This window comes from Staurois parvus, unplaced genomic scaffold, assembly GCF_062004578.1.
Source record: "Staurois parvus isolate SC_StPar_1 unplaced genomic scaffold, SC_StPar_1.0 ptg000172l, whole genome shotgun sequence".
NCBI lineage: Eukaryota > Metazoa > Chordata > Amphibia > Anura > Ranidae > Staurois > Staurois parvus.
In genome coordinates, this window is record NW_028317968.1 from 1,887,117 (window position 1) to 1,991,148 (window position 104,032).

Here is a 104,032-nt window from a genome sequence, read left to right on the forward strand (position 1 = left end):
TCTAGAATAGGTGGCTAGAAAGGGGTGGGGGCACAGTTGTTGGTCTCAATTTAAAGACACATATTGAAGAACTGCTAGACTAAACATAAAAGAACACACTGTAGGTTTATTGACTTGGCTTTGGCCCATAATAAGGGCTGAAGTAATTTGTATTTGAGTGTAAGAGTTTTGTTGCTGCTTGAGTATCCTGTAAACCCTATGCCTCTATCCCCTGGACACTGAGCCAATAAAGCCAAGAAGCACAAGCAAAGATTGACAATGCGGATGTCATTCATTCAGTCGCCCCTGGTGGGTCAGTGGGTGCTCTGGGGCAGCTGTAGGTCAGATCACCAAGATCAAAGGTTGGGATGGCTCAGTAAAGCCTTAGGCCTCTTAGGAGATCATTGCAACACATAACTGTTAGATGTTTCTATATGTTACTAAGACTACATGCACTCTGCCATCTTTTCAAAAAGTATCCAGGTGTTCATAAGCTATAGAAAGGCTAAAGGTGACCATTCAGTTCCAGTTCCAGAGCAATCAGTTTAGGAAAAGAGATCTTGTGCCACAAAATATTATGTTCTCCAAAATCCTGTTACAGTCTTCCTAAAAAAAGTATTTCTTGAAGCGTATTTCAACCCAAAACTAAATATACTCTATTGCAGCTTATCAACCCTTAAATGAGGTGGCTGCATTAGTATTTTCTGACTTTTTTCTTTTATCTAAACCTAGTGATTGTACCAATAGCACACTTCTTATTCTAGAGCAACAATGCTTACTCATTGCACTGTATGGAATAGCAGAGTTGTCACCCTGGGACAGTACTATAGAATGGAACACCTACCCCTTTCCTCTTAGCATATGGTACCTAGCTCTTGATAAGTCTTAGTGCATTTACCTAAGTAAGCTAAATAGCAGTTTCACAGGACATGAGAGGGATTGCAAAGTAAACGGTTTATTGTAAAGTCAGCATTTTGGCTGGGCACTCCACTGAAGTTGTTTACTTTGCAATCCTCCTCCTTAGAGCCTTGGGAGAGCCTACCACTAAGATATACAAATACTGTGTATGTGTATATATATATATATATATATATATATATATATATAAACAAATTAAGATGATTGCTGAGTTAATAGGTATTTGCTGTACACAACATAGGTAAAGCGGCCCTCGCAGGCGATGGGATCCACGTGAACTGACAATAATATACTATTGTTGAACCCAGCAGGATGAAAAGTAGGCTCTCAGCTAGACTGTTAACTTTTGAGACACCTGATGGTCACCAATTACACTGATGGTGAGGTACTTTTAAATATGTCAGTGGACCAATCACTGCAGGAAACTTTTTTTTTCATGCTGTCCATGCATTCACCTGTATTTTACGAACACCCAAAGTAAGCATGTGCAGTCAGAGGACACTTGATGGCATCAATGTCATGGACAGGTAAGAATCTATCAATGTAGATCAGGAATAGTGTCACCTTTATCGAATTGTTATTTTGATTATAAATTTTCCATGTATAATATGGATCACGCAGCATAAATGCGCACAACATACATTCTGCAGTTAGATCAGGCTTCTCTGACTCATAAAGTCTGCCATTAACTTTGTTTGAAAACAGAAATACTGAGTCATGCATATATTTGAAGACTTTCATCATCCTGAATGTGACAAAAAGCCATCTGCCAAAAAAAAGAAATAGTCAATATAAATGTAACAAATCATTTTTATTCGTATGTAGCCTAAAGCAAGATTTACTTCTGCAACAACTGTTTTGTTATATATCAATTAAAAACAAAACTTAAAATTGTACTTTTAGAGATGTTGAGTTAGAAACAGAATATACAGTATAGTATCATACCAAAAAATATATGTACCAAAATACAGCAGATGCTTGATAATGATGAACAAGGCAGTTATCTTTTATAGGCAGTTCAGTAATTGTAGTTCAGACATGACATGCCTTGTCTGAATTTTGCCTAGCTGTACACCTGGTCATAACCCTAATGAATTGTCCCACTACCAAAATTCACCAGCAACAGGATCAGCAGCTCATACATCATGTAGCACCCCTTGCAGTGGGTAATTAAGTCAGTTTCTGCACCAAGGTTTGCAGTTAAAGTTTTCAATGGTGGTGTGAGACCCAAAATACCATCCTTCCATATTGTTTAGGTTCCTCATTAAAGTCGGCCCTAATGTCCTGTCAGGAATCACATGTTTACATACTTACGAAAGGCCTCTCTTCTTCCATTAGCTCCAGGCCTAGTATACAGGGGGTCCTGCCAAACAACTGAGGCCCATGATACATGGGAGGTCTGGGTCTCCAGGTGCATGTACCCAGGGGACAGACCCTACCACCACCAAGCAGATGGAACCTCCTTAATTAGGCCACCACTTACTCCTTAATCAAATCGCTTGCAAAGTCCACATTCTCCAAGTATTGGCTGTATTGTAAATTCCTTAGAAAGTATACCTGACTAGCTCAGCACCTATTACAGTTGCCAAAACCATTACCCATTTACTATGTAAAAACTCCTGCCAAGCCGAGCTTGGCTTACCCCTGCTGATAGGCTTTACCGAACACAGATGCATCGCTGAGGTACATCATTCACTTTGCGTTCAAAAAAGTCCCTGACCCTTTCCAAAAAACTCATCGGGTGAGATGCGAATTTGTCTAATAGGAAATCAAATGGACTGTAGTGTGTTTCTGCAAAATGCTGCAAAAACGCTTAGGCGTGAACCTAGGGAAAAAGAGTTTAACTCCTCTTAAAGGCAGAATGAGGCCATAGGCATAATAGCAGCTTTGGCCCTATTCCTTTGACTGACATTGTTAATAAATGAAATAGGCACAAAGAAACAGCTACATCTGCACTGTGTTAGAGTGCTGTTTATACAGACTTATTGTGTGTTTATTATTAGGGTAACATGCTAATAGAAGGTTTTTTGTCTGCCTCCTCCTCTCCTCTTCTTGCTTGTTCTTTTATGTCATTCCTCATATATACAGATACCACATTTGTGGCTCTTTTCTATTTTCTATTTACAGTGGCATATGAAAGTTGGGGAGACATTTTTCTACTTACAACATCCTGGACACACATTGATACCTGGGGTGCTCTCTCTCTTACTCCTAGTGATTCCTGAAGACACACCCCTTTCAGTGAGTATCATATACTTTTTAAGGGTTTGTATACACTATATCTATTCTTTTATTTTTATTATTTTTATACAGGATTTATACAGCGCCAACAGTTTGCGCAGTGCTTTACAATGTGAGGGCAGACAGTGCAATTACAATACAATTTAATACAGCAGGACCCTCCTCATTAGAGTTTACAATCTAAAAGGGTGGGTTAAGTGATACAAAAGGTAAAAACTGGTAGGGATAAGCTGATGGAGAAAATAAAGTACAGATATTAGGTGGGGGCAAGAAAGGCTTGTCCAAAGACATGGATTTTCAGGGATCGTCTAAATGTAGAGTAGGAATCACTCAGACAGGTTGGGGTAGGGAATTCCATAGGTTGGGAGAGACTTGGAAAAAGTCCTGGAGGCAAGCATGAGAGGAAGTGACAAGGGAGCAAGAGAGCAGGAGTTCTTGGGAGGAACGAACATTGGGCATTATGTCAATGCAGAGATATACAGTGAGGAACAGAAGTATTTGAACACCCTGCGATTTTGCAAGTTCTCCCACTTAGAAATCATGGAGGGGTCTGAAATTCACATTGTAGGTGCATTCCCACTCTGAGAGACAGAAATAAAAAAAAATTCAGGAAATCACATTGTATGATTTTTAAAGAATTTATTTGTCTTGCACTGCTGAACATAAATATTTGAACACCTAAGAAACAGCAAGAATTCTGTCTCTCAAAGACCTGTTACTGTGCCTTTAAAAAGTCCACTTCTACTCCACTCATTAATCTAACTTAGTAGCACCTGTCTGAGCTCTTTAAAGACACCTGTCCACCCCACAGTCAGTCAGACGCCAACTACTACCATGGGCAAGACCAAAGAGCTGTCAAAAGGCACCAGAGACAAAATTGTGGACTTCCACAAGGCTGGAAAGGGCTACGGGGCAATTGCCAAGCAGCTTGGTGAAATAGATCAACTGTTGGAGCAATTGTTAGAAAATGGAAGAGGCTAAAGATGACTGTCAGTCTCCCTTGGACTGGGACTCCATGCATGATCTCTCCTCGTGGGGTATCACTGATGATAAGAAAGGTGAGGAATCAGCCCAGAACTACAAGGGAGGAACTGGTCAATGACAAGAAGAGAGCTGGGACCACAGTTTCAAAGGTCACTGTCGGTAGAACACTACGCCGTCATGGTTTCAATTCATGCATTGCACGGAAGGTTCCCCTGCTCAAGTCATCACATATCCAGGCCCGTCTGAAGTTTGCCAATGACCATCTGGATGATCCAGAGGAGGCATGGGAGAAAGTCATGTGGTCAGATGAGACCAAAGTAGAACTTTTTGGTCTAAACTTCACTTGTCATGTTTGGAGGAAAAAGAAGGATGAGTTGCATCCCAAGAACACCATCCCTACTGTAAAGCATGGGGGTGGTAACATCATGCTTTGGGGGTGCTTTTCTGTGAAGGGGACAGGACGACTGCACTGTATTAAGGAGAGGATGAATGGGGCCATTTATTGTGAGATTTTGAGCAACAACCTCCTTCCCTCAGTCAGAGCATTGAAGATGGGTCGTGGCTGGGTCTTCCAACATGACAACGACCCGAAGAACAGAGCCAGGATAACCAAGGAGTGGCTCCGTAAGAAGCATATCAAGGTTCTGGAGTGGCCTAGCCAGTCTTTAGACCTAAATCCAATAGAACATCTTTGGAGGGAGCTGAAACTCCGTGTTGCTCAGCGACAGCCCCGAAACCTGACAGATCTCCAAAAGGCATCAAATTACAGATTAGACATTCTTATAATATGTCAACAAAAGTTAGATGTTATTTCTATCATTTACACTTTCAAAATAACAGAAAACAAAAAAATGGCGTCTGCAAAAGTTTGGGCACCCTGCAGAATTTATAGCATGCACTGCCCCTTTTGCAAAGCTGAGACCTGCCAGTGTCATGGATTGTTCTCAATCATCGTCTGGGAAGACCAGGTTATGTCAATCTCAAAGGTTTTAAATGCCCAGACTCATCTGACCTTGCCCCAACAATCAGCACCATGGGTTCTTCTAAGCAGTTGTCTAGAAAACTGAAACTGAAAATAGTTGACGGTCACAAAGCTGGAGAAGGCTATAAGAAGATAGCAAAGCATTTTCAGATGTCAATATCCTCTGTTCGGAATGTAATTAAGAAATGGCAGTCATCAGGAACAGTGGAAGTTAAAGCAAGATCTGGAAGACCAAGAAAAATATCAGACAGAACAGCTCGCAGGATTGTGAGAAAAACAATTCAAAACCCACGTTTGACTGCACGATCCCTCCAGAAAGATCTGGCACACACTGGAGTTGTGGTACGCTATTCCACTATAAAGAGATACTTGTACAAATATGGTCTTCATGGAAGAGTCATCAGAAGAAAACTTCTTCTACGTCCTCACCACAAAAATCATCGTTTGAACTTTGCAAATGAACATATAGACAAGCCTGATGCATTTTGGAAACAAGTTCTGTGGACCGATGAGGTTAAAATTGAACTTTTTGGCCGGAATGAGCAAAGGTACGTTTGGAGAAGAAGGAGCACAGAATTTAATGAAAAGAACCTCTGTCCAACTGTTAAGCATGGAGTTGGATCAATCATGCTTTGGGGTTGTGTTGCAGCCAGTGGCACAGGGAACATCTCATGAGTAGAAGGAAAAATGGATTCAATAAAATTTCAGCAAATTTTGGATGGTAACTTGATGCCATCTGTGAAAAAGCTGAAGTTAAAGAGAGGATGGCTTCTACAAATGGATAATGATCCTAAACACACCTCGAAATCCACGGGGGATTACATCAAGAGGCGTAAACTGAAGGTTTTGCCATGGCCTTCACAATCTCCTGACCTCAACATAATTGAAAATCTATGGATAGACCTTAAAAGAGCAGTGCGTGACAGACAGCCCAGAAATCTCAAAGAACTGGAAGACTTTTGTAAGGAAGAATGGGCAAAGATACCTCAAACAATAATTGAAAGACTCTTGGCTGGCTACCAAAAGCGTTTACAAGCTGTGATACTTGCCAAAGGGGGCAGTACAAGATATTAACTCTGCAGGGTACCCAAACTTTTGCAGACGCCTTTTTTTGTTTTCTTTTATTTTGAAAGTGTAAATGATGGAAATAAAATCTAACTTTTGTTGACATATTATAAGAATGTCTAATCTGTAATTTGATGCCTTTTGGAGATTTTTCCATCTTTCCTTCGCTTCTTTATGCACATTAATACAAATTTTTAGCTGGGGTGCCCAAACTTTCGATCCCCACTGTATGTTCAGCAGTGCAAGACAAATAAATTCTTTAAAAATCATACAATGTGATTTCCTGAATTTGTTTTTTAAATTCTGTCTCTCAGAGTGGGAATGCACCTACAATGTGAATTTCAGACCCCTCCATGATTTCTAAGTGGGAGAACTTCGCAGGGTGTTCAAATACTTCTGTTCCTCACTATAAGCTAGCATTTCCTTTTTCTTTTTTTTTTACTTTATTAGGTTTTATTTGCTCTTGAAGGGCTGATGTACTCAGGGCGTTTGAAAAACTTTTCTGAACCTTGGAAACTGACTGCTAGAAAACGTAGGTTAAAAATGTCAGTTTAACAGCGTTTACCTACAGTGTTTATGCGTGTTTGTGTTTAGAAGCGTTTTTAAAAGATAACCCCAGGAGACCCTCCCAAATGCCCAGAATGCACTGAAAAACAGTAAACCATTACCAGTAACCATTTCAGACATTTGTGAGAAATATAGAGAGCAGAAGCAGAGAGAGCACTACTTTCTGATGGGTGTTGCAACTGGAGCAAAAGTGCTTTGAGAAACATGCTTGGCACTGTGGGAGCAGCTACATAGTGCTGTGATGCCTGTAATGCCTCCAGATGCATTCTGGAGTGCACACAACACTCCTTGTGCTTTTTTGTTGTGTTTTGATGTGTTCCAGTACAGTTCTGTGCAGAAATAATGCGGCACGTTCTACCATTTTTTCCTGCACACGAAATCTGGAACTGACTGCACTGGTGTACTGGGTCCATTTGAATACAGGGAAAAAGCTGTGCATGCATTTTTGATGAAGAAAAAAGGCACTGGACAACATCTGGATATGGACCAGCCCAAAAAGCATCTATTATTATTGCTATTATACAGGATTTATATAGCGCCAACAGTTTGCTCAGCGCTTTGCAATATAGTCTAAACGCAAATGCGCATACAAGCGTTTACACGTGGTTACAAGCGCTTGGTCTTTGAAATGCCAGTAAACTCCTGAACACGTTTTTGTGCTTTCAGAAAACTGACTGTAACCTCAATTGCCTGTAAATTACTGTAAACGACATAGTGTACATGGACACATAGGAAAACATAAAGGAGACTTCAGGGGCTGCTGAAAAAAATGCTCAACTGCTCCTAAACTTTCGTTTAGTAGCTGCAGTGTACATGAGCCCCAAGCCTCACCAGAGGCAAGAGGGGGGAAGATTGTTGCTATCCTCTTGTTGGCCTTGGTTTGGAGATGTGGGGTAAGAGAATATATGAATGTGAGTTTGAGATGGAAGTTTTCTTTCCTTATCATGACATATGGAGCAGTTAATATATTTTGTTTCCATATTATATAGAACTATGGTATATAGTGGTGTGTGTGTTTACTGTTATGTACATTTTTATTGTTATAGATTGACTAACATTAAAATTACTGCAATTATTTACATGAAAATACATCCCACGTCCTGAGGAAGCAGAACACATGTAGACTACTCATGACTGTGATCATGAGTGGGATGATTTTGATTTCTTTCATTGACATACTTGGTATTCCTTATGTTTTTAATGTCCATGTGGGATGAATTTTCTAACATGGATTGTAATACAAATATCTTGTCAATTAAATCTTTGTTTTATGACATTTATTCAGTGATATCATGAGGTGAATATTTATTTGAAAGTCCCTTATAATCTATTTTTTGTATGCAAATTGTCTCTCATGAGATGATGAATTTATTTATGATTATCTTTGATAAACCACCCAATTCACCCTTAACTGTAGATATATACAGGCATACAGTATGTGCAACAAAAATATTCATATACTATATTGTGATTAGCAATTCTGCCATTGGGTTGTAGTGTTACTTTAATGTAATGGATTTTTTTTTAGCGGAATTAAATGGCTATGATGTAGTTTCTTGCGTCTGTGTTTCTGTTATTTCCAACAAAAAAAGGGCTCAGGAATAGAGCATGTCCAGCAACATCTTGACTGGCAATGGTCATATCTGCAGCAGCTTTCCAAGACATTTTCTATATTGGCAAAACCACATCAGAAACCACATCAGCAGGTACACAGCTTTGACCAACACTGCTATCCCCTTGGTTCACTGTAGGAACATTAAAGTTGTTGATGGGCCTACTAGGCTCCTGCCTAGGTTGTCTTGTGGATCATATGCCTATAGAGAAAACAATAGGAGTAAAATCTTCTTATAAATTGCTGTATCTAGACAATAGTATTCAACTCCACTGATCCCTGATTGTTAAACACGTTTTATGTGTGGGCTTACTGCCACAGCCACTGGAAAAAGTAGGATTTTGAACCATAGCCCATGTTGGATATACTATGCAATGTTTATCCTTGTTCTTTGCTATGAGCTTCATGTAAATATTGCTAAACTTTGCATTTCTTTAAAAGCTTATCTATTTTTGGAAGGTAGTTTATTAAGTAAACTTTAAAATGTACCTATTAAATCCAGATATTCTAAATTCACATACCATGTGCTTTTTTTTCTGCAAGTTCCCTCAAAACAGATGCTCATCACAAAACATTTGTTTTTGGTTTAGATTGAGTAGGAAAGTGTTAGACCCAAGCATTTCAATTGCTGTCTATCTCTATTGACAACATTTTCACTTCCTTCCGTAGCGAAAATGGTCATTGGGAAATCACCTGAGTGGAAATCTGCCCAACAATACCAGAGACAGCAATAAAAACATAATTTCATAGAGCGGCAAAGGCTACAACTCAGACATATACGGGTTTATTTACTAAAGCTGGGGAGTAAAAAATCAGGCTCACTTCTGCATAGAAACCAATCAGCTTCCAGGTTTTATTGCCAAAGATTAATTGAACAAGTTTAGAGCGCTCATATCGGTGCGGTTCTAACTTGATCAGAGCCGCACCGATTTCTAAAGTACTACATGCACTACTTTTAATGCGATTTGCATAAACATCTGTGCCAGATGTCTTGCAAATCGCACCTGAAATTGGCAAGTCTCCTGACTTTGAAATCTTGCGACTTCACTGTACGATTTCAAAGTCGGGTTTGATGTAACAGGGGTGTTAATGTATTTTCATGTTCTCTATTAAAAATGGAATGTCTTTGGCAAAATCTATGGTGTCTCTATGGAAAGGGCATGACACAGCACAGCACACAATACAACTGCTATGGGGTACTGTATTATGGGGTCCCAGAAAGGTAAAGAGGGAGCAATAGAATGTTCCAAAGGAAACTTGAATAAAATGAAAATAAAAAATATATTATTTCTATGAAATGTGAACATGTGATTATTATGCTGTATCAATAAAGAAATTGCCTTGAAGACAGCGATAAGAGAGACAGGGTGCCCCATAGTGATCATAGCCCTGATACTAAGATCTTGGGGACTGCAATTGTGTGCAAACCTATTTTAAAGCATATCTAGCCTAAAGAACAAACAGAGAAAAAAAATGTACGGTAGTTCACCAGTCCTTAGAAGTGATGGCTGCATTAATTTTCTTTTTTCAGGCTTTTCTTCCCTATTTTCACTTTGTGATACTGCCAGTAACAAACTTCCTATCCTAGGGTGACAACCCTCACTCCCATTACTGTATCTATGAAGGTAGTTGTTCTCCATGACAAGATTATAGAACTTCACCCCCTCTCCATAATGTGGGTATGGGCAGGTGTTGGGCTGCGGTTTGTCCACTGACCTGAAGGTGGCACTGTGTAACTTCTTCAGTCTCGCAGGGAACCATTGGGAAATATTTGGCCCACAATCATGGGCTTCAGGTGGCCATCTTGGGGAGGTTGGCATCTCCTAATCCTGAGAGATTTGAGCTGCCATCTTGACATATAAATGTATAAATAGCAGATTCTGCATCATTTGATGTGTCTAAAGTGGGGGAGTAAATTGAGAGACAGAGCCTCACTAGCTTGGGGGAGAGCATGGGTACCTCTTGAAGAGGTAAAGAGTAGGTTTACCCTTACAGGATGTCTCTTCTGCCAGCTTCTTGGAATAATCTCTCACCATCAGCCTGGTAAACTGCAAATACTTTTGGGATCTCAGTGCCACCCCGTAACCTTGATACTTCCTCCAAGGGAAGTGCTCCTCAGGCATTCTGTGGTCTGTAAGTTCATATTATATTGCTATTCATTAAGTGCCTTTTTGACAGACATTACTTTTCTGGTTGTAGAAGTATGTAATCTAAAACATACATGGTACAATTTCTGTAAACTACCTTATTTCTGTGATCATCCAATATCTGCAAAATAATTTAATGGTTAAGTACCAACGCATGTCGACTCCTCTCACTTTTCCAAGCATGTTGGCTAAGCCCTGACCACATAGAGGAGGATGCTTCTGTAGTCCGTAGAGATAGCTGCAAGCATCCCGGGGAATTATCTCATTTTCCTTCACTATTGTAATGGTGCAGAAAACTGTTAGAAGTGGCGTGCATAGACCATACAGACTTATTTCAGGTCTACCTATGCCATTTTCTATTTCAGACTTAAATAGAAACGTTCGCAGGTCTGCACTCGATTAAGTGCTTCAGGTTCCCACCAGGAGCAACCTTATAAGGGATGAAGCTGTCAGCAGACTGCTCAAATCCCTCTTTCCACCAGTGCAGTGATTGTGCTACATAAGCAGACAGTGCACAGGGTTTAAAACCCTCCTTCTCCCTTCTGCTCTGAGCTGAGCGGGGACGAAGATGGCATAGAGATCAGAGCATCCAGCACCAGCTCTCCATTCTGTGTAAAAACAATAAAAAGTGTGCCCTTTCACACAAAAATAATCCACCTATATTTAAAACAATTAATCCCCAGTGTATGATCAGCTGCTATAAATAAATAAGAGAATAATATTAGAGAGGATTGCGTGAGACATCCCCCTTGAGAAAGTCAGTGTGGATGAAACGTGCAGGGGGTGGAGCCTGATGTTGGCTATTGGACTGGATTGTGTCCTCTAAGCTGTTAGTGCTGGGAGAAAGGTAGAAGGGTTCAGTGGCTGATGGCCCACTGTTAGCTCCATCCCTGTTGCTGAAAGAGTGTTCTATTGTGGTTGCTTGATTGATTTAAATGCCTGGAGAATTTGGAGTTAACGCAAGTATATTTTATTGTATTTAAATAAAATTGTGTTAACTATCAGGGTTAACAGCTTCAGTTCTCTAGACTCAGCTGCACTAAAAATGATCCAACATGGATACGCCATCTCAGTGGAGGAGAGGGCAGGAGATGGCATGTCCATGTTGGATCATCTTTAGTTCAGCTGAGCCTAGAGACCTGAAGCTGTTAACCCTGAGAGTGCAAAAAGTTCAGCAGCAAGAAGAGAACAGGGCAGCCCTGCCGTGAAGATTTCTACAGAATCTAGAAACATCAAAGCACAGACTTCATTACAGTAACTAAAGTAGAGTTAAAATGTTTTTTAACTTGGGGGATGGTGGCGAAATGTTCATTTAATACAGTCACTCTTGAGGCAGCCTACAAAGTTCTACTACGGTGGTACTGGGTCCCGGCTCGGACTGCTCACTTTAATCCGACTGGCAGAGATAGGTGTTTCCGGAACTGTAGTCTACGTGGGGACGTCTTGCACATTTGGTGGTCGTGCCCGCGATTGATTGGCTTCTGGTCTAGGGTTTTCGGTTTTCTTCAAACGCTATTTCATATTACGGTCCGTAGGGATGCAAGGGTGGCCCTCCTGCATTGCTCAATTTTGGGTCTCTCTAGGTCTCAACAGAAATTGGCATCCTACCTATTAATTTTGGCTAAATGTACTATAGCTCAAGCTTGGAGAACCCCTTCGGTAGTCTTTCAAGGGGTAAAGACTCGGTTGAATGGTATGTTATTCAATGAGCAGATGTCTAGCATTCTTCATGATTCTCATTCGAGATTCCTTAAGGTTTTGTGAACCTTGGATATGCTATTCCTTACCATCCCTGCCTCCTAGTAGTCGCTGCTGGTGCTAGCTCCGGATCCATGATCCCTTTAGTTTCCCTTCTTTCATGTTTTCTTTCTGATTCCCTTTTGTTTTATTTTCTTTCTCTTTTCTTCTAAATTCTTTTCTCTTTTTTCCAATATTATATTGGACTACTGCTGCTATTTGGCTCGGCTGTTTGCCGTCCCTTCTAGATGTCATCGGACTTTTTGTTATTTGACTAATACAAGTCAGCAGGATATCCCTGTTTATATGTTATTGTTCTGCTCTGCCCCTGTGAGGGTGTATTTTGAGCTTGCTATATTCTTAAAAATCAAAACTTTTCTAATAAAAATATTGAAACAGAAAATGTTTTTAACTAAATGTCAAGTTTATATAAAAGAAAGCTAGATGTTTACAGAGAAAAAAAATGAAATTTTGTGATGATAAAAATGTTTAAATACGTTATTAGCAGCTGAATCTACACACTGCAAAATGGTAAAATTTCATGATGGTATAAAAAAACCTGAACTCGAAAAGAGTAATTTTCTGGCACAATCTCATCTCATTTATATTGTTACAGTGGTTTAAATGAGGTCTTATAGAAATATGCTGTGATTTCCATCTCTGTTATACATTTTTGCACTCATCCGGAAAGAATCTCTGCAACACATACTCTCCTGTGATAAATCCTTTCATATTTTAATAACTAGGCGTTGAAGCTTCTGGTGTCTTTCTTTATGTGGTTATTAGTCTTTCCTTCTTTTTCTTTGCAATAAAAATGTCTTCCTTCTGACAGGAATGTACACTATAAAACAACTTTCCCATAATGCTTTGCCAGTTTTTCCTGACAGCAATTTTGAAAACGATGACCTTCATGACCCACACCAGCAAAGTAATGATAGCTAAACATGGCAGCATATTGCGTAGTGCGATTTCTGAAATAGCTGCATCGTAGCAAGCGTAGAAAGCCTTATCACATATAAAATAAAATCACAGGAAGATGACAGTTTATTGAAAGGGAGGAATAATAGGAGCTGGGCTCTTTTTTGTTCCTGCTGGTGACTCATTCTGGTTTGTAAAAAAAAGAAAAGGTAATGCAGAAAGCTTTGGGTAGTGAAAATGAAGTGATCACGCACGCACAAATAGCCATGCCGCTCATTTACTGCCCTGTTCTGCTCATTTAAGGGCAGGATATCTCAGAGTGATACACAAGACATGGCGACTGTGATCTTCCTCCAGATGAATCTCAAGCTGTTGGAATAAGGAAGATTACTTAAAGTAGGTCATTGCTAAAAGAGTCGCAGTGGGTTTGAAGAGTCTGCTGTGGAAATGAAATGTTCTGGGTCATACTACTAAAAAAGGCTTGCTGTTTCACAACTTGTTTTGTGACTCATCCTGCTCACCTGATAACAGGATTCACAGCAGCTCCATGCTTGATACCACATTCGTCCTCTAACTGCTCTTTTCAAAGGTCCCTGTGAACAGTCAGCTTCATTTCTTCTCATTGTCTGTATTAAACAATTAATCTTTTTACATATTTTGTGTATCTGAGCTGTGTATCTTGGCTTTTTTATGAAAGGCTGGTTATGAATCATAAAAGAATGATTTGAATGTCTCTGCATGCAATTCATAGAGGTTGACTTATTAAGGCAAGTAGACTGTTCACTTTGCAAGAGAATTTTCCATTTCACAAAGAATATCCAATCATGTTCAAGGTAGACAAAATTGCTTGCATATGATTGGATTAGACCTGACATTGGAAAGTGCAGTTTCCCTTGCAAAGTGAACAGCATATTTGCCTTTGGTAAATCAACAAAGTGTGTGCAATTTATTTATTTTCTGGATTTGGAAAGAAGTCAAATATACGTGAACACATGTGGGGTGAACACATGATTTACTAAAGACAATTAGGCTGTTTAAAATGCAAAAAAACTTGCACTATGTAAAGGAAGATTAGTGAATGTGTTTAAAAAAAAAAATTGGGCCCCCTGCAGGTTTCTGCCATACTGTGCTAGTATGTACCGCTTACTAGCACATTATGACATACTTACCTTTCAAACAAAGCCCTTCAGAGATGTGTTGTCACCGGTGACAGGGCTTCCATCTTCACCCGGTGTTCCTTTTGGGTTTGCGGGTTTCTGCCGTTTGAATAACCAGGGATGAGGTAACGTCACCCCTGCACACACGGCACGATATCTGCATTCCACGGCATACTGTGACAGTCACATCAGCTCAGCAACTCCAAAACACCTCCAGACACAAGAGGAAAATTTCCAATATGGATGATCAACATGGATGATCAACATGGAGTACAGCATAATATTATATTAAAAGGATGGTGTAGCGCTGTAAGTGCTAAAATTAAATATTTGTCAAATCATATTATTATAAATATTAGCAGCTACTTCATCCCTTGAGAGGATATTTGGCAGCGCAGGAGTCCACTATTTAATTAGCATAATATTAAAGCTGAACAGAAACCTAACTATACAGAGAGGTTCTGGTATCTCAACGTGTTTCACAGTATAAGCTTCTTTAGGGGTTCATGGGGTTCAACTGGGTATAGGTGATAAAAAGAGAACAATACATCATGGTACATATATATTGAGCTGAGAATAAATGAATACATACCTTTTGAAAAGTAAGAATTTAATCAATATCTCAGTGAACACAAGAACAATTTACAAAAGTTTGACAAAACTGAGTTTTATAGGACATGTGTTTAGTTCATTACAGCAAAGTAAGGTTAATAATATAACTTAGTTTACAAAATCTTCAGTTTTACTCAAATTAGTTGATGCAAAAATGAATACACCCCACAACATTAACTACGACATCTAGTATTTTGTATTACCTCCATGATTTGTAAGGACAGCACCAAGTCTTCTAGGCATGGAATGAACAAGTTGGCAATATATTGCAACATCTATCTTTTTCCATTCTTCAACAACGACCTCTTTTAGAGCCTGAATACTGGATGGAGAGTGATGCTCAACTTGTCTCTTCAGTATTCCCTATAGGTGTTTGATTGGGTTCAGATCAGGAGAAATACTTGGCCACTGAATCACTTTTACCCTGTTCTTCTTTCTTCAGGAATGCAACACTGGCCTTAGATGTGTGTTTTGGATCATAGTCATGTTGGAAAAGTGTCATATTGGAAAAGTGCACGATGACCAAGGGCACGGAGTGATGGTTGCATCTTCTCTTTCAATTTAGAACAGTACATCTGTAAATTCAGGATACCATCAATGAAATGCAGCTCCCTTACACCAGCAGCACTCATGCAGCCTCATAGAAGGACACAGCCACCACCATGTTTCACTGTAGGCACCATGCATTTTTCTTTGTACTCCTCACCTTTGCGATGTCATACAGTTTTGTAGTAATCTTGATGTATCAGACATGCTTAATGAAACATAACAATTGCTTACAATGCAAAAACAACCCCAAATAGGGTTTTTACTGTACTGGTGGAGACCCCAAAATGTACGGCTGCAGAGGTGCACATTTAGATGATATTAATTTTACCAACAGGCAAACCTGATTGTAAGCTTACCTGTTGGTACAAGTTAAGTGCGTTTACTACCACTAAAAAACAGCATTTTACTGGCATATGAGTGGGTGATGGAAATTAGCAGAGCTTCACCTCTTTCTGTAAGCTCTGGGACAAATTTCCTTGCAAAGTGAATTGCCTATTTCTCCTTAGTAAATCAGCCCCATACTGTTTTAAAAAACAGTAAACATATTTTTAGGATTCAAGGGGTAAAGTTCTTGAGTGCAGAAGATGTTCTGTGTTCTGCCTCTGATTGGATGATGTAGAATACTGGGTGTGGCACGCATTTTTTTTTGGTATGACATTTATGAGTGGTGGCCAGGGGCGGACTGACCATTTAGGCTCTCGGGCACTGCCCGAGGGCCCGGGGTCAGTAGGGGGCCCCATGGGATACCCTTGGTTCATTTCATAGGTTTTTTTGGGTGTGGTTTGAGTGTGGGCGAGGACACAGGGGCCCCATGATTTCCTATTGCCTGGGGGCCCCATGAGTTGTCAGACCGCCCCTGGTGGTGGCACAAAAAGAAGGCAGCACGAAAACCAAGCTTAGTGGAATCCATTGGGTACGTTTGTACTGTATCTATTTGGTCTACCCATTAGAATACCCTTCAAGTGGACTTGATGTTTGGGGTTTAGTGGTGTTGATTTATTAGAAGATCATAGCATGTTCACTTTGTAAACTAATTTTTTACTTACCATAGTGAGCTAAAATAAGAAAAATAAATTTTGTTCTTCGCAAAATGAACATGTTTTAGCTCTTTTAGTAAATTGTGGTCTTTATGTCATTACATTTACATAATTCAAAAATACACCTTTAGTGACAAACACTTGTATAGGCAAATATGGGTGATGCCCAAGCCTATTGGAAATGTTCAGAAAGCAATATACAATTGTTGGAAAGAACAGAAAAATGGATATAAAGTAGTAGCCCTTAATTGGAACAAGGGAGGACTGATGTATTTCCCCCTTCCTTAACCCCTTACACATAAATCTGTTTTAACAAAGAGCTATTTTTGACACAAGGGTTAAAAAAATTATTTATTGAGATGCATAGTTAGCAAAATCAGAGACATGGCAATTGAGGGGCACAGAATGGCATAAGAACACACATACTGTACATTTAATTTACTAATAGATAGAGAATGGTATAATGAGTAGAGATGAGCGAATCGAACATGGCGAAGTGGAATTCGTTTTGAAGATTAGGAAAAATTCGATTCGCGCCGAATCCGAAAATTAGCAAACTTCGGATGCACGAATCGAATTTTCCCAAAAATGGCGGCGACATGTGTGGCGACGGAGCGGGGATCTCTGGGAAGGCGCGCAGACAAGGCGCGCTGACCCATAATACATTCATTCATGACATGTGATCGCATTAGCCAATCAGCAGCCAGCCAGCACTGTGTAATGGTGGAGCTATAAATCGCGGCCATCTTAGAATTCTCCATTAGCCTCCGGTCATTCAAGAGAGACAGACCTGTCTGTATTAGGGACAGAGTTAGGGCCACAGAGACTTTAGGGCCACAGAATCGTTACTCAGGGACACAGAATCGTTACTCAGGGACACAGAATCGTTACTCAGGGACACAGAATTGTTACTCAGGGACACAGAATTGTTACTGAGGGACACAGAATCGTTACTGAGGGACACAGAATCGTTACTCAGGGACACAGAATCGTTACTCAGGGACACAGAATCGTTACTCAGGGACAGACACAGAATTGTTACTCAGGGACACAGAATCGTTACTCAGGGACACAGAATTGTTACTCAGGGACACAGAATTGTTACTCAGGGACACAGAATTGTTACTCAGGGACACAGAATCGTTACTCAGGGACACAGAATCGTTACTCAGGGACACAGAATTGTTACTCAGGGACACAGAATCGTTACTCAGGGACACAGAATCGTTACTCAGGGACACAGAATTGTTACTCAGGGACACAGAATCGTAACTCAGGGACACAGAATCGTTACTGAGGGACACAGAATCGTTACTCAGGGACACAGAATCGTTACTCATGGACACAGAATTGTTACTCAGGGACACAGAATTGTTACTCAGGGACACAGAATCGTTACTGAGGGACACAGAATCGTTACTCAGGGACACAGAATTGTTACTCAGGGACACAGAATTGTTACTCAGGGACAGACACAGAATTGTTACTCAGGGACACAGAATCGTTACTCAGGGACACAGAATCGTTACACAGGGACACAGAATTGTTACTCAGGGACACAGAATCGTTACTCAGGGACACAGAATCGTTACTCAGGGACACAGAATTGTTACTCAGGGACACAGAATCGTTACTCAGGGACACAGAATCGTTACTGAGGGACACAGAATCGTTACTCAGGGACACAGAATCGTTACTCAGGGACACAGAATTGTTACTCAGGGACACAGAATCGTTACTCAGGGACACAGAATTGTTACTCAGGGACACAGAATCGTTACTCAGGGACACAGAATCGTTACTGAGGGACACAGAATCGTTACTCAGGGACACAGAATCGTTACTCAGGGACACAGAATCGTTACTTAGGGACACAGAATTGTTACTCAGGGACACAGAATTGTTACTCAGGGACAGACACAGAATTGTTACTCAGGGACACAGAATCGTTACTCAGGGACACAGAATCGTTACTCAGGGACACAGAATCGTTACTCAGGGACACAGAATCGTTACTGAGGGACACAGAATCGTTACTCGGGGACACAGAATCGTTACTCGGGGACACAGAATTGTTACTCGGGGACACAGAATCGTTACTCAGGGACACAGAATCGTTACTCGGGGACACAGAATCGTTACTCGGGGACACAGAATTGTTACTCGGGGACACAGAATCGTTACTCAGGGACACAGAATCGTTACTCGGGGACACAGAATTGTTACTCAGGGACACAGAATCGTTACTCGGGGACACAGAATTGTTACTCAGGGACACAGAATCGTTACTTTCTGCTTCACAACCACTATTGAATTAAAGAGTATGTCAGACAACACGCAGAGGAGTGGCAGAGGAGGCAATGTTTCAGGAGCGAGCAGACGTGGCAGCAGAGGAAGGGGTCGAGGCAGCACTAGTCGCAGCCAGAGGCCAGTGCTCCCGGTGTCATCCAGCGGTCGTGTCTCCACCGACAACCCTGCCGTCATCGATTGGTTGACTCGGTCGTCTTCCTCTTCCCAGGTCACCTCTGACACCTACAGCCAACGGTCGGTGGGTACGTCAGACACAACCGTTAGTTGGCATGGCCCGGGAGCAAGCCCACTGAAATCACGTGTCCTCTACCTGCCCCTGTCCTTTGGTGTTCCCTCACCAAGCGAAGTATCGCATGCTGTGGGCTCAGCCCCACTGTACAATGAGGAAGAGCTAACAGAGTGCGGTCAGGAACGGGGGGAGACATCCGCCTCTTCAGCAGCCAGGCGAAGAAGTAGTGGCGAGGAGAGTGGCTCGGTAGCCGGTCTAGAGACAGGTCTGTCTCCTGACCCACACGCAGCCGAGGGGGCTAGTAGTGACGCGGAGACCCTAATTGATGATGATGAGGCTGATCGCACTTGGCAGCCTCGTCGTCATCAGGCTATTGCTTCCGCATCATCAGGAGAAGAGGGTGCCAGCTTGCCAGCGAGCAAAACAGTCGGTGGGTTGCCCAGGAGGCAGCAGGGTCGCAGCAGTGTCAGTGGAGCCAAACGGCCACGGAGTAGAGCACCAGCTCCACTGCAGCCTACCACCACGGCCAGTAGTGGTGCCGGTGTGCACGGAGGAAGTAGCAGTCAGCCAGTGAGGAGTAGCGGGGGCAAAGTTTCCTACTCGGCGGTGTGGCAATTTTTCGTCAAGCCGCCCGAGGAAGTAAACGTAGCCGTATGTCGACTATGTGGCCAGAAAGTCAAGCGTGGCCAGGGGGCCCATGTTGGGACTACAGCGTTGCGTCAGCATATGCAGCGTCGCCATTCGGTGGCCTGGGAAAACCGTGATAAAGATACGGCGGTTCTGCCTGCCCCAGCCCCCGCTCCATCACCCGCTCCGTTACTTGCTCCGTCACCCGACGTCAATCGCCCTCTATCAGCCAGTCAAGGCTCCAACACCTCTGCTGAGGGGAGTTGTCGCTCGTTGGCATCTTCCGCTCGTTCAGATGCTCCTTCTCCTGCTACTCCTCTTCATGGATTCCGTCAGCAGTCTTTCTTGGATTCCGTTTCCAAGAGACAACAGTTTGCGAGCACGCACCCGACGGTGCAGAAGCTGAACGTCCTCCTGTCCAAGTTGCTGGTGCTGCAGTCCCTCCCTTTCCAAGTGGTGGACTCAGCACCTTTCCGAGAAATGATGGCTTGTGCCGAGCCGCGGTGGAGAGTGCCAAGCCGGCATTTCTTCGCCAAAAAGGCAGTGCCAGCCCTGCATTCACATGTAGAAGAGATGGTGGGCCAGTCTTTGAGCATGTCGGTCTCTGCCAAAGTGCACGGCAGCGCCGACGTGTGGAGCTGTAACTACGGTCAGGGACAGTACATGTCATTTACGGCCCACTGGGTGAACGTGGTGCCGGCACAGCCGCACCAGCAACTTGGACAGGTCACGCCGCTTTTGCCTCCACGTTTGCACGTCCTTGGTCCAGCAAAGATGTCCGCCTCTACCACCTCTTCTTCCGCCGTGTCCTCAGCCGCCACCCTCGTGCCAAGTCCCATTACCCGACCGGCATATCACATGTGCAGGGCGCAACGGTGTCCCGCTGTGCTGCACCTGGTATGCCATGGCGAACGTAGTCACACAGGGGAGGAACTTCTGAGTGTAATGAACAGAGAAATCGACAGATGGCTGTCTCCGCGCAAACTGAAAATCGGAACCATGTTGACCGACAACGGAAAGAACATGGTGTCTGCTCTGCATCAAGGAAGGTTGTGCCATGCGCCATGCATGGCTCACGTGTTCAATCTGGTTGTCAAGCGGTTCCTAAAATCCACCATCCCACTGCAAGACATCCTTAAAATGTCACGTAAATTTTGCATGCATTTCAGCCATTCCTACACCGCAAAGCACACCCTCCTTGAGCTGCAGCGGCAGAACGGAATTCCACAGCATCGCCTGATCTGCGACGTTGCAACAAGGTGGAATTCAACCCTACATATGTTAGACCGCCTTTACGAACAGCGAAAGGCCATCACCGATTTCCTGATGTTACAAGCGGATAAAGGTACTCCCCTGTGTAACTTAGATGTCAGCCATTGGCAGCTCATGCGTGACACCTGCCGCTTGCTCAGGCCCTTTGAGGAGGCCACGCTATTCGTGAGTCGGCAGGACTATGGGATGAACGACGTCATTCCTCTGTTGCACGTCCTGGAACAAATGCTGTTAACAATGGCTGGTCAGGGTGCGGTAGACGTGGCGCACAGATCTCAACGCCACATGACCCCTGTGGGGGCAGGACAGGAAGAAGAGGAGGAGGTAGAGGAGGACATTGGTGCTCAGGAATTATTGAGTGAAATGGGTGGTTTTTCCACTCAGTGGACAGGAGTGGAGGAGCAGGAGCATCTGGTAGAGGAGGAGGAGGAGGGGACAGAGGACCCAGACGCACCGTGGCAGTATGCTGTGGAGATGGAGGCAGGGAGTCCCTCGCATTCCTTGGCACAAATGGCCCATAGCATGCTTGGTTGCTTGCGTAGCGACAGCCGAATAACAACCATCAGACAGAGGGATGACTTTTGGCTGTCCACCTTGTCTACCGCCTCCTCTTGCTGCTGCCAGGTCCAGAGTGTGTCATGGGTCCCTGTACGGCCTCCCATTGCTGCTGACTTCATCGCCAGACTCTGCCATGTGCCACTTTCAGGTCTCCTTACACTGTTGGTGGGTTCCATTTTGTGATAGGGTGCTGTATGGCCTTCCATTGCTGCTGCCTCCACCGCCACCCTGCGCCATGTGCCTCTGTCGTCTGCTCACGCTGCTGACAGCTTCCGCTTTTTAACCTAGGCCTGTGTATGGCTTCCGAATACTGCTGCATCCACCGCCACTCTGCGCCATGTGTCTCTGTCGTCTGCTCACGCTGCTGACGGCTTCCGCTTTTTAAACTAGTCCTGTGTATGTCTTCCGAATACTGCTGCCTCCACCGCCACCCTGCGCCATGTGCCTCTGTCGTCTGCTCACGCTGCTGACGGCTTCCGCTTTTTAAACTAGTCCTGTGTATGTCTTCCGAATACTGCTGCCTCCACCGCCACCCTGCGCCATGTGCCACTTTCAGGTCTCCTTACACTGTTGGTGGGTTCCATTTTGTGATAGGGTGCTGTATGGCCTTCCATTGCTGCTGCCTCCACCGCCACCCTGCGCCATGTGCCTCTGTCGTCTGCTCACGCTGCTGACAGCTTCCGCTTTTTAACCGAGGCCTGTGTTTGGCTTCCGAATACTGCTGCATCCACCGCCCGCCCACTGCTGCTGCCAGGCCCGTAATCTGTCATGGGCCCCTGTACCGCCTCCTCATGCTGCTGCCAGGTCCAGAGTGTGTCATGGGTCCCTGTACGGCCTCCCATTGCTGCTGTCTCCATAGCCACACTCTGCCATGTGCCACTTTCAGGTCTCCTCACACTGCTGGTGGGTTCCATTTTGTCATAGGGTGCTGTATGGCCTCCCATTGCTGCTGCCTCCACCGCCACACTGTGGCTCCACACTCTGGTTTTGGCCCCGTGACTGCCCAAATGAGTGAAGTGTGCGGTGATTCTAAGATCGACGGCACTCATCTGCATGTCATACTGACTGACAGTATTAGTTCTCTTCCCCAGCAGACTCCTAGGGCATTTAAATTAAAGGTACAGTGTTCTGCACTAATATAAAGGCTCTCTGAAGCCTAGAAACACCCTTTTTAGAAGTTAAATTCGCAGCGAATATATTCGCCTCGAATCGAATTTATTCCGCGAATTCGGCGAATCAGCCGAATCGAATTTTTGAATAATTCGCTCATCTCTAATAATGAGTACTGGGGCCACTATAAAAAACATTCTGAAGAAATAACAGCTGGACACAAATAATTAAATATGACAGAGCCCCTCAGGACGTGTCCCTAGCCCTCTAACTACCAACCACAGCTAAACTGCTCAAAGTTGTTTTGCACAAAAAAATGCTTGGTGTCCAGTGCCTTTAAGGAGGTGTGGGCTCCCTCAGGTTCACCTGCCCTTGGTCTATCCATGTGCCACTACTATGGGGGCTCTCAGAATTTGTAGAGTTAGGACTACAGAATATCAGGGTGCCGGGAAGAGGCTCTGCAGCTTACGCAGGTATTTGCAAATGTGTGCTAACTAAACCCCTGTTTTTAACGCATACTGTTAGACAGGCTAATTCGGTTTGTTTGCAAGCTGGTTGGTAAGTTGAGCTGGGAATTTTTCTCTTTTATTCTTTGACATGCTTCGCCCTTCCATGTGCTCCTTGCTGTGAAGGCCAGCTATAGACTGGGACAGTGGCCATTTTTTGTACTGTTGACTTGTTGGTGAGGGGGGTGCACTGGACACCTTAGCTGCCATTGTGCTACCTATTGAGTGTCCAGTGTGCTCCTGTATGTTTAAGGACGGGTGGGCTCCCTCAGGTCCACCTGCCCTTGGTCTATCCATTAAATACATGTGCCTCTACTATGGGGGCTCTCAAAATTTGTAGAGTTAGGAACTGCAGAGTGTTGGGGTGCCATGACGAGGCTCTGTGGCTTACGCATGTATTTGCAAATGTGTGCTAACTAAACCCCTGTTTTTAACTCGTACTGTTAGACAGGACAATTCTGTTTGTTTTCAGGCTGGTTGGTAAGTTGAGCTGGGAATTTTTCTCTTTTGTTGTTTGACATGCGTTGCCCTTCCATGTGCTCCTTGCTGTGAAGGCCAGTTATAGACTGAGGCAGTGGACATTTTTTTGTACTGTTGAAAATAATAACACTGTTTATGCTACGGTGTCCATTGAATAAACCACAATAATGCCTGTATTCATCAATAAATAGATGGAAAAACAATCATTGGTAGTCTATGGGGGAATGGATGTTGACGGATGTATAACCGTCAACATCTGTTTCCACAAAGGGATTTGCTGCCATCCATTTTTTTTCTCTCAATGGAAGAAAATGTGCAACGGAGGTATCTGTGTAAAATGAGCATAATACTTGAATTTGCTAGTGAATTTGGTGCTGCCGTTGCAGGCAGCCATAGATTTGAAACTTGCAAAAGTCAATGTGCTATGTGTCTTTCCTTTGTGCACCAAAAAGCAGCCCTAAAGGTGATTTGAATTCCCCCTGAAGGTTAAAGTGATTGCAAAGGCTGACGGTTTTTTACTTTCATACATTCTATGCATGAAGGTAAAAAACCTTCAGGGTACAGCTCCCCCCTCAGCACCCCCCCAATGGTTATCCGAGCTCAATCTCAATCCAACGATGTGCATGAGAGCAGGGTCTCTCCTGGTTCGCTTTCTCCTCATTGGCTGGGACACAGCAGCGGTAACCAATGGCAGCCATTGAGGAGGGAGCATGGGTGATACTGAGTCATGCTCTGTGTGTCCCATAGACACACAGAGGCAGCTCGGGATCAAGCAGACAGGAGTGCCCCCAAATCAAGCAGCTTGCTGTTTGGGCGCGTGGCAGGAGGGAGGGGCCAGAAGCGCTGGCAGGGGTCCCAAGAAGTGGAGACTCATGGCTGCTCTGTACAAAACCATTCCACAGAGCAGGTAAGTATGACATGTTTGTTATTTTAAAGGGAAAAAAGCCTTTAGAACCAATTTGAAGTAGGATGAAAAAAGGAGTGAAGCAGGGCTGGATTTAGCCTGTCTAATGTGGGGGGAGGGGCAGTAGAAAATGTCAGGGGGCAGAAGATGGAAGGTCAGAAGGGCAGTGTACAGGAGGTCTGCAGTGTGGAGGAAAGGGGTCAGTAGTAAGTGACAGAGAGTTCAGAAGTCACTATTAGATGAGGCTGAATTCAGGGGTCAGTAGTAAGTGACGCAGAGGACAGATTTTGCCTAACAGTGGAAGGAGCTTAAAGGGGGTGATTAAACAGAATCTGTGCCTAGTTGCTATATACTTTGCACAGTTCTACCATAGTTCTTGTACTCACAACGGTGTCCTTTTATGACACAGAGAATAGCTGCGGATCTCAGCTATTCTCTGGTCATTCACAGTTTATGACACTCAGGAGATCAGCGGAGAACATGTTGAGCCCTTCACTGGAGATCTGTGTTCTCCCTCCAGATTCTCCAGCCCAGAGCTGGAGAATCGGAGGGACCGAAAACTAAGCAGAGATAATTTACCTCTGTTTAGTAAACTGATCTTTTACTGTAATCTGGCGAGATTATAGTAAAATGAGCCATTTTTCAGAGTTTGTAGACCGTTCTCCAGCGTTTGGAGACCGTTCTCACTTCGTTCGGAGAACTGCTTCATAAACTGCATTCACAGGAGAACTGTGTTCACCGAGAATGTCGGAGAAATGAGCAGCGATCTATTACCACTGGTCCATAAACGGACACCAAAATACAACGTACTGTATCACAAGTGACAGTCTCACAGAGACACATAAACCTCAGAACGTTTCCACCACATATGCTTTTCTGCACACTAAAAGTGAATACTTTGTGTGTCTGAGCCAGCCTTCAGGAAGAACTTCATTAAAACCAGCAATTGTTGGGACAATGAACATTATAGTCAGGACTATGTAATGTACAACATAATATATATAATGCATGGGTCCGGAGTAAGTAACATCCGAACAACATATAGAGTGCAGTGTCAGGACCAGCCCACCTGTGTACATCAGATTCCCCCTTTACATCATGAATCTCCATCAAAGTTCCCCCACTACATCAGAGTCCTCCCCCTTACATCAGGAACCCCAGAGTCCCCCCTAACATCAGGGTCCCCAGAGTCACCCTCTCTAGCACCAGGGTCCTTAGAGTCCCCCCTTACATCAGTGTCAGCAGAGATCCTCAGCCTTGCCTGAGGGTCCCCAGAGTCACCCCCCTTACATTAGGGTCCCCAGAACCACCTACCTTAAATCAGGACCACCAGAGTCACCTCCCCAACATCAGGGTCCCTACAATCACCCCTAAATGTCAAGGTTCAACCATGGTTGAAGGAAAGATACTTGCTTAATGTATGGCCAGCCTAACCCTATGAGTGGCCAAGCAACCAAGTGCAGAGAAATAAAGGGTTAAAGCAAAGTAAAGTTTCCCACCTGATAAGAGAACTTTAGCTGCACACAGCCTTATTTACTGCCAGGCTGATTGTGTATCTCCAGTCTCCACTGACAGGTCCAGCAAGCAGAGATAAACCATCACTGCACACTCAGGCTCAGCTTTATTTACTGCCAGGCTGACTGTCAGTGTGCAGTGATCAGTGCTGCATAGAGATCCAGATAGTCAGATGGGCAGTAAATAAAGCTGTATGCAGTGAAATGTCTGATCAGGGGAGACGATTCACTTTAATTCAGCACTTTGTTCGTTCTGTGTATTTATGTGTTTTCAGAAGAGGGAGAAGGGAGCTGCTGGAGCTCTCAGTGCGCCCCTGGACACTCTGTCCAGTGGTGGGGCAGATTGTCTGGGGGTGGAGACAAGACAGGGCTCCTGCCTTGGGGGGAAGCAACTGGAATCTGGGGGGGCATAGCCCACCCCAGCACCCCCCTAGATCCAGCCATGGAGTGAAGTACTGTAAAGCACCCTATTGAATGCTTTACAGCTTAAACAAGTCTGCAGGTATACCCTTTAATATAACTTTCTGGGTTTTTTTCAACGAAAAAGGCATTTATTACAAAGTATGGCTTGGTGGTATGATAAGTCTATGAACACTTTTACCATATTTATTGTGAAATATGTGGCTGTTTCCATTTATTAAGTAGTTTTTAAGCATATTAAGTATATTATCAATGATAAGAAAGAGTGAAGAGAAGGGATGAGATATATTCCTTTTTTTTTTGCTCTTACCTGCATTATTATGGTTTATTAAATACACTAAGGATTTATCACTATGATAAGCTGTGAAAAGTGTTATCATCGATTGTCTCCGGCTTTTCATCATTTATTAAATGTACACTGTACTGATACTGGTAACATCTCATCACAGAACCCTTTAGCATCCACAGTAGATAATTTGACTATCCACATATTGTTGTCATCATTATGAGGCTCCATTAAAAAAAAAAAAATCTTTTGTTTTTGTAGCAGCAGCCTGAACAAACATTACTTATCTCAAGCATCAAAACCAGCAGAGCTGGTTTTGCATTAACAGTGTAGAAGTGTTGCAGAGAGTAACCAGTATACCAAAAGATAGCGTTGAAGAGTTAGAAAATCTAAATCAATTATAGAGAATTTGCTTAGAGCAGGACCGCTATTAGAAAACCTATTGAAAAGTCATGGGAGACATGGGGAGCAATAACGGCATAGGTTGCTAGCGGTAAGAGAAACACCCAACATCCTGCACACAAGGGTTTTATATTTTTGTAGCACTACCCCCTTAGGAGTTGTTGAAGATTTGGATCCCCTTATAGTCCTGTACAGCCAGGCAACACGCATTTCCTTGAAGCCTTGCACTCCAGAGACAGTAAACAGTCCTTGAACTTGATTTTTTGTGATTTTATTAAGGGGTTGATAACTTGGATGGGGAGAAGGGATCCTTGGGATGCCCAAGGAACTGTTAAACTGAGGACAACCTCCTGGAACTATGTACACATGCTCAGAAAGCTTTCTCTTCTCTATCCAGCCTATCCTGATGTACCACATCAACTCCATATGAAATCTCCTCTTCACCAAGCTGCCTGAGGGAATCCCTGGGCAAGGGGACCCACAATCTGCCACTTTAAGATCAGTAGTCCCAGATGAGGGCTAGTCAGATTTCCCACCAGAGAGCCCTCTCCCCTTATCTGGCCCAGGGGGTGTGGGATTACTCACTCAGTCCTCTCCTGCAAGCTTATGTTTGGTGGCTGCCTTCAAGCCTTATGCTGGGCTGGCACCTTCCTTGCTTCTCAGGCTGTCCTCTCTCTTAGGATGGTTGAAGCTGAGAGATCCTCCTTTCCAACTCCTCTGGCTGTAGGTAGGCCCCTCTCCTGGACCCCCTCCCAGGCTTCACACTTCATCCTGTTCACTCCATCTCTCACCCAAACTCTTCTGCTGCTAAGCAAGCTCAAGTACTCTTAAGGGCTGTCCTGCATGGGGATTGGTCAGGATCCCTTAAGGGTGCAGACCAGCTCTTCTTCACCACCACCCATTGAGTTCTAGAGACTTCTCCAAGTCTCTAGAATAGGGGAAGGTATCAGGGAACTAATCTGCCCTAATAAAACCCCATTTTATGGAAACATGCTTCTTGTTTCCTCATGGATTCAGATCCTCTATTTTCCTGTGACTTACTGTGAGAGGTGAGGTGGCTTTCCACTGTAGCAGTATACAGGTGCTGGCCACATTGATGAGGTGACAACATTTTAGCGCACACCTTGCCAGAAAGAATGGATCATGGGACAGGACCAAAAGATGTGGAGAATTATACCTCTTGCCGCTCTGCATCTCCATGACACTCCATTTTAGAGACCTGGGCTTCATGTCGCCTTTGTGGTTTTAGTCTTCATGTCAATCTCTGTGTCCCTTTGCAGCTCCTTGGATTGTAAATCCAGCTGTATACAAGCCTCAACTTCTCTTGATTTTCTACCTCTCCTGGTACTATGACCTAAAAGATACTTTGTAAGACACTAACCTAGATCAAGCATACTGATCAGGAAAATCAGTATGAAATTCTAACTCATAATCTACAGACTTGTTCTCAGTCAGGGAAAGAACTGAAGCAATGGGGTCAGCATAATAGCAAGGTAACTAGATTTTTATTTCCATATGTCTCCTTTAAAATAGATGTAAATCCTAATTACTTAGATTTTTATGTGTTGATCCAATCACATTCTGCATGGCACATTTATTTGAAAAGGTGAAAACACAGGAGCACATTTAGGGGACAGTGAAAGAGTGTTGATATCTTATAACAGGAAGTACCTGAACAAGGACGTACATGGTAGGATCATCATGTGTTATTTTAATGAAAGCTGCAGATTTAAAAATATTGGAACTTACTTTATAGGTTATAGTAATATATTAAAGCTTTTGTGAGATTTTAGAAATTTGGTTTACATATACTTTAATCCTTTAGTGAGAATAAAAACTCTTGGACTTGTTCTGCTACCTATTGAAAATAATTGTTAGATGTTCAGTTCAGCTTCTTTTCCCTAAATTCAATTTTGCATTGTTGCAAGCAAATTTAATCACATACTGCATTTTTTTTTATATCTTGGGCATCCAGTGGCCAACTATCCCTATTGGAAATTCAAGTTTTGGCAAACTGCTGTTGTAAGACCAACTCATGCTGTAGTATATAGTCATTGGGGAGTCAAGGTGTGAGAAAGTGACATGTCTGATATTGTGATGAGCAGAAGCACAATCAGTGCAAAAGGTTTGTGGTGTTGCCAGACTCCAAGAGATACAAGAAGCTAACAAATCTACTGGTTTCTATGCAAAAGTATGCTTCAAATTTGGTTGGGTGCCACTGGATTGAATCATCATTTGATTTCTTACAAAAATATCAGTTTCAAGAAAAGTTATTGTTTAATCCACCTCTTCCACAAATATCATGTAAAACAATATTCAGAATTTAATAAATTACGCAATATAGATTGCCACATGTAAAATGTTCTGATCAAAATATTGTTTCTTGTAATCTGACTGCAATATAACATGTCTGATAATAAATAAAAACATTTTTTTTAAATGAAGGCTGTCTGACTACCTTTCTACCCCATGTATTAAATACCTTGTGAGTTACTGACCTGAAATGAATATAAAAAAGCCTGCTAATTCCTGTTTAGTGACTCAAAATGTATTGAAACCACTGGATTAGCATGGCAGCGAAGAAATTGCATTTTTTACTTCCTTACTGCGGGTACCATTAATATCCTAATTTCCATATGAAAGGAAAAATGGAAAAGTATTGTACTGCTCAATGGCTGAAAATGCTTCTCAACAGCATCAACTACAAATGTAACATCTATTGTTGGTGGATTGTCCTAAAAAAATTCTACATACACTAGCCCAGTAGCTCAAGTAAGGTCAAAAACCTAATCAAAGAATAAATGATGAGTGCAAGACAAAAAAGGAAAAATTAAAGCAGCTAGCATAAACCCTGTCTCCACCAAAACAAAACACTATAATATCAGTGTGCAGCGCTAATAAAAATGTGTGTTATAATCAATGATGACGAGGGTGATTGTAAAAAAGAAAGGAAACATAAAAAAGAAATAGGGAATTGTGAATACTCCAATGAAGAAACAAAATGGATGGTATAACAAATAACAGATGAAAATTTATTTTGATATTATAAGGTCAAAAACCTATTCTTCAGACATTTGTCCTATTTAGGACTAGCTTTAGAGACTGGGGTTGATATGTAATGGCTAATAGGCTGTTCTCTTTGCAAGGGGATTTGTACTTTGCAAGGAAGTTTTCCTCAGCTCTTAGTGAATGTGGGGAAATTTCAATTTGCAAAGATTACCCATCCAAGTACAAGGAGAATAAAAAACAGCATTTTAGCTTGAACATGATTGGAAAATGAAAGTCAACAAAGCTTCACCTCATTCACTAAGCTCTGGAGAAAATTCCCACCCAAAGTGCAACTTCTCCTGCAAAGTAAATAGTCTATTTGAATTTAGTAAATCAACCCCCATTATACTATATTGAACATATAGGGATGTGAGATTAGTTGTTGCACTGGGGATAAAATGGATGAAGACACAAGTACATCACGAATGATTCAACAACCAATCATTCGAAATCCCTCTAAATATACTCTGTGTTGCATTATTGCCCATATTCCAAAATCTTATCCATTTTCCTCATTTAAGAAGTGCAAAAACTGCAATAAGATGACCAATGTACTCTTCATCAAGACAAGGTAAAATGTGTACATGGATGACAAATACAGTCTGAAGAATTTACACAAATCAGTCCTTTGCATCACAAACCAAGACATTTATCAGGAAAGCAGAACACAGTAAAGTTCCCAACAGAAGTGTGTAAATGATGAGCAAAAAACGTAATACATCTTGTGTCCTTTGTAGAGTTCTAATCAGCATCCTGTTGTGCTTGGTGAAGTATTTACTCAATCTTGTTCTTTATTTATGCTGGTAGGGTTTTTATGTTAACAACGTGGCAGTTTGAAGGTCAGTTGTAGTTAAACATTTTGTATACTAAATCATATCTTGTAGTCAAGAGTCAGTTTTTTTGCTCTGCTGCAGATAACAAAGAAAACAAATATTTATTGAACAATGTATAATAGTTATTATACTGAGAGAACAACCTACTAGTTCTTGTTAAACAGTCTTTTTTTTTTAGCTCAGTTAAACAGACTTTATATTGAATATACAGTTAACAAAATAAAATGTTTACACCATATACTGAACTTGGTGTTGCAATATGCCAAAAGTTCAGACTTCATGAGATGTTCAGAACAGCTTGGTACAATATTGAAGTACCACTTGAAGGGCCACTTTATTGTTTTGGTAACTGGTCGTGGACCACAATAAAATGAAATGGTTCAGAATTTCAAATTTTTCATTTTGAATAACATACTAAACATGTTCCTCCTGCAGCCACTGAATGGTGGCAGGAGGAAGAGGAGGAGAAGCCGGCTTTCAGTGGTAGGAGGAAAATGGAGAGGATCAATTACTGTACATGCCACCCTCTCCATCCCTCCTGTCCAAATGTAAAACAGAATGTGACAGGGAGGCAGCATGGGCCCCCTGGAGCATGGAGCGGGGTTGCCATTGGGACCCCTGACACCACACCAGTGGTTGGGGGTGTGTGGTTAAAACACATCTCAACTATGGGGTTTTACTACACCACAAACTGCAAATGTAAGAAAGCCATTACTGTCCTGAACCCCCTATAAGGCTGCTTTCACGCTGTTGCACCACAGTTTACCCACACCATTGGTGTAGTATAGTGCACCTGCAGCTTTTCTGGTTGTTAGCTGTGCTTTGCCATAATTCGATAATATCTTGCGGGTTTGGTGCACTTTCAGAAAGCACACGAAAACTCCTGCAATCAGTTTGAGGTGGGGGGCCACATCAAAAGGCTCCAAGGGCCATGGGTTGAGCACCCCTGCCTTAGCATGATTCAACATCTCATTCCTTCCTGCTGGTGATGTCTGCCCAATGATGTTATGAACAACAAGGCATCCCTAAGAGGACTGCGTATGTGAATTTGCCCACTTATGACATCAATATTTACTACTCAAAATGATACAATAAGGTGTCCGGCTTCATAATTATTTTTTTTTAATCAACCTGAAAACATTTCTTCCTTTACCAATATAATTGCATGAAAATAAGGCAGAGACCAACAGAGGCAACTCTACAGAGATGCACCATTATAAAACAGCTTTGATTCCCATGAAAATTCAGTTCAACTACCTTACTCATATTATTGATAACATGTTCACTCTTTTCTGTGAGATAATGCAGGCATTTCAGTAGGGCAAACATAGAAACACTGAACGAGATCAGGGGATCCGGTTTTACGCAAGATAATTTCCTGAAGAAATGGACATATCACACCTAATCTCTCAATGTAAAGTAAGCACCCCAGGTGCCTTGCAACCAGTAAGCAGTGCGATTTTTTTTTCTGTTTTAATAACATTTTATTGAAAAGATTTCCAACAGTAATACATGGAAACACAAAGAAAATCAGAGGTATAAAGCTCTGTGCACCATACAAAAAAGATCCAACCTTAGGCAGAAATAATTATATTTTGTGATCTGCAACAGCTAGGATTTTCCATCCAACCCTTATTACCGAGCATATGAGAGAAGGATAAGTCATTCATAAAAAGATGGAAAATTAGGGGGAAAGGATGGAACAGGGTTGGGGTAAGGGAAGGTGCAAGACCAGTTAGAGAACCACTTTCCCCCCAGGCTAGGTGAAGTTTAGATGGTCTCAAAAGAATGATCAAAGTCTCCAGGAAAGCAGCAAGTAATCCAAGGGGTTACAGGCTCCAGTTTTTCATTTGCTAAATACTATGCCATTCTTTCTTTGACTTTTGCGACCATTGGGGTGCCAGACTACTAGGCTTTGGTCAGAGTTTGTTTGGCTGAAAATGAAGGCTATGAGTCTAAATTGATTAACAGTACTCCCCTTTGGTTTGAGCTTAAGCAGAGCTTGATATGGATTCTTAGGCCAGGGTTCCATGGAACCCTAGAGTTCCTCCAGAGGTTGCTAGGGGTTCCATGAGCAATAAGCAATATCTGCCCCTCATTCACTCCATTGATCTTTTTAGCTATCTGTAAGAGCGTAATTCTTCCCAAGGGGCATTCTTTCTATTGACCATCCCTCTAATGTATCATGAGTTGTAGATATGGAATTTTTTAGCACAGGTTCCCTGACACGGGAAAGTTCTTTCAAGAGTTCCTCTGTGTTGAAAATGTTTAGAAAAGCTGCCGTAGCCCAATGCAGTGTACGGAAGTGCAAGATCTTGTGACACTCCCTCCATATATAAGTCACTGCTCATATACTGTATATGGACCCACTATCCCGAAGCCCCTGAAAGAAAGATCAGAGGCACCCTGTTTTTTTTTTTAATCAGTCATTTTTTTTCTATTATTGGCTATATTTTGCAACTACAGATTAGAATTGGCATTATCAGCGTTTTAACTTTAGGTCCACTTTAAAGCGACCCTGTTCAAGCCAGCAGCCGCTGCAATGGAAGAAGCTGTTTACTTACCTCTTAAGTGGGCATCGTGTGAATGTTTTCACTCATTTCATTGGTAAGTACTCTGGTGCTATCCAACACTTGTGGAAACCATGATATCTGGGGGGCATGCTATCCAGCACATGTGGAAGTATTAGATAGCAGCAGTCCTACTAGTTTTGCAAGACAGTGAAGATTAATTTACCGTCTGCTGGAGAGGTAAGTATTTTGCTTCTTCTAATATTAGGGGATGCGGGGTAGAGTTTTTTTAGACAAGCAACAGCGTTAGTTTAAGTTGACAAAAAATGCAAACTGTCCCTTGATAACCACTTTAATGGTGTGAATTGCAAAACTACTCCCTTTAATATTGTGTGATTGTCTCAACGGTCTGCTGACAGTCTCATTTTCCTGTCAGCCAAGGCAGGCCATAGACGGGAATTTTCAGCCGATAAATGAAAAATTGGTTGGCCCCGTTGCCGATGCTTGCCACCCATGTCCACAAAAAACGGCAGTTTTTCGTGGATTTTCCAGCATGACCGATAAAAATAAATGAGGAGATCCGCGAAAAACGGCCGGATGGGCTGGCCCCACTAACAGCGTGATTAGAGGCTGATTTTTCGTGTGGACGAAAATTCGGCTGATAAACGACCTGTCTATGGCCTGCATTAGGCAGACAATCAAAGGATAGTAAAGAGGATAGATGTTTATCAGTCGTACCACACACACATTTGTTGAAGAAAGACACAACTGATAGCAAGAGAAACTTAATTTGTGTAGAGAAACACATGGATAGGGTTTCTGGGAGAAATAAGTGTGACATCAAATCCCTCAGTGCTCCTGAGTCCAGAACATTGCACATTCCGTAAAATGAAGCTAGCTAATTAAGCCCTCATGGACACTAGACATTTTGATAACGCTGGTAATGTTAGCTGTGTAAAGTCACCTTAAAAATTTGAATTTTTCAGATTTTTTTTAGCATTTTTGCATTAGCGTTTAGCAGCATTTTCCAGCATTTTTCCACGTTTGTGTTTTTTAGCGTTTTTTAACCCAAAAAAATATTTTTTTACCGCGTTTTTCAGTGTTAGAGCATTTTTACAGCTAACAAACTCCTCTAGAAACCCACTAGTTCTGGGTTTTTTTTCTAAACAAAAAATATCCCTGCCAATAAACGTTGAATACAGTTTATGTGTAAATAGACACATAGGATAACATGCTGGGGGGTTTACTGGCTGTAGAAAAAAATGTCAAAAGCCAAAAACAGCAGCTGTAAAAACGTCAAGTGGGCATGAGGACTAATGCACAATACATTTTTCTCAGCAGTGCTTGGCTTTACAAGCTTGTAAGAAAGTTTCTTTTTTCCTGCACACAATGATGCCATAGATGGGCATATTCTTCATCTAGTTGCTGTGTTTGCTGAGGTGCACTTTGACTATATTTTACTCTGTTAGCAATGGACGTTATAATTTTCTCTCTTTGTATTTGTGTATACAGTGTGTATGTATGTGTATATATATATATTTTTTCTTTTTTTCATTTACTGAAATACTGTGTACTGTTGTGCTTGTGTAGAACATTTTTTTTAATCCAAACAATTTTTATTGTCAAGATAATAGAGAAAATGGAGCAGTACTTACAGAATCCACAATGACATTACTGCAACAGCAGGATTACACATAAATGGAACAACGTGGATACACAGATCCCATAATAAACAGAATAACAGAAATGGTAATCAAACAAAACAGAGACCACAAGAATCTAAAACTTTCTTGACAATATCTTGCTTTTTCCTTTCTATGTCTTATTCCTTCCCGACCGGATGTAAACAGAAATGGGGGAAAGGAACAAAGCCCAAAACATGTCTTCAAACAATAAAAAAACCCCCACATCAACAACAACCTCTGGTTCACCCGAGATGTCTCATCAAAAAGAATGGGAGATGCACAGTGTAGACATATAACAGTAGATTATATCGCTAGAGCTAAGGCTAAAGGGTAAATGAAGGCTTCATCATCAGTAGGTAGCAGTGAACATATAACAAGAATAAAAAGCTTACGGCTGAACTCGAGGCAAGGAGCTAAACATACAATGGAAATATATCATTGAAATCTTTTTGAACTTGCTAAAGAATATGTATTCATGCACAGTCAGTGTTTAATGTATTACAACCTGCTAGACAGGACAGACAGATTCTTGACCTCCATTGCAGCAACAGTAAAGCTTACTGAAGAACACTGGGTTAAAACACACGTCTTAGATCAGTGTTTCTCAACCGGGGTTCCTCGTAGGGTTGCCACCTCATTCCTTTAAAACCGAACACATATAAAGTACACAGCTTCTGAGAGTAATTTAATGCAGATAAGGCACCAAGAGTTTAATCACCACCTTAGTCAGCCACATGTGTAATTAACCGGTTCCCGCCCGGCCTATGGCCAGATGGTGGCCGGGCGAGCACCTTGTCCCTCCGGGTGGACGCCCTATGGCATCCTTTCAGGCATGCACAGTTTGCATGCCCACAGAGCCGCGCAGCGGCGCGATCTGTCACTGGCCGTGTACCTCGGACACGGCCGATGACAGATCTGTGTACCGGCCCCGTTGCCAGTACCATGTGACCTGCTGTGACCAATCACAGCAGGTGACATGACAGTTGCATACAATGGATGGCTTCCTTTCATGCCATCCATTGTATACAAGTGTGGCTAGCTGTGAATGGTCACAGCGATCACATGCACAAGTTGGACCAATCACAGCCGAGCTGTGTCATGTGATTAGCCATGGCCAAATCACAGCTAAGCACAAGAAAAAAAACCCTGAATAAATCGATTTCATTCAGGTAAATGCAAAGTAATTCTTTGCTATAAGCAAATTGTGTAAAAAAAAAAAATACTGATCACTTTCCCAAAGTAGTACAATATTACTATGGTAACATTATACTACTTTGGTCACAGTGAAATATGAAAAAAAATCTTAAAAAAAGAGAAAGAAATGTAATAAAAAATAATAAAAAAAAAAATTATCAAATTTTTTTTGGTACTGTCACCAGTCAGTGTCCCTGATCACCGCCATGCCAGTTATATGATGATGCTGTACTGCACTAGTGACAGTATGTAAAAAAAACAAAAATTGTGAAAATCATTTTTTTTATTTCTTCATTTCTGAAAAATTATGACAAAAAAATTACAACTTCAAAAAACTCGCCATGCCTGTTATGAAATGATGTCGTATGCAGAATGGGTATATATTGTATGAGCAGACGTCTGATATCCACTCCACCCCTTGAAGACATCAAGTGACGAATGCGTTGGGCGTGGCCTAGTGGAAGTGATGTCGGGACGGTCCTCCCAGCTGTCGGCTGTGAGATCGCGGTGCAGGAGGTTCGCCCCTTGGTTTTCCCCTTGTGGATGTGGCATTTTAGAGGCTGTCATTGGTGGTGTCGGCTAGACACCTTCTTTGTGAGTGCAATACTTTATTAATAACATTTTACTGGTTTTAAACGCACTGCACCATCATATCTCTTCTGATTCCTCGAGCTTTGCCCATGTTATTGGAAGATCATTTGCTGCTTAGCTGTTCCATATGTGCTGATTGGATCACTATTGGTTGCTGTTCCTCTACTGGGATATCCTGCAGATCATCGCTCCCAGAGCAAAATGCTATCATGCTGGTTTATAATATAATCAGCATATAGCTCTGGTGAGTGTATTCATTTCATCTGGTGTCGGATTCGCACATGGGTGTTTGTTTTCAAGATTGACATTAAGTTGATATTGGACTATCACTGTTATGGTGGCTGGACTTATGTTTATATTTATGGATTTTATTTGTTATTTCTATTATTTATCCTTGAATTTTTTGTGAATAATTAGCACACTCTATTTATACACTGTTATGAAATATGTTGGACTGTCTACTTTGCAAAAAGGGGTCATTTGGGGGATATCTGTACTGTTCTGACATTCTTGGACCTCAAGAAATTAAATTGGCTGTCAGTACTTCAGGATTGATCAATATTCAGATCTATACCATAGTTTGTGAACTCTATGACTTTCCTACAGATTAAATAATATATACTAATTTGGGTTATTTTCACCAAAGAAATGTATCAGAATAAATTTTGGCCTAAATTTATGAAGAACAATTATTTATTTGCAAACTTTTATAACAGAAACAAAGAAAAACATGTTTTTTTGTTAATTTAGCAAAAAATAAAAACCCCAGTGGTGAATAAATACCACCAAAAGAAAGCTCTAGTTGTGTGAAGAAAATGATAAAAGTTTAGTTTGGGTACAATGATGTATGACCGCGCAATTGTCATTCAAAGTGTGAGAGCACTGAAACCTGAAAATTGGCCTGGGCAGGAAGGGGGTAAAAGTGCCCGGTATGGAAGTGGTTAGAATGTGTTCAGGTTTAAAGGGGTGAGGTGGCAACCCTAGTTCTGTGAAACCCTAGGGTTCCTACAAGAAGTCCCCAGGGGTTCCGCCGCAAATCAACATTGTGGCGGATGTATATCTGCTCAGTGTTGTTTCCAATGTTCTCAATATGTGCTGACAGTGAGTACTGTCAGCGCGGATTGGTTCCAGATGCCTTCTCTGTAGGCTCCTGTGAACTCAGAGGGAGGCACCAGGAGTAGTGCAGAGAGTGAGAGCTGAAGGAGGAGGTGACATCCTATCTCAGTGCTGAATGCAAACTACTGAGGGGGAGAGCACAGGGCAGGACCGTACGGCTGAATCATGAGGTTAGAGCCCATCAGTATGGTAGCAGTGATGCAAATAGCAGAGTGGGGAGTAGAGAGCTGGAGTAAATGGCTGGATTTGGAGTTGTGATCCTGTCTGAATGATAGCAGTAATGCACACTGTGGAGGGGGGGAGCAGAGAAAAGGAGCACATGCCTGGATCAGGAAGTGAGATCCTGTGTATGGAAGAGGTGAATGCAGATTGCGAAGGAAGGGAACAGAGAACAGGAGGTGACATCCTGTGTATAGCAGCACTGACTGTCCAGAGCTGTGAATATGAGTGTCTTTCTTTCTCTCACCATGGGGGATGGTGGCTGGTGTATGGGGAGGGGCAGTGGTAGTGAAAGGCTTTCTTGGGCGGGAGGCAGGGGTGTTGTTGGTCAATGTCAGGTCACAAGAGTGCCCATAGTGCAGTAAATTATGTCAAAATTTATTGAATATAAAAACGAATCAGATAAAACATCAATATGTATATTCATCAGCGTCAAGTATAGATAAGAACTGACCATCCAGGAACTAAGATGGCCACAGGGCCTCCTCGTGGTTCTGGCGGCGTGATGTCATGATGTCCTAGGCTCCTACTAACGCGTTTCGTGTGTATGCACTTGACGCTGCTGCATATACATATTGATGTTTTATCTGATTTGTTTTTATATTCAATATATTTTGACATAATTTACTGCACTATGGGCACTCTTCTTGGTCTCCCTTGAGGAGCTATGTTATTTATAGAGCCCCTGCTGTGATCCAGTCATCTGTCCACCATATCCAGAGAGGGAAGCTCCTGTAAGCAGGCACCTGTACCCACCTATCCCTTAAAGGAACCTCTGACCAGCTGGATCATCCTACATCTCTGAGGGCTCATAACTAGAGATGAGCGAATCGAAGTATCCGAAGTGGAATTCGAGTCGAATATCGGAAAAATTTCGATTCGTGCCGAATCCGAAAAACAGCCTAATTCGGACGCGCGAATCGAAATTTTTCCGAAAATGGCGGCTGACATGTGCGGCGACGGAGCGGGGATGTCGGGGAAGGCGCGCAGACAAGGCGCGCTGCCCCATAATGCATTCCTCAACGACATGTGATCGCATCAGCCAATCAGCAGCCAGCCAGCCAGCACTGTGTAATGGTCGAGGTATATATAGCGGCCATTTTGGAAATCTTCATTTGCCTGCAGTCATTGAACAGAGGCAGACCGCTCTGTACTAGGGACAGGGACAGAGTTAGGGCCACAGAAACGAGAATTGGGGACAGAGAGAAGTTACTTAGGGACAGAGAACCATTACTCAGGGACACAGACTTGTTAATGAGGGCCACAGAATCGTTATTTAGGGACAAAGAAACGCTAGTTAGGGCCACAGAATTCATACTCAGGGACAGACAGAATTGTTACTCAGTGCCAGAGAATTGTTACTTAGGGCCACAGAAACGTTATTAGGGCCACAGAATTTTTACTCAGGGACAGACAGAATTGTTACTGAGTGCCAGAGAATTGTTACTCAGGGACAGACAGAATTGTTACTGAGTGCCAGAGAATTCTTACTCAGGGCCACAGAATTCATTCTCAGGGACAGACAGAATTGTTACTCAGGGACAGACAGAATTGTTACTGAGTGCCAGAGAATTGTTACTCAGGGACAGACAGAATTGTTACTGAGTGCCAGAGAATTGTTACTCAGGGACAGACAGAATTGTTACTGAGTGCCAGAGAATTGTTACTCAGGGACAGACAGAATTGTTACTGAGTGCCAGAGAATTGTTACTCAGGGACAGACAGAATTGTTACTGAGTGCCAGAGAATTGTTACTCAGGGACAGACAGAATTGTTACTGAGTGCCAGAGAATTGTTACTCAGGGACAGACAGAATTGTTACTGAGTGCCAGAGAATTGTTACTCGCACAGACACAAAATTGTTACTTGCACAGACACAGAATTGTTACTCGCGCAGACACAGAATTGTTACTCAGGGCCACAGAATTCATACTCAGGGACAGACAGAATTGTTACTGAGTGCCAGAGAATTGTTACTCAGGGACAGACAGAATTGTTACTGAGTGCCAGAGAATTGTTACTCAGGGACAGACAGAATTGTTACTGAGTGCCAGAGAATTGTTACTCGCACAGACACAAAATTGTTACTTGCACAGACACAGAATTGTTACTCGCACAGACACAGAATTGTTACTCAGGGCCACAGAATTCATACTCAGGGACAGACAGAATTGTTACTGAGCGCCAGAGAATTGTTACTCAGGGACAGACAGAATTGTTACTGAGTGCCAGAGAATTGTTACTCAGGGACAGACAGAATTGTTACTGAGTGCCAGAGAATTGTTACTCAGGGACAGACAGAATTGTTACTGAGTGCCAGAGAATTGTTACTCAGGGACAGACAGAATTGTTACTGAGTGCCAGAGAATTGTTACTCGCACAGACACAAAATTGTTACTTGCACAGACACAGAATTGTTACTCGCACAGACACAGAATTGTTACTCAGGGCCACAGAATTCATACTCAGGGACAGACAGAATTGTTACTGAGTGCCAGAGAATTGTTACTCAGGGACAGACAGAATTGTTACTGAGTGCCAGAGAATTGTTACTCGCACAGACACAAAATTGTTACTTGCACAGACACAGAATTGTTACTCGCACAGACACAGAATTGTTACTCAGGGCCACAGAATTCATACTCAGGGACAGACAGAATTGTTACTGAGTGCCAGAGAATTGTTACTCAGGGACAGACAGAATTGTTACTGAGTGCCAGAGAATTCTTACTCAGGGACAGACAGAATTGTTACTGAGTGCCAGAGAATTGTTACTCTCACAGACACAAAATTGTTACTTGCACAGACACAGAATTGTTACTCGCACAGAGACAGAATTGTTACTCAGGGCCACAGAATTCATACTCAGGGACAGACAGAATTGTTACTGAGTGCCAGAGAATTGTTACTCAGGGACAGACAGAATTGTTACTGAGTGCCAGAGAATTGTTACTCTCACAGACACAAAATTGTTACTTGCACAGACACAGAATTGTTACTTGCACAGACACACAATTGTTACTCAGGGCCACAGAATTCATACTCAGGGACAGACAGAATTGTTACTGAGTGCCAGAGAATTCTTACTCAGGGCCACAGAATTCATACTCAGGGACAGACAGAATTGTTACTCAGGGACAGACAGAATTGTTACTGAGTGCCAGAGAATTGTTACTCAGGGACAGACAGAATTGTTACTGAGTGCCAGAGAATTCTTACTCAGGGACAGACAGAATTGTTACTGAGTGCCAGAGAATTGTTACTCTCACAGACACAAAATTGTTACTTGCACAGACACAGAATTGTTACTCGCACAGACACAGAATTGTTACTCAGGGCCACAGAATTCATACTCAGGGACAGACAGAATTGTTACTGAGTGCCAGAGAATTGTTACTCAGGGACAGACAGAATTGTTACTGAGTGCCAGAGAATTCTTACTCAGGGACAGACAGAATTGTTACTGAGTGCCAGAGAATTGTTACTCTCACAGACACAAAATTGTTACTTGCACAGACACAGAATTGTTACTCGCACAGAGACAGAATTGTTACTCAGGGCCACAGAATTCATACTCAGGGACAGACAGAATTGTTACTGAGTGCCAGAGAATTGTTACTCAGGGACAGACAGAATTGTTACTGAGTGCCAGAGAATTGTTACTCTCACAGACACAAAATTGTTACTTGCACAGACACAGAATTGTTACTTGCACAGACACACAATTGTTACTCAGGGCCACAGAATTCATACTCAGGGACAGACAGAATTGTTACTGAGTGCCAGAGAATTCTTACTCAGGGCCACAGAATTCATACTCAGGGACAGACAGAATTGTTACTCAGGGACAGACAGAATTGTTACTGAGTGCCAGAGAATTGTTACTCAGGGACAGACAGAATTGTTACTGAGTGCCAGAGAATTCTTACTCAGGGACAGACAGAATTGTTACTGAGTGCCAGAGAATTGTTACTCTCACAGACACAAAATTGTTACTTGCACAGACACAGAATTGTTACTCGCACAGAGACAGAATTGTTACTCAGGGCCACAGAATTCATACTCAGGGACAGACAGAATTGTTACTGAGTGCCAGAGAATTGTTACTCAGGGACAGACAGAATTGTTACTGAGTGCCAGAGAATTGTTACTCAGGGACAGACAGAATTGTTACTGAGTGCCAGAGAATTGTTACTCGCACAGACACAAAATTGTTACTTGCACAGACACAGAATTGTTACTCGCACAGACACAGAATTGTTACTCAGGGCCACAGAATTCATACTCAGGGACAGACAGAATTGTTACTGAGTGCCAGAGAATTGTTACTCAGGGACAGACAGAATTGTTACTGAGTGCCAGAGAATTGTTACTCAGGGACAGACAGAATTGTTACTGAGTGCCAGAGAATTGTTACTCAGGGACAGACAGAATTGTTACTGAGTGCCAGAGAATTGTTACTCAGGGACAGACAGAATTGTTACTGAGTGCCAGAGAATTGTTACTCGCACAGACACAAAATTGTTACTTGCACAGACACAGAATTGTTACTCGCACAGACACAGAATTGTTACTCGCACAGACACAGAATTGTTACTCAGGGCCACAGAATTCATACTCAGGGACAGACAGAATTGTTACTGAGTGCCAGAGAATTGTTACTCGCACAGACACAAAATTGTTACTTGCACAGACACAGAATTGTTACTCGCGCAGACACAGAATTGTTACTCAGGGCCACAGAATTCATACTCAGGGACAGACAGAATTGTTACTGAGTGCCAGAGAATTGTTACTCAGGGACAGACAGAATTGTTACTGAGTGCCAGAGAATTGTTACTCAGGGACAGACAGAATTGTTACTGAGTGCCAGAGAATTGTTACTCAGGGACACCTAATCGTTGAATTAAATAGTATGTCAGACAACATGCAGAGGAGTGGCAGAGGAGGCAATGTTTTAGGAGCGAGCAGACGTGGCAGCAGAGGAAGGGGTCGAGGCAGCAGTATTCGCAGCCAGAGGCCAGTGCTCCCGGTGTCATCCAGCGGTCGTGTCTCCACCGACAACCCTGCCGTCATTGATTGGTTGGCTCGGTCGTCTTCCTCTTCCCAGGTCACCTCTGACACCTACAGCCAACGGTCGGTGGGTACGTCAGACACAACCGTTAGTTGGCATGGCCCGGGACCAAGCCCACTGAAATCACGTGTCCTCTACCTGCCCCTGTCCTTTGCTGTTCCCTCACCAAGCGAAGTATCGCATGCTGTGGGCTCAGCCCCACTGTACAGTGAGGAAGAGCTAACAGAGGGCGGTCAGGAACGGGGGGAGACATCGGCCTTTTCAGCAGCCAAGCGAACAAGTACTGGCGAGGAGAGTGGCTCGGTAGCCGGTCTAGAGACAGGTCTGTCTCCTGACCCAGACGCAGCCGAGGGGGCTAGTAGTGAGGCGGAGACCCTACTTGATGATGAGGAGGTTGATCGCACTTGGCAGCCTCGTCGTCATCAGGCAATTTCTTCCGCATCATCAGGAGAAGAGGGTGGCAGCTTGGCAGCGAGCAAAACAGTCGGTGGGTTGCCCAGGAGACAGCAGCAGGGTCGCATCAGTGTCAGTGGAGCCAAACGTCCACGGAGTAGAGCACCAGCTCCACTGCAGCCTACCACCACGGCCAGTAGTGGTGCCGGTGCGCACGGAGGAAGTAGCAGTCAGCCAGTGAAGAGTAGCGGGGGCAAAGTTTCCTACTCGGTGGTGTGGCAATTTTTCCTCAAGCCGCCCGAGGAAGTAAACGTAGCCGTATGTCGACTATGTGGCCAGAAATGCAAGCGTGGCCAGGGGGCCCATGTTGGGACTACAGCGTTGCGTCAGCATATGCAGCGTCACCATTCGGTGGCCTGGGAAAACCGTGATAAACATACGGCGGTTCTGCCTGCCCCAGCCCCCGCTCCATCACCCGCTCCGTTACTTGCTCCGTCACCCGACGTCGTCAATCGCCCTCTATCAGCCAGTCAAGGCTCCAACACCTCTGCTGAGGGGAGTTGTCGCTCATTGGCATCTTCCGCTCGTTCAGATGCTCCTTCTCCTGCTACTCCTCTTCTCGGATTCCGTCAACAGTCTTTCTTGGAATCCGTATCCAAGAGACAACAGTTTGCGAGCACGCACCCGACGGTGCAAAAGCTGAACGTCCTCCTGTCCAAGTTGCTGGTGCTGCAGTCCCTCCCTTTCCAACTGGTGGACTCAGCACCTTTCCGAGAAATGATGGCTTGTGCCGCGCCGCGGTGGAGAGTGCCAAGCCGTCATTTCTTTGCCCAAAAGGCAGTGCCAGCCCTGCATTCACATGTAGAAGAGATGGTGGGCCAGTCTTTGAGCATGTCGGTCTCTGCCAAAGTGCACGGCAGCGCCGACGTGTGGAGCTGTAACTACGGTCAGGGACAGTACATGTCATTTACGGCCCACTGGGTGAACGTGGTGCCGGCACAGCCGCACCAGCAACTTGGACAGGTCACGACGCTTTTGCCTCCACGTTTGCACGTCCTTGGTCCAGCAAGCATGTCCGCCTCTACCACCTCTTTTTCCGCCGTGTCCTCAGCCGCCACCCCCGTGCCAAGTCCCATTACCCGACCGGCATATCACATGTGCAGGGCGCAACGGTGTCACGCTGTGCTGCACCTGGTATGCCTTGGCGAACGTAGTCACACAGGGGAGGAACTGCTGAGTGTAATGAACAGAGAAATCGACAGATGGCTGTCTCCGCGCAAACTAAAAATCGGAACCATGTTGACTGACAACGGAAAGAACATGGTGTCTGCTCTGCGTCAAGGAAGGTTGTGCCATGCGCCATGCATGGCTCACGTGTTCAATCTGGTTGTCAAGCGGTTCCTAAAATCCACCATCCCACTGCAAGACATCCTTAAAATGTCACGTAAACTGTGCATGCATTTCAGCCATTCCTACACCGCAAAGAACACCCTCATTGAGCTGCAGCGGCAGAACGGAATTCCACAGCATCGCCTGATCTGCGACGTTGCAACAAGGTGGAATTCAACCCTACACATGTTAGACCGCCTTTACGAGCAGCGAAAGGCCATCACCGATTTCCTGATGTTACAAGCGGATAAAGGTACTCCCCTGTGTAACTTAGATGTCAGCCATTGGCAGCTCATGCGTGACACCTGCCGCTTGCTCAGGCCCTTTGAGGAGGCCACGCTATTCGTGAGTCGGCAGGACTATGGGATGAACGACGTCATTCCTCTGTTGCACGTCCTGGAACAAATGCTGTTAACAATGGCTGGTCAGGGTGCGGTAGACGTGGCGCACAGATCTCAACGCCACATGACCCCTGTGGGGGCAGGACAGGAAGAAGAGGAGGAGGTAGAGGAGGACATTTGTGCTCAGGAATTATTGAGTGAAATGGGTGGTTTTTCCACTCAGCGGACAGGAGTGGAGGAGCAGGAGCATCTGGTAGAGGAGGAGGAGGAGGAGACAGAGGACCCAGACGCACCGTGGCAGTATGCTGTGGAGATGGAGGCAGGGAGTCCCTCGCATTCCTTGGCACAAATGGCCCATAGCATGCTCGGTTGCTTGCGTAGCGACAGCCGAATAATAACCATCAGACAGAGGGATGACTTTTGGCTGTCCACCTTGTTGGACCCTCGCTACCGGTCCAAAATGGTGGCCTTTTTCACACCTGCTGAGAGGGAGGCCAAAATTACGTACTATAAAAACCACCTATGTAGTCAGTTGGTCTCTGCCTTTGTGCGCCATCGTCCATCCTCAGACACTGTGGGCCCTGTGCGCTCGCGTTCCGCTGGCATGGCAGCAGGGGAGGGGTGGGGTGGTAGGAGCAGTGGCAGCTCCACCAGCAGCGGCTGCCTCAGTCTGCAGTCGATGATGAGTAGCTTTCTTCACCAGCGCAGTGAGGAAACTACTAACCAGCCGCAGCAGCAGCAGCAGCATCAGGTGGACCTGGAGCAGGAGCTCAAACAACAGGCTTGGGCCTACTTGGACAGCACCCTGCCAACCGAGGTAGACAATCCCCTTGACTACTGGGCAACGAAACTTGACCTTTGGCCCCAACTAGCTGAATTTGCCCTTGAAAGGCTGTCATGCCCGGCCAGTAGCGTGGCATCGGAGCGCGTGTTTAGTGCGGCAGGAGGTATTGTAACTCCGCGGAGGACACGACTGTCCACCCAAAGTGTGGAGAGACTCACGTTTGTGAAAATGAATCAGGCGTGGATTAGTCTGGATTTCAAACCACCAGTTCCTGACACAACTGACTAAATCCGCCATGAATCATGCCTCAAACATGTGCCACTTTCAGGTCTCCTCACACTGCTGGTGTGTTGAATTTTTTGACATAGGGTGCTGGCAGATTACGGGCCTCCTATAGCTGCTGCCAGGCCCCTAATCTGCCATAGGCCCCTATATACCACCTCCTCCTGCTGCTGCCAGGTCCAGAGTCTCTCATGGGTCCCTGTACGGCCTCCCATTGCTGCTGTCTCCATCGCCACACTCTGCTGCCATGTGCCACTTTCAGGTCTCTTCACACTGCTGGTGTGTTAAATTTTTTGACATAGGGTGCTGCAAGATAACGGGCCTCACATAGCTGCTGCCAGGCCCCTAATCAGCCATGGGCCCCTATACCGCCTCCTCCTGCTGCTGCCAGGTCCAGAGTCTCTCATGCCATGTGCCACTTTCAGGTCTCTTCACACTGCTGGTGTGTTAAATTTTTTGACATACTGTAGGGTGCTGGCAGATTACGGGCCTCCCATAGCTGCTGCCAGGCCCCTAATCTGCCATGGGCCCCTATATACCGCCTCCTCATGCTGCTGCCAAGTCCAGAGTCTGTCATGGTCCCTGTACGGCCTCCCATTGCTGCTGTCTCCATCGCCACACTCTGCTGCCATGTGCCACTTTCAGGTCTCTTCACACTGCTGGTGTGTTAAATTTTTTGACATAGGGTGCAGGCAGATTACGGGCCTCACATAGCTGCTGCCAGGCCCCTAATCTGCCATGGGCCCCTATATACCGCCTCCTCATGCTGCTGCCAAGTCTAGAGTCTCTCATGGGTCCCTGTACGGCCTCCCATTGCTGCTGTCTCCATCGCCACACTCTGCTGCCATGTGCCACTTTCAGGTCTCTTCACACTGCTGGTGTGTTAAATTTTTGGACATAGGGTGCAGGCAGATTACGGGCCTCACATAGCTGCTGCCAGGCCCCTAATCTGCCATGGGCCCCTATATACCGCCTCCTCATGCTGCTGCCAAGTCCAGAGTCTGTCATGGTCCCTGTACGGCCTCCCATTGCTGCTGTCTCCATCGCCACACTCTGCCATGTGCCACTTTCAGGTCTCTTCACACTGCTGGTGTGTTTAATTTTTTGACATAGGGTGCAGGCAGATTACGGGCCTCCCATAGCTGCTGCCAGGCCCCTAATCTGCCATGGGCCCCTATATACCGCCTCCTCATGCTGCTGCCAAGTCCAGAGTCTGTCATGGTCCCTGTACGGCCTCCCATTGCTGCTGTCTCCATCGCCACACTCTGCCATGTGCCACTTTCAGGTCTCTTCACACTGCTGGTGTGTTTAATTTTTTGACATAGGGTGCAGGCAGATTACGGGCCTCACATAGCTGCTGCCAGGCCCCTAATCTGCCATGGGCCCCTATATACCGCCTCCTCATGCTGCTGCCAAGTCCAGAGTCTGTCATGGTCCCTGTACGGCCTCCCATTGCTGCTGTCTCCATCGCCACACTCTGCTGCCATGTGCCACTTTCAGGTCTCTTCACACTGCTGGTGTGTTTAATTTTTGGACATAGGGTGCAGGCAGATTACGGGCCTCACATAGCTGCTGCCAGGCCCCTAATCTGCCATGGGCCCCTATATACCGCCTCCTCATGCTGCTGCCAAGTCCAGAGTCTGTCATGGTCCCTGTACGGCCTCCCATTGCTGCTGTCTCCATCGCCACACTCTGCTGCCATGTGCCACTTTCAGGTCTCTTCACACTGCTGGTGTGTTAAATTTTTGGACATAGGGTGCAGGCAGATTACGGGCCTCACATAGCTGCTGCCAGGCCCCTAATCTGCCATGGGCCCCTATATACCGCCTCCTCATGCTGCTGCCAAGTCCAGAGTCTGTCATGGTCCCTGTACGGCCTCCCATTGCTGCTGTCTCCATCGCCACACTCTGCTGCCATGTGCCACTTTCAGGTCTCTTCACACTGCTGGTGTGTTTAATTTTTGGACATAGGGTGCAGGCAGATTACGGGCCTCACATAGCTGCTGCCAGGCCCCTAATCTGCCATGGGCCCCTATATACCGCCTCCTCATGCTGCTGCCAAGTCTAGAGTCTCTCATGGGTCCCTGTACGGCCTCCCATTGCTGCTGTCTCCATCGCCACACTCTGCTGCCATGTGCCACTTTCAGGTCTCTTCACACTGCTGGTGTGTTAAATTTTTTGACATAGGGTGCAGGCAGATTACGGGCCTCACATAGCTGCTGCCAGGCCCCTAATCTGCCATGGGCCCCTATATACCGCCTCCTCCTGCTGCTGCCAGGTCCAGAGTCTCTCATGGGTCCCTGTACGGCCTCCCATTGCTGCTGTCTCCATCGCCACACTCTGCTGCCATGTGCCACTTTCAGGTCTCTTCACACTGCTGGTGTGTTTAATTTTTTGACATAGGGTGCAGGCAGATTACGGGCCTCACATAGCTGCTGCCAGGCCCCTAATCTGCCATGGGCCCCTATATACCGCCTCCTCATGCTGCTGCCAAGTCTAGAGTCTCTCATGGGTCCCTGTACGGCCTCCCATTGCTGCTGTCTCCATCGCCACACTCTGCTGCCATGTGCCACTTTCAGGTCTCTTCACACTGCTGGTGTGTTTAATTTTTTGACATAGGGTGCAGGCAGATTACGGGCCTCACATAGCTGCTGCCAGGCCCCTAATCTGCCATGGGCCCCTATATACCGCCTCCTCATGCTGCCGCCAAGTCCAGAGTCTGTCATGGTCCCTGTACGGCCTCCCATTGCTGCTGTCTCCATCGCCACACTCTGCTGCCATGTGCCACTTTCAGGTCTCTTCACACTGCTGGTGTGTTTAATTTTTTGACATAGGGTGCAGGCAGATTACGGGCCTCACATAGCTGCTGCCAGGCCCCTAATCTGCCATGGGCCCCTATATACCGCCTCCTCATGCTGCTGCCAAGTCTAGAGTCTCTCATGGGTCCCTGTACGGCCTCCCATTGCTGCTGTCTCCATCGCCACACTCTGCTGCCATGTGCCACTTTCAGGTCTCTTCACACTGCTGGTGTGTTTAATTTTTGGACATAGGGTGCAGGCAGATTACGGGCCTCACATAGCTGCTGCCAGGCCCCTAATCTGCCATGGGCCCCTATATACCGCCTCCTCATGCTGCTGCCAAGTCTAGAGTCTCTCATGGGTCCCTGTACGGCCTCCCATTGCTGCTGTCTCCATCGCCACACTCTGCTGCCATGTGCCACTTTCAGGTCTCTTCACACTGCTGGTGTGTTAAATTTTTGGACATAGGGTGCAGGCAGATTACGGGCCTCACATAGCTGCTGCCAGGCCCCTAATCTGCCATGGGCCCCTATATACCGCCTCCTCATGCTGCTGCCAAGTCCAGAGTCTGTCATGGTCCCTGTACGGCCTCCCATTGCTGCTGTCTCCATCGCCACACTCTGCCATGTGCCACTTTCAGGTCTCTTCACACTGCTGGTGTGTTTAATTTTTTGACATAGGGTGCAGGCAGATTACGGGCCTCCCATAGCTGCTGCCAGGCCCCTAATCTGCCATGGGCCCCTATATACCGCCTCCTCATGCTGCTGCCAAGTCCAGAGTCTGTCATGGTCCCTGTACGGCCTCCCATTGCTGCTGTCTCCATCGCCACACTCTGCCATGTGCCACTTTCAGGTCTCTTCACACTGCTGGTGTGTTAAATTTTTTGACATAGGGTGCAGGCAGATTACGGGCCTCACATAGCTGCTGCCAGGCCCCTAATCTGCCATGGGCCCCTATATACCGCCTCCTCATGCTGCTGCCAAGTCCAGAGTCTGTCATGGTCCCTGTACGGCCTCCCATTGCTGCTGTCTCCATCGCCACACTCTGCTGCCATGTGCCACTTTCAGGTCTCTTCACACTGCTGGTGTGTTTAATTTTTGGACATAGGGTGCAGGCAGATTACGGGCCTCACATAGCTGCTGCCAGGCCCCTAATCTGCCATGGGCCCCTATATACCGCCTCCTCATGCTGCTGCCAAGTCTAGAGTCTCTCATGGGTCCCTGTACGGCCTCCCATTGCTGCTGTCTCCATCGCCACACTCTGCTGCCATGTGCCACTTTCAGGTCTCTTCACACTGCTGGTGTGTTTAATTTTTTGACATAGGGTGCAGGCAGATTACGGGCCTCACATAGCTGCTGCCAGGCCCCTAATCTGCCATGGGCCCCTATATACCGCCTCCTCATGCTGCTGCCAAGTCCAGAGTCTGTCATGGTCCCTGTACGGCCTCCCATTGCTGCTGTCTCCATCGCCACACTCTGCTGCCATGTGCCACTTTCAGGTCTCTTCACACTGCTGGTGTGTTTAATTTTTTGACATAGGGTGCAGGCAGATTACGGGCCTCACATAGCTGCTGCCAGGCCCCTAATCTGCCATGGGCCCCTATATACCGCCTCCTCATGCTGCTGCCAAGTCTAGAGTCTCTCATGGGTCCCTGTACGGCCTCCCATTGCTGCTGTCTCCATCGCCACACTCTGCTGCCATGTGCCACTTTCAGGTCTCTTCACACTGCTGGTGTGTTTAATTTTTGGACATAGGGTGCAGGCAGATTACGGGCCTCACATAGCTGCTGCCAGGCCCCTAATCTGCCATGGGCCCCTATATACCGCCTCCTCATGCTGCTGCCAAGTCTAGAGTCTCTCATGGGTCCCTGTACGGCCTCCCATTGCTGCTGTCTCCATCGCCACACTCTGCTGCCATGTGCCACTTTCAGGTCTCTTCACACTGCTGGTGTGTTAAATTTTTTGACATAGGGTGCAGGCAGATTACGGGCCTCACATAGCTGCTGCCAGGCCCCTAATCTGCCATGGGCCCCTATATACCGCCTCCTCCTGCTGCTGCCAGGTCCAGAGTCTCTCATGGGTCCCTGTACGGCCTCCCATTGCTGCTGTCTCCATCGCCACACTCTGCTGCCATGTGCCACTTTCAGGTCTCTTCACACTGCTGGTGTGTTAAATTTTTTGACATAGGGTGCTGCAAGATAACGGGCCTCACATAGCTGCTGCCAGGCCCCTAATCAGCCATGGGCCCCTATACCGCCTCCTCCTGCTGCTGCCAGGTCCAGAGTCTCTCATGCCATGTGCCACTTTCAGGTCTCTTCACACTGCTGGTGTGTTAAATTTTTTGACATAGGGTGCTGGCAGATTACGGGCCTCCCATAGCTGCTGCCAGGCCCCTAATCTGCCATGGGCCCCTATATACCGCCTCCTCATGCTGCTGCCAAGTCCAGAGTCTGTCATGGTCCCTGTACGGCCTCCCATTGCTGCTGTCTCCATCGCCACACTCTGCTGCCATGTGCCACTTTCAGGTCTCTTCACACTGCTGGTGTGTTAAATTTTTTGACATAGGGTGCAGGCAGATTACGGGCCTCACATAGCTGCTGCCAGGCCCCTAATCTGCCATGGGCCCCTATATACCGCCTCCTCATGCTGCTGCCAAGTCCAGAGTCTGTCATGGTCCCTGTACGGCCTCCCATTGCTGCTGTCTCCATCGCCACACTCTGCCATGTGCCACTTTCAGGTCTCTTCACACTGCTGGTGTGTTTAATTTTTTGACATAGGGTGCAGGCAGATTACGGGCCTCACATAGCTGCTGCCAGGCCCCTAATCTGCCATAGGCCCCTATATACCGCCTCCTCATGCTGCTGCCAAGTCCAGAGTCTCTCATGGGTCCCTGTACGGCCTCCCATTGCTGCTTTCTCCATCGCCACACTCTGCTGCCATGTGCCACTTTCAGGTCTCTTCACACTGCTGGTGTGTTAAATTTTTTGACATAGGGTGCAGGCAGATTACGGGCCTCACATAGCTGCTGCCAGGCCCCTAATCTGCCATGGGCCCCTATATACCGCCTCCTCATGCTGCTGCCAAGTCCAGAGTCTGTCATGGTCCCTGTACGGCCTCCCATTGCTGCTGTCTCCATCGCCACACTCTGCCATGTGCCACTTTCAGGTCTCTTCACACTGCTGGTGTGTTAAATTTTTTGACATAGGGTGCAGGCAGATTACGGGCCTCACATAGCTGCTGCCAGGCCCCTAATCTGCCATAGGCCCCTATATACCGCCTCCTCATGCTGCTGCCAGGTCCAGAGTCTCTCATGGGTCCCTGTACGGCCTCCCATTGCTGCTTTCTCCATCGCCACACTCTGCCATGTGCCACTTTCAGGTCTCCTCACACACTGCTGGTGTGTTGAATTTTTTGACATAGGGTGCTGGCAGATTACGGGCCTCCCATAGCTGCTGCCAGGCCCCTAATCTGCCATGGGCCCCTATATACCGCCTCCTCATGCTGCTGCCAAGTCCAGAGTCTGTCATGGGTCCCTGTACGGCCTCCCATTGCTGCTGTCTCCATCGCCACACTCTGCCATGTGCCACTTTCAGGTCTCCTCACACACTGCTGGTGTGTAGAATTTTTTGACATAGGGTGCTGGCAGATTACGGGCCTCCCATAGCTGCTGCCAGGCCCCTAATCTGCCATGGGCCCCTATATACCGCCTCCTCATGCTGCTGCCAAGTCCAGAGTCTGTCATGGGTCCCTGTACGGCCTCCCATTGCTGCTGTCTCCATCGCCACACTCTGCCATGTGCCACTTTCAGGTCTCCTCACACTGCTGGTGTGTTGAATTTTTTGACATAGGGTGCTGGCAGATTACGGGCCTCCTATAGCTGCTGCCAGGCCCCTAATCTGCCATGGGCCCCTATATACCGCCTCCTCATGCTGCTGCCAAGTTCAGAGTCTGTCATGGGTCCCTGTACGGCCTCCCATTGCTGCTGTCTCCATCGCCACACTCTGCCATGTGCCACTTTCAGGTCTCCTCACACTGCTGGTGTGTTGAATTTTTTGACATAGGGTGCTGGCAGATTACGGGCCTCCTATAGCTGCTGCCAGGCCCCTAATCTGCCATAAGCCCCTATATACCGCCTCCTCATGCTGCTGCCAAGTCCAGAGTCTGTCATGGGTCCCTGTACGGCCTCCCATTGCTGCTGTCTCCATCGCCACACTCTGCCATGTGCCACTTTCAGGTCTCCTCACACACTGCTGGTGTGTTGAATTTTTTGACATAGGGTGCTGGCAGATTACGGGCCTCCTATAGCTGCTGCCAGGCCCCTAATCTGCCGTAGGCCCCTATATACCGCCTCCTCATGCTGCTGCCAGGTCCAGAGTCTCTCATGGGTCCCTGTACGGCCTCCCATTGCTGCTGTCTCCATCGCCACACTCTGCCATGTGCCACTTTCAGGTCTCCTCACACTGCTGGTGTGTTCCATTTTTTGTCATAGGGTGCTGGCAGATTATGGGCCTCCCATAACTGCTGCCAGGCCCCTAATCTGCCATGGGCCCCTATACCGACTCCTCATGCTGTGACGTTGCAACAAGGTGGAATTCAACCCTACATATGTTAGACCGCCTTTACGAACAGCAAAAGGCCATCACAGATTTCCTGATGTTAAAAGCAGATAAAGGTACTCCCTGTGTAACTTAGATGTCAGCCATTGGCAGCTCATGCGTGACACCTGCGCTTGCTCAGGCCCTTTGAGGAGGCCACGCTATTCGTGAGTCGGCAGGACTATGGGATGAACGACGTCATTCCTCTGTTGCACGTCCTGGAACAAATGCTGTTAACAATGGCTGGTCAGGGTGCGGTAGACGTGGCGCACAGATCTCAACGCCACATGGCCCCTGTGGGGGCAGGACTGGAAGAAGAGGAGGAGGTAGAGGAGGACATTGGTGCTCAGGAATTATTGAGTGAAATGGGTGGTTTTTCCACTCAGCGGACAGGAGTGGAGGAGCAGGAGCATCTGGTAGAGGAGGAGGAAGAGGAGACAGAGGACCTAGACGCACCGTGGCAGTATGCTGTGGAGATGGAGGCAGGGAGTCCCTCGCATTCCTTGGCACAAATGGCCCATAGCATGCTCGGTTGCTTGCGTAGCGACAGCCGAATAATAACCATCAGACAGAGGGATGACTTTTGGCTGTCCACCTTGTTGGACCCTCGCTACCGTTCAAAAATGGTGGCCTTTTTCACACCTGCTGAGAGGGAGGCCAAAATAACGTACTATAAAAAACACCTATGTAGTCAGCTGGTCTCTGCCTGTCTGCGCCAACGTCCATCCTCAGACACTGTGGGCCCTGTGCGCTCGTGTTCCGCTGCCATGGCAGCAGGGGAGGGGTGGGGTGGTAGGAGCAGTGGCAGCTCCACCAGCAGCGGCTGCCTCAGTCTGCAGTCGATGATGAGTAGCTTTCTTCACCAGCGCAGTGAGGAAACTACTAACCAGCCGCAGCAGCAGCAGCAGCATCAGGTGGACCTGGAGCAGGAGCTCAAACAACAGGCTTAGGCCTACTTGGACAGCACCCTGCCAACCGAGGTAGACAATCCCCTTGACTACTGGGCAACGAAACTTGACCTTTGGCCCCAACTAGCTGAATTTGCCCTTGAAAGGCTGTCATGCCCGGCCAGTAGCGTGGCATCGGAGCGCGTGTTTAGTGCGGCAGGAGGTATTGCAACTCCGCGGAGGACACGACTGTCCACCCAAAGTGTGGAGAGACTCACGTTTGTGAAAATGAATCAGGCGTGGATTAGTCTGGATTTCAAACCACCAGTTCCTGACACAACTGACTAAATCCGCCATGAATCATGCCCCAAACATGTGCCACTTTCAGGTCTCCTCACACTGCTGGTGTGTTCCATTTTTTGTCATAGGGTGCTGGCAGATTACGGGCCTCCCATAGCTGCTGCCAGGCCCCTAATCTGCCATGGGCCCCTATACCGCCTCCTCATGCTGCTGCCAAGTCCAGAGTCTCTCATGGGTCCCTGTACGGCCTCCCATTGCTGCTGCCTCCATCGCCACACTCTGCCATGTGCCACTTTCAGGTCTCCTCACACTGCTGGTGTGTTCCATTTTTTGTCATAGGGTGCTGGCAGATTACGGGCCTCCCATAGCTGCTGCCAGGCCCCTAATCTGCCATGGGCCCCTATACCGCCTCCTCATGCTGCTGCCAGGTCCAGAGTCTCTCATGGGTCCCTGTACGGCCTCCCATTGCTGCTGTCTCCATCGCCACACTCTGCCATGTGCCACTTTCAGGTCTCCTCACACTGCTGGTGGGTTCCATTTTTTGTCATAGGGTGCTGGCAGATTACGGGCCTCCCATAGCTGCTGCCAGGCCCGTAATCTGCCATGGGCCCCCGTACCGACTCCTCATGCTGCTGCCAGGCCCGTAATCTGTCATGGGCCACTGTTGTCGCTTGTTGGCATATTCCGCTCGTTCAGATGCTCCTTCTCCTGCTACTCCTCTTCACGGATTCCGTCAGCAGTCTTTCTTGGAATCCGTTTCCAAGAGACAACAGTTTGCGAGCACGCACCCGACGGTGCAGAAGCTGAACGTCCTCCTGTCCAAGTTGCTGCTGCCAGGCTCGTAATCTGTCATGCGCCCCTGTACCGCCTCCTCATGCTGCTGCCAGGTCCAGAGTGTGTCATGGGCCCCCGTACCGACTCCTCATGCTGCTGCCAGGCCCGTAATCTGTCATGGGCCCCTGTACCGCCTCCCCATGCTGCTGCCAGGTCCAGAGTGTGTCATGGGTCCCTGTACGGCCTCCCATTGCTGCTGCCAGGCCCGTAATCTGCCATGGGCCCCTGTACCGACTCCTCATGCTGCTGCCAGGCCCGTAATCTGTCATGGGCCCCTGTACCGCCTCCTCATGCTGCTGCCAGGTCCAGAGTGTGTCATGGGTCCCTGTACGGCCTCCCATTGCTGCTGTCTCTATCGCCACACTCTGCCATGTGCCACTTTCAGGTCTCCTCACACTGCTGGTGGTTTCCATTTTTGTCATAGGGTGCTGTATGGCCTCCCATTGCTGCTGCCTCCACCGCCACACTGTGGCTCCACACTCTGGTTTTGGCCCCGTGACTGCCCAAATGAGTGAAGTGTGCGGTGATTCTAAGATCGACGGCACTCATCTGCATGTCATACTGACTGACAGTATTATTTCTCTTCCCCAGCAGACTCCAAGGGCATTTAAATTAAAGGTACAGTGTTCTGCACTAATATTAAGTCTCTCTGAAGCCTAGAAACACCCTTTTTTAAGTTAAATTCACAGCGAATTTATTCGACTCGAATCGAATATTGTCCACGAATTCGCCGAATCAGTCGAATCGAATTTTTCATTTCTTCGCTCATCTCTACTCATAACCATACCACCCTGAGGGAGAATTATCCTGTGTTCCAGTCCTGACCTATACCTTTGAAGGAGATCCGTGTTGCTTTACACATTGCGTATTTGAGTTACGCTTCTGGTGAGTGCGTAATTCCTACCTTATCACTGGGAGCACCGCCACTGTATTGGATCATTACACCAAATTTTCTTCACCATATAGACTGTCAGTGATATATGCTAATGTTATTGGGGACATAATATACCTATTTTCATTATATAGCGCTGCACTTTCCCATTATGTTTGTGACGGAGGTTTTTACTTGGTTTCCTCGAGTGTCCAGCTGCTTACCTTAGAGCACTCACTTTTATTTCCTATACCACAGTATAGGATTTGGACCTTGGGGGTCCCGGGGAACTTCAAGTTGGTGGGGAGTCCCAACATAGAAATTAAATTATATGACAAATATAAAAGTGAAAAATTTAACTGAACTTAATGATGAGCCACAGTTGTTCTAAAAAAAACAAATGTTAGGTTCCGAAGAAGACACTTGTCTGATATGTTTTCTCAAGTTTATTGACTGTAAGAATACACATTGCACAGTTAACTGGAACTGGCAAATCATACATCACACTACAGTATTTACAAAAAGTCTTAGAATCTGCAAGATTTTTAACTAACTCATCAGACTGTATCACCTTGAGGACACTGCTCTTGGCAGCCAGTAGGCACTTAAGCAGCCCATAGATAACACAATGGGTGGAAGGAAAGAAAGCACTATTGAGTTCTGCTGGTGGGGAACTTTTTTTGCTGGCAGAATACAGTGATCACTGCTAGCAGCTATAGCCACAGGCAGTAATTGTATAAAAAAAAATCCAACAGGCTGATTGTACTGACGTCAATCGATGGATCGACTTGGGTACAACCAGGCTGCCCATAGATGGATTGAATCTTGGCTGGTTCCTGATGAACCAGCCAAAATTCAATCCACCTATGGCCTGCCCTATACTTTCATGGATCATTGTGGTTCTTAGATAATTCTTTATCAGTGCCAATGTGCTGAACTGCCTTTCTTCTGAACTAGTGACCATCATGTTCAAATATATTCTAAGCTACATTAAAACCTGGAAAGGTATCAGCAAGCTCTTTATCATGTAATAAAACTGCCTGTTGAGATGGAGTGAGACATGGCTGGAGCTTGGTAAAGGCTGCAAACTGGACAATTTTCTCAACAAACACACTACTGAAATTATGAGGGAAAGCACTGATATGATTCTAAGCCTCAGTTTTTATCTCCGCATCAGGTAGACCACATGAGTCAACTATTACTTTGAACCTCTCATACACTGATTGGTATGCTACCCTGCTCTCTTGTATGACAACAGTCAACTGATCTAAAATAATATTGAAAGTTCCACATCTGAATTTTTCTCTGAAAGAAAAAAGTTTCCCCGGAGACTAATTATGGGTTTGCATCCTATTGCTTGCATCACTTTGCTGACCTGCTGGTAGTTGATTTGTAGCCTGCATTGCCACAGAAGTTCTTGGTATGCAGTTTCAGCTGTTTATACCTATCTGCCAGATGCCCTTAACCCTTTCTTTGCCTCTGAAGTCAGGCTTAACTGTTCCATATCCTGACACCCACACACACTTTGTTAATTTTTTTAAAATATAAATAATTTAATAATTATTACTCTTTTTATAAAGGAAGTCTGGGTCCAGGCCCCCCTACCCCGGCAGGGGGCCTGGGGCAATTGTTCCTTTTACCCCCTTATAAATACGCCACTGGTTCTGAGCCAAAGTGCCCAAAGGCATTTAGAAGTTTGAGTTGGATAAAACCATTCTTAGGTGTACATATGCAACTGCAAACCATACCTCATTTTTAGTCTCAGCTGTCCAAAGTCCTTTTTTATATGTGAGCTGACTGATGTGCGGTGCTTTCCCTTTCTCCCACTCTCTCAGCTGTGGGAGTCTACTGCTGGGTGAAAAGGATGACTGCAGACAGAAGACTAAAAATATACTAAAAATATACATGTGCAGTCTGTTTGTGTTGGGAAACCCATTAGGGGGATTCCTATTAGTCGGAATCTGGCATATGGTAGGAAGAAAAAAGCAACCGAATGCATGAGCATCTGCACTGGACAATGGAATCCACAATGTCAATATCCCCACATGTGTATGAAAATTGCAGGCCTTGCTGCCCTCAATGGACCAGGGAAATCCAAAGAGAACTGTATATGAAAAGACAAAAAGAGGGCGCACGGGCCTAGTGACAAACTGGCTCTGAGGAAGAGGTACAACCTCGAAACACGTCAGCCATCAGCTATCCAGAGGTCTACAGTCCCCCACCAGACTACCTTCAGGGGTCTTGGACCACACTGCATCTCTTCTGACATGCTTTCCATTTGATTTTATTTCATGTAGAATCTGGCATATGTTTAATTAGCATAATAGAGACACTTGAAAAGCATGTCAATGAAAAAATTGGAAGTAATATAAGTATATTATTGTAGAACCAATGTTTTGGAGAGGCACAGCATCCAAAAAGGAGGTAAATTGCTGATTTATTGCCCCTGTTTACTACAAATGTACTTCACATAATCACTGCACTTAGCACAACCTTATTCAATTAGCCTGTACATATTAGATAATCACTTCAGGAACTTATGTTTAATTTGATATTTATTAATTTTTTTGTCTTAACAAAAAAAGACCTAAACCATTAAGATTCACACATCTTATTTGTCTTATATTGGTATTTATATTGTATTATTTTATTTGTACAGAAGATAACCTGGGTTGTAGATGGGTAGATGACATCTACTGTACTTTATTCTCTGTAGTGCTGGGACAAGCCATGGTTTCTCATTCCGCTTATCCAATGAATTGATGCTCAATTGACAATATTCTATAATCAAACACAGTAAAAGTGCTACTACCCATATATCTTGAATTGAGAAGAATCACAGGTGCCCGATCCACAGTTGCTCGGCTGTATACAACACTTGGGTAATGATGGATCCGCATGACTGTAAATACTCTTAAATTCTTGTATTTATTAGACCACGGTATAAAAATTGCAGATACAAAAAGTTGACGTGTTTCAGTCTACTTGACCTTAGTCATAGCCTTTGACTAATGAAAGTTATGACTAAGGCCGTGTAGGCTGAAGCGTGTCAACTTTTTGTATCCGCAGATTTTAATACAATAAATACAATAATTTAACCACTTTGCCACTGCCCTATAGCAGAAATACTGCTACAGGGTGGCAGGGGTGCGCAAAATCACATATATACATGTGATTTTGCATTTTCAGGTAGGGGGCACATGCGAGCCCTACCTGCACCACCATTTGTGGCCTCGACTGTCAATCACCGGGTCCAGACCGGTGTTTACTCACCAGGTCCCGGCCAGTGATTACTCACCAACACCCAGTGATTGCCGAGTATTATCGACAGAGGGGAGAGAACTGTATGTAAACAATACAGTTCTCTCCCCTGTCAGCTCCAGCACACTGCTTTGTATGGCTCTGCATAGCACAGCCATACAAAACAGTGTGCTTACAGTTGAAAGCACAGACATAGCTTACTGTGAAACAGCACACAGTTAACCCTTTGATCGCTGCACACATCGCTGCAACCCCTTCCTGCCCAGTGCCATTAGTACAGTGTCAGTGCTTTTCATTAGCACTGATCATTGTACTGGTGTCACTGGGGATGTCAGCCAGTGACATCAAGTGAGTTCCCCCCAGTGTCAGAATGCCCGCTGCAGTCCCACAGTCCTGCTATAAGTCGCTGATCGCTGTCGTTACTAGTGAAAAAAAAAAATTCCAGTATCTATACCGCCATTTGTAAATGTTAGAACTTTCATGTATACCAATTAATTTACACGTATTGGGATTTTTTTTTTTGCAAAGACAAGTAGCAGAATACATTTTGGACTAAATTTATGCCGAAATTTGAATTTTTTAAAAAAATTTTACTGAACATGTTTAATAGCAAAAAGTCAAAAATATTGTTTATTTCTCAAAATTGTTGCACTTTTTTTTTCATAGCGCAAAAAATAACAAATGCACAGGCCACCAAATACCATCTAAAGAAAGCTTTATTTGGGGGGGGGGGGGGGGAAGGACATAAACTTAATTTGGGTGCAGCATTTATGACCGCGCAATTGTCAGTTAAAGTAATGCAAAAAATGACCTGGCCAGGAAGGGGGGTAAATCCTCTTGAGGGCAAGTGGTTAACCTCCCTGGCGGTATTCCCGAGTGTAGCTCGGGGTAAAGTTTCAGTACCACAAGTGGTAACCCTGAGCTACACTCGGGCTTACCATGCAGCGCTGCTCCGCGATCCCTCGATCACTTACCTTGTCCTGCGCTCCCCCACTTACCTTGTCCTGCAGTGTCCCCGGCAATGTCTTCCAGCCGATGCCGGCATCTGCCTTCTGGGTTCTGTTCCCGTCAGGACATACGGGGACGGAACGGCGGGAAATTTAAAAAGGTGAAAAAGTGACATTCACTGAGGTGTCCGTTTATGACACAGAGAATAGCTGCGATTCAACAGATCTCAGCTATTCTCTGGTCATTCACAGTTTATGACACTCAGATCATGTCAGCCCTTCTCTGGAGATCTGTGTTCTCCCTCCAGATTCTCCAGCCCAGAGGTGTCCTTTTATGACACAGAGAATAGCTGCGATTCAACGGATCTCAGCTATTCTCTGGTCATTCACAGTTTATGACACTCAGGAGATCATGTCAGTCCTTCACTGGAGATCTGTGTTCTCCCTCCAGATTCTCCAGCCCAGAGCTGGAGAATCGGAGGGACCGCAAACTAAGCAGAGATAATTTACCTCTGCTTAGTAAACTGATCTTTTACTGTACTCTCGCAAGATTATAGTAAAATCAGCCGTTTTCCAGAGTTTGTAGACCGTTCTCCAGCGTTTGGAGACCGTTCTCCCTTCGTTCGGAGAACTGCTTCATAAACTGCATTCACAGGAGAACTGTGTTCTCCGAGAATGCCGGAGAACTGAGCAGCGATCTATTACCGCTGGTTCATAAACGGACACCTAAATACACTAAAATCACATAGTATAACATTACTGTATCAAACCATTTCATACATTTTGTCCCTAGTGCTTTGTCCTGTGCCCTGCCTGCATTTTTACGTTCTTTCTGCCTGGAAACTGAGAAACGTCCATGGCATCCAAAAAGTGTCCCTTTAGGTCAAAAGCGGTTTTAGACCAGCTAGAGAACAGCGATAGGAAATCAGAACCACTTGCAGAATTGAGTGATAATGATTTGTGGGGAAATTCGTCATCAGACACTGAAAACGATTTTGCGACTTTGCTCAGTGATGTGCGAACTTGGCGCTCTATTTCAAATTTCAGTGTTTTTGATTATATTATTGAATTAAATGTATTATTATTATATTATTATTTTTTATGATTATTTATTAAATTACAATTTATGATTTCGTGTTTCAAATTTTATCATACCCGGGATGTTTACTAGACTCTTGTTTGGACAGATTTCAGTGAGTTATTCCTAAAAATTACAGGCCTACAATAAAAAAACAACATATTTCCATTGAAAACAATGTACCACTTTGAGCACAGAAATACTGACATAATCAGACTGCTAGGGAGGCTACAAAGCATCTACAGTCATGTGGATCCTTCCTTACCGGCGTTTTTGGACATTTTTTGACCAAAAAAATATTTTTTTTTTAGGCTCCATGTACACTGGGCATTTTGATAACGCTAGTAACGTTAAAAATGTGAGTTTTTCTGCTTTTTTTTTTGAATTTTTGCATTAGATTTTAGCGGTGTTTTGCCACGATTAGTGGTGTTTTTCCACATTTGTGTTTTTTAGCAGTTTGTTTTAGTCAAAAAAAATCCAAAAACACCAGTTTGCGGCATTTTACCATGTTTTTCAGCATTAGAGTGTTTTTACAGCTAAAAAATTCCTCTAGAAACCCACTAGTTCTGGGTTTTTTTTCCAGCCAAAAAACATCCCAGCCAAAAAACATTGATTACAGTCTATGTGTGCATGGACACATAGGATAACATGCTGGGGGGTTTTACTGACTGTAGAGAAAAATGTCAAAAGCTAAAAACAGCAGCTGTAAAAACGTCGTGTGCATGAGGACATTTGGTAAAAAAAACCCTGCTAAACAACGCAAATGCGGAAAAATGCCTCTAAATGCAAAAACGCTAAAAAGCTGAAAAACTCATGTTTTTAATGTGACTTTACACAGCTAACGTTACCAGCGTTATCAAAAACGCCCCATGTGCATGGAGCCTAATACCTACCCAATCACAAAGACATTTTGCAGGTGTCTGATCAGCCTGATCTAACCATTCACAGTTGCCCAAAGGCAAAGGTAGGTCTCCTAGTTAACCACTTGCCTACCAAGCACTTATACCCCCTTATTTACCAGGCCAATTTTCAGCTTTCAGCGCTGCCGCAGTTTGATTGACAATTGCGCGGTCATGCAACATTGTACCCATATGAAATTTTGATCATTTTTTTCTCACAAATAGAGCTTTCTTTTGGTGGTATTTAATCGCCACTGGGCGCTTTACTTTTTGCGCTATAAATAAAAAAGTTGCAAAAAATTTGAAAAAAAAAAAAGTTTCTTTGTTTCTATTATAAAATTTTTCAAACAGGTAATTTTTCTCCTTCACTGATGTGCGTTGATGAGGCAGCACTGATGGGCACTGATAGGCGGCACTGATAGGCAGCACTAAAGGGCACTGATAGGCAGTACTAATGAGGTGGCACGGATAGGCGGCACTGATAGACAGCACTAATGAGGTGTCACGGATAGGCGGCACTAATATGCAGCACTGATAGGCGGCACTGATAGGTGACACTGATGATGGGTACTGATAGACGGCACTGACTGGCATCACTGCTGGGCACTGACTGGCGGCACTGACTGGCACAACCGCTGGGCACTGACTGGTGGCAGTGACTGGCAGCACTGCTGGGCTGCACTGGTGGGTGGCACTGGTGGGCGGGCACAGGTGGGTGGCACTGGTGGGCACAGGTGGGTGGCACTGGTGGGCACAGGTGGGTGGGCACAGGTGGGTGGCACTGTTGGGCACATGTAGGTGGCACTTCTGGGCACAGGTGGGTGGGCACAGGTGGGTGGCACTGTTGGGCACATGTAGGTGGCACTTCTGGGCACAGGTGTGACACTGCAGAGTGGCACAGGTGGGTGCACTGCTGGGCACAGGTGGGTGATCTGCTGGGCACAGGTGGGCAGAGTTAGTGGGCGCACTGCTGGGCACAGGTGGGCGGAACTTGCGGGTGGCACTGCTGGGCACCGATCATCAGGGCACTGATCATCAGTGCCCTGATGATCGGTGCCGATCCCCGCTCTGACAACTGCCGGTTCTCGGCAGTACTTTCCTCACGATCTGACAGCGTGAGGAAAGTGCAGCCGAGAATCGGCACTTGCATTTCCCTCTGATCAGCGTGTCATTGGACACCGCTGATCACGTGGTAAAAGGCCGCTGTGATTGGCCTTTTACCACATCACGTGATCAGCTGTGTCCTTAGGACACAGCGATCACGGAGATCACCGGATGCGCGCCCCCTGGGGCGCGCAGGAGAGCGCGTTCTGGGGGGACGTCATATGACGTCCACTCAGAACTGGCCGACCGCAGTGCAGCCGTCATTCGGCTATCTGCGGTCGGCTACTAGTTAAGCAAACTAAAAGTGGCCACTGAAAAAGCAATATTCCTTACTGCTGCTGTTTCAAAGGCACTGAGTTTCATTCCTGGCTTGAGAGCTTTTATTAAATGCACTGAATCTACCACCAATAACTCTGCTGATTGTGAGTCAGAAATTTGCTAAGAATGAAGCAGACAAGGTGACTCTCATATTTTCCAAATAAATTGCCATTAAAAGACTTTTATCAATATACAGTATACTGTGTGTAATAATTTGCTTGATTAGTAGTAAATTGAATCATTCATTTGACAAGGATTAAGAAGGAAATTGGTATTCAAATTTGTCCAATTACTGGCTTTTGTGTTTTTGTCAAACAAGCTAGCATAGAAGAACAGTGAAAATCTTATTGTTGTAGAGAAATGCCCATTACAGAAAATTCATTGAATCTATCTGAAAATACTACCTACTATTCTATGTGCAGTTTCTGTGGGATTACAGTACTCTGCTATTTCTACAGAAAATAAGCTAAAATGGAACAGAACATCATAAAAAAAAGATTGATGGGATAAATTGTAGCAGTAATGCTAATTATACCAGAGTAGAAGACTGAAAAGCTATTTCTTTCAAGTGGAAATAAAATGTGCTAAGCACTGACTCATCTCAGTAGAGGTGAACCTGGAGAGATTGCTGCACTTCGCTCTGACATTCTGCTGTGTTAATTCTCCAGCATGAATTGCATTTAAGAATATTCCTTCATGACAAGGTAGTTCCACTGATTAGCGGCTGTGTCACACAAAGAACATATGGCTTCAATAAAAATGGTATCTATTTTAGATATAAAATACAGATTTTCTATTTTGTATGAAATTCAGCCTTTGGCTGGGTTCACACTGTTACGTTGTTTTAGCTGCGCATTAAGGACTGTGTTAACATTGTGTTCCTTCAGATCATTCCTTTGCATGGGCTGCCTAGCACACCAAAAAACGCATTCAGCATTTTTGGCAGCGCAGGGCATGTCAAGGCCGGTTGCTGCAACATTACAGTGAGAACAGGGCCTCAAAAAATATTTCACATGACAGAAATATAGGGGCTGCCATTAGACATATGCAGGACGAAAACATTAGTTTCATTTCGATTAATTATTTAAATAATTTTGTTTAGTTAAATTTGTTTATTAATTTTCAGAATTAGTTTAGTTTTGTTTATTCGTTTTCGAATTCGACTGAATTGAAAAATATTGAATTGGCACTCGGATTTATTTATTTCAGGTACTTATATAGCGCCATCAATTTACGCAGCACTTTACATATATATTGTACATTCACATCAGTCCCTAACCCTCAAGGGGCATACAATCTAAGGTCCCTAACTTCCATTCATACATACACATACTAGGGCCAATTTAGATAGGATCCAATTCACCTACCAGCATGTTTTTGGAGTGTAGGAGGAAACTGGAATACCCGGAGGAAACCTACGCATGCACAGGGAGAACATGCAAACTCCAGGCAGGTGGTGCCATGGTTGGGATTCGAACCAACGACCCTAGTGCTGCCAGGCAGAAGTGCTAACCATTTAGCCACTGTGCTGCCCCATTAAAATTTATTCTATTTAAAATTCGAATTTTGGAAGACAGTTATATTATTTCTATTCTGTTCTATTTTATTCTATTCTTTTATTTTCTGCTTTACTCTATTCTTTTCTATTGTATTTTCTATTGTATTCTATTATTTTCCTTAATTTTCTATTCTATTTTATTCTACTATATATCTTTTATTTTCTGTTCTGTTTTACTGTATACTATTTTATCCTAGTCTTTTATTCTATTCCATTCCTTTATTTTCTATTCTATTCTTTTCCATTCTATTCTGTTTTATTCTATTCTTTGCTAAATTAGAATTTCAGGAAACGGCTATATTCTAACACTAATACACACAGTATTTGAAGGAAATCAGCAATACTCAGCTCTTAGATTGTAAGCTCCAGGGAGCAGGGCCCTCCTAACCCTCTTGTATCAAACTGTATAGTTGTTGTATTGTCTCCCTTTATATTGTAAAGTGCTGAGCAAACTGTTGGCGCTATATACATCCTGTATAATAATAATAATAATATTTATATTGTGAATTTGTTTTCTAATTCAATTTCCTTTTCAAATTCTATTTGAATTCAAATTTTGGCTTACATTTCATTCTTCATTATTTTGGGTTCATTTAAATTTGTTACTATTGTAATTCGGAGATTTGGATACATCAGAATTTCTGAATAACGAAAAATTTGTCAGAATTTCGATTCAGGATGAAACGTACTGCACATGTCTAGCTGCCATTGCTGACTTTATTATGAAAATAGGTGGTTGTCAGATAGGGAGAGATTTACGAAAACTGGAATACTCAAAATCTGGTGTAGCTGTACATGGCAGCCAATCAGCTTCTAAATTCCACTTGTTCTATTAGGCTTTGACAAAAAAACCTGGAAACCAATTGGTTTCTTTGTAGAGCTGCACCAGATTTTGCACTCTCCAGTTTAAGTAGATCTTCCCCATAGTGTCTGTCATGCACCAAGTGAAAGTAAGGAATGTCAGAATTCCTTATGTCTATTCAGTGCCAGTATCTCAGAAAGTAGTATTTTCAGAGGAAAGATCAACACTGTCAGGCTATGTATTAGAGGAGGACTGACTATTTTTGGCCATTGAGGCAACCACAACCTACTGGCTCTTTCATGCTAGAGACAGTCTCCTGTATGCTATAAAAAGTGTACGACACAAAGGGGTCTATGTATAAACCATTCACTGTGCAGATGTGACAAATAAAAATGTGTTGTATTTCGTCTAATATCATTAGTTCCTATATAGTCATTGCTCTCTAATGGCCATATGCATTTTATTCCTGATTGAGTTATTTCTGGAAAAAACATATCATGGCTGCTAGATGGTGCTGACAATATAGGAACTACATATTATAGAGAAAATACAACAATTTTCATTCTGACTGTATAAATGTTTGTCACACGGTCACAGATTTTTATAGATGTTCCTCAAAGTGTTCCACAGTTGTGGGTAGCCATGGTGAAAGGTGGGTATTGTCTTAACGAGGACCAAAACTCAAAAAGTGAAGATTTAAAATGTTATAGTGAATATTTACAAATGGTAATTGTGCCTAACCAATAGCGTTCTGTATTCACACCATTGTGTTGAATAGGGAGCCATTTGTTGGGCATTTACTGCATCATTTTGTATTTTTATCAATAAATAACAGGAATAAAGATTTCCCATCTACCACTGCAGTTCCAGTTTAGTTTCCAGAAAACACCAGTGAAGGCCTCCTTCCTCCCTTCAATAAACATTTGCCTGTAAGTTCTTTCATTGTGTTTGTTAAAGTCACATACATGGCCAGATCACATTTAAATGTATTCAATGTGATTTGTAGGTAGCTGTTTGTAAGAAACGTGTTCACTGTATGCGTTTGTGAGAAGCATGTATACAAGCATATTGTATTGCAATTTTACATAACTAGCCACAGAAGTAAATTAATTTTTCGCATGAAACGCAAGGCTGCTTCTGTCAGTTTTGTTAGCTAGCTGTTGGCTAACCATTAGTAGGACAGCAGTGTTATCCAGGTATGTGAGTGTGCCTAAGCACTCCTGCTCCTACAAACACATTGCTGTATATCTGCAGTGTGAGATCCAAGGCAATGCTGTACCTGACTGCTAGCTTTATGAGGTTTCTGTGTAATTTGGTAATGTCACTAATGCTCTGCTTACCTTTTTCCTTGCTGGAAGCTCTAATATGAGGAAGCAAAATGAAGTACTGCACAAATGTTATCATTTGGATCCTGAATTTTTAGCTGGAGGTCCCTGGAGCCCAACACACTTTCCACTAGCCCTCTGCTTGTGATCTGCAGATAATTGAGAAGCCTGCAGAAAGAAGAATAGCAGTGGGGTGACGTGATCAAGATTGCTTTCTGTATTTGAGGTCCCAGCACTGAATGAGAGAGGCTGTACTGTGGGTGAAGTTATGTCCACCTACAGTACAGTACAAGTAAAATCCCCTAGGGAGAGAGAGTGACACAGGAGCTTGAGATAGGTAAGTGATTAACAAAAGGGGGGGGGGGGTTAATTTTCACTGCCATGACTGCCAATGTGGGGGAGGGTTACATTTTACTGCCATGACCACCAATGCAGGGGGTGGATTACAATTTACTGCCAGAGGTCAGGAATGCAGGGGGGTTCACTTTCAATGCCACTGACCCCCAGTGTGGAGGGGAGTTTAATTTCTTTACCATGACCACCAATGCATGCGGGGAGAGGTTAATGGAGGTATTCATTTTCACTGTCACTTACCACCGATGCAGGAGGAATTAAATTTCACTGCCACTGACCACCAGTGTGCAGGGGATAATAGTACTGGCACTAGTGCTGGGAGCTTTTATTGCACTCATTAACACCAATGCTCAGGGTTATGAGTGCTTCAACTGACACCATTTCTTGGGCTTATTATTGTCTCCACTGTCACCAATGCAAGGGGTTAGCATTGTGTCTACTGACACCAATATTGTGAGTTATTATTGCGGCCACTGACAAGGTGAGTGTTATCCACTGACATCAATGTTTTCTCTCAGCTCCCAATTGGCACTGTTCCTCCACAGCTCTTGCCAGGCACTACTGTATTTACCTACCTCTCACTGGGCAATAATGCCCCTCTCCACTGGGTACTATTCCCCTCCTAACCCTGCTGATGCTGCCCACCCCTAGCTGGGCCATATCTTTCCTTCTCACTCACTCCTAAGCAGGGGCGGACTGACCATTTGGAAACTCGGGCACTGCCCAAGGGCCGGGGGTCAGTAGGGGCCCCATGAGATGCCCCTCGTACCTTTTCATAGGCTTTTTTGAGTTTGGGCAAGGGCACAGGGACTCCATGATCCCCTATTGCCCGGGGGCCCCATGAGTTGTCAGTCCGCCCCTGCTCCTAAGCACAATTATTCCTCCCAACCTCCTGCTAGCCGCTTTTGTTTTTCCCCACTGAATTCTATTGATTCTCATCCACCATCATTTAGGCACTATTGTTTTCCCCACCTTTTTCTGAGCATTGTTCCCCTCACCCCATTTTTGGTACTCGTATCCCCCCACCTCTCTCTGGGCAATATTATTTTCTACCACCCCAGCTGAGCACTATTGATCCTTCCCACCTCTTCCTGATCAATACTGCTCCTCCCTGTTGGATCCCATTGCCTGTGTACTGAAACTTTACATAAAGAGCTACCAAAGTAAAGATTCTCCTTGCTGGAGATATGTTGTATGTCTGCTAAATGTGATGAAGTACTTTTATATCCAGTCATGTTCTATAATTTTTATGTATGTCTGTAGTTTTCCCCATTGTGAAGTGCTGAAGAATATGTCAGTCCCATATAAATAAAAAACAATCACATTAATGAAGTGCATGACTTGTGAAAAGTAAAAAAAAACCTAAAGGACTACTAGTGCATAAAATACTGTATTTTGATAACTGTATGCAATTAATATACTGTATGTAATGATACCCTACCTCTTAGATTGTAAGCTCCAAAGAGCAGGACCCTCCTAACCCTCTTGTATTGAACTGTATTATTGCTGTATTGTATCCCGTTACATTGTAAAGCGCTGAGCAAACTGTTGGTGCTGTATAAATCCTGAATAATAATAATAATATTGGGTTATTAGTTCCTTTTGTATTTCACATGCCTTTATATTCATGCAAACCAAGCTGTCCAGTAAATTTACAACACTCCTAGAGATGCCCTTGTATTTGTGTAAGTTAAAGCAACCCTTGAAGTGTTTTAGTTTGTCATTGCTCAACTTGGTCTTTATATAAATACTTAAAAAAAATATGCTGAATGCCATCATTATATGCAGCTAATAAGCTCCATACAGACCTATGTATTTTAGGTGTGGTATATTTAATGTGCTTTTCTGAAAACACACATTTCATATAGAGTTCAATTGTAATGTACATAATACACATGCAAAAAGCACCTAAAGTGCAGTGCACCACACAAATGTGAAACGGCCCTTAGAATACAACATTTTGTACAATGGTATTCTTTAACCACTTGACCTACAGAAGATTTGCACCCCTTCTCGAACAGTCCATTTTTTTCCCCTGTGGTGGAGGTGCAAAATCACACACACATATATATGTGTGTATGTGATTTTGCACAGGAGGCCTGCCGTGTAGCAGTAAAACTGCTATAGGGTGGACCTTAAGTGGTTAATACAGTATTGTGTGCTGTTGTTGACTGATAGCAAAGATTGTCACCCTCTTAATTTTAAATACCCATTACTACCTGTTAAAAAAATGCCTGTTACTACAAGCCCAATACTTGTGATCACTGACAAAATTATATGTACTAGTAAAGTATGTGGTAACCGAATAACACATTTTACTGAATGTCCTACAATAGTGTATAGGTAAAGAGTCAAGTAAGAAAAACAAATGCCTCTTGTATTTAGATAATATTTTCTTATCCTGGAATTCAGCTTTACATGTAGTTATCAGTGGGTGTGTTATTTTTTTTTTTTTTGGTTTTGTGGATTTAGTAAACATGTGAATGCTATGAATTCTAAATGTTCTGTGAAGCGTCTCAAGCTAATCTCAAACTGATAACATCAATAGAAGCCCAAACCCTGTCCACACAGGCCCTAATTATCCTAAAAAGACAAAAAATGGGTCAGGTTTGAGCATTGCAACTGTTATTTGTGTTGTGGATCATATAAATATACAGAAGCTAATCCTATTAGGTAAGGGCAATGCAAAGGATTTGTGTTCAGTGTTGAATGTTAATTTATGACAATGGTACCATCTAGTGCAGTGGTTCTCAACCTTTCTAATGCCGCGACCCCTTAATACAGTTCCTCATGTTGTGGTGACCCCCAACCATAAAATTATTTTCATTGCTACTTCATAACTGTAATTTTGCAGTGGGAGGAGTAGTGCCATGTCATTGGTGTCAGTGGAAGGAGTAGTGCCCCATCACTGATGTCAGTGGGATGAATAGTGCCCCATTGTTGGTATCAGTGGGAGGAATAGTGCCCCGTCACTGATGTCAGTGGGATGAATAGTGCCCCATCGTTGGTGTCAGTGGGAGGAATAGTGCCCCATCGTTGGTGTCAGTGGGAGGAATAGTGCCCCATCGTTGGTGTCAGTGGGAGGAATAGTGCCCCATCGTTGGTGTCAGTGGGAGGAGTAGTGCCCCATCGTTGGTGTCAGTGGGAGGAGTAGTGCCCCATCGTTGGTGTCAGTGGGAGGAGTAGTGCCCCATCGTTGGTGTCAGTGGGAGGAGTAGTGCCCCATCGTTGGTGTCAGTGGGAGGAGTAGTGCCCCATCGTTGGTGTCAGTGGGAGGAGTAGTGCCCCATCGTTGGTGTCAGTGGGAGGAGTAGTGCCCCATCGTTGGTGTCAGTGGGAGGAGTAGTGCCCCATCGTTGGTGTCAGTGGGAGGAGTAGTGCCCCATCGTTGGTGTCAGTGGGAGGAGTAGTGCCCCATCGTTGGTGTCAGTGGGAGGAGTAGTGCCCCATCGTTGGTGTCAGTGGGAGGAGTAGTGCCCCATCGTTGGTGTCAGTGGGAGGAGTAGTGCCCCATCGTTGGTGTCAGTGGGAGGAGTAGTGCCCCATCGTTGGTGTCAGTGGGAGGAGTAGTGCCCCATCGTTGGTGTCAGTGGGAGGAGTAGTGCCCCATCGTTGGTGTCAGTGGGAGGAGTAGTGCCCCATCGTTGGTGTCAGTGGGAGGAGTAGTGCCCCATCGTTGGTGTCAGTGGGAGGAGTAGTGCCCCATCGTTGGTGTCAGTGGGAGGAGTAGTGCCCCATCGTTGGTGTCAGTGGGAGGAGTAGTGCCCCATCGTTGGTGTCAGTGGGAGGAGTAGTGCCCCATCGTTGGTGTCAGTGGGAGGAGTAGTGCCCCATCGTTGGTGTCAGTGGGAGGAGTAGTGCCCCATCGTTGGTGTCAGTGGGAGGAGTAGTGCCCCATCGTTGGTGTCAGTGGGAGGAGTAGTGCCCCATCGTTGGTGTCAGTGGGAGGAGTAGTGCCCCATCGTTGGTGTCAGTGGGAGGAGTAGTGCCCCATCGTTGGTGTCAGTGGCGGGAGTAGTGCCCCATCATTGGTGTCAGTGGGGGGAGTAGTGCTCCATCACTGGTGTCAGTGGGGGGAGTAGTGCCCCATCACTGGTGTCAGTGGGAGGAGTAGTGCTCCATCACTGGTGTCAGTGGGAGGAATAGTGCCACATCATTGGTGTCAGTGGGAGGAGTAGTGCCCCATCATTGGTGTCAGTGGGAGGAGTAGTGCCCCATCATTGGTGTCAGTGGGAGGAGTAGTGCCCCATCATTGGTGTCAGTGGGGGGAGTAGTGCCCCATCATTGGTGTCAGTGGGGGGAGTAGTGCTCCATCACTGGTGTCAGTGGGGGGAGTAGTGCCCCATCACTGGTGTCAGTGGGAGGAGTAGTGCTCCATCACTGGTGTCAGTGGGAGGAATAGTGCCACATCATTGGTGTCAGTGGGAGGAATAGTGCCCCATCATTGGTGTCAGTGGGGGGAGTAGTGCCCCATCATTGGTGTCAGTGGGGGGAGTAGTGCCCCATCATTGGTGTCAGTGGGGGAAGAAGTGCCCCATCATTGGTGTCAGTGGGAGGAATAGTGCCCCATCACTGGTGTCAGTGGGGGGAGTAGTGCCCCATCACTGGTGTCAGTGGGAGTAGTGCCCCATCACTGGTGTCAGTGGGAGGAATAGTGCCACATCATTGGTGTCAGTGGGAGGAATAGTGCCCCATCATTGGTGTCAGTGGGAGGAATAGTGCCCCATCATTGGTGTCAGTGTGGTGGAGGGGAGAATAGTGCCCCATCATTGGGGTCAGGGGGGGGGGAAAATAGTGTCCCATCGTTGGTGTCAGTGGGGGGAGGAATAGTGCCCCATCATTGGTGTCAGTGGGAGGAATAGTGCCCCATCATTGATGTCAGTGTGGTGGAGGGGAGAATAGTGCCCCATCATTGGGGTCAGGGGGGGGGGAAATAGTGCCCCATCGTTGGTGTCAGTGGGGGGAAGAATAGTGCCCCATCGTTGGTGTCAGTGGGGGGAGGAATACTGCCCCATCGTTGGTGTCAGTGGGGGGAGGAATACTGCCCCATCGTTGGTGCCAGTGGGGGGAGGAATACTGCCCCATCGTTGGTGTCAGTGGGGGGAGGAATACTGCCCCATCGTTGGTGTCAGTGGGGGGAGGAATAGTGCCCCATTGTTGGTGTCAGTGGGGGGAGGAATAGTGCCCCATCGTTGGTGTCAGTGGGGGGAGGAATAGTGCCCCATCGTTGGTGTCAGTGGGGGGAGGAATAGTGCCACATCGTTGGTGTCAGTGGGGGGGAGGAATAGTGCCACATCGTTGGTGTCAGTGGGGGGAGGAATAGTGCCACATCGTTGGTGTCAGTGGGGGGAGGAATAGTGCCCCATCGTTGGTGTCAGTGGGGGGAGGAATAGTGCCCCATCGTTGGTGTCAGTGGGGGGAGGAATAGTGCCCCATCGTTGGTGTCAGTGGGGGGAGGAATAGTGCCCCATCGTTGGTGTCAGTGGGGGGAGGAGTAGTGCCCCATCGTTGGTGTCAGTGGGGGGAGGAATAGTGCCCCATCGTTGGTGTCAGTGGGAGGAGTAGTGCCCCATCATTGGTGTCAGTGGGAGGAGTAGTGCCCCATCATTGGTGTCAGTGGGGGGAGTAGTGCCCCATCATTGGTGTCAGTGGGGGGAGTAGTGCTCTATCACTGGTGTCAGTGGGGGGAGTAGTGCCCCATCACTGGTGTCAGTGGGGGGAGTATTGCCCCATCATTGGTGTCAGTGGGGGGAGTAGTGCTCCATCACTGGTGTCAGTGGGGGGAGTAGTGCCCCATCACTGGTGTCAGTGGGAGGAGTAGTGCTCCATCACTGGTGTCAGTGGGAGGAATAGTGCCACATCATTGGTGTCAGTGGGAGGAATAGTGCCCCATCATTGGTGTCAGTGGGGGGAGTAGTGCCCCATCATTGGTGTCAGTGGGGGGAGTAGTGCCCCATCATTGGTGTCAGTGGGGGAAGAAGTGCCCCATCATTGGTGTCAGTGGGAGGAATAGTGCCCCATCGTTGGTGTCAGTGGGGGGAGGAATAGTGCCCCATCGTTGGTGTCAGTGGGGGGAGGAATAGTGCCACATCGTTGGTGTCAGTGGGGGGGAGGAATAGTGCCACATCGTTGGTGTCAGTGGGGGGAGGAATAGTGCCACATCGTTGGTGTCAGTGGGGGGAGGAATAGTGCCCCATCGTTGGTGTCAGTGGGGGGAGGAATAGTGCCCCATCGTTGGTGTCAGTGGGGGGAGGAATAGTGCCCCATCGTTGGTGTCAGTGGGGGGAGGAATAGTGCCCCATCGTTGGTGTCAGTGGGGGGAGGAGTAGTGCCCCATCGTTGGTGTCAGTGGGGGGAGGAATAGTGCCCCATCGTTGGTGTCAGTGGGAGGAGTAGTGACCCATCATTGGTGTCAGTGGGAGGAGTAGTGCCCCATCATTGGTGTCAGTGGGGGGAGTAGTGCCCCATCATTGGTGTCAGTGGGGGGAGTAGTGCTCTATCACTGGTGTCAGTGGGGGGAGTAGTGCCCCATCACTGGTGTCAGTGGGGGGAGTAGTGCCCCATCATTGGTGTCAGTGGGGGGAGTAGTGCTCCATCACTGGTGTCAGTGGGGGGAGTAGTGCCCCATCACTGGTGTCAGTGGGAGGAGTAGTGCTCCATCACTGGTGTCAGTGGGAGGAATAGTGCCACATCATTGGTGTCAGTGGGAGGAATAGTGCCCCATCATTGGTGTCAGTGGGGGGAGTAGTGCCCCATCATTGGTGTCAGTGGGGGGAGTAGTGCCCCATCATTGGTGTCAGTGGGGGAAGAAGTGCCCCATCATTGGTGTCAGTGGGAGGAATAGTGCCCCATCACTGGTGTCAGTGGGGGGAGTAGTGCCCCATCACTGGTGTCAGTGGGAGTAGTGCCCCATCACTGGTGTCAGTGGGAGGAATAGTGCCACATCATTGGTGTCAGTGGGAGGAATAGTGCCCTATCATTGGTGTCAGTGGGAGGAATAGTGCCCCATCATTGGTGTCAGTGTGGTGGAGGGGAGAATAGTGCCCCATCATTGGGGTCAGGGGGGGGGGGAAATAGTGTCCCATCGTTGGTGTCAGTGGGGGGAGGAATAGTGCCCCATCATTGGTGTCAGTGGGAGGAATAGTGCCCCATCATTGATGTCAGTGTGGTGGAGGGGAGAATAGTGCCCCATCATTGGGGTCAGGGGGGGGGGAAATAGTGCCCCATCGTTGGTGTCAGTGGGGGGAAGAATAGTGCCCCATCGTTGGTGTCAGTGGGGGGAGGAATACTGCCCCATCGTTGGTGTCAGTGGGGGGAGGAATACTGCCCCATCGTTGGTGTCAGTGGGGGGAGGAATACTGCCCCATCGTTGGTGTCAGTGGGGGGAGGAATACTGCCCCATCGTTGGTGTCAGTGGGGGGAGGAATACTGCCCCATCGTTGGTGTCAGTGGGGGGAGGAATACTGCCCCATCGTTGGTGTCAGTGGGGGGAGGAATAGTGCCCCATCGTTGGTGTCAGTGGGGGGAGGAATAGTGCCCCATCGTTGGTGTCAGTGGGGGGAGGAATAGTGCCACATCGTTGGTGTCAGTGGGGGGGAGGAATAGTGCCACATCGTTGGTGTCAGTGGGGGGAGGAATAGTGCCACATCGTTGGTGTCAGTGGGGGGAGGAATAGTGCCCCATCGTTGGTGTCAGTGGGGGGAGGAATAGTGCCCCATCGTTGGTGTCAGTGGGGGGAGGAATAGTGCCCCATCGTTGGTGTCAGTGGGGGGAGGAATAGTGCCCCATCGTTGGTGTCAGTGGGGGGAGGAGTAGTGCCCCATCGTTGGTGTCAGTGGGGGGAGGAATAGTGCCCATCGTTGGTATTAGTGACACAAATGATGGGGCACTATTCCTCCCACTGACACCAATGATACTTACCTTGCTGACCCCTGCTCCAGCCTGGGCTCGCTCTCTCACTTACCTGTCAGCTGTCTTCCTTCTCTGGCCGCTCTCCTCTTCACTCGCTCCCTCGGTCTTCTTTGATGTCCGCGCGCTGCCGCTTGGCTCCTCCTCTCCAAGCTCCACCTCCTCGCCGGTGATTGGCCGCCTGTGTGCCTCTCCTGAGCTACAGTTCCTGTGGCCAATCAGCGGCGAGGAGGCGGAGCTGCTGAGCGATCTTGGAGGTGTGGCCGGGTGACAGCAGCGTATCATCCCGCCACACATCGCCGGAGACTGCAGCGGTGTCTCGGTTCCTAAGACCATCGGAAATATGTGTTTTCCGATGGTCTTAGGCGACCCCTGGGAAATGGTCGTTCGACCCCCAAAGGGGTCGCGACCCCCAGGTTGAGAACCGCTGATCTAGTGGAAGGAAATATCAGCATATCAATAGGTTCATGCTGTCAATTTTTATCCATTTACACTTTGGAATTGTACATAAATTGTTTTCCTTAGTAAGTGTACTTTTTCAGTTCAGTGAAATACCCTCCTTCAGTCTATTTATACATCTCCCTATTTGGGCAGCAGAGTGGCTAAATGGTTATCATTTCCGCCTGGCAGTACTAGGGTCGTTGGTTTGAATCCCAGCCATGGCACCTCCTGCCTGGAGTTTGCATGTTTTCCCTGTGTCTGCATGGGTTTCCTCTGGGTACTCTGGTTTCCTCCCACACTCCAAAGACATGCTGGTAGGTTAATTGGCTCCTGTCTAAATTGGCTCTAGTATGCGTATGTATGAATGTGAGTTAGGGACCTTAGATTGTATAGCCCTTCAAGGTTAGGGACTGATGTGAATGTACAATATATATGTAAAGCACTATGTAAATTGACAGCACTATATAAGTACCTGAAATAAATAAATAATTGAGAAAAACAAAGTGATCTGCAGGATTTAACGGATACGTTCGCCTTACATATTCGACCTGTTTTTAGGGTAGAACATGTACCATGTTCCTATATCTGCAGCGTGCCCGTCGCCCCCCTCCCTCTAACAGTCTTTCTTGTGAATTCTCTATTCATGTTTTTTTTTGTTTCCCCCATCCCCTACTGTGAGATTTGAAAACAGCACGGCCGTGTGGGGCGCCATCCACATGGCCTTGTCACTATTTCACAGAGTTCGGTGAATGAGTGCCTACAAGTCCCGGCAGCCTTAGCAGCTGTCGGCTTGTAGTTTTCAAAGAATTACCACGGTGCTGTGGAGCACCGTGGTAGTTCATTCAAGCTTCCTGTCAGAATATCTACTTGCTCGTACATCCCATACGGCAAGCAGATATTCTGACAGGTCTCCAGGAGACCTGCATGGCATCAGCAATCTACTGATCGCTGGTGCAATGCTTTACAGGCTCTGGTAGACAAAAATAATAAATGCACCTGCAAAAAAATGTGCATTTATAATTTTTTTCCAAAAGGTAAACTTATCCTTTAATATCTCAGTTTAGGTTTAATCAATGCAAGCCAATATCTGTGAAAATCAACCTATGCAAACCTTTGGACTTGGTCAGCAAGGTTTATTTTTAATTAAAACATGTTTGATTCACTTACCATTATTACTTTTATACAGGATTGGTATAGTGCCAACAGTATTCAAGACAAGAAGGTTATGAGGGCCTGCTTGTAACAGTTTACAATCTAAAAGAACCATGGAATATATCAAACTGACCACTGCTGTTTCCACAGCATGGAAGTATGAGCAAGTATACCTTTCAGTATCCTATGCCGCAATAAATCTCTCATTGAATAATATGAATGTATAATATATGGAAATATGAATGTAAAATATATGTGCTGTGTAAATCGTCAGCGGGATATAAATGTTTGCATAACACAAAGATTTTCCTGCCTAAAAAGAAAGAGAGGGAGAAAGAAAGAAGGAAAGAAAGAAAGAAAGAAAGAAAGGTACACTTTGCCATGTGCATAACTGTAAAAAAGCACACAGGAGGGCGCACGCATCTAGTACATTACCAAATGTTTATTGTATAAAATAAAACATACAGTGAAAATGGATACTCACAAAAATAAATGTATATAGGCGCTATTCTATTTGAATTCAAATTTCGGCTGAAATTTAATTGTTCATTATTTTGGGTTCATTTAAATTTGCTACTATTGTAATTCGGAAATTTGGATACATCAGAATTTCAGAATAACAAGACATTTGTGAGAATTTTGATTCAGGATGAAACGAACTGCACATGTCTAGCTGCCATTGCTGACTTTATTATGAAAATAACTGGTTGTCAGATAGGTGGGAGATTTACCAAACCTGGTGCACTCAGAATCTGGTGCAGCTTTGCATGGTAGCCAATCAGCTTCTAACTTCAGCTTGCCCAATTAAGCTCTGGCAATAAAACCTGGAAGCTGATTGGTTTCTATGTAGAGTTGCACCAGATTTTGCACTCTTCAGTTTTATTGAACAACTCCCTAAATCTCAATCCAGTGCAGGAACAGCAGAGGGATGTGTTTCAGGGGACACATCCCCTTTCTCGGAGCCCTGAAGAAGGGGTGCATCCCACGAAATTTACGACCTGCAGCACAGTGTTGTGGAGTGTTTGGCCATGCTATTTCCACACTGGATAGAGATATGCCCCCTCCTGTGTGCTCTTGTACAGTTGTCTACTAAATTCCCCCATCTTAAGAGGGCTGCATCGACAAAGCATACCTAAATGATGCTTTTCCATTGCTTTTGATGATTCCCTGCACAAGTAGACTCCGGGGCAGAACTCTATGCTCTGAAAGTATTTATCTGTTTTGTAATGTGCATGAATAGTATTTTTTTAAACCAAATTCACTTTGCTTGGAATGAATGGGTAACGGGTCCAAAGTAGCAAAGTTGCCCATAAACCCTCCGACACTACATGGCAGGTTGAAAGAGCCCAGTGCCATTTCCAGAAAGGATGATTTGTGTCCTAGAACATCAGTTCTGGTCTCTTGTGTATCATATTGGTTTGGCAGACAAAAGTTTAGCTTGTCCCATAGTCTGCATGAGAAATGAATCAGATGCCCAGCCTGCCGGAAAGATGTGAATCATAGTATATTTCCTTTATAATTTACATTTTAGCATTTTTTTAATGTATAACTTGTCATCTTGCTTTATCTTATCTTTGCATGCAGATTTATATTGTGATTCCTTTTCTGTTTCAAAAAATGCATCCCCAAAAGGAAAGCCTACTAACCATACAAAATTGTATCTTTGCACCCCATGTGACAGGTAAATGGCTATCCAATTTTCTATTTGACAACAATGTGTATCATAATTCTTTTTCTGTCTGATGTGTCTCAACACACTGGCCTACAGGAAGATGAGTATACACATCCAATCATTTCAATCACTGATATACAATAAATATACCTGTTTCTTACCCCTGCATCTTCAAGTTCATTTTGAAATAGTAAAAAGTAAACTCTTACGGTTTACTTTCTCTTTGTTTAGTTCAGTCTTTATTTAAAAGGAGACATTTACTGTGAGAATACACAGGCTGCCATTTCTGACCATTTTTGCAAATCTTATTTACCTAGCTGTCATGCAGATCCAAAGGCTTCAATTGTTTTTGAAGCACTAAGCACTGACCTGAAGCACTGTTAGGCTTCATGTACACAAACAGCTGCAATACTCGAGTTTAGGAGCTTTTGGCCTTTTTTTTTGCCAAAGCTCATAAACTCAACTCCATAAAAGCCTATGTGTCCATGTACACAAACTTTTAGCAGAGTTTAGGAGCTGCCGCATTTAGTTGAGGTTAAACTTCACTCTCCTGAATTGCGTTCAGGATAGAAACGTTTTGACTGCCAACTGAGGAAAAATGCAAAACGCGGTAAAAACATGGCACAAACGGTTGCCACATTTTTACCGCGTTTTGCATTTCCCAGTGGTCAGAGTAGGCTCGTGTACATGTAGCCTTAGGGAGAATTACTTTGAGATCTTTATATATGTTCTAGGTCAGTGATTCAGAAAGCGTTAAACCCACATACAGGCTGCTAGTTTTTTTTAGCATGAGCTCTGCAATGGCTTCCTGCACTTCTATCAATAGAAGTTTATGGTATATACTTATTTTAGCTTTAGAAGGTATAGTATGGCATTCGTAAATCAGATTTTATTTTTAAGTAAATATTTCTATCACAGTTTAAAAAGAAAAATAATTGTATGCTCAATTCAAGGGTAGTTATGCAGCCAATAAATAAATAACTCTGTAAATGTGAACACTTTATGTGTTACAAATTGAAGTTCTGAATATATAACTGGCTATCAGGGCTTTAGAAATGATTTGTATGGCTATCCTAAAATGAGATATAAACCTGCAGTGATAGTCCTTAGTGATGGAAGTGAACATTTTGTTTTAAGAAGCCTCTACTGTAATAGTGTACTACTGATACTACTGTATGTACTATGCAATGTGTTTCCATTCCGCCAACCTCACCAAACCTTTAACCTCCCTGGCGGTATTGCCGAGTGTAGCTCGGGGTAAAGTTTCAGTACCATAAGCGGTAACCCCGAGCTACACTAGGGCTTACCATGCGGCGCTGCTCCGGGATCCCTCAATCACTTACCTTGTCCTGCGCTCCCACGATGTCCCTCCTGCAGTGTCCCCGGCAATGTAATCTGGCGGATGCCGGCATCTGTCATCTGTCTTCCGTCCCCTGCAAGCGTCGGGACGTACGGGGGAAGGAACGGTGGGAAATTTGAAAATGACAAAAAGTGACATTCACTAAAATCACATAGTATAACATTACTGTATCAAACCATTTCACATACATTTTGTCCCTAGTGCTTTGTCCTGTGCCCTGCCTGCATTTTTACTGTTCTTTCTGCCTGGAAACTGAGAAATGTCCATGGCGTCCAAAAAGTGTCCCTTTAGGTCAAAAGTGGTTTTAGACCAGCTAGAGAACAGCGATAGTAAATCAGAACCACTTGCAGAATTGAGTGATAATGATTCGTGGGGAAATTTGTCATCAGGCACTGAAAATGATTTTGCGACTTTGCTCAGTGATGTGCAAACTTGGCACTATTTTTCAAATTTCAGTGTTTTTGGTTTGATTATATTATTGAATTAAATTTATTATTATTATATTATTATTTTTTATGATTATTTATTAAATTATAATTTATGATTTTGTGTTTCAAATTTTAACATACCCGGGATGTTTACTAGACTCTTGTTTGGACAGATTTCAGTGAGTTATTCCTAAAAATTACAGGCCTACAATAAAAAAAAAAACATATTTCCATGCAAAAAAATGTACCACTTTGAGCACAGAAATATGGACATAATCATACCGCTAGGGAGGTTATTAGTTATAGTATTGTAGTATAGTAGTGAAAATCTGAATTCTGTGCTTACCTTCATTCTTTGAGCCGGGTGCTTTCTGCTTTCACAAAAAGCTGTTGATGATGTGCCTATTAGTTCTGTTCAGTTATTGAGACTCCTCATGTATCACAGGTATATATACCATCTGCACCTGGCAATCTCCTTGCTTACCACCAATAGTGATTTATATAGCTGGTTGGCATATCTCTCCTTTTTCAAAGGGTGATACTAATTGAAGCGGTGTGTAATAAATGGCACGGTCTGCAAAGTTCCTATTGTTTATAGGTGCTTTCTGAATAATGAGATGAAAGTACAATGTTATCAGTGCTACAACACACATATTGAAAGAAAACTAGCATGAAATGAGACATTTTTCATTGATCAAGCTGAACAAAACCAGGGGCAGGAGCCCATGACATGTAAAACTGCGTTTCTGATACATTCTGACAAAGGGCTTTGCTGCACTGTTGATCTCACATGACTAGTGTAGAAGAGATGTGCTAGTTCAGACCCCTACACAACTCTCTCTCTCGATATACCCCCTCTAATATACCAATAAAGAGGACCAAAACACTGCTGAAGTAAAATGGCCATCACGGCTTTTTATTAACAATTCAACTTCAATAACACAAAAACATTCCTTAAAACAGAAACATACAGAAGTTGTTGGTCTTCGAAGGCACCAAACAATCCCGATATCCCCCTGTGGAACCTTAAACACATTATTAATACTAGGCCTCCAGCCGCAACGCACTGGCTCGGAGACAAAAACACACCATCATGTGCATCAGTGCAGAACCTCCACCTTCCAGTTAAACCTCGGTTAACCAGAATGCACCCGGGCACACCATACCACCGATAGGTCCCAACCATTTGCTTTAGCTTACAATTATTTGCCTCCTCCAAAGACCAACAACCGCCTCCAAAGCCAGAACAAACCGGGAACTGAAAAAGCCAAACAAACCCCAAGGGAGGGTGGGAGGGAAGTTTCCTCTTCCGCTGCCACTCCTGCATTGGATTATCCGACCCCCCCACCACTCCCAAAGGTGTTGAAGACCTCACCCCACCCATCACCAATCAGGTAACCTAGACATTTTACTACCTTCCCACCCTTACTTAACCCTTTCCTGTCTTTCCTACCCTTCTTCACATAGTCATGTCTGCCCTCCGATATTTTTTCTCTTTCCTTTTTTCGCTATGGGCACCTCTTTCATAATACTGCATGAGTCACTGATACTGTCCTAATAGATTGTAGTGTTTTCACTAACTAACGTGAAATATTACTGTCTACATGTGTTATAGGAGAAGTGGCAGTTGTTGTACAATGCTAACACATTTTTTTTTCATTTGTTGGAGCCAGTGGTATAACGTTTATTTATAATGTCTCAGTAGACCTGGGGACAGTCAGGACACTTGAGATAAGCTTCCTCATCACTATGAGTTTAGTGGCACATATGCACACCACAACACACTGGGCTTGATTTAAGCTGTTCACCTTCCAAGGGACTTTTCTCTTAGCTTAGTTAAAGAGCTGAAGCTCAGCTGACTTTTATCGCCCAATCATGTTTTGTTTTGTTTTGTTTTTTTTGTTTCTTTTTCTAGCAAGTAGTTTTGTATTCCTTGCAAAGTCAATTTCCACCTTGTTCACGCTAAGGGAATTCAAGTTAAGGGAAAAGCCTATTTGCCTTCAGTAAATCAGTTACACTGAGTACAATTGTGTTGCCATCTGTTTTCAATGGTACTCCATCACACATAAATAGTACATATGAAACCTGCCCCCAGCACTATTAAAAGTGTGGCAAGAACATTTTGTGGCCTAGCTGGGGTCACAGTCAGCTCTTAGCACACACATTTCTTTCAATAAACATGTAGTTGAGAACAAAATCAACCGTTATTCTTTCATCTGCCCCATGAGAAGAGTGCTGCTGGTGATATAGGTACCTGGGAACCTAATGGGGTTGGGTAAGCTTGTTTGATTAACCGTGGCTCTTCCTGTCCCTTAGCCCAGCCTTCACCACTGTAATTACCAGTGGCTCTAGAGCACGGATGTCAAACTGGCGGCCCTCCAGTTACCAAACTACAGGTCCCATGAGGCATTGCAAGATTGACAGTTACAATCATGACGCCCAAAGTCAGAGGCATGATGGGACTTGTAGTTTCGCAACAGCTGGAGGGCCTCCAGTTTGACACCCCTGCTCTAGAGCGTCTTCTGCAGCCTATGTCTCCAGCTCTCCAAGCTGAAAAGGGGAACAAGCAATCACATGACCATAGATAAAAGCCCTTAGGAAAAAAAAAAGGTAATTAGCCTGGATTTTATTGGTGAACATGTGAGTGAAATCCTTAGTGATGGTGCCAGGTGTGTTTTCATTTGTTTGACTGGCTTTGCATTTACAAATACTAAGAGTTACTTGTAAATGATACTCATTTAACCACGACCTCCGGAAGGTTTTACCCCCTTTTTGCTATTCAGCACTGTGCTACTTTAACAAGCAATTGCTCAGCTATGCAACATTGCACCCAAATAAAATTTATATAATTTCTTTCACACAAATGGAGCTTTCTTTTGGTGGTATTTAATCACCACTGGGTGAAAAAAAAGACCGCAAATTTGAAAAAAACTAAATCCCAACGTTTTCTACTTTTTGGTATAAAACATAGCCTATCAAATCAAATTTCTTTATAAATGTAGGCCAAAATGTATTCTACTACATGTCTTTGGTGAAAAAGATCCCAAATAAGTGTATATTAATTGGCTTGTGTGAAAAATAAAACCTCAAAAAACGATGATATATATACTGCAATTAACCTCCTTGGCGGTATTCCCGAGTGTAGCTCGGGGTAACATTTCAGTACCAAAAGCGGTAACCCCGAGCTACACTCGGGAATACCCTGCGGCACTGCTCCGGCAAGTGTTCTTCACTTACCTTACCCTGCGCTCCCGCGATGTGTCCCCTGCAGCGTCCCCGGCCATCTCCTTCGGCCGATGCCGGCATCCGGCTTCTGTGTCCTGTCCCTGTGACGTCGGGACGTACGGGCGCCGCCACCGCCGGCGGCGGGAAATTTAAAAATTTTAAAAAATGTCATTTTTTTTTTTTTACATTTTACATAGTAAAACATTGCTGTCTCAACCAATTTCACATACATTTTGTCCCTAGTGCTTTGTCCTGCGCCCTGCCTGCATTTTGTCTGTTCTTTCTGCCTGGAAACTGAGAAATGTCCACAGCGTCCAAAAAGTGTCCCTTTAGGTCAAAAGCGGTTTAGATCAGCTAGAGAACAGCGATAGTAAATCAGAACCACTTGCAGAATTGAGTGATAATGATTCGTGGGGGAAATTTGTCATCAGACACTGAAAACGATTTTGCGACTGAGCTCAGCAATGTGCGAACTTGGCGCTCTATTTCACATTTCAGTGTTTTTGGTTTGATTATATTATTGAATTAAATTTTTTATTATTTTTATGATTATTTATTAAATTATAATTTATGATTTTGTGTTTCAAATTTTATCATACCCGGGATGCTTACTAGACTCTTGTTCGGACAGATTTCAGTGAGTTTTTCCTAAAAATTACAGCCTACAATAAAAAAAATACATATTTCCATGCAAAAAAATGGTACCGCTTTCAGCACCAAAAATCTGAAATAATCATACCGCCAGGGAGGTTAATGCAACTATAGACGCCATACCAGTAATGTTGGGGCGGTGATCAGCGACTTATAGTGTGACTGTGATAATGTTGTGGGCAATCTGTTGCTGACACTGGCTGGCTCCAATTTGTTCCTGCTGGGAAAAAATTTCTTCCTGATCCTCCAAGAGGCAATCGGATATTCCCTGGAACAACTTTACCTATAAATGTTAGTATCCAGTTATATTCTGTGTATCTAAGAAAGAATCCAGGCGTTTTTTTAAGTAATCCACTGAGCTGGCCAGAAACAACTCTTGAGGGAGTCTATTCCACATTTTCACAGCTCTCACTGTGAAGAAACCTTTCCGTGTTTGGAGATTAAATTTCTTTTCCACCAGACGTAAAGAGAGCTCCCTTGTCCTCTGTGATGACCTCAGAGTGAATAGCTCTACACATTTTCGCTTTTGCAGTACAGTTGATATACTTTAGGAAAGCTTACAACACCATATACCAATGGAAAATAAAGTCTATCAGATATTATCTGGTCACTGTGAAATCATCTCCATATAAACTATAGACTTTCCAAATGACCAGACAAACATATGGCAAAATGTGGACAGAGCCAAGCCTTTTGCCTTACTGCCTCCTGCCTGCCGTATTGACAAATGACAGACGGGCGGGAGCTCTCTTGTTCTGGGAGGATGTCATATGACGTCCTCCCAATGTAGGCTCCCGCAGGGGTGAGTGGTGCTGCGATTGCAGGTGCCCTGTGTCCCTAGGACATAGCGGATCACCAATCACGGTAAAGAGCTGATGACGTATGCTCTTTATTATGTGATCAGCTGTGTCCAATCACAACTGATCACATGAAAACAGGAAAAGTTGACTGTTATCAACAGTCCTTTCCTCACACTGACAGCACATGAGTAGAGGAGAGCCAATAAGAAGCAGTCTTCAAAGGAGACATCTACACTGATAAACAGAGCACTGATCATCAATGCCCTAATAATCCGTGCAGCTCCATCAGTGCTCATAAGTGCTACTTTTCAGTGCCCATAAGTGCTGCCTTTCAGTGCCCATCAGTGATGCCTCTCAGTGCCCATCAGTGATGCCTATCAGTTCCCATCAGTGAGGCCTGTCAGTGCCCATAAGTGCTGCTTATCAGTGCCTCCTCATCAGTGCAGTCTATTAGTACCCATCAGTGCCACCTATCAGTGCCTATCAGTGCCCCCAATTAGTGCCCATTAGTGCCTCCTATCTGTGCCCATCAGTGTCACATATCAGTGCCCATCAGTGATGCCTGTCAGTGCCCATCAGTGCTGTCTATCAATGCCCATCAGTGCCACCAATTAGTGCAGCCTCATCAGCTCACTGAAGGAGAAAAATTACTTATTTAGTTATTTTAAAAAAATTATAACAAAAACTAAGAAAAACTTTTTTTTTTAATTTTCTCTCTTTTTTTGTTTGGTTAGCAAAAAATAAAAACCCCAGTTGTGATTCAATACCAGCAAAAGAAAGCTCTATTTGTGTCAAAACCAGTGATAAAAATTTCATGGATACAGTGTTGCAATGACCTCATTCAAAGTGCAATGACCTCATTCAAAGTACAACAGTACTGGAAGCTGAAAATTGGCCTGGGCAGGGGTGAAAGTGCCCAGTAGGCAAGTGGTAATAAACCAGTGATATTCTTTAGCAACTCAGGTCATTCCTTCATTCGCAACACATATGCTTACAGTTCTCATTTCCAAGGGTCAGCTAGGTGTATTCTTGGCTCTTTTCCTACTGTTTTGAGGCTTCTTATAGTGCTTTCTAAGTATTACTAGAAACATATGAAAACAAATGGTCTGTGTACAGCAATGAAAATGAAAGAAATCAAACTTCAGTTGGCAGTTTCAAAAACAAGATAAATACTTTTATTTCTAGAATAATATATGAGATAGACTCATTATATGCAAAGCAAGATAGTTCAAGCCGTGATTTGTCATAATTGTGATGATTATGGCTTACAGATCATGAAAACCCTAAATCCACAATCTCAGAAAATTAGAATATTACATGTAATCAATAAAACAAGGATTGTACATAGAACATTGGACCTCTGAAAAGTATAAGCATGCATATGTACTCAGTACTTGGTTTGGGCCCCTTTTGCAGCAATTACTGCCTCAATGCAGTGTGGCATGGAAGCTATCAGCCTGTGGCACTGCTGAGGTGTTATGGAAGACCAGGATGCTTCAATAGCGGCCTTCAGCTCTTCTGCATTGTTCGGTCTCATGTCTCTCATCTTTCTCTTGGCAATGCCCCATAAATTCTCTATGGGGTTCACGTCAGGCGAGCTTGCTGGCCAATCAAGGACAGTAATCCCACGGTCATTGAACCAGATTTGGTGCTTTTGGCAGTGTGGGCAGGTGCCAAGTCCTGCTGGAAAATGAAGTCAGCATCCCTATAAAGCTCGTCTGTGGAAGGAAGCATGAAGTGCTCCAAAATCTCCTGGTAGACAGTGGTCATCCCTGCTGCTTGTACACCTTTTTCTTCCACAATTTTCCCTTCCACATAACTTTCTATTAATGTGCTTTGATACAACACTTTGGGAACATCCAACTTCTTTTGCAATTACCTTTTGAGGCTTTCCCTCCTTATGGAGGGTGTCAATGATGGTTTTCTGCACAACTGTCAGGTCAGCAGTCTTTCCCATGATTGTGATTAGAGATGAGCGAATCGAAGTAGGCGAAGTGGAATTCGTTTCGAATATTAGGAAAATTTTTCCTAAAATGGCGGCGACATGTGCGGCGACGGAGCGGGGATGTCTGGGAAGGCACGCAGACAAGGCGCGCTGATCCATAATGCATTCATTCATGACATGTGATCGCATTAGCCAATCAGCAGCCAGCCAGCCAGCACAGTGTTATGGTCGAGCTATAAATGGCGGCCATTTTAGAATTCTCCATTTGCCTCCAGTCATTCAACAGAGGCAGACCTGGCTGTATGCAGGGAGAGAGTTAGGGACAGAGAAACGTTACTTAGGGACACAGAAACGTTAGTTAGGGCCACAGAATCGTTACTTAGGGCCATAGAAACGTTACATAGGGCCACAGAAACGTTACTTAGGGCCACAGAATCGTTAGTTAGGGCCACAGAAACGTTACTTAGGGACACAGAATTGTTACTCAGGGACAGACAGAATTGTTACTGAGGTATACAGAATTGTTACTGAGGGCCACAGAATCGTTACTTAGGGCCACAGAAACGTTACTTAGGGCCACAGAATTGTTACTTAGGGACAGACACAGAATTGTTACTGAGGGACACAGATTTGTTACTGAGGGCCACAGAATCGTTACTTAGGGCCACAGAATTGTTACTTAGGGACAGACACAGAATTGTTACTGAGGGACACAGATTTGTTACTGAGGGCCACAGAATCGTTACTTAGGGCCACAGAAACATTACTTAGGGCCACAGAATTGTTACTTAGGGACAGACACAGAATTGTTATTGAGGGACACAGAATTGTTAGTGAGGGCCACAGAACCGTTACTTAGGGCCACAGAAACGTTACTTAGGGCCACAGAATTGTTACTTAGGGACAGACACAGAATTGTTACTGAGGGACACAGATTTGTTACTGAGGGCCACAGAAACGTTACTTAGGGCCACAGAAACGTTACTTAGGGCCACAGAATCGTTACTTAGGGCCACAGAAACGTTACTTAGGGCCACAGAATTGTTACTTAGGGACAGACACAGAATTGTTATTGAGGGACACAGAATTGTTACTGAGGGCCACAGAACCGTTACTTAGGGCCACAGAAACGTTACTTAGGGCCACAGAATTGTTACTTAGGGACAGACACAGAATTGTTACTGAGGGACACAGATTTGTTACTGAGGGCCACAGAAACGTTACTTAGGGCCACAGAATCGTTACTTAGGGCCACAGAAACGTTACTTAGGGCCACAGAAACGTTACTTAGGGTCACAGAATTGTTACTTAGGGACAGACACAGAATTGTTACTGAGGGCCACAGAATTGTTACTGAGGGCCACAGAACCGTTACTTAGGGCCACAGAAACGTTACTTAGGGCCACAGAATCGTTACTTAGGGCCACAGAAACGTTACTTAGGGCCACAGAAAAGTTACTTAGGGCCACAGAATCGTTACTTAGGGCCACAGAAACGTTACTTAGGGCCACAGAATCGTTACTTAGGGCCACAGAAATGTTACTTAGGGCAGCAGAATTGTTACTTAGGGACAGACACAGAATTGTTATTGAGGGACACAGAATTGTTACTGAGGGCCACAGAACCGTTACTTAGGGCCACAGAAACGTTACTTAGGGCCACAGAATTGTTACTTAGGGACAGACACAGAATTGTTACTGAGGAACACAGATTTGTTACTGAGGGCCACAGAAACGTTACTTAGGGCCACAGAAACGTTACTTAGGGCCACAGAATCGTTACTTAGGGCCACAGAAACGTTACTTAGGGCCACAGAATTGTTACTTAGGGACAGACACAGAATTGTTACTGAGGGCCACATAATTGTTACTGAGGGCCACAGAACCGTTACTTAGGGCCACAGAAACGTTACTTAGGGCCACAGAAACGTTACTTAGGGATACAGAAACGTTACTTAGGGCCACAGAAACGTTACTTAGGGCTACAGAAACTTTACTTAGGGCCACAGAATCGTTACTTAGGGCCACAGAATCGTTACTTAGGGACACAGAAACGTTACTTAGGGCCACAGAAACTTTACTTAGGGCCACAGAATTGTTACTTAGGGACAGACACAGAATTGTTACTGAGGGATACAGAATTGTTACTGAGGGACACAGAACCGTTACTTAGGGCCACAGAAAAGTTACTTAGGGCCACAGAATCGTTACTTAGGGCCACAGAAACGTTACTTAGGGCCACAGAAACGTTACTTAGGGACACAGAATTGTTACTCAGGGACAGACACAGAATTCTTACTCAGGGACAGACACAGAATTGTTACTCAGGGACACAGAATTGTTACTGAGGGACACAGAATTGTTACTGAGGGACACAGAATTGTTACTCAGGGACACAGAATTGTTACTGAGGGACACAGAATTGTTACTGAGGGACACAGAATTGTTACTCAGGGACACAGAATTGTTACTCAGGGACAGACACAGAATTGTTACTGAGGGACACAGAATTGTTACTGAGGGACACAGAATTGTTACTGAGGGCCACAGAACTGTTACTTAGGGCCACAGAAACGTTATTCAGGGACACAGAATTGTTAATCAGGGACAGACACAGAATTCTTATTCAGGGACAGACACAGAATTGTTACACCGGGACACAGAATTGTTACTGAGGGACACAGACTTGTTACTGAGGGACACAGAATTGTTACTGAGGGACACAGAATTGTTACTCAGGGACACAGATTTGTTACTGAGGGACACAGAATTGTTACTCAGGGACACAGAATTGTTACTCAGGGACAGACACAGAATTGTTACTGAGGGACACAGAATTGTTACTGAGGGACACAGAATTGTTACTGAGGGACACAGAATTGTTACTGAGGGCCACAGAACTGTTACTTAGGGCCACAGAAACGTTACTCAGGGAGACAGAATTGTTACTCAGGGACAGACACAGAATTGTTACTCAGGGACACAGAATTGTTGAATTAAAGAGTATGTCAGACAACATGCAGAGGAGTGGCAGAGGAGGCAATGTTTTAGGAGCGAGCAGACGTGGCAGCAGAGGAAGGGGTAGAGGCAGCACTATTCGCAGCCAGAGGCCAGTGCTCCCGGTGTCATCCAGTACAGTGAGGAAGAGCTAACAGAGGGCGGTCAGGAACGGGGGGAGACATCCGCCTCTTCAGCAGCCAGGCGAAGAAGTAGTGGCGAGGAGAGTGGCTCGGTAGCCGGTCTAGAGACAGGTCTGTCTCCTGACCCACACGCAGCCGAGGGGGCTAGTAGTGAGGCGGAGACCCTAATTGATGATGATGAGGCTGATTGCACTTGGCAGCCTCGTCGTCATCGGGCTATTGCTTCCGCATCATCAGGAGAAGAGGGTGGAAGCTTGGCAGCGAGCAAAACAGTCGGTGGGTTGTCTCCATCGCCACACTCTGCCATGTGCCACTTTCAGGTCTCCTCACACACTGCTGGTGTGTTCCATTTTTTGTCATAGGGTGCTGGCAGATTACGGGCCTCCCATAGCTGCTGCCAGGCCCCTAATCTGCCATGGGCCCCTATACCGCCTCCTCATGCTGCTGCCAGGTCCAGAGTCTCTCATGGGTCCCTGTACGGCCTCCCATTGCTGCTGTCTCCATCGCCACACTCTGCCATGTGCCACTTTCAGGTCTCCTCACACACTGCTGGTGTGTTCCATTTTTTGACATAGGGTGCTGGCAGATTACGGGCCTCCCATAGCTGCTGCCAGGCCCCTAATCTGCCATGGGCCCCTATAGCGCCTCCTCATGCTGCTGCCAGGTCCAGAGTGTCTCATGGGTCCCTGTACGGCCTCCCATTGCTGCTGTCTCCATCGCCACACTCTGCCATGTGCCACTTTCAGGTCTCCTCACACACTGCTGGTGTGTTCCATTTCTTGACATAGGGTGTTGGCAGATTACGGGCCTCCCATAGCTGCTGCCAGGCCCCTAATCTGCCATGGGCCCCTATAGCGCCTCCTCATGCTGCTGCCAGGTCCAGAGTCTCTCATGGGTCCCTATACGGCCTCCCATTGCTGCTGTCTCCATCGCCACACTCTGCCATGTGCCACTTTCAGGTCTCCTCACACACTGCTGGTGTGTTCCATTTCTTGACATAGGGTGCTGGCAGATTACGGGCCTCCCATTGCTGCTGCCAGGCCCCTAATCTGCCATGGGCCCCTGTACCGCCTCCTCATGCTGCTGCCAGGTCCACAGTGTCTCATGCCATGTGCCACTTTCAGGTCTCCTCACACACTGCTGGTGTGTTCCATTTTTTGACATAGGGTGCTGGCAGATTACGGGCCTCCCATAGCTGCTGCCAGGCCCCTAATCTGCCATGGGCCCCTATACCGCCTCCTCATGCTGCTGCCAGGTCCAGAGTGTCTCATGGGTCCCTGTACGGCCTCCCATTGCTGCTGTCTCCATCGCCACACTCTGCCATGTGCCACTTTCAGGTCTCCTCACACACTGCTGGTGTGTTCCATTTTTTGACATAGGGTGCTGGCAGATTACGGGCCTCCCATAGCTGCTGCCAGGCCCCTAATCTGCCATGGGCCCCTATAGCGCCTCCTCATGCTGCTGCCAGGTCCAGAGTCTCTCATGGGTCCCTGTACGGCCTCCCATTGCTGCTGTCTCCATCGCCACACTCTGCCATGTGCCACTTTCAGGTCTCCTCACACACTGCTGGTGTGTTCCATTTTTTGACATAGGGTGCTGGCAGATTACGGGCCTCCCATAGCTGCTGCCAGGCCCCTAATCTGCCATGGGCCCCTATAGCGCCTCCTCATGCTGCTGCCAGGTCCAGAGTGTCTCATGGGTCCCTGTACGGCCTCCCATTGCTGCTGTCTCCATCGCCACACTCTGCCATGTGCCACTTTCAGGTCTCCTCACACACTGCTGGTGTGTTCTATTTTTTGACATAGGGTGCTGGCAGATTACGGGCCTCCCATAGCTGCTGCCAGGCCCCTAATCTGCCATGGGCCCCTATAGCGCCTCCTCATGCTGCTGCCAGGTCCAGAGTGTCTCATGGGTCCCTGTACGGCCTCCCATTGCTGCTGTCTCCATCGCCACACTCTGCCATGTGCCACTTTCAGGTCTCCTCACACTGCTGGTGTGTTACATTTTTTGTCATAGGGTGCTGGCAGATTACGGGCCTCCCATAGCTGCTTCCAGGCCCCTAATCTGCCATGGGCCCCTGTACCGCCTCCTCATGCTGCTGCCAGGTCCACAGTGTCTCATGCCATGTGCCACTTTCAGGTCTCCTCACACTGCTGGTGTATTCAATTTTTTTGACATAGGGTGCTGGCAGATTACGGGCCTCCCATAGCTGCTGCCAGGCCCCTAATCTGCCATGGGCCCCTATACCGCCTCCTCATGCTGCTGCCAGGTCCAGAGTCTCTCATGGGTCCCTGTACGGCCTCCCATTGCTGCTGTCTCCATCGCCACACTCTGCCATGTGCCACTTTCAGGTCTCCTCACACTGCTGGTGTGTTCCATTTTTTGACATAGGGTGCTGGCAGATTACGGGCCTCCCATAGCTGCTGCCAGGCCCCTAATCTGCCATGGGCCCCTGTACCGCCTCCTCATGCTGCTGCCAGGTCCACAGTGTCTCATGCCATGTGCCACTTTCAGGTCTCCTCACACTGCTGGTGTGTTCCATTTTTTGACATAGGGTGCTGGCAGATTACGGGCCTCCCATAGCTGCTGCCAGGCCCCTAATCTGCCATGGGCCCCTATAGCGCCTCCTCATGCTGCTGCCAGGTCCAGAGTCTCTCATGGGTCCCTGTACGGCCTCCCATTGCTGCTGTCTTCATCGCCACACTCTGCCATGTGCCACTTTCAGGTCTCCTCACACACTGCTGGTGTGTTACATTTTTTGTCATAGGGTGCTGGCAGATTACGGGCCTCCCATAGCTGCTGCCAGGCCCCTAATCTGCCATGGGCCCCTGTACCGCCTCCTCATGCTGCTGCCAGGTCCACAGTGTCTCATGCCATGTGCCACTTTCAGGTCTCCTCACACTGCTGGTGTGTTCCATTTATTGTCATAGGGTGCTGGCAGATTACGGGCCTCCCATAGCTGCTGCCAGGCCCCTAATCTGCCATGGGCCCCTATACCGCCTCCTCATGCTGCTGCCAGGTCCAGAGTCTCTCATGGGTCCCTGTACGGCCTCCCATTGCTGCTGTCTCCATCGCCACACTCTGCCATGTGCCACTTTCAGGTCTCCTCACACACTGCTGGTGTGTTCCATTTTTTGACATAGGGTGCTGGCAGATTACGGGCCTCCCATAGCTGCTGCCAGGCCCCTAATCTGCCATGGGCCCCTATAGCGCCTCCTCATGCTGCTGCCAGGTCCAGAGTGTCTCATGGGTCCCTGTACGGCCTCCCATTGCTGCTGTCTCCATCGCCACACTCTGCCATGTGCCACTTTCAGGTCTCCTCACACACTGCTGGTGTGTTCCATTTTTTGACATAGGGTGCTGGCAGATTACGGGCCTCCCATAGCTGCTGCCAGGCCCCTAATCTGCCATGGGCCCCTATAGCGCCTCCTCATGCTGCTGCCAGGTCCAGAGTCCCTCATGGGTCCCTGTACGGCCTCCCATTGCTGCTGTCTCCATCGCCACACTCTGCCATGTGCCACTTTCAGGTCTCCTCACACACTGCTGGTGTGTTCCATTTTTTGACATAGGGTGCTGGCAGATTACGGGCCTCCCATAGCTGCTGCCAGGCCCCTAATCTGCCATGGGCCCCTGTACCGCCTCCTCATGCTGCTGCCAGGTCCACAGTGTCTCATGCCATGTGCCACTTTCAGGTCTCCTCACACACTGCTGGTGTGTTCCATTTTTTGACATAGGGTGCTGGCAGATTACGGGCCTCCCATAGCTGCTGCCAGGCCCCTAATCTGCCATGGGCCCCTATAGCGCCTCCTCATGCTGCTGCCAGGTCCAGAGTGTCTCATGGGTCCCTGTACGGCCTCCCATTGCTGCTGTCTCCATCGCCACACTCTGGCATGTGCCACTTTCAGGTCTCCTCACACACTGCTGGTGTGTTCCATTTTTTGACATAGGGTGCTGGCAGATTACGGGCCTCCCATAGCTGCTGCCAGGCCCCTAATCTGCCATGGGCCCCTGTACCGCCTCCTCATGCTGCTGCCAGGTCCACAGTGTCTCATGCCATGTGCCACTTTCAGGTCTCCTCACACACTGCTGGTGAGTTCCATTTTTTGTCATAGGGTGCTGGCAGATTACGGGCCTCCCATAGCTGCTGCCAGGCCCCTAATCTGCCATGGGCCCCTATAGCGCCTCCTCATGCTGCTGCCAGGTCCAGAGTGTCTCATGGGTCCCTGTACGGCCTCCCATTGCTGCTGTCTCCATCGCCACACTCTGCCATGTGCCACTTTCAGGTCTCCTCACACACTGCTGGTGTGTTCAATTTTTTTGACATTAGGTGCTGGCAGATTACGGGCCTCCCATAGCTGCTGCCAGGCCCCTAATCTGCCATGGGCCCCTATACCGCCTCCTCATGCTGCTGCCAGGTACAGGCGAACGTAGTCACACAGGGGAGGAACTTCTCAGTGTAATGAACAGAGAAATCGACAGATGGCTGTCTCCGCGCAAACTGAAAATCGGAAACATGTTGACCGACAACGGAAAGAACATGGTGTCTGCTCTGCGTCAAGGAAGGTTGTGCCATGCGCCATGCATGGCTCACGTGTTCAATCTGGTTGTCAAGCGGTTCCTAAAATCCACCATCCCACTGCAAGACATCCTTAAAATGTCACGTAAACCTTGCATGCATTTCAGCCATTCCTACACCGCAAAGCACACCCTCCTTGAGCTGCAGCGGCAGAACGGAATTCCACAGCATCGCCTGATCTGCGACGTTGCAACAAGGTGGAATTCAACCCTACACATGGTAGACCGCCTTTACGAACAGCGAAAGGCCATCACCGATTTCATGATGTTACAAGCGGATAAAGGTACTCCCCTGTGTAACTTCGATGTCAGCCATTGGCAGCTCATGCGTGACACCTGCCGCTTGCTCAGGCCCTTTGAGGAGGCCACGCTATTCGTGAGTCGGCAGGACTATGGGATGAACGACGTCATTCCTCTGTTGCACGTCCTGGAACAAATGCTGTTAACAATGGCTGGTCAGGGTGCGGTAGACGTGGCGCACAGATCTCAACGCCACATGACCCCTGTGGGGGCAGGACAGGAAGAAGAGGAGGAGGTAGAGGAGGACATTTGTGCTCAGGAATTATTGAGTGAAATGGGTGGTTTTTCCACTCAGCGGACAGGAGTGGAGGAGCAGGAGCATCTGGTAGAGGAGGAGGAGGAGGAGACAGAGGACCCAGACGCACCGTGGCAGTATGCTGTGGAGATGGAGGCAGGGAGTCCCTCGCATTCCTTGGCACAAATGGCCCATAGCATGCTCGGTTGCTTGCGTAGCGACAGCCGAATAATAACCATCAGACAGAGGGATGACCTTTGGCTGTCCACCTTGATGGACCCTCGCTACCGTTCAAAAATGGTGGCCTTTTTCACACCTGCTGAGAGGGAGGCCAAAATAACGTACTATAAAAACCACCTATGTAGTCAGCTGGTCTCTGCCTTTCTGCGCCAACGTCCATCCTCAGACACTGTGGGCCCTGTGCGCTCGCGTTCCGCTGCCATGGCAGCAGGGGAGGGGTGGGGTGGTAGGAGCAGTGGCAGCTCCACCAGCAGCGGCTGCCTCAGTCTGCAGTCGATGATGAGTAGCTTTCTTCACCAGCGCAGTGAGGAAACTACTAACCAGCCGCAGCAGCAGCAGCATCAGGTGGACCTGGAGCAGGACCTCAAACAACAGGCTTAGGCCTACTTGGACAGCACCCTGCCAACCGAGGTAGACAATCCACTTGACTACTGGGCAACGAAACTTGACCTTTGGCCCCAACTAGCTGAATTTGCCCTTGAAAGGCTGTCATGCCCGGCCAGTAGCGTGGCATCGGAGCGCGTGTTTAGTGCGGCAGGAGGTATTGTAACTCCGCGGAGGACACGACTGTCCACCCAAAGTGTGGAGAGACTCACGTTTGTGAAAATGAATCAGGCGTGGATTAGTCTGGATTTCAAACCACCAGTTCCTGACACAACTGAATAAATCCACCATGAATCATGCCCCAAACATGTGCCACTTTCAGGTCTCCTCACACTGCTGGTGTGTTCCATTTTTTGTCATAGGGTGCTGGCAGATTACGGGCCTCCCATAGCTGCTGCCAGGCCCCTAATCTGCCATGGGCCCCTGTACCGCCTCCTCATGCTGCTGCCAGGTCCACAGTGTCTCATGCCATGTGCCACTTTCAGGTCTCCTCACACTGCTGGTGTGTTCCATTTTTTGTCATAGGGTGCTGGCAGATTACGGGCCTCCCATTGCTGCTGCCAGGCCCGTAATCTGCCATGGGCCCCTGTACCGCCTCCTCATGCTGCTGCCAGGTCCAGAGTCTCTCATGGGTCCCTGTACGGCCTCCCATTGCTGCTGTCTCCATCGCCACACTCTGCCATGTGCCACTTTCAGGTCTCCTCACACACTGCTGGTGTGTTCCATTTTTTGTCATAGGGTGCTGGCAGATTACGGGCCTCCCATAGCTGCTGCCAGGCCCCTAATCTGCCATGGGCCCTTGTACCGCCTCCTCATGCTGCTGCCAGGTCCACAGTGTCTCATGCCATGTGCCACTTTCAGGTCTCCTCACACTGCTGGTGTGTTCCATTTTTTGTCATAGGGTGCTGGCAGATTACGGGCCTCCCATTGCTGCTGCCAGGCCCCTAATCTGCCATGGGCCCCTGTACCGCCTCCTCATGCTGCTGCCAGGTCCACAGTGTGTCATGCCATGTGCCACTTTCAGGTCTCCTCACACTGCTGGTGTGTTCCATTTTTTGTCATAGGGTGCTGGCAGATTACGGGCCTCCCATTGCTGCTGCCAGGCCCGTAATCTGCCATGGGCCCCAGTACCGCCTCCTCATGCTGCTGCCAGGTCCAGAGTCTCTCATGGGTCCCTGTACGGCCTCCCATTGCTGCTGTCTCCATCGCCACACTCTGCCATGTGCCACTTTCAGGTCTCCTCACACTGCTGGTGTGTTCCATTTTTGTCATAGGGTGCTGGCAGATTACGGGCCTCCCATTGCTGCTGCCAGGCCCGTAATCTGCCATGGGCCCCTGTACCGCCTCTTCATGCTGCTGCCAGGTCCAGAGTGTGTCATGGGTCCCTGTACGGCCTCCCATTGCTGCTGCCAGGAGGCAGCAGGGTCGCAGCAGTGTCAGTGGAGGCAAACGGCCACGGAGTAGAGCACCAGCTCCACTGCAGCCTACCACCACGGCCAGTAGTGGTGCCGGTGTGCACGGAGGAAGTAGCAGTCAGCCAGTGAGGAGTAGCGGGGGCAAAGTTTCCTACTCGGCGGTGTGGCAATTTTTCGTCAAGCCGCCCGAGGAAGTAAACGTAGCCGTATGTCGACTATGTGGCCAGAAAGTCAAGCGTGGCCAGGGGGCCCATGTTGGGACTACAGCGTTGCGTCAGCATATGCAGCGTCGCCATTCGGTGGCCTGGGAAAACCGTGATAAAGATACGGCCGTTCTGCCTGCCCCAGCCCAGGGTTCCATTTTGTCATAGGGTGCTGGCAGATTACGGGCCTCCCATTGCTGCTGCCAGGCCTTAATCTGCCATGGGCCCCTGTACCGCCTCCTCATGCTGCTGCCAGGTCCACAGTGTCTCATGGGTCCCTGAACCGCTTCCCATTGCTGCTGTCTCCATCGCCACACTCTGCCATGTGCCACTTTCAGGTCTCCTCACACACTGCTGGTGTGTTCCATTTTTTGTCATAGGGTGCTGGCAGATTACGGGCCTCCCATTGCTGCTGCCAGGCCCCTAATCTGCCATGGGCCCCAGTACCGCCTCCTCATGCTGCTGCCGGGTCCACAGTCTCTCATGGGTCCCTGTACGGCCTCCCATTGCTGCTGTCTCCATCGCCACACTCTGCCATGTGCCACTTTCAGGTCTCCTCACACTGCTGGTGTGTTCCATTTTTTGTCATAGGGTGCTGGCAGATTACGGGCCTCCCATTGCTGCTGCCAGGCCCGTAATCTGCCATGGGCCCCTGTACCGCCTCCTCATGCTGCTGCCAGGTCCAGAGTCTCTCATGGGTCCCTGTACGGCCTCCCATTGCTGCTGTCTCCATCGCCACACTCTGCCATGTGCCACTTTCAGGTCTCCTCACACACTGCTGGTGTGTTCCATTTTTTGTCATAGGGTGCTGGCAGATTACGGGCCTCCCATAGCTGCTGCCAGGCCCCTAATCCGCCATGGGCCCCAGTACCGCCTCCTCATGCTGCTGCCAGGTCCACAGTCTCTCATGGGTCCCTGTACGGCCTCCCATTGCTGCTGTCTCCATCGCCACACTCTGCCATGTGCCACTTTCAGGTCTCCTCACACTGCTGGTGTGTTCCATTTTTTGTCATAGGGTGCTGGCAGATTACGGGCCTCCCATAGCTGCTGCCAGGCCCCTTATCTGCCATGGGCCCCTGTACCGCCTCCTCATGCTGCTGCCAGGTCCAGAGTCTCTCATGGGTCCCTGTACGGCCTCCCATTGCTGCTGTCTCCATTGCCACACTCTGCCATTTGCCACTTTCAGGTCTCCTCACACACTGCTGGTGTGTTCCATTTTTTGTCATAGGGTGCTGGCAGATTACGGGCCTCCCATTGCTTCTGCCAGGCCCGTAATCTGCCATGGGCCCCCGTACCGACTCCTTATGCTGCTGCCAGGCCCGTAATCTGTCATGGGCCCCTGTTGTCGCTTTTTGGCATATTCCGCTCGTTCAGATGCTCCTTCTCCTGCTACTCCTCTTCACGGATTCCGTCAGCAGTCTTTCTTGGAATCCGTTTCCAAGAGACAACAGTTTGCGAGCACGCACCCGACGGTGCAGAAGCTGAACATCCTCCTGTCCAAGTTGCTGCTGCCAGGCTCGTAATCTGTCATGCGCCCCTGTACCGCCTCCTCATGCTGCTGCCAGGTCCAGAGTGTGTCATGGGTCCCTGTACGGCCTCCCATTGCTGCTGCCAGGCCCGTAATCTGCCATGGGCCCCCGTACCAACTCCTCATGCTGCTGCCAGGCCCGTAATCTGTCATGGGCCCCTGTACCGCCTCCTCATGCTGCTGCCAGGTCCAGAGTGTGTCATGGGTCCCTGTACGGCCTCCCATTGCTGCTGTCTCCATCGCCACACTCTGCCATGTGCCACTTTCAGGTCTCCTCACACTGCTGGTGGTTTCCATTTTTGTCATAGGGTGCTGTATGGCCTCCCATTGCTGCTGCCTCCACCGCCACACTGTGGCTCCACACTCTGGTTTTGGCCCCGTGACTGCCCAAATGAGTGAAGTGTGCGGTGATTCTAAGATCGATGGCACTCATCTGCATGTCATACTGACTGTCAGTATTATTTCTCTTCCCCAGCAGACTCCAAGGGCATTTAAATTAAAGGTACAGTGTTCTGCACTAATATAAAGGCTCTCTGAAGCCTAGAAACACCCTTTTATAAGTTAAATTCGAAGCGAATATATTCGACTCGAATCGAAATTTTTCCACGAATTTGCCGAATCAGTTGAATTGAATTTTTGAATACTTCGCTGATCTCTAATTGTGATTCCTACTGAACCAGACTGAGAGACCATTTAAAGGCTCAGGAACCCTTTGCAGGTGTTATGGCTTAATTAGCTGATTAGAGTTTGACACTTTGAGCCTAGAATATTGCATCTTTTCACAATATTCTAATTTTCTGAGATTGTGGATTTGGGGTTTTCATGAGCTGTAAGCCATAATCATCACAATTATGACAAATCACGGCTTGAACTATCTTGCTTTGCATGTAATGAGTTTATCTCATATATTAGTTTCACCTTTTAAGTTGCATTACTGAAATAAATGAACTTTTGCACGATATTCTAATTTTTCGAGTTTCACCTGTATAAGGAACCAAGGCCCTTGCATGATCCAGCACACTGATTTTCCTAATGCAATGACATTTCTGGTCCATCATCAGCTCTGAGGACATAATGTTCAATCTACCACCAATACTCATATTCTTTGTACTTTTGCTCTTGCTCACAAACTAGCTTTCCCTTCCTTACTGACCTGCTTTATTTCACTAATTGCAAACAATGTACACCTAAAACTTCTACCAGTTTTAACCATTTGCCGACCAGCCACTGTAGAAATACGGTGGCAGTGCAGCACGGCTGCGCAAAACCATGTTTTAAAATGTGATTTTGCAAAACAGGTAGGAGGCACGCGCGAGGTACGCCACCGCCCTACCTGCGCCACCGATCGCGGCCGCGGGTGTCAGTCGCCGGGTCATGGCCAGTCATTACTGCCGTGTTCCGGCGATTAGCGGTAATCACTGACAGATAGCACGGCTGCAGTGTTTACACTGCACCTCTGCTTTCTGTCAGTTCCCTGTCATCTCCTGGCATGCTGATCTGGAGAGAAGAGTTTATCTCTCCAGATCAGCGTGTTCCCGTGCAGTACACACCCCTGCCCCCTAGTAAAACACTCCCCTCACACAGTTAACCCTTTCATTGAATAAAAAAGTTAACCCCTTACTCCCCAGTGCCATTAGTACAGTGTCAGTGTTTTTTTTGCACTGATCACTGTATTGGTGTCACTGGGGATGTCAGTGACCCCAAATCAGTTCCCCCCCAGTGTCAGAATGTCTACTGCAGTCCCGCAGTCCTGCCATAAGTCGCTGATTGCTGCCATAAGTCACTGATCGCCGCCATTATTAGTATAAAAAAAATTGAAAAATCCCAGTATCTTTTCCGCAATTTGTAAACACTATAACTTTCATGGAAACCAATTAATCTACACGTATTGGGTTTTTTTTTAGTAAAGACATGTCGTAGAATGCATTTTGTCCGAAATTTATGACGAAATTTGATTTTTAAATTTTTTTACTGGACATGTTTTATAGCAAAAAGTCCAAAATATTGTTTTTTTTTCTCAAAATTGTCAGCCTTTTTTTTTTATAGCGCAAAAAATAAAAAACACACAGGCAATCAAATACCACCCAAAGAAAGCTCAATTTGTGGGAAAAAAGGTCGTAAATTTAATTTGGGTGCAGTGTTGCATGACCATGCAATTGCCAGTTAAAGTAGTGCAGCGCCGTAACACAAACCACTTCTGTAACCGCTTCCTGACCACCCTATAGCAGAAATACTGCTACAGGGCGGCATGGGTGCGCAAAATCATATATATATATATATATATACAGTCATGGCCGAAATTGTTGGCACCCTTGATATTTCTCCAGGAAATCATGTATTTCTCACGAAACGTATTGCATTAACACATGTTTTGCTATACACATGTTTATTCCCTTTGTGTGTATTGGGACAAAACAAAAAAAGGGAGGAAAGAAAGCAAATTCGACATAATGTCACACAAACCTCCAAAAATGGGCTGGACAAAAGTATTGGCACCCTTTCACAACTGCGGATAAATAAGAATGTTACAAGCATGTGATGCTCCTGTAAACTCACCTGGGGCAAGTAACAGGTGTGGGCAATATAGAAATCACACCTGAAAGCAGATAAAAAGGAGAGACGTTCACTTAACCTTTGCATTGTGTGTCTGTCTGTGCCACACTAAGCATGGACAACAGAAAGAGGAGACGAGAACTGTCTGAGGACCTGAGAACCAAAATTGTGGCAAAATATCAACAATCTCAAGGTTACAAGTCCATCTCCAGAGAACTAGATTTGCCTTTGTCCACAGTGCGCAACATTATCAAGAAGTTTGCAACCCATGGCACTGTAGCTAATCTCCCTGGTCGTGGACGGATGAGGAAAATTGATGAAAGATTGCAACGCAGAATAGTCCGGATGGTGGATAAGCAGCCCCAAACATGTTCCAAAGACATTCAAGCTGTCCTGCAGGCTCAGGGAGCATCAGTGTCAGCGCGAACTATCCGTCGACATTTAAATGAAATGAAACGCTATGGCAGGAGACCCAGGAGGACCCCACTGCTGACACAGAGACATAAAAAAGCAAGACTACAGTTTGCCAAAATGTACTTGAGTAAGCCAAAAGCCTTCTGGGAAAACGTCTTGTGGACAGATGAGACCAAGATAGAGCTTTTCGGTAAAGCACATCATTCTACTGTTTACCGAAAACGGAATGAGGCCTACAAAGAACAAAACACAGTACCTACGGTAAAATATGGTGGAGGTTCAATGATGTTTTGGGGTTGTTTTGCTGCCTCTGGCACTGGGTGCCTTGACTGTGTGCAAGGCATCATGAAATCTGAGGATTACCAAAGGATTTTGGGTCGCACTGTAGGGCCCAGTGTCAGAAAGCTGGGTTTGCGTCCAAGATCCTGGGTCTTCCAGCAGGACAATGACCCCAAACATACGTCAAAAAGCACTCAGAAATGGATGGCAAAGAAGCGCTGGAGAGTTCTGAAGTGGCCAGCAATGAGCCCAGATCTAAATCCCATTGAACACCTGTGGAGAGATCTTAAAATTGCTGTTGGGAAAAGGTGTCCTTCCAATAAGAGAGACCTGGAGCTGTTTGCAAAGGAAGAGTGGTCCAAAATTCCGGGTGAGAGGTGTCAGAAGCTTATTGATGGTTATAGGAAGCGACTGATTTCAGTTATGTTTTCCAAAGGGTGGGCAACCAAATATTAAGTTAAGGGTGCCAATACTTTTGTCCAGCCCATTTTTGGGGTTTTGTGTGACATTATGTCATATTTGCTTTTCTGCCTCTGTTTTATATTTGTTCCAATACATACAAAGGGAATAAACATGTGTATAGCAAAACATGTGTTAATGCAATACCTTTTTTGTGTGAAATACTTGATTTTCAGGAAAAATATCAAGGGTGCCAACAATTTCGGCCATGACTG

General features: G+C 45.9%; 1 long non-coding RNA gene across 1 annotated transcript; it reads right to left on the reverse strand.

Moving 5' to 3' along the window:
- Positions 1–29,381: 29,381 nt before the first annotated feature.
- Positions 29,382–81,877, reverse strand: LOC149462582 (uncharacterized). Its single transcript, XR_016312635.1, has 2 exons — positions 81,819–81,877; positions 29,382–31,079 (listed from the first exon to the last, which is right to left on the reverse strand). It is a non-coding gene; the product is annotated as an uncharacterized LOC149462582 (long non-coding RNA).
- Positions 81,878–104,032: the final 22,155 nt, after the last annotated feature.